The sequence below is a fragment of the Labrus bergylta genome, chromosome 14, assembly GCF_963930695.1.
Source record: "Labrus bergylta chromosome 14, fLabBer1.1, whole genome shotgun sequence".
NCBI classification, from domain to species: domain Eukaryota; kingdom Metazoa; phylum Chordata; class Actinopteri; order Labriformes; family Labridae; genus Labrus; species Labrus bergylta.
This window is the reverse complement of record NC_089208.1, coordinates 8,645,263-8,789,441: the sequence shown is the minus strand read 5'-3', so window position 1 is coordinate 8,789,441 and position 144,179 is coordinate 8,645,263. Positions and strand designations below refer to the sequence as shown.

At 39.2% G+C, this 144,179-nt stretch overlaps 8 protein-coding genes across 10 annotated transcripts; 1 reads left to right on the top strand and 7 right to left on the bottom strand.

Annotated features, from left to right (window-relative positions):
- Positions 1-3,970: 3,970 nt before the first annotated feature.
- Positions 3,971-28,251, bottom strand: slc8a4a (solute carrier family 8 member 4a). Of its 2 annotated transcripts, none has more exons than XM_020643318.2 (9): positions 28,064-28,251; positions 26,958-27,033; positions 23,098-24,504; positions 22,430-22,947; positions 12,113-12,219; positions 10,944-11,062; positions 9,532-9,631; positions 7,393-7,665; positions 3,971-5,855 (listed from the first exon to the last, which is right to left on the bottom strand). In XM_020643318.2, the coding sequence occupies exons 3-9, from the start codon at positions 24,439-24,441 to the stop codon at positions 5,476-5,478; spliced, it is 2,841 nt and encodes a 946-aa protein (XP_020498974.1). In that variant the 5' UTR covers positions 24,442-24,504; positions 26,958-27,033; positions 28,064-28,251; the 3' UTR covers positions 3,971-5,475. The 2 variants fall into 2 exon arrangements, with proteins under 2 accessions (XP_020498974.1, XP_020498973.1); XM_020643317.2 differs by lacking the exon at positions 28,064-28,251 and adding an exon at positions 27,377-28,025.
- Positions 28,252-40,919: 12,668 nt separating this feature from the next.
- cnih2 (cornichon family AMPA receptor auxiliary protein 2) lies at positions 40,920-59,642 on the top strand. Its single transcript, XM_020643328.3, has 6 exons — positions 40,920-42,490; positions 47,313-47,381; positions 50,860-50,907; positions 52,830-52,942; positions 53,019-53,162; positions 53,335-59,642. The coding sequence occupies exons 1-6, from the start codon at positions 42,410-42,412 to the stop codon at positions 53,360-53,362; spliced, it is 483 nt and encodes a 160-aa protein (XP_020498984.1). The 5' UTR covers positions 40,920-42,409; the 3' UTR covers positions 53,363-59,642.
- A 3,175-nt stretch (positions 59,643-62,817) lies between these two features.
- Positions 62,818-74,742, bottom strand: tm7sf2 (transmembrane 7 superfamily member 2). The gene is made up of 11 exons (XM_020643308.3): positions 74,606-74,742; positions 72,974-73,056; positions 71,810-72,006; positions 71,106-71,160; positions 70,468-70,662; positions 69,280-69,383; positions 66,972-67,091; positions 66,720-66,888; positions 66,552-66,632; positions 66,199-66,321; positions 62,818-63,704 (listed from the first exon to the last, which is right to left on the bottom strand). The coding sequence occupies exons 2-11, from the start codon at positions 73,044-73,046 to the stop codon at positions 63,544-63,546; spliced, it is 1,278 nt and encodes a 425-aa protein (XP_020498964.2). The 5' UTR covers positions 73,047-73,056; positions 74,606-74,742; the 3' UTR covers positions 62,818-63,543.
- Positions 74,743-74,973: 231 nt separating this feature from the next.
- On the bottom strand, positions 74,974-82,015 carry vps51 (VPS51 subunit of GARP complex). The gene is made up of 11 exons (XM_020643344.3): positions 81,557-82,015; positions 80,784-80,913; positions 80,554-80,700; positions 80,230-80,449; positions 77,978-78,896; positions 77,603-77,818; positions 77,417-77,500; positions 77,188-77,322; positions 76,970-77,091; positions 76,050-76,137; positions 74,974-75,976 (listed from the first exon to the last, which is right to left on the bottom strand). The coding sequence occupies exons 1-11, from the start codon at positions 81,734-81,736 to the stop codon at positions 75,716-75,718; spliced, it is 2,502 nt and encodes an 833-aa protein (XP_020499000.2). The 5' UTR covers positions 81,737-82,015; the 3' UTR covers positions 74,974-75,715.
- Positions 82,016-82,108: 93 nt separating this feature from the next.
- On the bottom strand, positions 82,109-94,139 carry frmd8 (FERM domain containing 8). The gene is made up of 11 exons (XM_020643345.3): positions 93,990-94,139; positions 92,755-92,847; positions 92,445-92,612; positions 91,837-91,938; positions 89,567-89,625; positions 89,257-89,423; positions 86,990-87,205; positions 86,766-86,889; positions 86,504-86,653; positions 85,645-85,870; positions 82,109-85,065 (listed from the first exon to the last, which is right to left on the bottom strand). The coding sequence occupies exons 2-11, from the start codon at positions 92,843-92,845 to the stop codon at positions 84,953-84,955; spliced, it is 1,416 nt and encodes a 471-aa protein (XP_020499001.1). The 5' UTR covers positions 92,846-92,847; positions 93,990-94,139; the 3' UTR covers positions 82,109-84,952.
- Positions 94,140-96,025: 1,886 nt separating this feature from the next.
- On the bottom strand, positions 96,026-101,014 carry rom1a (retinal outer segment membrane protein 1a). The gene is made up of 5 exons (XM_020643302.3): positions 100,887-101,014; positions 100,439-100,672; positions 97,514-97,944; positions 97,141-97,387; positions 96,026-96,775 (listed from the first exon to the last, which is right to left on the bottom strand). The coding sequence occupies exons 2-5, from the start codon at positions 100,586-100,588 to the stop codon at positions 96,569-96,571; spliced, it is 1,035 nt and encodes a 344-aa protein (XP_020498958.2). The 5' UTR covers positions 100,589-100,672; positions 100,887-101,014; the 3' UTR covers positions 96,026-96,568.
- Positions 101,015-108,878: 7,864 nt separating this feature from the next.
- On the bottom strand, positions 108,879-117,784 carry si:dkey-273o13.3 (repetin). The gene is made up of 8 exons (XM_065963334.1): positions 117,686-117,784; positions 116,969-117,231; positions 113,020-116,173; positions 112,556-112,584; positions 112,135-112,296; positions 111,066-111,132; positions 110,833-110,937; positions 108,879-110,518 (listed from the first exon to the last, which is right to left on the bottom strand). Exons 2-8 carry the CDS (start codon positions 117,184-117,186, stop codon positions 109,730-109,732), a joined length of 4,524 nt encoding a protein of 1,507 aa, XP_065819406.1. The 5' UTR covers positions 117,187-117,231; positions 117,686-117,784; the 3' UTR covers positions 108,879-109,729.
- A 3,232-nt stretch (positions 117,785-121,016) lies between these two features.
- Positions 121,017-125,662, bottom strand: zfpl1 (zinc finger protein-like 1). Of its 2 annotated transcripts, none has more exons than XM_020643305.3 (8): positions 125,502-125,662; positions 124,299-124,411; positions 124,095-124,206; positions 123,667-123,860; positions 122,600-122,678; positions 122,319-122,513; positions 122,071-122,194; positions 121,017-121,957 (listed from the first exon to the last, which is right to left on the bottom strand). In XM_020643305.3, the coding sequence occupies exons 2-8, from the start codon at positions 124,398-124,400 to the stop codon at positions 121,771-121,773; spliced, it is 993 nt and encodes a 330-aa protein (XP_020498961.1). In that variant the 5' UTR covers positions 124,401-124,411; positions 125,502-125,662; the 3' UTR covers positions 121,017-121,770. The 2 variants fall into 2 exon arrangements, with proteins under 2 accessions (XP_020498961.1, XP_020498962.1); XM_020643306.3 differs by having other exon boundaries at positions 124,299-124,406; positions 125,502-125,660.
- Between the last annotated feature and the right edge of the window lie 18,517 nt (positions 125,663-144,179).

Below are 144,179 nucleotides of genomic sequence, written 5' to 3'. Positions count from 1 at the left end.
TCCTGCCGGAACAAGATCCGGCACCTCCCACATCAGGACCGGCACCTATCTGATTGGATCCAGCATCTATCTCTAAATTTGAAGCAATATTTAATGTTATCTGTTCTGATGTTCCTTTTTTTTTAATTAACAACACTCTCTGGCGTGTTCAGGGACCTCAGGGGTTTACAAATTAAGCACTGCGTACTTCTAGACTTCACAAAAGAGACATAACATTACTTTGGATGTTTGTGTTGAACAGAGCTAGGCAGCTGTTCCCTTGTTTTGGTGTTGAACTAAACTGAGCTAAAGTAAGCTAAGCTAAGCTAACTGCCAGCTGTAGTTTTTTACTGTACAGACAGAGAACAACTAAGCATATTCCCCAAATTATCAAATGCAATCTAAGTTTGAGTTTCTTGATTCCAAATGTACTTAAATGGATTTTCTTATAGATTGGGGACAGCACAACAAGCTGAAACACCAACATGTTTTAATTTTTAGGTTGCTTTTGGCTAACCTCTAAGGAAACAGTTGTCTACCTACTCACCCAGCAGACACAGAAACCTTCATGTGGAGTCATATTTTTGATAACTCGATTTATAAAGCAGCAACCCATTATCAGCTCTACTTCGTGCGATGATTTTAGCCTCCACTGACTCCTGAGGGAAATATCGGGCTCGTTAGCTGCTAAATGCTTCACTATGTTCACCAGCGGCTTGCTAACTTTGTTATTTGGTGCTGAGCGGGTTGTCCACAGTGAGCTTATTTGCTGAAAACAGCTGCCTGCTGCTGCTGGAAGAAACAATCATTAGGACAGTGATATTAAACCAAAGGAGCTGAGCGAAACTGCAGAGTAAGGGGATGACTGTTAGTAAGTGAAACCACCCACATGTGCATTTTTGATGTCAAAATATTTAGTGGTTCTGCTTTAACAGATTTGGTGGATCAGAAAACTTTTATATACACTTGTTTTTTTTACACAGGTCATCATGAGAGTAGAGACAAAGTATCAGTCCCATTATCTGTTCTTTATCAGCCATCGTCTTTACCTGCTTGTTCCTCCTCAGGGGGCTGCAGCACAACATGCTTTTGACAAGGATCAAACCCATCCAGCCTCGGCATGTGTGCAAGTTCATGGCTCATTTCAAATGGTATCGAGCTCTGAAATAACAAAAAAAGATCCAATATGTGTAAGTCTCAATTCATTTAATAGCTTTAGACCAGCCAGCATTTACTTATAATTGTTATTATGAATAAGTAAAATATAAAATAATCTTAGAAAAGTAAAAATATAAAAGTTCATGCATAAAATAATGCAGTTCATGTAAAAAAATAAATAAAGTGGTTCTGCCTATATATATATCTATATATATATAGATATAGATATATGCACAGCAGTGCAGGTACTGCTATTAAAATCAAGTTTGCAGTACACTCACAGTAGCTTCTTAATATTGTTGAACCAGAAGTTCTGCACCCTCATCTGATCAGTGTTCATATACAAAGAGTGACCTTTAATGCAAACCCAGTCAGAGAGATTGAACTGTTTTCCTTTTTTAAAGAATCCTTAAATAAAATATTCTCTTTTCTTTCAACTATAGAGCAAAGGTAATTTCACAGAAATGAGGGTGTGCCTACAAAGATAATAAGAATCTCATATCCCAGTATGGGGTCCATTTACAAGTTTATATGTTTGGACTTAATACACCTTTATGCTTGCAATAAAAAAGATCCAATTATTAAAACGCTGTGTTAGCCACAGGGGGGAAGTTGACTATTTTCAAATAACAAACTACTTTTTCTCTCTCTGCAATTAGTTTTTCTGTTGTAATTTGTGCTGCTGAGAAACAGCTTCAGCATTATGAAACCTAACTGTAGTTCAATTCACTGCGTAAGAGGTCAACTAAGACACACCTTATCTTTTCTTAACGGTGGTCTTTAATGATATTTCAATCAGGAGAGACAAGTGAAACATTTATTTATTTATCATTTATTACAATAGGTTATATGGAAATGTGACTCAACAGAAAGTATTTGTGCTCTTGGACTCTGTGTGGTGGTTGATGTGTTTGGACAATGTCAATCCTTAGTGTCGACAGAATCAATAACCCCCATGGAGTCCAGACACTGGTGGTGTTGAGGCTGATGACTTGTTGAAACCAGATGGGTGAATAATTCTGCGAACACCAGCAGTGATGGAGAGGTGGAAGGGCACATGAAGGAACTAAGGATGAGAAAAAATCATATTTAAAATGGAAGAAGAACAATGATAGGCTGACAATGACAGCCCCAGACAGAAAAAGATAGTGAGCGTGTGAGAGAGAGGGATGAATGAGAGATAGACCCGACCATGAAGGTAAATATAGAATACAGTATCTGACTGAATTTACGATAGAGCTTCATTAATCCCATCATTTCTATTCAATATGTTTACTTGAACTTACTTAATGCTAAACTTACAAGATTGTTTTCTGGAGTCTTTCGTAAGTCACTGGTACATTTTTCATACTCAGACTTGACTCAGAGTCGTCCCTATCTCTCCACTTCAACATCTCAAGGAGCTGCTCTAGCTTGAAAGTGAACCTGTGATCTGATCTGTCACTGGGTACATACATTCTTATACCGTCCTCACACCTTGCTTGCAGTTTGAACCACCCACTGATGGCACTCAAAAATGTTACACACACACACACACACACACACACACACACACACAGAGAAGTCAACCTCTTGAGCTATGCAATAAGATAACGTAGGTGTTGTTGATGATTCTTAAGGTCCGTCGCTTAAAGCAGCACAAACTTGAAAAATAAAATCATACTGAGAGAAAAGAGTTTATTACATAAAAATGATCCACTTCTCCTCTCTTCATTATTGAGCTTTTTGCAAACACAAAAGTGTACAGGTCCAAACACATTATTGCAGAAATGGACCTCTTATGTGCTGTTGACAGTTTTACCAATCTTTCTAATCTCTCTATTCAACATTTTTCATTTTTTGATCAAATTCTCCAAAAATCTCACAAACAGGGTCAAAGCGTGTTGAAGGTTTTTTTTTTACACCATTCTAAGAGGGGCGGGGTACACCCTGACCAGTCGCCATTCATTCACAGGGCTGACATACAGAGACAAATTAACTTTCACACTTCCACCTGTAGGGGCAATAAAGGGTCACCAATTAATGTAACACATGGAGAACATGCAAACACCATACGGAGGGGCACTGTCTGACGTGGATTTGAACCATGGTGGAACCTTCTTGCTGTAGGAACAACGCTAACCACTGCATCATCGTGCAGCCTGGACCCAACTACCGACTGAGTCAATAAACTGAAATATATCCAACCTGCTACAAATTTTAAAAGTTGTCCTCATTTATGACCTTATGGACCAGTCTTAATAATTTGCCCATGCAAAAGTGTATACCTCTGTCAGAGGCCATTTTCCAGCCGAACTGAGCAGCAGTCTATGAGTGAACTATTATAGCCTACCATAAATACAACTGACATGGTTATTATAGTCTTTTCAACTTTCATATTTTAAGCACATTTCTCTGATCACACTACTTTATTTTTCTAATGCATTCTTTTTACTTGAAAATAAGTCTTTTTTTATTAAACTCATACTTCATTGCTGTTTTTGCTCCAATCACAGAGCCCATCGGCTTTTCTCTGAAGAAGTTGTGGCCTCTGGGGCAGATTTTGCCAATGTTTTAGGGCTTCCTTTGAAGCCAGCTGATATCAAACAAACATCATGTCTCTCTTGAGATTCTACAATCATTTTCAGATTAGTTTGAGTGGAGTGATTTCTAAAGATTTTATTATTGTATCTGTCTGTTCACATCTCTCGGCATCAGTTTGCAAATCGACAGATTACTGAAAGAGTAAATGCTCTTAAATATCATAAAACTGAAAAAGGTCAAAGTGACTCTGTTGACATCATCATCATCACAGTTAACACCCCCTCCTAAAGAACAGTTTCTGAGGTCTGAGGGGTTTTCACTTTTTTTTAATGGTTTAAATGTAGAATTAAGACACAAGCAAAGCATTTCACATCATCATAAATCAGCAACATTTATTTCCACTTTTTGTACATTAAACGTGCATATCAATAAAACTGAAATTGATCATATAAATACCTCTACTGTAATACTTTTACAATAAATATGGCTCTACAGAGTCTAGGTTAAATAAAAACCAAACTTCAATATCAACTGCTGTGCAACACAAGGAGACATCCTCAGGGAGTTCTGTACATGTCTTCTCTTTTGGCAAATTTTCTCATCTAAAAGGATGGAGCTTCTCAGTGATTGTGCTATGATTAGGATCTAAAACCTGCTTACGTTAACTGAACAAAAAAAAACTGTGCTTTTTCTTAAAGTGGTTATGTTAAAAATATTCACAGCGTCAGCGCGACAGACTATCAGGCTGCACTTTTATGTCATGAACACCAGCAATGATTGTGTTATCAATGATCAGATAGTGCAAAGCCTTTCTCCAACTTGTGCTGGAGAGCAGAGAAGCACACACACGCACACGCGCACACACACACACACACACACACACACACACACACACACACACACACACACACACACACAGCCACGCAAAAAAAAAAAAAATTTATACGTCATAGTACAATTCAAAGCGGAACTCTGCTCCAGGTTGATTTATGTTGTAAAAAAAATAAAAAGGCAATCTAAAACCCTGAATATGACACTGACTGAAAAGCTTAGCAGGAAAGGGGACCAGGCAGTGAAGAGATTGTGATACAGCTGTGTTTCACATGTACAGGAACACATCAACACGTCAACAGCCATGTCAAAATATTACATACAGTACTTTTTAAAATAGATTACCAAGAAACTCTTATTCTGATAACGTGCAAAAATTAAAAAAACACACCTACTCTTTCACAAAACTCCCAAGCACGATGTTCACCTTTTACATGATATACAATGAATAATTAATGTATAGATTGAGTAATAAATATCAACACACATTTCACGAGTCACTTCAGCCTCAGTAATGTCTTTCTTGGTACGTAAATGTCAAGTATAATGTCGCCCCATGCACCAACTGCAATTTTCATGTTATAACACCCTTAAAATAACAAGTGCTTACTTTTTCTTGTGCTTTCTTTAACACTTTATTACACAAAAAATGTCCACACAGAGAAAAGGACATGATGCCAGAAAAGTGTCAAAAGGTTTCATGTGATCGATGCTGATAGCAGTGATTAGATAAATGTCCTGTGGAATAAAATGTTTCAAAAAAGAGGAAGGGCTCACGTTCAGTGGCTAAAGCTGTGCTTCACAGCAAAGTGGGTGGTAGCAAAAGTCCAAAGATTCAAAGTCAGATATTGTGCGGTATCAATAATAACTTATGATACAAATCGATATATAAACCTTTGCGAAAATAGACAAAAAAACGAGAGAAAACACACCAGAAGATCATAAAAACAAGGAGAGGAGCTGGTCTGTGCGTTTCCCTCAGTCTCAGAAGCCAGGCACGTGGCAGTATGCCTCCAGTGAGGATAGCAGGATGTAGATGAACCACAAGGAAATGAACAACATTAAAGTGAAGAGCTTGGGTGTCCGTGGGCCCCCCAGCTCTCCGCCTGCCACATTGGGACGTCGGCGGTAGAGCAGCACCAGCACACACACCAGCGCCATGATGGTGAAGAGAGTGACGGAAAAGGCCAAGGAGCCGGGGTCCACCTTGAACACCTTGCCTTTGGTATGCCAGTAAACAGAAGCGATGGTCCATGCCACCCCGATGCCCAAGAAGACATTCACCGCGTTGCTGCCCGTCACGTTGCCGATGGAGGCGTCTGCATACTGGTCCTGGATGGCGGCAACTTTACTGGCAAAAGTATCTGTTTAAGAAAGAGAAATATGGATTCATACTGAAGAAAGAACGTCAGATCCAGAGGAATCTGTGAAAATCAGATCTACTTTCCCTGACCTGAAAAAAGCTTCTAGAGGTAAAATAGCAGTTAGACCTTATCTGATAAGCATTCTTCAATAAACATCGTTCATTGCTTTTTACTTTTTAAATCACATTGAATATTTTTAATTTTTAATATTGTTAATATAGGGCAATAAATCACAACAAGGGTCTCAGACCTGATCCAAACCGAGAAGTTGTAGTAATTTTGTGTGTTTACACCTCTCATCTCTAATGAGGACATGCCTATCCCTTTAGTGTTTAGTGTAATTATAATCTCGGCTGGGAAATGCTCATCTTTGGCTCCATTTCTAATAACCTGCCAAGCCTGCAGTTAAGTTTGTTACCTTTGGCTCGCTGTGTCCCCACTTTTTATTTGTCTACACTAAACCAAGCTCAGCTAAGCAAAGCTAAGATAAACTAAGATTACTGTGTCTTGGCTGCAGCATCATATTTGGTGTAACATACAGGCTTGAAAGTAGCATGATCTTCTAAATTAACTGTCTGCCAATGATAAAAAAAACAACAACCAAAAAAACATATTTCCCTGTCAAACTATTGCTTTAGGTTTCAAATGGATTTTTGCCAGATTTTCTGCAAACCCTTTGCCAGAAGGTTGTGGCCCACTGGAGAGGTCGTCCTGGGTTAATAAGAGAAAGCTACTGTGGAGGAGGATAAACACCAGTCAGCCAAAAGAGACTGAGATACATGCACTTTGTTTCTACAGATGGCTTCTGACTGATCTAAAAAGTACAAGTTATTTTATTTTTAATCTGATGGTAAAAGCACGTTTATACTTACAAACCTTTGTGGTGCCTCATTTGGGAGCAGTAGCCTATGTGTTAATGTTTGGCAGCTTTACATTCACAGCATTTTTATCTTTTACCTTCCATCATGTTTTCTCTTATTCTGGTCCTGGTAGCCTACTAGATAGTCCATTTCCAAAGCACAAATATGCATTACAAAAGTAAATCCTAACAAATGTATGCAGCAGATAATGTCTCTGAATCTGTCTGTACACCAAAATGAACCCATAATTCTGGCAAATACGGCTATTACCTGTTAGACTGCATTGTCCTGAAGATTGGCCTTTTACTAATTCATGGAGGATGATTCCCAGCATAATTAGTCAGCCAACCTGTGTGAGGGCTTATTGAGCTACAACCTGTCAAAGCCTAATTTCCATGTCCTCATTTGTGCCTCTCTGTGGCAGAGTTCAGGACATGATGCAATGGGAATACCATCAAACAGCACAAAGAGAATAACAAGTGAAAGAGTCTTTCCTCAGTTTGCAGCTTGTTAATGTTGGAGGCGAGCGCTCTGCAGAGAATTACTCCGACATAAATGGTGGAGGCAGAGGTTAAACAAGTCTCCCAAAGCAGCAGCTTCTACTGTACAGACAAACCCCAGAGAGCAAACCCTGCACATCTTGTGTCAGAGCTGATAGACAATACACACACACCCACCTGGGACAGAGGTGCCAAGTGCCACGAACACAACAGCAGTGACCGAGTCTTTGAGGCCGACGGTGCAGCCGAAATGGGAGGCCAGGTCCCCAGTCACAGCAGTCAGTACGCCGATGAGGGAAATGGACACAAAAAAACAGGCCCAGCCATTCCAGTACTCAGTGGGTGGGACAAAAGCAAAGAGGACTTTCCAGAAAACTGTCAGGAAATGCATGATGTAATCAAAGCAGGACGGCAAGCGTTCCTCACCACTCTCTTCTTCGTCATCATCACCTGGCAAAAACAGAACAGATGCATGAAAGACTACCAAACACATAAAAAGTTTTAAATTCAGCAGACTTTTCTGTTCATGGTTAATCTGAAGAATTTAGCCTATACAGTATTCAAAGATTGGATGATAATATATCACAAAGAACTGGTCAGAATAATTTCTGTATAATTTTTAAATCAAACTAAGTTCAATCTAGGCAGAAACAAACAAACCACCACCATCTTTAAAGCGGAGTTAAATTTGGCTTGAAACAGTTCAAATGCAAAAATGATCTCAAAGTTGAGGGTCTCATTAAGCACCCACAAAAACCTGAGTAAAAAAAAGTAAAAGTGCATTTCTTCAAATTGCTTGAACAACTGTTCATTCTCCGGTCAAAGAATTTCTCCAGACTGTGAGAGATAGATCACAGTCTGACTGACAGCTCCCTCTCCGTTTGATTGACATCTGCTTGCCTCTGCACACACCAGCAGTCCATGTGACAATCAGCTTGGCTGAGCTCTAAATGTTTGAATCTGATGATTCAGGATCAGAGGAGAAAGAAGAAGCCCTGCCAAACGCAAAGATTCATTTCAATTAGTCACTAAAAGGTGAGTTACATAATGCTTTGCTATCCATATCATAGTTAGCAGTTAGCATACAGATGTCCCAGTAGCTGGGATGCCTGTATTAGTCTTGTGATTCCAATGCAAATTGACAACTTAATAGTATTAACCGGTGCCATATATACATATTTTTAAATATATTTGCCTTAATGAGACAGGACAGCCGAAGAGAGAGGGAAAATGTTTGGAATAGAGAGTGGGGGATGACAAACGGCCGAGGTCAGATTGGAACACACGGCCGCTGTGCTGAGGACTATTGCCTCCGTACAAAAGGGGGGCGTCATGTCCTCTAGTCTATCGGCGCCCCAGCCGGTGCCGTATTTGAACAAAATTAGACACCTGCTTTGAATTCAACACAAACTGTTGTGTGACTAATGATTTGATAGGTTTACAAAATTCATTACTTAATATTGGTAATTAATATCAAAACTTAACTATGCCCAATGGAAATATCACGATAGTTGAAACATATTCCAAAACTTTTTGGATTCAAACAATTATTTATGTAAAACCTTAAAAAAAACCTGGGATGACGATTGAGGATTTGTTTTTTTCACACTGGCTTTAAACTGTTTAATGAACCTGTTTTTATCATTACATTAAATGTGTAGCTATAAACATCACTCACTACATGTTAATTATATATAGGCAAAAGAGTGCTTTCTATTTCTAAATACTTGATGCATAGAGAGAAGAGAGACAATGAGAAAACAGTGTATTAATATAACGATACATCGCTGGTGTCTTAGACAGCTTTTAGTAGAAACGCTTTGTACAGTATTGTAGCTCTTTAAGGTTCACAAAGCCAAATGAATGGCTTTTGAAAGTGCAAAAATAAAAAGGGTTCATCATAGCAGATGCATTTACATCAATTGTTCGGGGCCATTAATTGACCAGACAGAGAGCTGCAAAGTTTAGATTTTATGTGGAGCCACGGGAGGAGTTCACCACATCATGCATTTTTAATAAAGAGTCAGGATAAAAATGAAGCAGCATACAAGCACTGAATTGCCCAGTAGTTGGTCTTTGTTTTTGTAAGTTCTTGCACTGGTAATCCCTTAAATTAGGCGTTTTAAAAATTCAGCAAATGGGGCATTTGGGATTTTATTAAAAGTTAAAGAAAAAGTGAGGAAAAAGAAAACTGTAGGAAAAGTGAGGTAGTTGAGAAGCAGCAGGTGGGTCAGATCCGGCTCGCAGGCTCGATCTTCCACAGGTCCGGTCACAGAGGGCTGAACAGATGAGACATTTGAGAACGTTGTGACTCACCTGCGCTGACAGTGACGGCACTAACAAACTGCTCTCTCCAGCTGCTGCTTCCCACCACCAGAGCCAGGTTTGTTTTCTTAATCAGCTTGTCCACTGTGCTCTGCAGATGGTTCCACAGACAAAGAAAGAAAAAGGAGAAGAAAAAAAAGGAAGAAGGCGAGTCAGTGATAGTTATCTCTTGTGTTTACAGGTCCAAGTTCCAATGTAATCTTGTCATGTGAGGATTTGGACACCTATGTGGTACATTAGGTAAAATTCACAGCATCTCTCCTCCCACTGTTGTTTATGGAAGTATAGACCCCTGTTTTCCTCGACACCCCTATAACTTAGCTAGAACAAAGCACAGACATTTTTTTCAGAAGTTTTGAAAGATTTGGTAATGTAAATATTTTATTGCAAAATTAATTTATTAGGAAATGGATGCCTTATCACATGTATCTCTGGGGAAAAGGTCAGAATGTCACCAAATTTGGACTGGAAGAAAGTTTTTACCTATGATAAATAAAAGATTCCATCAATACCTTTGTTCATTATTAAAATGAATACACCGAAAGATACAATTATTAAAGGCAAAAATGTAATAAGAACTTAAAAAATTGAAAAGGTTTATATAAGTCTGTCATTTTTAAATGAAGGACATCAACCACCAGAAAAGCTAATATATGAATCATTTTATAAATGAAAAAGCTTAATTAGGTTTAGGTAAGGGATTTAGGTTTGGACTCTAAGTCATTTTCCAACATTGACATTTGGTTAAAAAATAGACATGAACCATGGTCTCCAAAGTAAGAGACATGTTGATGTTTTTGAGACATGCACATACGGGCAGCTTGTGTCTAATGAAAGAAACTCTTTTAATGCATCTTGGGAAATGTAGGCTCTTTGGGACTGTTTGGATTTCTGGTCAGACGATCTTGGGCTCTGCTTCATCCATTTCCAGCTTTTATTTTATTATTATTTTTTTTTTTAATTGATCTATTCCAACATCACCAAAGTCCCCACACTGAAGTCACTGCAATATTAAACTGAGGTAATACCTTTAACGGATGCATAAGTATTAAATGACACAGTTTTCTCTACTAATTTCAAGCTGGATGAAATGATGAGTTAATGACTCTTCTGACATTAGTTACATCCAATGATTACTAATTCATCACCCACTCAGTTAGATTAAAAATGTATCGCTATCAGTCACAGCCAAGATATTGTGACTTAAATTATATTGATCTAAAAAATCAATATTTATTTGACTCTGTTCCAAAGAACTGATGCGATGGGTATATTTAGTCGGAAGAGAGGGGGGTCATCTTTAAAAATAGACAAAATAAAAGCATTCATTATCACTGACAGGGATTCAGTTGCCTACAGAAACTGTTGTGACAGCTGAGTGTGGCTGTGTTTTTTTTAGTTACCTTGAATTCATAGGACTCTTCAATAACCACCTCCAGCTTGGTGTGCTCACCCAGACAGGGGCAGCCCATCTTTGACACGTCCTCCGGTCCCAGTGCTGTCTTGTTATCATTGGTGTCTCCTGCGGCAAGAGGCACAGGTGTGCAGACGATCAGTCACTATCCACTACACAGGCTTTAAGATAGTTTGTCTGCTGATAATGAAAGCAAGTCTCACCTGTGCACTGCTTGCATGAGAGGTAAGCTTATAAGTGATCCAGCTGACACTATGGATTTGTTTTACATTTCCTAAACAGATTTGTTAAGAACAGGACTTTTTACTTAGATGTCCAAGTACTGTTTGATTCATTCAAGGTAGTGTTACCTGAGGTTATTACATGCACATTATGTAAGTGCAGGGCAATCAGATCAGTATCAGTGAAAACATGTACTAGTAAAGCAGCACTTTATCATGCCACAACAAAAATATATAATAATTAAAATGTATTTATTTGATCTCTCTTGGATTATGAATTCATATTTTGTGACATGGGTTAAGTTAAGTGTGTGTTTAACATTTGATGTATCTATATATTCATTTAAATTTAAGATCATTTCTAAAGTATATTTATAGGTATGTATCCAAACTGCTGTATGCTTGAGTCACAAAGTAACTTTCATTGACTTTATTATTTAGGGATGTTGTGTTGGGTACATAATGTTGTAAAAAATGTCACATTTGTTTGCAAACAAAAACTGTACCTACTGTACTGAAATGAATACTGAATCAGAAATGCATTATGTTTCCATTTTCTGTTGACTTGATGTCAGGGTCATTACAGTAATTTGAGGAAAATGATTAATTTGCAGCTGTGTAGGGAAAATGGACCAAAACACAAATTAAAAACACTCTTTATTGCCTTTTAGCTCTAACCCTGAGCTCACTACTTTAACCCGAGCTATTTTCAAATGCAGCTTCCAGGAAAAAGCCTGGCGATGAAAATGTACCACAGGGAATAATGAGATCACAGCTCTGACCTGGGATTACCTCCACAGAAATATGTATCAATACATATTAACTGTGCTGGCCCATTAATCTAAAAAAAATATTTAGGAGAGTGGGTATGACGTTAATGTAGTTTAAACCATGAAATAATGAGGAGAATCTCTCTGCAGCTGCGTCCTCAGCTCACCGTGTCTCTGTCCGACCTCCAGCAGGATGGGCTCCTCCAACACCACCGTAAAAGTTTTGTTCTTCTCGTACTCTTCATCATCGATGATTTTCACATTCAACAGCTTCCTAAAAGGAGAGGTGTTAAGCACAAGGAAAGGGTGGAGACAAACAGTGATGGGGGATTAATTCATTAGCATGATATAGGAAATAATAGCAGCTGCCATGGTTTCACCTGCAGAATGCGTTTGTTGTTTAAACTAAATCAAAAATAGATCCAGGCAGCCAGTGAGAGCAGTTTCTGTTGCTAAGCCGGTGCTTTTGTACGCATTCGGATAAAGAGTGCAGCCAAGAGGTAACCTGCCTACACAATGAATCATAAAACAGTGATGTTAGATAAGAAAGTGGAAGCTCCAGATTTTTTTTATAACAATTTGTCAAATATCCTGTAAAAAAAAAGGCACTATGTAGAAAATTAAATAAATAATAGATGTTTTTTTTTTTTTTTTCCTGGTACCCCACAAGAGGGCGGACTCCATCTACACCATTAATTCCATTAGAGCACAAGAGAAATGAAGTGAAAAAGCACACACCCCTCCCACACATTTCAAGTTATAAGTCATGGGAAACTAAATTATTATCTTGTCCTCGGTGGAAATTAAGCACTGTCTTTCTGGTAATCCATGAAGGGTAAAGCAAACTCTTAAGACTTATTCAGAAATACAGTTTGTACATAAACATGTGAGGATGTAGTGTCAAACTAAGACCGACATATTTGCCTCAGCCCGCTTCATTCTCCTGCACTGTCACAGCGAGTCTTTCTCTCCCTCTCTCTCCATCTCCCTAATGATATGTGGGTGGCTGTCTATTTCTGTCTACACTTATACACTCCGGATTCGACAACACGTAGAAAGAGCCTCTGCTCGCAGGAGAGAAGACATTTATTTTAAAACATGAATGATTCGTCATCGGTTGTCTAATGTCAGGGAGAGTCATGCCAGTGGGAGCAAAGGGATCTAGCAGTGTAGCCTGGAGTCCTCACAATAGAAAGCAAAGAGAAGATTTTTTAAAACAAGTGTAGAGGAACACAATAGGCTTCATTTGAAGCATCATGGGAGGCCTTAAAAAGAATTGTTGGTGGTTCAGTTGTCATGAAATGTATTCACACAGCAGCCATTTTGATATTTCATCACACTTTGTGCAGAAACTGTTTGTCCTGCTTTTCTGTATGAACTAAATGTGAGTGGATATAAGTGGCTATGAGTGCCTGGAAACAGACAAATATTTACATTTCAGAGATCTCCAAATGAAATAAAGCCAGAAGCTGCCAAAACGAAGCAGGGAACATGCTGCATCGGGCCGATTAGATGGCATTTTCAATCTCAACCTCTGCCACAGTCTAATGCTCATTTGCACTTATTTCAGACACAAGGTGGGTGAGAATAACACTAAAGGTGACTACTCAATACTGACAATTATGCAATGTTTTTAGGTATAAGTCCATCAAGTGAAATTTTTCTCTTGTTTCATCCGGGAGAGTACCTGCATGGAAAACTGAAATGTTCTTGTCTAATGGGGTCTTTTTAATCAAGTCACCTGAAGGATCGATATGAAAGCCCCCATCCTTTGAATTAAAAAAAAAAAAAATGTGATTGGAAAATTTGAGTTCTCAATTATGACTTGTTTTCTGTTGTTTTCAAAAATAGAAACAACCAGGTCTGTTCCTTTTTCAGAGGACGGTAGGTTAATACATTTTATTGAACACTGAAATTGTGAGCGAACAACGCGTTTCGCCTGTAGCTTCCTCAGGGGCGCTTTGCGAGGGATTTTTAATCTATTTTTCAGTGTATATTCCTGCAACCGTGCGCACCTGTGAACGTAAAGTCTGTGCTTGGGGTACCCTGTTGGCCATTTACATTTTATGGAGCATTTCGTAATTCAGAGCTTTTCTTTCAAAGTGTTTTGTCTGAGCAAAATGTTGAAACAATGTTATATTTTTTCCATTGTGATAATACCTTTTCATCATAGTCCATATTAAGTTACACGCTTGCTGATAAAGTATTTGGCGTCCATGCTGCTGTTTTTAGAAGCCATGTTTACAAGTCCTAATCAACTGAACAACAAGCACAGTATGTGCACATTAAATGTGCTGCTTGTAAGTTGGAGTCAGAGATGTTATATTATAGACCCAATAATCCACTCAGTTTGAATATTTTATAAATCATGTACCGATATTGAAGGTGTTACAACTCTGATTGTGTAACAAAATGCAATAAAGCTCAATGAAGGTCAGTGAGGCTAAAAAACAATCAACAATAATTTGGCAAACTCATTTAAAATAATACTAAACCGTTTGTCGTATTATCTCCTGTGAGTTCTAGTGTTGAATTATGATCATCGCATGTTTCTCTGAGTGAGATAGGTACAAATAATATAAATGTGTCAAAAATAAGATCTGACTCTGATGTTATAGCTCTGGGTGCATTTGCAATTCCAGCCTGATGCTCTGACTAATGAGACAGTGTCTCTCAAGAGTTTTTATTTTTACATAATGTTTAGTGTTGACAGCGAGGAGGGTACAGCAGAGATAAATGACTGATGGAAGAAGAGAGCAGCAAGCTAACGTTAAAAAGAAAAGTATCAGTTATTTTAACCATTAATGAACGCTGCTCATGTTGTGTTTGTCTTTTCAGCTGCTGAAGAAACTGGCTGCTGCAGACGCTCTGCAACTCAAATAGTGTAGACTGAAAAAGAGGACAGTGTAATGGAAGAACATATAGTGTAGTATTGATGAAGGGTATTGATGTGACTATTTACCAAAGCTTGTGCTGTTTTTGTTAAGGATCATCATTTTGTCTTGTTAGCCTGCAAGAAGCTAACTAATAGACTATTGAACATGTTTAATTACTAGTTTAAGCAAATTGAGAAATGTGTTTATTTTATCAGAGTGTTGAATAAGAAGACTGAAACCTCTCTCATGTTGATGGTTCAAACTAGAGGTAGCGGTTTGTTAGCATAGAGGCTAAAAAATATGCAGAAACAGTTAGCCTGTCTCTGTTTTAAGATGAGGAATCTACTTAGCAACACACTTAAGGCTACTCAGGCTATGTGCTTATTTTTACACGAAATGTAAAAGAAAAGATTTATGATGAGCTAATTAAATGCTGAAACAGTTTTCTTTTTAAACCTTGTGTAAACCACAAATGGGTTTTACTACAAGTCAGAATATTTAATTTTTAAGTGTAATTCTGGGATTTTAAAATGAGTTTATAGCTACTTGTTTGTGTCCAGCTTTCCTCCTCCATTCAAATTTGACAATTTCCCTTTCTGCTCCTTGAGCCCTGGATCTCTGCAGGTCGATGTAAACTCTAATTAGAGCGACCACCGTTGGACTGTGTCAGGGCAGTAAAGCGCTCACTTACTGCACATCACTTTCCACTATGTATCATTATCTGAATGCCAGCTAGGATTGTTTCTGAGAAGTCGTAGTGGGTATCATTGTATCTATCACACATGAATGTGAAGGACTGCGTCGTCTGAGCTCAGAAGATTGATCTCTGTTCCACTCGAACAACCGTAATCTCTGCTGCATTTGTAAAATACACTGTGGACTGCATAAACTCTGGCTGGCTCTTTTTACAAGTCCTAACAAAAAAGTAGAAGGCATCAGCGTTTTATTATTCGATTTTATTGGCCTTTTCTCACATTTTCTAGTTTCATATTGACTAAAACGTATTTGGGGAAAATTAGTCAGAGACCGAGGATGGTTTGGCTCTAGACCGGGCAGCTTTTTTATTTGGAGTTTCCCTCACCTCCACACTGGTAAGGATGCTCCAGTTTCCTCCCACAGGCAGAAGACACACACTAAAAGTTATGAGGACTGGATTCTCCAGACTGCCTACAGGTATGAGTGTGAGTGATTTTATGCCTCTGTGTTCACCCTAGGAGAGTATCTGTGCTCTCCACTCTATGCATGCTGGGATAGACTCCAGCCCTCCTGAGAGAAAAATGAAGCCAGTGGGGAGAATGAGTGAATGCATAAATGCATGGCTGTGTGTCAAATGCCCATGACTGAACAGGGCCCTGCCCGTCAGTTAAAGAACCTCGGATAAAACCAGTGTGTCAGCATATATCTGCCTTGCTGAAGTGTCGTTGAGCAAGCTACTGAATCCCTGTCATCTCCATAGACACTGCAGTGAGGCTGAATATGAACAACAGCAGCAAAAAGGAATATGATTCTCATATCTACAGCAGAACAATGGGCCTTTAACATCACATTACAATCTGTTGTTGGGTTATTGCATAGAATATATATATGGAAACTAAAGGGCTTTGACATTAATGATGATGTATGACCCTACCTCTGATAACAGCATTAAGCAGAAGGGCTTCTTAATGATATCTGAACTAATGAGCACCAGGGGAGCCCAATGAGATGAGATATTCAACATATAACTCCACAAGATTAAAGCTGCTTCAGAACTGCTTGTGGGATAGCTGCATAGCTGTTTTTTAAGCTATCCTTGATCTAGCACCCCATTTACACCCTGGATCAAATCTGATCTGTTTCTGGATTTATTCTCTGCATAGTAAAAGACAAAAATACTTTGCACTTGCATATGAAATTTGAATGCACACTTGTTGTCCTCCCTGAGATCAGAATTATTTGCTACAGAGGAAACCTGCATTTAGAGGTAAGATATGAATAACTTGTCATGTATGGATCCTAGAACATATCAGTTCTGACCACAGAGTGAAGCAGACTTCCTCTAGATGTGATAGGGCAGATCAGATCGCATTCAGATCACGCACCAGCACCTTGCTTTAACATATATTTGACATATTTATTATTTTATTACCTGTCCAGACCATCATTGTCCAGACACAGAGCGTTTTCATGCCAGGTGTAAGCCATGCTAACAACTCTGTCAGGCTAAATGTAGGTGCGAGAGTGCATTCAGCTAAATGCTAACAAAAAGTAATGGAATGTAGTTGCTCTGTATATTATGAAAAGGAATTCATACATTCAAAAGAGTTTTATGTGGATAGCAGAATAGTTACACAGGTAAGAGCTTTGGCTTGCACAAGTATGTTGACATACTGTAATTAATTGAATGAATTTATGAAATGTTGAAAAGGAGGTCACTTGATACATTTAAAACCCTTAGAGATAAAACGGTGAAGGTTATCACAGGACATATTTGGAGCTTTATTTTCATTTTCTGCTTTAGCAGTAAAGCCACATATTTACCTTCAGGATTATCAGTCAGGTTGAAGTGAGCAGTACTATCACAGCTTGCTAACAAACTCAGCTGTCACATCATCTTGGAAAGGCAGTCCAACGTCATTCAAAAAAACTTCATCAGTCAGGACACTGCTACTTCATAATGCATATAGCCCTTCATATAATTATCTTTATTATTCATAACACCCCTTCAGTATTTACTACCTAAAGTACCCTGTGCTTTGCTGTGATGTAGCTCTATTGTTATTATTCTTTAATCTATTCTGTTTTTATTCTGGTATCATTATGCACATGTTGTTTTTAAGTTTGTTTGATTATTTTCTTATTTGCCACTTTGTTTGAAAGAAATGTTTTAAATGTTTAAATGGCATAGTAAATAGTTTTATTCTCTATTCTATTTGTATTGCTTACACCTTCATTGTTTTTTTTGCTGTACATTTGAATGTAAGCTACTTCTTACTTGTGCGTAGTTATTGTGTTATCGTTGTCTTAGTAAACGGCTGTGTCGAACACATGATTGTGATCAGGCAGGATAAGAAGCTGTACAGCCTGTTACAAAGAAGTGATTTTGGTCTGAATAGCTCTTTCAGAGCACACGGGGGATGATTTTTATAACTCATCTGTTTTCATATTTGATTTTTAGACCTATGTTGTTGTAGCTGTTTGTCAGGAGGTTTGTGGTCAGCTCAGCTCCTGCTCTTTTACAAGGTTGATGAAAAGTTAGTTTGCGACAGCTTTTCCAATATGGCGACCCCCACCGATGGGATTCAGAAAACAGTCACTCAGACTATGTCCATGTTTGTATACAGGCTATGATTGTGATTACAAGTAGCAAAGGTCTGCTATCCATCAAAGGTCACAATTGTTAGGAAGAAGAGCAAACCGTTACTAAAGGTCTTACTGATCGCTGGAAGGAAGTCTGGTTATTTTGACGGCATGTTTACCGTGGGAGAAACGTCAAAGGAGCTGCGAAAGGAGGTTAAAGACGCAAAAACTGTTAGCAATGACAGAAATATACAAAACAGGAGAAAGCATGTGTAGTAAATCACATAGGTTAGGATATGGTGGTGTTTGAAAACTGACGAATGGAAAGACAAATGTCAACAGACTCTGACGTAACGAGGCAGAAATACTCAGGTGCTACTCAGATTCATGTTCAGCTCAACTCAACTTACCATTGGGGGAAATATTCAGATTAATGTAAATAATGTAAGCTAGTTTAAGTCATTTTATGAAGGCTACAGAGTTAACTTGCCTTGACACAGCTCTAATTAGATTTCAATGGAGGATTTGTTTAGTGGGAGATATACGTCATTTAATGAATTCAAAGATTTCCAAATTGATTGATTTGCCTCAAATTATTGATTTCTTATGTTAGTAGACATTATGAAGTATCCCTTACATGTGTCAGGGTTGCAGTTTATATCTTTCTTGCATAAATCTTCTAATTATGGGGAAAGATTGGCGAGGCATGTGTGTGTTATGAGACTGACGTGTAGGTTTAGAGGTTTATGAATACAGCTGAGACTGTATTTGACACATTGAGACCCACTTTATTAAAACGCTTACATATGATGATTGTCATCTCAGTTTAACTTGTTAGCAAGCTAGCATTTTCTTATTAGCACTAAACACAGTTGTAGCTTATGGCGATGATAATTTTTACACACGTTAACCTGTTTGATCAGAAAGCAAAGTACCAGACAAATTGTGAGCTCATGATGAGATGCATTAGTTGCAGAGATTTCACAATACTATAATCGTCCTGATTTATTATAATTATCAGTGTCGATGACTCTACTCTAAAAAATTGGCCTCATACAGAGAGCTAAAAAACAAATGTGACGTCAAACGGTGCACTACTTAATAGGGCTAGATTAAAAGTCAGAAGAGCACCGTCACCAATTGTATTCAAGGGAAGAATGTGTGTACAAAATCCAAAACTAACTCACCAAACCCTAATTCATCCCAATGTAAAAATAAATGTAGTCCTTCAATAGTTGCAGAGATATTAGAGAGATATTATTATCGCAGAGATACTTCAGTCTGATATCAAGGTGGTGGACTATGTTGCCCTGGTGTCCACTAAAGCGGATCTTAATAATATCAGAATGAGAACGAGGTGCAGTGAATTGCTATAAGTTCGGATATGAGAATGATTGTTTAACAAAAGGAAGCCTATCAGTGCCGCTGAAATGGAGCGAACATTTTATTACCATGAAAAGTTTTAAGTGTTTGAAATGTGTTAACACTGCCCAACACTGACTCTGCTGCTGCGCTTTCATCCATTTCTGGCAGAGAGTTCAGGATGTTATGGATCCTGACTACATTAAGTATGAGAAATAAAGAATATCAGGGTATTGATTTTCCGTTTCAGATGTGATCTCCTCACATCTTTTTTATCTTAGCTTATGCAACTGAGCGCGTTATCCACCTCAGCCTCAAGTAGTGTATGGTGCCACACATTCTGAGGCTCCAACAAAAACAGATACATGAGGAAGCTACAAACAAGCATCAAAGGCTCTGTGCTGATCTTCTGCTAATCCATAAACAGAGAATGTGAAAGCGATTCTCTATGTCGGCCTGTTTATTTTAGCTCCGAGGTCTGTGTCTGTACATCAAAATCTATTTTCTGCAGTGCAGGAATAGATGCTAAATTATTATTTAACTGCACGCTTTGATTTTAAATTGTTCCTCCTGGCTCTATGTCAAAATTCTTTAAAACCTCCCTTCCTCCTCTTGCTGCTCTGCATGCTCTTACATTGACAGGGACAGGCAGCTATACACAAAGCCAGAGACACTGTAACAAACACACACACAGAGCTGCCTGGAGGCCTGCTGCCAAGTGTCAGCTCTTTGTCCTGAACGCCCAGGGAAACACTCGGGTAAGAAAATACAGCTCTGTTTGAAGGATGAACTTCGGCAGCCTGCTAAGCAGCCGAGAGCACAGAGATACATTAAACACAGAGCATATGCAAGCCGGTCTACTCAGAGACATTAAAACATGTATAGATTATAAAAAAAAAAAATCTGTTATACTCTCTTATAAAACACAACAAATTAAAAGACATGCAGTGCAAATGTACCCACAAAATCAAAAATGCATTAAGATTATGTGGAGAAGACGCAGGATGATGGAGATTCACCTACATTTTTTAACAGGACAGACCGCACGCTCAAAATTAAACAACCTCATAAAAAATTCATTCTGACTCAAGCATCTGAGTAGCATAAAGCAGAAACAATTTTTAAGCTTTCAGAAAGAAGTAGGCCCTTAAAAAACTGTTCATCCGGGGGACTTTAGCTGGATGGCTCTTGCAGCTTTGATAAATGCGTTTGTGTAGAAAATAGACACGAGTGCTGACCTTTTCCAATAACCTTTTGACAACAGGTATCTAAGATCCAAAATTCTGCCGGATAAAGATAAGTACACTGTAGCGACTTGACCCATCTGGACCTGGCAATTCTGGCTCAAGATCTGACTCAAACCTTCTTTTTTTTTTAAACCTCTGATCACAGTGCTCCCACATTCCCCTTTAAGTCCTTCTTTGCTATTCAAAGGAGCAGCTGAGCGCAGCTTTGGCATTTCCCGTTGCGTTTGGGGTTTCTTTTCATTGGCTTTTTCTGGTAGCAAACTGTTCTTCTCTGCTGGATCCTGCCCTCCAAAGTCCTCCCTCGCCTGCTGCAAAAGCAGGAAGCAGGAGTCCAGATAAGATGCTTGTGTCACTGTCAGCTTGCTACAGTCAGATAAACAGAGTCTTGGCTCAGAAGGTGAGGATTTTATCTACTGCTCAGTCTCCATTTGAGTGCAAATACAAGCTGCCACCCTCTCATTTCACACTGAAACACACTAGTCTCATTAACCACAGCTTCTAAAGCTGTCTCTGCACCAATGAGAACTTTTGGGACTCCGTTCACCCCTCTTCACTCTCTTTAATTGCTTTGGATGCTCAAGAAGCTCTTTTGAGTTCCCTCTTGAAACGACATTTTGTTTGATATGGGTTCAAAGTGGATTCAGCGCGGAGGTATACACAAGAACACCCGTAAAAATTCACACAGTAGAAAGCTAAATAAAAAAAAGGAAGAGTACCGTTAAATGTGAAGAATAAAACTGACAATCGCACAGACAAATATATTCAAATCTCACCTGCACTGCGAGGCAACAAAAGACAAATATGGAGATCTGTATTCTCTTTGACACCATGTATTCACCTGCCTTTCCTCCCACTCAGCCAACCTACACAATACACCTACACACACTGGCCCTGAAAATGCTCCTCACACAGACACATTTATTTGACACATTTTATTCCTTTGTTTCGTCCACCGGTGTGCTGTAAATCATTTTGGGATAAGCTTGATACAGTTCTTTTTTTTCCTACAGTAAGCTGTGGATAATTGCCAGATCCTTTGCTCAGCACATCATGAAACAAACACTACAAGTGTACTCATCAGTCAGCCAAACCTTCCACACTTTTTAAGAGAAAGCTGGAAAAACATCACACTCTCACAGCTCTATCTGTACCCCCACTCTCTGCTCTTTTTATCCGCCTCTCTGCTAGTGCATCCATGACTCCTTTTGTTGAGATTATCACACAGCCTTCATCAACATGCACCTCTTTCTGTCCTCAACCTTGATCCCTTCCTCCCTGCAGTTGGAGTCACCTGTCTGATTTTTTCCCCCTTTACTAGTACCCTTTTTTGTTTTTCTGCAGTAGAGTTTATTACATTTAACTCTCATATAACCTCCACAGAAACCCCTAAGGACAGCATGTTAATTCATTCACAGAAAGCGTCCTTTCTGTCTCTCCTTCTCCTTCTTCTTCTCCTTTCACGTCAGCCACAATGTTTCATTATCTTTCTCACAATTATATTCTCTTATCCTCCCACGCTAACCCTCTGGAAGATCTAAAGTTCTCAGAGTGAACGTATCTGTGACTCATGAAAATAGTCCCTTTCTGCTTTACCAGAATAGATCACTTAAAGTAATGTAGCAGGACTGTTTAACATACCAACATGTGGGCTGTGATGTTTAATCTAGTGATGAGAAGCAACAACAAGCCATCACTCAAGAGAACAAGAACTGCCACTCACATGGTCTCATCGTTCTGAAACTCCAGCTTGCCGGACACCTCCTCGTAATCCTCCCCTGCCTTGGCGGTGCCCTCGACTGTGTGGTAGGGCACTGCCACCTTCCCCCTCGCCCCGGATGTCCTGTGAACCTTCACCTGCATGTTGCCGACACTCTCGCTGACCCTCGTGGAGTTGTTCTCAAACGTGAAGATACCAGCGTGGTCGTCGTCGTAGATCGTCACTGTGGCGGTGTGAGTGCTGCCGAGGGCTGCCTTTGGAGGAACGTGAGGGGAGAGGCCCACCATGCTGTTGCTGGAGGTGATGGAGCTCGGCTCCAGGACGGACACCTCGGCTCGGTGCACGATGCGTGGATTGCTGAGGCGCACGTAGAAGTGCTCATCCTCTTCAAATATGTCGTCATCAATAACGCCTACTGTGAATTCTTTTGTCGTCTCACCAGGCTTAAAGACGAGAGTACCCTCAGCAAACTCATAATCTGAGCCGGCATTGGCAGTCGCATCCTCTGTCCGGTAGTCCACCTGTGCAGTGGTAGCAAGGGAAGAGACTCAATTAAACATTTAGCTAATATAAACACCTGAATTATTAATATTCTTTATGCCTCAAGCATTACAGTTGATTTTGAATTGACCTCATGCATTTCTTTTATTTTTGTTATTACTTCTTCTTACCTTCACAGTGCAGCCACTCTCTCCTCCATGCCGGGTCACTGACAGCTTAAGTGAGCCACAGTTCTCAAAGCACTGATAGTGAGAGGGTTCAAACTGCAGGTAGATGGTGTTGGGATCCTCCTCTTGCCCGCTGGCCTCGTGGCAACTGACCACCTTCCTGGCCTGATCTGCAGCGTGCTTCTTCAAGATGTTCCCGGCTCCAATCATCATGCGGGTGGCTTGAATGCGATAGAAGGCCCGACTCTTCTGCTGTTGGACCAGCACTTGGTAGTTTGCCATCTCAATCAGTTGCTCCATGTCCTTCTCCGGGTGCCTCTGTTTTAAATCTTTCAAAGTGCGCGCCATATCTCGCCTGGCCTCCTCCTCTTGATCTTGTTCCGCACTCATCCCTCCACCTTCCTCCACTCCCTCCAGCATGCCATCCAGAGCCTCTTTGGGGTGAGTGTGGGAGTTAACACCCTGGCCGTCCATCTCCAAGTCCATTTTGGTGAACATGGCATCTCCCTCTGACTCGATGATAATGCCACGGGTCTTGTCAGCACGATAGCGCTTGTTGACATACTTGTAGAAGAGCAGGCGGCGATCTGCAATCCAAGCTTGCAGCACACAGACAGGGAAGAAGAAGAAGGTAAGGATGGCCTCCCAAAGCTCCACCTCTCCGGGGGAGAACACGGACAGGATGAGGTAGAGCCAGATGTAGGCAAATATGCTCCAGGCAGCAGTGACAAAAAACACCCGCAGGTGCTTTATCCTGCGTACTTCGTTTTCTGGCACCACGTAGACACAGATAGCGATGATGATGAACATGTTAAACGCAGCGCTGCCCACAATGGTGCTTGGACCCAGAGATCCAGCTTCAAAGTTATGGCCCACCACTTCTATGACTGACAGCAGGATCTCTGGTGCAGATGAGCCCAGAGCCATCAATGTCAGGTTCGATACCGTCTCATTCCAGATGCGCACAGTAGTCGTGGTCGTCTCACCGTTGGGTTTCTTAATGGTTATCTCCTTCTCTTGAGAGGTGATGACCTCGATAGAAGACATGAAGCGGTCTGCGATAATGGACATGCCCAGGAACATGTAGATGAGGGCCGCAAAGTAGACAATGGCACGTGCCACCTTGTCGCCTACCGCAGGGTTCTGAGGGTTCCACATGGGCAGGACCACGCCATCGGAGCAGTTATCTTCACTTGAGCAGTTACCTGTTGTGCTGTGATTGTCTTCATTGCTGGGGCTGCCCTGGGAGAATTGTGTGACTCCTGGGAGCAGCATCAGCAGAATGGAGATGAACATACATGGTGTGATAGGTGGAATGAAATTCAGACCACGCTTGGGTAGTGACATGGCAGCGCAATGATGCTTGGAGTCTTCTGTTTCCGGAGTTCAATTCGCATCACATGTGAACGTCTAAACAAAAAGGAAGGAAGAAGAGATTTGATTTTGTTTTTTTGTTTCAGATTCATCTTTGACGTTGAGTTCTATTCTGGAAATAACCTCTGCAAGCAAAGGTATAACATCACAAAATTACTCACAGTCATATTCTTTGGTATGCAAATGACGTGGGATCCAATGGTTTGGTTGGTCAGAGTTTAGAAAGCCAGAAATATTGGCACCTACTAATCGTTGACTCATTGGTATTGAACTACCCTGTCAGAAACCCACACATGCAATGTGGTCACTCTGTGCTAAGCAGCAAGAGAAATGTAACCCTTTGCACCTGTAGTATTGAGGGAAAAAGTGACTCAGTCCACCATGTAGTCAAGTGCGATGGGATTCCAAAAATAATCCTCCCTGACAATGAGAGCAACAAGAGCAGCGCAGTTGTTCTTATAGCTCATACCTGCTGATAAAGATGTTATACGAATTACTTAAAGGATAACAACCCTCGATTCTTTTAGAAGTTTGCCAATACCTCTAAACGCCTCTCTGTAATGTTGGGTTTAATGCAAAAAAAGTTACTAAATGCGTTTGATTCCATTTTACATAAGCCATTAAAACTATGTCATGGGACAACTTAAAATAATTTCACAGGTTTCTTGGCAGCAATGTGGCATTCAACAGCTTGAGTGAACAATTCACATAGAGCGAGTGCAGCATCAATGCTGTTCAGAGGATTCAACATCTGCATTAGTGAGAACAGAGGGAAAGCGAGGAAAAAACACCAGGGAATGTAATCTCAAGCTTACTAATTAAAATTTAAAGACCATCTCTGTCTCAAAAATAGGTTGCCTACCTACGGCGGAAGTGATTTGACAATGCCTTATGTACAGCACATGCTCTCATTGACATGCAGCAGAGAAAAGCTGCAATCTTCCCTCTGACCTGCATAAGAGGAGTGCACGTTTTCCATCGAGGCTGCAGATCTAGAGTGCAGCATATAGGTAGAAATCAAATTGTCATTTTTGGTTAGCTTATAAATAAAAGACTAGCAGGTTGCACTTGTGCAGCAACAACAGCCTTATGCAACAGCTCAACACCTGTCTGCTGAGGGGATTTAGGGAACATCAGCAGGATCAGCACCATGGACAGCGGCTCTTGTAACAAGCAGGAGGAACACAGCGGTACAGAAAACATGTCACCGCCAGCCTGGTTTTCAAAGGATGTCTTATCCACATTCAACAAAGACTCCTCAGAAATTCCTTTTGCAGGGAAGCTTCGACAGCTTTGAGATTCAAAAGTATTTAGTACTAGAGGCAAATGGACAAGATTGTGCACGTCACATCACTCAGAGGCATTTAAATATTCCACAACACTGACGAATGATATCATCGATCCTTCCAGTAAATAATATACTATCGCTTTCATCTGGCACTCAACTCTGCACAAATTTTGAGTGGGTGACGTTTCTATGGTAAAAGCAAGCTCTCCAACTGGTTATTACAGGAATAAAACACATTTTCTTGTCAGTACTATAGAGACAAACGGTGTACACGTGTGTTGTCTGTTCTTATAGTGCCACACACTACTTCCAAATCCATTCCTCACTGAAATCTGCAGAGGGCAACAAGCTAACAAGGTACAGAAACTTTTTACTCAAGCTACGCAGTCTTGTTTCTTTGAAGACCTCAGGAATCTTTTAATCAGCACAAGGATGAAAGTTTGCACTTCACTTTTAATAATTTGAGTCCTCTGAAAGACATTTGATGGATTCTAATGATGCAAAGCCGCTACGGAGACTCACCTGTAAAAAAACAACAATCCACTGCCCTGCTTTTTATTCATGTCTTGATGAACAACAGCAGCTCATTTGTCTTTTATCGACTACTGAAAAGCTCAGCAAGATGCCGCTCTTTCATTTCGGATTTATCCTTTAACAGTTCCAAACATAACCAAATTAAGAAAGAAAAATCTCTGACCCAAATACAATTACGATGATTTAATCCTGTTTGGAAAGCAGAGGTCTCAGGTTGGCAAGTAAACACTTGTTCATAATGAGTCACACTTTGATGCAAGCGCTCATTATGTGAGAGTTTTTTCTCTTTTTTTTGTTCAAATGATGACATTCTCAATTTGTAATGAGGCTCTTCATAAATGTCATTTCTACTACCAAGGGGATGAAATGTCATAAATATAACAAACAGAAGGAAAATGAAACAGAAACAACAAGTAAAGAAAAAAGGGGAGCAGGCTCTCAGCATAAAACTACTTTAGAATTCATGTTTAACAAAAAACACAATTAATAAGCAGAAAGTAGAGCATAAATGACACTAAATATGTACTCTACTATAGTTTGCATGCAGCTGTGAGCTTTGCTGCCTCACATTAAGGAGACAGAGGAAGATGCTCATGCAGGAACATGGCGTATTTTTCAAGTAAATACATTTCATATGTTTAATATGGTAACAAGCTGCATTACTCACCTGGTGGCAGGTGTTAGTGAGTCAGCTCAGGGTGGAAGTTGTGGCCTCAGGAGATAAACTTATCTTTCATTCCGCTCTGTAAAAAGACAGGTTATCTTAGAGGTAACAGTATGTAGAGACAGTTGTATTATCAACATTTAAACTAGCTGGAAAAGATTTCACAAAAGAGAGAAAGAAGGTGATTAAAAGCCACAAATGTGTGGAAGCAGATTGAGCATCTGAAGCGAAAATGCATTTCAAAACATCGCTGTTGCAGTGTTGAGAAAATTCAAAATGTGAAGTTACAAATGGCTTCTCAGACAGCTGATTATTGGACATTACAGGTGCAGGAAAAGGGCGATTATCCCATCAGCAGGCTGCTCAGGAGGGACAAACAGACTGGTCCATTTGGTGCGCACAACAGTCCCGCGGATACTCACAGAAAGCCGAGAATTTCAACTGGACCCTGGTCACAGCGGGGCTACCATGCACCAGTTCAATAGAGGAAGACACCCCGTGTGCCATTCACACAGCAAGCTGGTGTAATGGTGTTGGCTTGTTGCGCTGGTGTCTTGGAAATGATGCGTAGCTTTCCACGATTCTTCTTTCTTTCGATTTTTTTTTTTCTGACAGGTAGTCTACCTAAGCAAACTTAACACACGGATGAGTTCCTCTTGTTAAATTCTCCTTGCAAGTACTATCGCGGAGACAGCTTCCACAGGGCTAAGTTATGTTTCAAGCCCACAATGCATTTTCAGATTTTTTCTCCAGGCTACGTGCGGTTGTTGATGCGTAAAATAATAAATAAAATAACTGGCTGTGTCTTCTGTCGTCCCGCATGGATCAGTCGGAATGTCTTCAAAACTCAAATCTTGTAGAGCTTTAAAGGTGTTTTTCTGTCCGGAAATCTCAGAGTGACAAAAATTCCCTTGCTTTTCTGTCTGTGCTGAAGAACGCAAAGAACCAAACAGGACTGCACATGAGAGTAGGCGTGAATGAATGGTGAGGGATTGAGCGGACGCAAACCACACAGTACGCGGATCTGGACAAGATGGATATCAAGCAGAGGGATGTTGGCAGACAAGAAAGAGGAGTGAGGTGTTATGCAAATGGTAGTCTTGTCTTACTCTTGCGGTGGGCAGCATTGGCACAAGAAACGATGAGCGAGTAGGAAAAAGCAGTAACACTGCAGAAACAGGGGAGGAGACGTTCAGAAACAGCGCTACACGCACGGCTGGTCCTCCTGACTGCGCATCAGGAGTCCAAGATGAATAATAATTTCACTCCTAAATCGTCATAATTTGCTCATTACCAGCCCTCAGAAAGGATAACCTGCTGGGGAGGCTAATAGCTAAAGATCTGATGTTTGATTGGAGACTCAGTAATCCCAGATGTTGCTGCCTGTAGGTCTGCTGTGGGTTGCTGGTTTGATTTTTGTTGTCTGGAAACCCACAGATAGAGATGAAATGCAGAAAAAAACAATGATTTGTACTCTGAAAACGGGTTTTCCTTTTAATTTCTTGTTTTCTTGAATATTAAATTCATGACACACATTTGTAACAAATGAGATTGGTGGAAGTTTGAAATAGGACCTTTAATTGAAAATAAAAAATCTAAAACAGTATACAAATGTTCAATATCTGACAGATCCTTAATTCACAGAATTCTATACAGCAAGAAAGAATCAAGGTTTACTTAAACTATGGGCATACAACTTTCAATTCATATCTATTACCTGGTGGGGTAAAAATGGATGTTTGGACTTCAGGTGGTGCCAGCCACCAAATTTACACATTAAGCTCACACTGACGGTTATAAAAGGATAACTGCCTGAGAAAACAATTCTTATTTTAATGTAGCTCCAGAAGGGCTCTCTGACAAAAAAAACCCCAACAACACCTAGGTTGAGAGACAACCTACTCTACCACTGACTACCAGTGATGTCATCACAGTTATCTTAAGTTGAACTTCAACTATTTTCAAGAGGACCTGGGTTACAGTCTGAAGGCATTTTATTTGAATATGATTGCAAGTAATAAGCAGTGGAGATGTGTGATTTTTTTAATCTAACATAGGTTAAAGTTATAATCGCTTTCTTTCCCCAAGAGCAGCATAAACATTTTACAGCAAAAACAAGCACACATGTTAAACTCTCACACACCACAACTCAGTTAACATTAGTTTTAGTTAGTGTGCAATACTAGGGCATTGTCAGGAAAAACTAAAATCAATAATTTCAAAAGAAAAATTCAGTTAAGATTTTAGAAGCAATCCCAATCACCTGTTTTCTCCACAAACGCAAGTTTATATACTCCTTAGACGGAAAATAAATCACTGTTTCATCAGCATAAAAATGAAATGCATATGTTGATCCAATACAAAGGTTATGTACATAAAAAAGTAGTGGCACTAGTATGGAACCCTGATGTACGCCGTTTGATACAAGAAGGAAGAGGAAGGAATAAGAGAACAAACTTACAGGTGTGTAATTCACATAATTAAAATTATATAACTTTGCTGCTTCTCAATTGATCGCCATCTGCAAAAACAAATGATAATATTAATCTAAGTGGCAATACTTTTCCAAGGTAGGTAAGCTTATAAGCTTACCCAATTGGTACTAATAGCTAATATATAGCTTACAATGACCCATCTCTGAGCTTAGCTGGGTATTCATATGTTTTCCAATGGAAGGTAAGCTACTTTCAGTTGGTAAAGATAACTTAAAAGCAGATGATTGTAACTTTAGCTTTTGTCTGTCTCGAGCTAATGTGCTTTGAAATATTTGGTTTTACCCTGAAATATTGCCTTGTATCCCTGTGTATTGTCTTATCAGCTGCTGATCAAATCAAGAAGTGATAAATGTTGTGACCGTCATTATTGTGCTTTGTTGTTTCATAAACTCTAATGAAAGATGTGATTGATTGTCATGCTGCCATCAGGCTATTTGAGGTTAGCTATGCTATTAACCAAGTCCTTACAATTAAAGGCTGTCATGCCTACAGGTTCTAAAAAAATACTCAATGTAAACATACATTTAGGATATTAGAATTGACATCCTCACATACATAATTTACACCTGTTTAACAGTACTTGTTAATGGGGATGGGGATTTATTCTCCTGTCTTTGACTATCATTTTGATGCAATCACCACCAACATTAGAGAAGAATCGTCAGGGTATTATTAATGTCTGTATCCACTGGCTGTTGAACCACTGACTGACACAACAACACTGCTACCCCTACAGCCACACTGCAAGCAAAGCTAAAAATGTAGCTTTCATTTGGATAAAATTCATTTTGTTTTTATTGGTTAATGGTTGCCTGCAATAACAAATGGAGGTTGTAGATTGCCCACCTGGAGGGATGATTATTGCAAACCTTGGAGAAAAATAAAAGGGATTATTACACTGAGAACTGGAGGACCGAAAGCACCAGGGGAGAAGAACAACAAAACACCAGCAGCATCATGAAGAGGAGACGTAGGAGGAGGAGCACACTGGAATCTATAAAGGACTTGGTTTAAATTCACATGATGGAACATGTGGAAGAGTTTGCACTGATCCCTGCAGAGATGCTTCACCAGAACAAGTGGCTTAAAAAACACTATGCTAGATTGTGTGGAAAGAATAACTGCTCTGTATGATTCCTCACATGAAGCCTTATCACTTAACTTTGCGTTATTTTTTCTGCAATATTGACACTAATTTCTACTAAAAAAGAGAGACCTTCAACACAACTTATACTGATTTATGTTAAGAGATTGACCTTCCTGTTTGTGCAGTGAATGTACGCGGTCAAAGCCAAAGGTTTTATATGCATTGCACACTTGAATATTAGATTTTGAGAGGCATATAACAGCCATAATCAGATATGTGTATGGATATTCATTCATGACTGTGATCTTTTAGATGAAAGCTTACATTTATCTATAATTAAAGCTAATTACCTGTTTCTTATGTTTGCTGATGGTTGACTATCTTGTAAATTACTAAACAGCAGTATTGTAGCAAGCTTTCTTATTCTCTGTAAACTGTAACAGATGGTGATGTACGTGACTATAGCGTGACTTTAGAGAGGAGGAGTGATGCTCAGTGTTACACATTACACTGATGGGTCCGTCTATTCACTATCACATTCTCCCATGTGTTCACATTAGCTGTTTTGTCTGTCACAGGCAAGTCACTTCAAACAATATCAATAATCATTTTTCAAAATGAGTCACTGTCTGTCAGCACCATGGACAGCTCCTCCTTTGACACTGAGTAACGGCTGGAGAATAAAGGAGTGTTTGTTGGAAAAAAAAGACAAATATAAACGGATAACATACTCTCTGTAAACACCTGTGTATTGCAATTCATGACAACACCTCTGCCCTGATATTAATCTGTATAAATGCTAGTACGTTCATTTTTTGGTAGCATTCTCCAATGTGTTCAAGTTTGATTATTTAGGGTTGTCAGGGCTGTACATCCACTGATTTATAGAAATGTATTTCCCAACATTAGCTTACCAAAAGATATATATATTTTTGGGCCCAATGGCATCATGTGACGCTGCAATACCAGGTTCAACCACCCTATAAGATTGGCTTCAATAGCGCACTTCCTGGGGGCTTGGGTTGAATGGCTCATTTCAATTTAAGAAAACTCACAGAGAGCTTGGTTGACAATTCCGAAGTAATATGTACATTGTGTCAAATGGAATTTAGATATCACCAAAGTACTTTGAGTTTTAGCTATCACCTCTGAACTAAGCATACAGGTGCAACTAATCAGGCAGATTTCAGTGTTCAACCGCATCACCAAAGCTGGCAGGGCACTATTTGTGAGTGTGCAAATCGCCACAGAATGTGGATCAAACTAAATCATAAAAGTTTTAACTGCAGTGTTTGCTAAATGAGTGGCAACTAACTACAGGCAGGCCCTCTATTCAAGAATAAAATAAACACTATATTTCACAGCATAACAATAATGTAGAAATGCAGCACTTATCAAGCTCTAAAAATCAAACTATGGGGGGGCGGGTGGTCGAGTGGTTCGAGTGCCCGTCCCATGTACACAGAGGCTGTAATCCTTGAAGTGGACAGCCTGGGTTCAATCAGACCTGTGGTTTCTTTCCTGCACGTCGTCTCTGTCCCTAATTTCCGACTGTATCCCCTGTCCTGTCTAACCCTACTATAAAGGTATAAAAGGACCCCCACTTAAAAAATAAATAAACTCATATAAGACATTTCTTTGCATTTATTTATTCTTAGATAAGACACTGGTAAGAATTACCTTACATTATTAATGTTTACTTAAAAAACGGTTTTGAAATACAAAGTAATGGACTTGCAAACATACAACTACAGATGTTATTAATAGCGAGATAGACCAAAATTTGTGTTTCATAGTCAGAGGTGCTTTCATTCTAGATTACATCAAATTGAGAATTGTTTCCAAATGTAGTTATATTGTTCTCATATATAAGAGGAGCAAAATATAAGAATCATGATTGAATGCATAAAATGCAAATGTTGGCTAACTGTGAATACTATTAAACACATTCACTTCTTGCATGTTTCAGCGCAGTCAATAGGATTTTTCAAAAGTTTAATATTATGGTGTGTGCAATAAATTTGTCCAGCTTCCTTGTTTTAAGCATGTCTGTTTGTGTGCCAGTACAATGAACTATTGTGAATCATTGTGAGTTTGATTCCTTGTATTTGCACCCATACCTGGCTAATAAAGCTGTTTCTAATTCTGAGTGTAATGAAATCTATTGCTGAAATAATAATTGAATTGAATTAACATCTCTACATGTTTCAATAAAAGGGATATAGCCAGATCTCAAAATGTATCTGCTTCATATAACTTCTTTATTGCAGAGAATATGAATTGGATTTGATGCTTTGACATACAATCATATTCAGTGCCTACTAAAGAGGACACTGTTAGAAACTTCTTTGTGAGTGCTTCTCTGGCTGCAACAAAACATTTAAGTCTGTTGTAATCAGTTTTTAGTAGGAAGCTGGTCGTAAGTTTGTATTTATTTTTTGTGTCTCTTTTACTGGACTCAAAACTTCTGTAAGTAAGAATGTAAACATATATTGTCGTTATCTTGACCTTTCCAGAAGCAGAAAAATAAATGACAATCAATAAGATGTAAAATCCTGAATCAAAGATTGTCTGATAAGGGGCGCTGGTGGCGCAATGGTTAGTGTGCTCGTCCCGCGTCCATGTTTGGAGGTTATAGTCCTCAACGCGGGCGGCCCAGGTTCAAATCCAGCCTGTGGCTCCTTTCCCGCATGTCAATCCCCACTCTCTATCCACTGTCCTATCTCTCCATTAAAAGTCCAAAAATAAATCTTCAAATTTTTTTTTTTTCTGATTTAAAATGGGAATGAATATCTCAGCAAGCAGATACAACAGGTGACATAATAAAACCTAAAGCAACATCAGATAAACTCTGAGAAAGATCCTGATGTCTCCCTATATCCCAGTGTGAGTTACACTACACTACCACACGCCCCCCCCCCCCCCCCCACACACACACACGCACACACACACTGTTTTTGTTCCAGCCAGAATTCATTGTGCTTTCAAATCAGAATTAATCCCTTTGTTTTTCAATAAGCAGTCATACCTCTTGCTGACGATAATGCTCTTTAAAAAAACCTACACTTGTGACCACCATGTAAACATAAGATGTCCGCCAGATTTACCTGAACTCTCGTTTAAAGGGCACACAATATTTGATTTCTGGTTACAGGCTGAAAAGAAGCCTTCTGGATTTGTTTTGGTTGCCATGGTAACTGTTGGGTTACTGTGTCTCCATGGCTGTTAAAGATGTCTTTACGGTTGTGGTCCTGCTGAGCTCTGTTTTGGCAGAAGCACATAGCCAGCATTTATTTTAAGATAGTAATAAATTAAAATTTTCAGCGAAACTCTGATTATATTTTTTGCCCTGGTTCATTCTGAGAGTTACTGTTGAGCTGTGTTTATCTCTGTTGGCGAGCAGAGGTGGTTTAGTTCAATTAACATCTGTGTCTCTACACACAAATACTTTCTTGTGTCTTAAATGTTCTTCTGGCACAAGAAACCAAGCTTTGTTTTCCTTTTGTTTTTTTTACCTTATTTTGTTTTAACAGATGTTTGTCCAGCATGAAGGCCAGTAGGAACATGCATCATAAGCCTGCTGAGCTACAGTGTGATAACGAGGACCTGCCATGACGTACTGTTTCAAGCATCTGTGACAATTAACCCTGGTATCCAACTACTCTATTAATCATGAAACTGTTTTGTATTGTGAACCTGTCAGTGAGGTAAAATGTATGCATAAGGTTTCAATACTATACCCACTGATTCCTTTGGGTCATGTTTACTTTTTCCCATTGTCCACTCGATCAATAAAGCTGTTGAAAAAACATTTAATTTGGGTCCAAAGTGCAACGGGTCAGGAGACTTTAAATTGACCTCTTTTGTTTGTTAATGTATCAGTGGTACATTTTTATTACTTTAGCACCCACCTGCACCCTTGGGATGAGTTTGCTGTCTGCTGATTGCTTTAATAACCAATTTAACTTTCACTCAGCTGTTCAGTACATTGAGCTGAGCTCCTACCTGCTTAATGGGTCTTTTTGTATTCTTTTCACATTTCACCTGTTTTCACAGTTGCCCATCGGAAAAATAATCAAAACCTCTATTTAGCAAAAGCAATTTTACTTCCTCCTACACAACAGATAATCTCAATGTGATTTACGTTGAGGTTAAAAACACATTATACAACAAAAAATATTTCCACAGTCATGAATAAGATAGAAAACATCAATAACCACACAAGTGATCATACACACACACAACACGCACACACACACACACACACACACACACATACAGTACAAATAAAGCACCTTCAAAAACACGAGTTTACAAAATGCTTTGACATACAACTAAAAGTAGCATCAGACCCAACAAAAGAACCCAAACACAAAAGAAGCAAAACAACATCAAAACAACCTAGATGACACAGGAACCCAACAGCAAAAGAACCCAAACAACAAAATACCAGTCAGATGCAATGAAACCAACATAATAAGAACATCATAAGAACCCAGGCAACACAAGAACCCAACCACATGACATGAGACCAGGAGGACCAGAGATGTAAGCAGCTAAAATTGATAGAAACATAAAAAGGGAGACAAGAAAATATAAAAACAAACAACAGTAATGAAAAGGTAAAAGCAATTACAGTAAAGAATAAAAAAGAGAAAAAGGCAGTAAAAAAAAGCCATGCTAAATAAAAACAATACAATAACGAAATAATGAATGAAAGCTATAAAGGAAATAAGAGCGATAAAGAGAAAACTAAAAATAATTCAAACATTACAGTAAGATGAGATCAAAGCAATAATAAAGAGATAATAAAACCAACAAAAAGAAATTGAGGATATTAGTTAAATACAGTAATTTAAAAAAGGATAAATGACGATGCTTTCTCTCCATCACTGAGTTAGTGTGGGTCTTTAAACCCTACATGTAAAGAAAGAAACCTGATTGGAGGAGTTCAGATTCTGCTCTGAGATTGAGTCATTTGTAAATCAATACCGCTGCTGTCAGGCTCCTAATGGGACCATCTGTTGCTACCTCCAGCTCTCGTATGTTGCCATCTTGTGGTCAATTTAAAATCTGTCACTCTTCATTTGTACACAATTCCTCGATTAAAATGTTCCACGGTTCCCAGAGAAATTTGGAGTACAAGTAAAACTAATTTCAGTGGCAGTTTTTAATGCCTTGTGAATCTGTAGCAGTCAACAAAACTGAAATAATAGTTATTGAAAACAATAGAAAAACATCAAACAGAAAATTATTTTACTTTACAGAAATGTCAATGATTGTTGAGCGTTTGCATCTTTACTGTGTTAAACCATATCCTTTTTAAGTGAATCCACAGACCACACACCATCCTTATAAAAGACTAGGATTGTCACATAAAGAATCAAATTTGTCATGAATAATCAATACTTCTTAGGTGTTGGTAATCGGCTTGTAGGCTAAAAAGGTGTGACCAATAATCTGTGCTAATTATTGATTTAACCTTAGCGAATAAAAGTACATAAACTATACTATTACTCAAAAGAATTCAAAAATAGCATTCCTCCATGCATGTGTTGCCTGCTACAAGCTTGTCAGCTGCTCTGAACAAAATACAAAAAGCAATGCTAAATAAATTTCTTAAAGTGTGTTCTGAAATATTGAAATGAAATCATCTTTAAGAATGTTTTTTTAACTTTGAAAATTATGATGAAAATCTTATTTAACGGGCTAGAAATACATTAACATAGGCACAATTGTAACTTACATGTTCATCAGTGCTGAAAATCAGAAGGGCAGGGTGTGAAATTGTATTTCGGGGTTCTAATTTTGCAAGGTTTGATTTTTCAGACTCTGTATTGTGAGGGGCACGAATGTGAATTGAGAAGCTGCAGTTCCTAATTGTCACCACTAGTGGGAGGCATAAAGCCAACAATGAAACAACAGCACATCTGTAGTGAGAAAAAACTCCTTCCAGGTATTCAACAAGAGGTTTGATTACGTTTTTTGAAAAGATTGTGTAAGTGGCTAATGATGCTCTGCATTAATCATCAAATGATTCATCTCTTGATTGAAGCATTTTTCAGCTCGTCTTTTTTTTTGAATTCTTATAAAATGCATCATGATAACAATTTGTAATTAGTGGACACAGAAGCTTGCATAAGTATAATTAAAAGAAATATCTTAAGAACAAACTTCCCGGAATATTCCCCAAAATAATTTTGTGTCCTTCTGTTAACCCCAAAAGGAGTTTGATCCTAATGTGTGGACACAAAGCAAATGTGTAAAGTGAGTTTGCAAATCAACTTACCAAGGGTACAACAACAAAACATAGAAAAGTAAAAGTAGGAATACTTGAGATTCAATAGCCTACTTTCTATTGGCAGCGTTTACTTAGTGGAAAGACCCATCTTTGTACACCAAAGCATGTGTCCTAGTTTCAGTCCAACAGTTGAAGATAGTCCCTTAAGGGTCAGTTTTGATGATAATCTAAGAAAACCAAACACTTGCAGAATTCACTTTCTTTCATTCAGTTTATTATATTTTTCAGCTGACCATCGTGTCAGAGTAAGTTTTGGTGAGAGCAGACTGAAGAGTTTAAAGTGTTGAGGGCCAGAAGACTTACTATCTTGGACTTCTTTTTGGTTTAGGTCCAGACACTGGCTCAAGATGGAGCCAAAACCTCTGAACTCAGCACAGTCTGCCAGTCTGCAAGACCTGTGGCATCTGACTCCAGTCGATACAAATTTTGTATTACGAAGAAAGTGATAAGCCCACTTCATTGGGTGTCTCATAATGACAGAAAGAGGACAACAAGAAATAAAAAAATGACTTTAACCAAAAAATTAAAATACTTCCAGATAAACACAAGTAAGGAATTTGACACAGTTTGGGCAGACTGCAGGGAATCCCCCGACCACTGAGTGACAACACAGTATATCAAAATAGACACGCAACCTCTGATAACACACTAACCCAGAAAGCTCAAACTTCCCAATCAACACTCGGTGCTGCAAACCACAATATATTTAACACACCAGATTTCCATTTAGTCATAATCAATATGTACCGTCCTGTCATGTGCAGTATGAGCCTGGTAAACACACAGAACTGCATCTCTTTTCACTCAAATATGTGGGTGGTATGGTCCACACTCAGGCTATGTACTGTGAAGTCATATACATGTATATGGCCTTGAGCTCATTGGCAACCACAACACATTATTTCCTCCATTCATTCTCACAGGTTCCAAGGACAACAAAGAAAAGTTGATGTTGCAAGCTGATTCCGAGTCTTGTCACACAATGGTCTCTTGCACAAGCCATTGAAAATCTGCAAAATGCTTTTGTTGTTGTTCAGGATTCACTGCATGAGCTGAAACTTGTTTTAATGGCGATAAAACGAGGCTTATGTTGTTTACAGACTCAAAAACAAGGTGATAAAATGTACCTGTGCTTTCTACTGTTGATGGAAAGGAAACTGAGGCTGTAAACTCTTACAAATACCGAGGTATTTTAATTGATGAGTCACTTAATTTGAAGCTGCATGTACTGTGCCTGGTGAAAAAGCTGAGGCTAAAACTGGGTTTTTATTTTGGAAAACAAGTTGTGTTTTTCTTTTAATGTAAAAAAGCGCCTTGTCAATACAACCTTTTTACCTGTCTTAGACTATATGGTGACCTTTTGTACATGAACGCCTCTGCTCATTGTCTCCATATGGTTGATACAACTTAGCATGCATCCTTAAGGTTCATTACAAACTGTAAAGCTCTGACTCACCGTTGTGAGTTATGGATGGCCTTCTCTGGCGACCCGTAGGCTCCTACACTGGTACATCTTTATATATAAGGCAATTCTTTGTCTGCTTCCTCTCTATCTGTGTGTTTTTATCACACAGAAAAGTAGAGGACAGTATTCTTTGCGTTCTCAGGACCTCTTTATGCTCTCTGTCCCAAACGCTTGAACAGAAATTGGGAAAAGGGCTTTTGGGTATTCTGCAACCTCAGCCTGGACTCTGTTGCAGAGTGACTTGAAATTTGCGGAGCTTGTGTCTTTGAATCTTTTTAAATCAAAAATGAAAGACATGGAAGCAGATTCTATTGGATGCTGATGTTTTTAGCCTGACTTCTCTAACTACTGACTTCCAGATTTGACTGGTTCTAGATGATATAATGGTTCTATTTTAATGCAAAATGTAGCGTCTTTGTAGATTTTACTGCGTCTTTCTTTGTGACTCTGTCTGGAACTCTGCATTTTTGATGCTGCCTGTCTTGGCCAGGTCTCCCTTGAAAAAGAGGTTCTTAATCTCAATGGGACCAACCTGGTCAAATGATATAGGTTAAATAAAAATAAAATAAGATAAACAATTGACAAGACTCTGGATGTTAATGTAATCTAATTGATTCATTATATTAGCCTTCTAAACAACTATCTATCATGTTTGTTGAACTGCTGCCACATAATGGCCATGTAATAAAAGCAAAACAACTTCTCAAAGAAAAGGGAGAATGTATTTCTTTACGCAGCTATCTTCAAAACAGCACTAGATCACATGATTAATTGCATATAGGTGTCAGTTTACATTTCTCCTCATTTGTAAGATGCATTAAAGTGCTTTTCAGACAGTTTTACAACAACATTTACTGAGTAGAAGCGATGAGACCCTTCTGTGCGTCACCAGATGACACACAGATGAGCTTGTGGGCTTAAAGTATTTAGCAGCGAGAGTCAGATATGCTCAGTACTTAGTGGAGAACCAAACAGAGTTCAATGCAGACAGATTGTATTCGTTCATTAATTTTGGGGACAGAAACTTCAATGGTGTTGCTACGTATCAGCTAAAAATGTGCAGATTACGTTTTTCTAACATACAGCATGTACAGTAACAAACTGTGACAATATGTCTGAATTGTTTTTACAACTCGTCTTTACTGCCCCCAACTGGAGACATTTTTTTTTTTACTGTAGTTTTAAAACTGGGGGCTACCATAAAACTACAACTCAGTGACAAAAATATTTTATTATAATTTGGCTTATCTGGATTTTAAGTTGAAAAAAGAAAACAACTCAAAGGCTCTCTGTGTGCCCACAAGGAAAGAAAGGTGAAGATCCAGAGGTGGTCTGTTTCCTATCAACTACAAAGATGAAATATTGAATCAAATACAAGATGTATCATAAAATAAAGAGACAAAAAGGATAACAAACCTCAGAGCTTCTGTTTAGTGAAAATAGATAGTGAGCCGTCTATCAGTCTGAACTACTGCAGAACTTTGACAAATAAGGTTTAGTGTTTTAGCTTTGATTAGCTTAGCATTCTCACAGAAAAGGTTATTTTAAAGGTTACTACAACAATTGTATAAATATTATTTATAAGTCAGTTGTTTTATAGGGATGGTGCAAAAAAACCCCACTTGTAACAGTTTATAATAACAGGAAACAGATATGTTACACATAGCTTACTAGCTAGGCAAGTTTGTCTCTGCCCTCAAAGTATATAACATACCATCAGTACCTAAAGTACAGTCATTGAACTGAGCAAACTGTAACTATTATGTTATCGCTCCGATTAGAAGCAACATTCGAAAGAAATCCACTTTTTCCCCAACTCATAGTGTCAAAAGACCACTGCATGATTCATACATAACAACATGAGTGGAGGAGAACAGGTGGTGTTGATGAAGAGGTGTGTGAGCTCATCTGACACCGCTTTGTCTGAGCGTCCCATTAAATACATGATGAGAACCTCTATCACATCATCATATCCCCCTGTCCTGACGTGTCCACTAAACAGCAGAGAAATGTCATTGCCCCGTGGTGAAACATGAACTTTTTGTGCATTTGTTCTTTTGTGATGCAAACTTGCAAACTTCTAGAGTTGTCAAAGAAACAATGTACAGATCAACATGACAAAATAGTATTAGATCTTTGTAACAAAAGATGAGACAGCAGCAATGTGCATTAGATGGCACTAAAATCTGTTCGGTAATAAGCAGAGGTGGTAGAGAAAAAAGAACGAACAAAGAGTGGAATTGAGCTATTTCATGGACGTTCAGTAAACAGCTAATGGAGGGGAGGATGGAAATACATGACAGGTGATTGAGAGCAACTCCCCCTTAGAATCAGACTCACATTTCAAAAAATGACAGATGACTGAAGGAGAGGGTGGAAAGGAATGACAGAGAGATGGATAGAGGTGGGAATAGAGAGAGAGAGAGAGAGAGAGAGATGGATGCAGACAAAAGGAAAAAATACTTTCAGCCTGCCCTGCCCCCTCATCATTCCCTGGGGAACAAGGGATTATGGAAATGTATAAAATGTGAGAGAGAGAGAGAGAAGACTGACAGACAGGGAGGAGGAGAGAGAGGAGGAGAGAGCAAATAAGAGAGGGAGGGAGACCGAGCAATTCTATTGGCTGACCGTTATACCTTCAAGCGTGATAGAAATATTTCTCTCTCAGTCTAAGAAATACAGAAAGACCGACAGAGACAGCAGACTCAGGAAATATATTCAGGTTTTTTAGAGCGATAAAAATAAAAGAGGACATCAAATAAGAAAAAGGAAAAAGGGTAGACAATGGAAAGCTGGGCTTATTAACTTAAAACTTCTAAGAGCTCTGGAGATTTCTGCTAAACACATCTGGTAAATGCGACTCAAGATGTAAATGCTCTTCAGGTTTCTGGTTTAATTTCCCTCTTCTCATCCTCTAGAATCACATTTTTTTTTACCATGAGAAACCCCTCAAAAGACATATTTTTTGGAGGAGTCTGAGGGATGCGTCTGAGAGAGAGATGCAGAGCAGAGAAATCTGACATGGTGCCGACCCAAATTGACAGAGACGAGGACAGAGTGGACTGTTCAGGGGCTGACACGCCTCCAACCAGACACAGGTATTCTCTACTCGATATAAAGACCAGTCAAGACATCGGTCCATGTTAAATACATTTATAATAGATATTGTTCTCTTACCTTTTATTCTGAAGTCCATGTAGATGCGTGATATTTTGAACCATAAATAATTGTTGAGATTGAAATAAAGTGTAATTGTTCTGTTAAACTGTAAAAAATCAATAGTGGCAAAGAGTGACTTGCTTTGTGAGAATGTAACTGTCTCTTGTGAAAAGCAATTCATGATCGGATTCATTTGGAGTCATTAATTTCTCAAAAGTTTGAAATGAAATAAGTAATGTACCAAGAGACTGCCACTGTAAATGATAACCAACATGTTATTTGCTTCTTACAAAAGTGTTAATTGTGATTTAGAAATATGTCCTTGATTTAAAGCGACAAATGAAGTGAAAGCCATACAACAAACTGAACTATCACAAGCCATAACCATCGTAGACAAAAATCCTCACTGTGTTTAAAACGCGGTGTTAGTGTCAACGAGAATCCTGTGCATTTGTTGTCAGCGTGTCAGTCTCACACTTTTTGGTTGGCATTTCTGTGAGGCAGGGAAAAAAAATGTGTAGGCTTTGTGTAAAGAGAAACTACACGGAGGAGGAGGAGGAGACAGACATTTTGCCTGTCAGAGACTGAAAAGAGGAGCATCAAGCCAACAAGTGTGGCTGCGAACACACACTAAAGTGCTTCCTAAATCAAATCCAGGGACAGAGAGAGAGAGAGAGAGAGAGAGAGAGAGAGGAAGTCTTGCTGTCAGACATTCAAAAAGAGACAAACATTGGAAACAAGATGAAGGCACAGCTCCTGCTGATGATTGATTGTTGCTAAAACTGAGTGCTTTACCCACCTGGAGGATACCGGCTCTCAGAGGGAGAGGCACACAATAACCTCCTCTGACAAAGGGAGGGACCCCAGGAAACTAAAGAGCAGAGAGCAGAAAGGGATTTCCCTTTCTCTCTCGCGACCCATCTCTTTGTCAGGCTGGCAGGCTCAGCCATGGCGTTCACCTTTGCGGCCTTCTGCTACATGCTCACCTTGGTGCTGTGCGCTGCCCTCATCTTCTTTGTCATCTGGCAGGTGAGAAGCACCACTGCACGCACACATAACCAGAAACTAAAATGGGCACATGTAGGGCCTGCAAATGTTCATCCCACACAGGCAGACAAACACATCCACCTACACACAGTTGTACAACATTGACAAGAACAGCACACATATACACAAACACACACACACACCTCACTTATATGCTGTGAAGGTAATGGCATGTGGAAATGTGTCAGCTGGATCTCAAAGGAAACCTCAGTAGGACTGCAATTAAATGTGACTTACATTTTGAATCACCCCTACAAAGCCAGGGAATAACATCTACATTCCAAACACCTGGCTACGAAGACAAAATGAGCTAGTACAAGATACATGTTTAGTGTTGATAAAATGTGAGATGCATTTGTTAGGTCCCTAAAAATGTGGGAAAATAATCATGAGAGTGATAGAGTGACACTCGTGTTATAACTTGTAGAAACATTTTACAATTCACAACAAACACTGTAGAGTAAGTTTGAGACCAGGTGGAGCGCAACCTATTTCAGTAACAGTTTGAAAAAAGAAAACATAATTAAAATAGCTCAGTAAAATGCTAACAAAACTTAAAAGTCAGTTATATTACAAATAATACACCAACATGTATGACAATATTTGTCTTTAAGGATTTACAGTCTATACAAAATGTGGCTGCACAAAGCAGCAACCTCCTGTGTGGAAAACTGAACCCAATGAGCAAGTGCAAAAATCTGCAGTTCACTGAGTGTCCACTTGAGGCTGGCTGCAGAAGCACCTGAAGTCACATACACACCCCATTCAAAAAAGTCTGTTTTTACAGCAGAAATTAACATGTTTTCAGCCTACTACAAAAATGACATTGATAAGTTCATGTTTTGATTAAGATTAAGATAAAGATTTACTTTTATTGATCCCTGCAAAGGGGAAATTTCAGTTTTTACACTCTGTAAGTCATGAACACACACATAGGCTGAAATATACACACACATGCAGAAACAGGATCCTATGGACATGCACTAATGGAGAGAAGCCAGAGTGACGGAGCGGCCCACAGCGGGCGCTCCTGAGCTGATAGTGGGGAGGGGGTTTTGGCACCTCGGCAGTGCTCAGGAGGTGATCTGGCACCTCTCCAGCTACCAGACCAACTTCCATATTTGGTCCGCACTGGGACTTGAACCGGCGACAACATGATACAATCGCTATGGGAGCTCATTTTCAGTGTAACCGGTTCCCAACCCAAGTCCCTACAGACTGAGCTACTGCCGCCCACGTGTGATTGGCACACACTATACAGGGGTGTATTTTCTGATACCTTATCATTTTCTATTTTATGAAGGATATGTGTTATTCACAATAAGGTGCGTAGCTGACATGATTGACAGGTAGGTACGGTATAGCTGTTTACCTGTAGGCTTAAAAACCTGCCTCAGCTCTGGCCGTGAGACTGTTGTTAGGTTGACTGAAAGTTAGGTTGAGAAAGCATTTCCAGCATTAGACAGTGGATGTATTATAGAATGGATACAACATTGGAAGCCTGGATCTTCCTGGGCCCATAGAGCGTGCACACTTCAAGTACAGTAGTAGTCCCGTAAATCCCTGAACTTGGCTTTAATTGCATTTTCTCCTTTCCTTGCTTGTGTTGTACTTACTCTCTAGTGTTCTGCACTTTGGATAAAAGCGTCTGCTACTGAATTGTAAAATTGTATAATTTTCCAACTTTTAGGAGCTAATGATTTTAAAACAGCTGAACAATGATTTATCGACGTTTCTTACCCAATGTAAGCTTATTGGAATAAGTCCTTTTGGTCCAAATGGCGTCACGTAATGCTGCAATACAAGGTTTGGCCACCATGTAAAATTGCCTTCAACGGTCAGCGCAATTTCTGGGGGCTTGATGGAGACTGTTCACAGCCTCCTGCAGTAACCAATGGGTAAAGTCACTCAGGCTTTGTCCATTATTATTTACTGCCTATGGGCTGCACTCAGCTGAGTTACAGGATTTCCTCTGTGACTATGGAGCTCTGTTAGCTAAACAAATATGCAGTACTCTGTTCAATACTTTAACTTACTTTACTTACCGAAACAAAAATAATCACAAGAGTGATGGTGATGGTGATGTTCCTTTGTTACATATGTATATGTAGACCAATTCATCCAACATAACAATAAAAACACATTTACAGGAAGGTAGACAGTAAGCGCTATTTCAGTTACAGTAAAACTATAGGCTATACCTAAAACATGAAGCTCACTTTCAAAGACTTTGCTATAAAGAACAATTTAACTTGGACTTAGTAAATGCTCACAAAACGTATCCACATGTTTTAAGTGAATGTAACATAGGCCTATTCAAAAAATATCAGTGACAATGTATTGTTAATTTGCAAATTCACATTCAAGACAATGCCTTCCCTCTTTTAAGCAAGGGGTTTCCTTTGTGATAGAGCAGGGGCTCAGCTCTCAGACATGCTGACAAACTTAAACACTTTATTTTAACGCTTGACATTTAAGAAAGTTACAACAGCTCGGTTTTACTCTTTTCAAAAATGGCAACATACCCGAAAAATGTTGAAATGTATCACGAGTGATCAAATTGATGTTTCCTCAGCAACATCTCTGCAGTCATTTTACAAGTACAAGACAAAAGCAAACGATATCCGGCTAGTAGATCAAGACCCATTGCAGATCCAAGATCCCCTTTACTGCTTTAATGAAACAAAAGTTTAAAGAATGAAGTAAGACTTTGACATTTTCCAATATTCAAGCATGTAACTGTTTAATTATTTTTAATGATTTTATGCTTTTAATGAGTCTTAATGAATAGATTATAATAGTCTTTTAAACTTTATCAGAGGATGGGTGTATTATCTTTTATTTTGACACACAAGAAGCTGAATAACACTGGACGTTATGTTCTAAATTTGTCAGAATCAGAGTCAGCTGTATTGCCAATGTTCACCTATTTGACTCTGTCTTCTTGATGTAAAGACACATTAATAGACAAAGTCAACACAAGCATAGAAATGAAAAGCAAAGCTGCTGTGTACAGGCCTTCAGAGGTAGATAAACATGTGATAATAAAATGGAGGGTTTAATTTTGATTCGCAAGAACTTCAGAAGTCCTGCTTGTGCTGGATTATCATTCGTTCAATTAACTGCAGCTATTCGGACACTAACATAGACACCAAAAAGACAGATTCTGACAGGCTCCATCCCTCAACATTGAAGCAGCCTAGGATCCCAGAGGTCCGACAATAAACAACTTGTCAAACGGTGTTCAGGCTTCAGCAAACAGCACGAAGCGAGTACATTGAGGCTGCAAAACACGACAATCATAAATACCACCAAGGACTTTATCGAACCTGTCTGCTTGCGGCATTTCGAGAGGAGTTTACAGAGACACTTATGCGCTGCTGGATACAGGTGCAGACTGAACAAACACTTTGATCTTTCACCTTTACCGTTCTCTCCATGGAGCCAGGAACAAAGTGAAATATTAAACATATCATTACAAATATAAGCCTTGAAATGACTAACGTACAAATTGACTCAGTGGGTGAGACTACATATGAGTCAGGCACTGTGTGTCTGTGTGTGAGAGAGACGGTGGCGAGAAGCGTGCATGTCTGGCTCGGTGCTCAACCATGTGATTGAAACGCTTATCAAACCGATTTGGCTCCCCCCTTCACCCTGTCTGCCTCCACCCACGGCTACAGCACCCCAATTCTATAAGGCTCTCGACCAATCAGAGTGTTTGTTCACTGCTCTAGTAACCATGGAGCCCGCTGAGGGTCTCACCATATCGCCATGGAAACTGCATCTGTATACAACAGAGCTAAGTGTGAAAGAAGAGGATGGAGAGTGGTGCAGACTGGTACCGGGGAATCACCACCGGGAGTGTTTCTGTTTCACACAGATAGACATGATCTCTCAGATGCTCATTTATCTACACATAATGCCTGATTTTTTTTTACTGCTTTTAAATGAACCATCTAAGTGATGCTTTACTGTTTAAAAGCCAAACTAATGAGAGGCACAGCGGGTGGCATTTACCCCAAGAATTATCTGTCGTTTTTTATTGGGTGATTAATCAGGAAGCTGGTGAGGAAAATGATTCTTCATAGTCAGCTCACAGGGAGCAGTCAGAGTGCTTTCAGAGGAGTGGATCTGAGTAATGACATTGTCTAATCAATTTGACATGTTCTGATGTTTGACTCAAAAGGAGAAACTGAAGTATGCTCAAATTAACACAGACCTCCAGAGTACCATGATCCTAGTTATTACAAACACAACAAAGCAAACATTTTAAGCTATTCAGACATATTTTTTCTTTTCCGTTAATTGTAATAATACTGTAAGATTATGATTAAATATTTGTTTACTGTCATGAAAGCTATGGGCTAAATGAGTAAACTGTTGTTTTAGATGTAAAATAATGTGTGGTTTGAGATAAGAAAATTAAAATGGTACCTCCTTGGACGTTCAGAAACTACAGTGACACATGATACAAACGCTATGGGAGCTCATTTTCAGTGTAAAGTAAAAGAGCAAAGCTGCAAGTAATTATACATGTAATCGCTCACCATTTAATCACCATGTGTGCTCGGGCAAAGTAAACAATGTAGCTGCAGCTGCATGAAATCCAGCCAGTGTGCGATCCTATCAGATGTCCCCAGTGGCTTTGCATTATCACAGTGTTGCACCAAAGCCTGAGACTTGTGTAGCTTTGGAAATATATCAACATGGCTTCATTTGAGATACAGTTACAGTTTGTCTTTTCTTTTGTTTTCCAAAGGATTCTCAATGAAAACAAACTGACATGTCTGCTCTTTTTCAGATCATTGCATTTGACGAGCTCCGCACAGACTTCAAAAACCCCATTGATCAGAGCAATCCCACCAGAGCGGTAAGAACCCTGCTGTTTCACTTCTTTCAAGAATGATCAAGCCCTCAGAAATCCTTTCGTTTGACTGCCAAGAGGAACCCTCAATGAGATTCACAACGGGACTTAGAACAAATCGAGGGTTTCATTTAAAAACAAATGTTGTGTATGTTCCTTAAATTGATCAATCAATACAATAATACAAATACCCAAAGAAAAAACTGCCTAAGCAGACTGATTGAAAGAAAATTTAATTTTATGAGAAAATCCTATTAACCTGTCCTTCAATGCCTGTTGTCATACTGGAGAAGCAAACATAATGTCATGTAAATTGATGTTTTGTGGTTTTGGAATTAAATCGTCCAAATGTTTAATTCAGCTACATTCAATCTCTGCATTCATTTATCCAAATTAAATATTTACACCACTGAAAAGAAACCCAATTTAATCCACGCTTCCAGGTGACTGTAACAGTAGCGTACAGGCAGTGTTTGTCTTGAACGCTCATTTGTATGAAGGAGATTGTCTGCCGTCTTCAGACCTGATGGCTTGTCGGCTTAATCAATTAAACGGACTGATGCAAATGAAGCCGCTGTTTATACAATGAGATTCTGTGATGCCGCCACAATAAAGGCGCAGACGCAGGGTTTTGCCTGTTTGTAATATGAAACACACTTATTCCCCAGTGTGAACATGGAAAAACAAAACCATGCTCTTAACTAAAAAACTCAAGTATTTGTAAGTATTATTATGATCTTCATAAGATTCTGTGGTCCACCCATGCGGCATCATATGTGCAGTGTGAATACTTCTTTCTTAATCTATCATAAATTAGTATTATCATGAGTCAGTACTGAGAGCCATTATTCGTTTATTGAAATAACAGCGGCTGAGAATGTCTTTTTCACAAGTTAGCTAATGTTCTAGCAGTCATATGAACCTGCATCTGAACTGATGAGGAGTGGGAGAGGAAACTGTGAAAGCCGACTGTGGGAGTGTGGAGGAACGCCAACTACAGGGGGGTGGACACAATAACTGCAACACCTGTAAACTAAAATGCAGCGGAATACAGACACTCTGCAATAAACATTGCCGTGCATGTTCAGTTAGATTTTTTCCCCCTTGCAGACAAAGATAGAGAGCCATTTTCTCTGGCACAGCGTATAAGCATTGTAAGCTTTGTGGCAGCAGGATTTCTGCTAAGGCGGCTGTTGGCTTGCACCATGGTGTTAGGTTAGTGTACAATCAATAATGATCAACCTAAACTTGTCACCTCAGCTGATGTCAACATGTCACATGTGTTCAGGAAGAACATGTTCAGCCAGGATGTGATGCTCCCAAAATCAATAAACTGCACAAACAAACATGACAAGATTTAAGATGTTAGCAGAGCGACACTAACATTCAGTCAACGGCTGTTGACTACAAAAGAGACAAAAGCATTAAATACTGGTGCGTTAGAGAGGGATTACAACAGGAAAAATGGAAAGGCTGAACAAGTGTTTCAAAAGAGAGCCATCTATCACACTTACAGTGAAACATGGCGACTTTGTAACAAGCACAGTGATTGGCTGTTTGACAAAAAGGGACTGAAGTTTAGAAATATGTCCTGTTGAAATAAAAAAAAGTGCCTTTTTGCTACTGCGTGTATTTATTTCTGATATTTTTTAATAAAAGCAAAACTTTTAACATTGCAAACACAACAATCTTTAATTATTACATAAATGATGCTGCATTTAAAGTAACACAACAAAGTGCCAACACATAAAGGTTATCAGAGTGCTACAGTATGTGATTTCACACATTTCTGTGTTTCTGATTGAAGCAGGAAGCAGGATATTTGTTACAAATATTGATTGGCGTTTGCCAATATCCCTGAATGTGAGAACACATAATGGCTAGCTAGCTTGTAAGTCCAAGGCATCATCAACCTTTTTCATTTTCATCAAAAACAATAGCGATACAAATAGCTACAACACAAAAAACATTTAAAATATATTTTGAACTTCAATGTAAGTGGCTATAGAAAAATTACAAGGATGCTATTTAATTCTTATGAAACATGAACTGAAATAGATCTCGTTGAACTTGACAACAGGCGTGTGTGGGTCGTTTATGTGTTCTATATTTTCAGGATTTTCTCTCCTGCCTTTTAAAAAACGTCTTTAGTTCTGATTCCCTGATTGGAACAACATTCAGAGTGATTGGTTGACTTAAACACTAAACAGGGAAAACCAGAGAAGCTCAATCCTGTATAATCCTAACAGCTTTAACAATGCTTCAAATAGTGTACAGTAGCCTAAGGTCTGTTGGAGTGCTCTCTACAATTTCAAGCTAAGTATCTTGGAAGCAAGTGGTGCACAGAGCAAGCAAAAAAGAACAATATTACAGGCCCAAAACCAACAACTGTAAATAAACCGTGGGGCTGTCTAGTCTGGAGGCTGCATGCTGAAGCTTTAGGGCAAAATCCAATTTCACGTCACGAGGGCAGGTTAGATTTTATGTCCACAGATTCATTAAAGCTGCAGCGTGTGGCTCCAGGTGGAGGAGAGGAGCTGCAGAGCCTCAACACTGAAAGTCATCATAACTGGAACTTAGACAGAAGGCTCCATATTTGTGTCTTTCCAGTTTTGTCTTTTAAAAAATGAATGAAAATAAATAATGTTTACGATGCATATATAACATCCAATCCACCTACTGTTTTTTTTGTTGTTGCTGCTTTTCAAAACAGATTAATCGAAGGTAGATAAACTGCCACAACCATCTAATGTGCTTTGCTATAAAGTCAAATATCACCCTAAGAGCACATTAGCCGCTTGTTGGTGGATGGCTTCTTTCCTTTCCTGGAAAAGGTTTAGTCTACAAGACAAAGAGACATCTCAGTCCTCTTTACATTCAATAAGGCTGACAAATACTTTAAATCAGTATTATAACCCACAATGTTTGTTTCATGCTTAGCTGCATTACATTTAAAGATGGAGTTAGAAGTATATGGCGTCTTTTACCAGCATCCGTATTCAAGCGGTGACCTCTATGTATTTTCCACTTTTTGTCAGCTAACTTTAAATAACAATTCATTTTCACCTGGTGTTATTTATTGATTTATATCCAGATGATGTCATTATCCTCCCTGAGATCTGATTTCCGTCCTCTGGGTTTAGACTTGAGGTCAGAAGTCAAAGCAGAATAATGACATACTGACAAATGTTGTATGGTTTGCTTGTAGAGCCTCATAAGATGTAATCACACTGTAGGCCACGCTACTGTCAGATGTGATCAGAAAGACCTGAACACATACTAATTCAACATGTTTGCATCGTGCATCAGCATGCTTTTTGTAATATTATGATGACACGTCCACATACAGATCTTTATATCACACTGTAAATGGGTCTTAAAAGCCTGAATCCACCCTGCCTTGACATTTATTTTCATGAAGAGACAAAATAAGTGAAATAATGAAATTTTTTAATAATACTTTTTTTTTTAATCCACTCCACAGAGAGAAAGGATTCTCAACATCGAAAGAATCTGCAACTTGCTTCGCAGAGTGAGTATAAGCTGTTTTTTCTTTTTCTGCTGGTGGGTGACTCAAACACAGGGGCTTCACACATGCATGACTATCTGTTGCTTTTAGCCTGTGAGGACCATGACGCACACTGATTCATTTCACCTGTAGTTCAACACACCAACCCTCCATTACTGCTCTGCAGACAGACACACACACACACACACACACACACACACACACACACACACACACACACACACACACACACACACACACACGCACAAAGACTGTGTATAGACTGGTATAGCTTTTATTGTATTTTGTTGGGATGCTTTTTTCCACATGTAAAGGCTTTCAGAGAGAGAGAGAGAGAGAGAGAGAGAGAGAGCTGCAGTGTGTTAGCTGTGGAGGCCATTTCAAACATGTATTTATTGGAAACTATCTCACAGCAGATTGTTGCACAGAGTACTGCAGACAAGCTCAGGTCAAGACAATAAATAATGACAATGCAGACAAAATTTTCATTATCTGTGAAAAGGACACCTGCATACTGTTGTGTTTGAGCGAAACATTAAAGACAAGTTCAGTATTATCTAAAAATCATAAATGGTAAATTATTTAAATCACACTGAACCATCCTGTGTTTCACATCTGTGTCGAGATAAAAATTCTTATAATTGAAAGACAGTTGATCAGGTGAAGACTGCTGTCCCATGAATGAACATATTCTGATTCAAAAGAAGGAAAATTATCACTGGAGGATTATACAGTTATTAGTTGGCTGATGAATATTTGTGTAAGATAAGAAAAATGTCATCTTCACAATATAAAAAAGTCGATATCAATCAAATATTTGTTCACAGTAAAGCAGTTAAAGTAAATGTAGGAGATTTTTAAGTTTTATGTTAAAGCAGCTGTAATCATTATTTTTGCATCAAAATGGATCACATGTCTGTGTTTGTACTATCTGTAGTGTTTGTTTTTATTTGTCTGTATCTGCCCTAGCCTATGCTAATGTCCTGTAAATGTGTTTGTCTTGATGTGACATGACTGTGGTTTATGTTTCATGTTCTGCAGAACAGGAACCTGCTGGAAACCAGTTTTTAAACTGAGTCAGGCCTGCTAAACTGTAACTTATTGTTACTTTTAAACGTTCCTGTATATTAAATGGAAAATGAAAATGTCCACTTGTGAATGAAAGGCGTAACTTAAAGAGAATTGCAACGCCATAGCTTTAGCGCTACGGAGCATTATCGCAACTTCCTGCTCAGTGTTTTGGATTTTCCATCCTGCTGTTTGCGTTTAGCACTCAGCACTTTTGTAATACAGAATGCAAAGGTTTTACTCAAAAGCAATCATATGATGTGTTTATGCTGTTTCAGCATCAAACAGTCAACATTAGTAACTAGCTTATCAACACTATGGAGCATTTAGAAGCTTAAAAGACATATTTTTCATGAGTTGTTGGAGACCAAAGCCAGAGTTTAAGGAAGCGTTAAGATTATGCTAACATCATCAGGTTGCTATATGGCAGAATGCTGATTTTCTTTATTAGCAAATAAACAACTATTTGTTAAAAGGCTTGTCATATCAAGCTAAAAGTAGATAAAAGATTGGGGTTATGTTTACAGATTATTGATTTAGAGGTCTGAAAGCAAACATCTTTATCTGTTTTTGTGAACACAGATAAAGATGTTTGTTTTACTTTATTACCGTCTACTGATATCTGAAACGTGTCTGCATGTGTTTAAAACTATATTTCCACTTGTAGCAGCAGCCATGAGTAACATTAACACCTTCTATGTGAAGGTGTTTGCTTCACAGACTAATATTGTGTATATATCCCAACATGCAACACACAGGTGTTTGATTATTTTCCCAGCAGTTGCTGAAGTATGGTTTTCTGATTTGAAGTACCATCTACATCTAACGAGACTCCCTGTGTGTTTTCTGATTATTAGTTGGTGGTGCCAGAGTACTCCATCCATGGACTCTTCTGCCTGATGTTCATGTGTGCTGGAGAGTGGGTCACACTTGGCCTCAATATCCCCCTGCTCTTCTACCATCTGTGGAGGTAACGTTTTAGAACAGATGTCTGACCAGCTTTTATTGCCACTATACGTGAGCTAAACCTCTTTGCTTTTTTTCAGGTTTTTTCATCGGCCGGCTGACGGATCAGAGGTCATGTATGATCCTGTCAGCGTGATGAACGCAGACATTCTCAATTACTGCCAGAAGGAGTCTTGGTGTAAGCTGGGCTTTTATCTGCTCTCTTTCTTCTACTATCTCTACAGGTAAGTCCACATTCAGAATCTTTTCAATACACTGCCTTCTTTCAGGTTCCATTGATGCCTTTCAGATTTTTGTTAATTTAGTATGAACTTCAAAAGCTGCAAAAGAGGCAGCATGAATGCTTTTTTCTCACTGTTTATCTTATCTTGTGCCACGGTCTATTTCCTACTGCAGTATGGTCTACGCTTTGGTGAGCTTCTAACAGACAGGGGATCTGGAGAAATCAAAGGAAGAAACTGTGTGAAAGACTCAGAGTAAAAATGGAGACATTGACCCTTGCTCTTGCATCGTATCCACTCCTTCACTGGCTTTTTTTAGAAGTCTAACCTTGGACAAGAGGCGATCAATCTGAGTGATAATGTGAATGTAAAAGTGTTGCCTCCTTCGATTACATCTCTTGATCCTACGTACTGCTGTTGGACGGCTGGACACATTTTGGACGGACTGAAATGACACAGAAAGAGGACTTCCCAGCAGGTGTTTGTGTTGCCTTTGACCAATTCTACTAAATACAATATATTCCTGAAGGGCTGGAGTTTTCCCATGCTGCTCTTAATGATCCAGTCCCTCAACTCACTGTGAATCTCCAAACACTAAGGGGCTGGAAAGAAAACAGTATGTCTGTATCCTCTGACTTTAAAAAAGGACTTAAAGCAGAGGTGCTTTGTGTTTAAGGTACAGGAACTGTAAGAAACAGAGAACTTAAAATCACTGTAAGAAATGCAGAAGGTCTGGCGGGGAAGTAAGGAGGAAGATAAACAAAGAGATGACATATACAGGTAGACCAATACAATATCTCCTTGACGCCAGCCTCTGCCAAAATTCATATTTCAAACTGTTACGGAAACGAAGAATAATTCACAAGTTTGACTTTGAGGTTCTTAGCTTGTAATGTGTATTCACAATAAGTGTGTCCATACAGTCAGAACGTATTTTATGCTACATACTAGGTTCATGCTTTCTAAAGAGCTTCATGCTCAGACACAACATGCCAAAAGTTTGTTTCTGAAAAACATTGTGCCAAATTAAAAAGTCTAACAGAACATTAACAAAATAATGGAGGCTAGAGAGTGCCAAGGCACTGTCATGCCTTTCTTTCTTCTTCTTTTGTTCTTTGACACTTATTTAACTTTTGGCAGAGTGGTTTTTTAAAGTAGAAAAATAACTTAGTTCTGTAGTATTTTTCAGTGTGAAGGGAGCGCCTTATTCCTGTTTCCAGTGAAGTTTACTCTTACTCATCTGCATCTATACTGTAGTCATTTTAGCACAGCAACTTTCTCTGACCTGACGTAGAATATAGAGAGCTCATGTACAAAAAGCAATTACAAACAAGCAAATTAGCAATGTTACATGATTCCTGACACATATCGTTCGAGTGACATTTAGTGTTTGTAATACCAATGACGAGGAAACGAGTGGCAGATGAGACAATAATGACTTAATGAATATGACAATGTTTTCACTACTTCAGAAGTGTAACAAACAGTGAAGTCATCTGAGTGCATCGAAAATCATACAGTTGAGATGGGAAAGATGTAAGCAGGCAAAGCCTTTTCTCAGCTGGTGCTGCCTTTGTTATCATGTGTTTATTAGTTTGATCTGTTCATAGATAAGTGATGGCTCAAATGTGATTTTATATTCAGTAGAAAAGCCTGAAAACAAACTGTGATGTTTGTGATGAAACGTGTGTTTTCTAAACTGTGGGACTCCTAAAACATTTCTTGAACACAACAGCCTAATGAAGAGGTTTCTAATCATGTTTCTTGATTCACAACTAAAGGTCATCATTTATCACGAGCATAACAATTACTGATCCATGACAACCATTGGTGTTCAGGATAGGTTCTGATTCTTAACTCATTTTAAACACAGAGATGTTACCATATTTAGAGGTTTGAATGCATTTGAATTGAAAGAAAAAAATCCTAATTAAATAGCAAAACCCTATAGGAAAAGGCTGGCACTGTGCTTTAAGTGTGAAAGGGTTGAAAGGTCCAATTATGTTGCGTTGGGTTGCTGGCCACTCATTCTGCAGGATCTTCAAGCTTCTTGGGATTAAGCCATCCAATGCCATCCAGACGGCTATTGATTAAGCAGGTGATCCGTGGACAACCTTTGTCTGGATACAAGTATCTGATGTTTAGAGACCCTGAACAGTGGTGTAGTGGTGCCTAAAGAAGCGGGTATACTCTTAAATTGTTCTTTTAGTGTTTTTTTAAGAGGCAATTCCAACTACTCTTGTATATTTAGTTAGTGTGTACTAGCCAATTAGAGACAGAGTAGGAAGGGTCATCCCTTCACCATCCTACGAAAAATACATACAATATACTGCTGAATATTACTCCATACACCTTTGTATACCCTGCACTACACCACTGACCCTAAAAAGATTATGATCCCAGGTACCATCACTGATGCTGTGTCCTTGCTAGAATCTACAGGTGTATGTTTAAACTGTAAGGTTTGAGTGCCTCAGATAGTGTTGGGAGACCACGTGATATGCTGACCATTTCTTTGACTAGCAACTCGTAATCATCTCTCCTCCTCTCAAAGGCTTGCTACATGAATCCAGGTATGCTTGAGTGTTGGGCACACCCCAAGAGAGCAGATTGGATTGGCTGAGGAGGACGACATACTGTAGACAAAGTAGATTAGGAATCTGATCTGGTGGGGCTTAACCTGCCAAATCTTTTTCCCTGAGATCTGCCTATTTGCCTAGATTGCCTGCTACCATCGGGTCTATATCCCATGCTACTACATCCCAACTATCCTGCTGAAACAAACTTCACCACCCCTGCTGAGATCTCCTCCTTCACTAGACTGGGTCTCTCTTTCTTAACGACTTGGGGTGCACGTCAGACCTGCCTGTCCTACCATCCTTAATTCAATATCTGCAGAGGAGACTTTGTCGAGTCTTATTTCATCAGCAGCTCCCTTTTTTGGGTTAGCAAGAACTCTGAATTTAGCTACTGATGGGGAGCCAACGCTTGTTTTTACTACTGTACTGGGGGAAGCTGGTGAGGCCTATGATGTTTGCCCAGTTACCTGAGCAGATGATTCATGGAATGAAAAATTGTGGAAGGACGAAATGTTTGCAAATACAGGCCTCAACATTTCCTGGCAATCACAACTTGTCCACTGCTTTGAGACATGATTCCACCTTACCGCTACTAAACTCAAAGATTTTCCAATAGAGAAATGCATCCCATCCCTCTACTTTTAAACAAGGGATCTGGACTTGGCTGGCTTAAAGTCCATCCTGGCCCAGTTAATAAGTTGATGATGGCCTTGGAGGATCTCTTTCTCAGCCTGATACACATTATGTTCCATGCCTATGTTGATGTCTCATAGATAACTCTTAAAACCAAAGCAGGTTATATTAGTTGAGATTGAGCACCCTAAACATAGTTTTAGTCAAGTGTGGTTTCGAACAGCTTGTGTCGTATTGACCTGCAAGCATTGGCAAGGCCAGGCCATAAGAGTGCCAGGTTCTTCTTCTGTCTCGATGCCTCCCAGAACACCACTCACTCATGTGCCCAATGCACATCTAAAGGAATTTGAAATACATACTGTACAGCTTATGACTCTCTCCCTGCCACTCTCCTGAGGACACTTGAAGAAAGGTGCTGAGATTTTTCCAAACAGTATTACAGAGCTATACTAGTCCAAGCTTCTCCTTCTCCCTTGCGAGCTTGAGTTGATCTTTATATCAGGTATGTTTTGTTTGTGTCCATGTTTATCCTCTGTGCCAGCCCTTTTAGCAGCAATGCTGAGATTATTAATTATATTGTTGCTTGCCTCTGGTCTGCATACCCCTTGTCAATGTCAAGGTCAATATTGTCTTTATTATCCCAGTGAGAGGGCAATTTGTTTTGCAGTCAGCAACTACTTCAGCTGTAGTCACAAGGATTTAGAGAGTAGGTAGTCCCTCTACATTTTGACAGCTCTTCACTTAACTCAACAATTTTTCCGATGGTCTAGTTTGGAGCTCTGGTGAGGAGCATGGATGTTCTGAGCACCAGTGTGTTACTTGGTCCTCTCAATTCTCACCAGATCCTTGATCTGCACCACTTGCTTTCCCAAACAAGCATCTCTTTTTTTGGCCTGTTGGATCTTTAGGCTAGTTTTTGCAGACATTCATCATACTCAGATTGCTCTCATAGTCATAAATTCTGCAGCTTGGGATATTGCTGTTATGTTTATCCTGTTGGGGTGTTCATCCTGGCCCCTTCCCTGGCAACTATTGGGTGTATAACTCAATATGACTTTACATGTTTTTTTCTAAGGTTCTGCCATGGAGGAGGTGTTATTTGGGTTGCTAACTAATGCCCCGACTAATTTTTCTCCAGCTCTTTGCCACTCTCTTCAGGGTAGTCACCCTGTCTATTATTGGATGTCACTGACCTAGCAGAAAGAACTGTTTTGAATTTACACCTTTAGGTGCTAGCTTGGACATGTCATCAGTGATGTGGAGTCATTGGGTGTTTTGGGTCTCTTAACATCAGACCGCCTTTCCAAGGCAACCCAGCTGAGATTGATCAGGCTACAGCTTGTGTAGTAACATTCAGTGCAAAAGTATGTTTCATCAATGTGCTATTAAAAATAAGAATCTATGTGGCACTGAGTGTATAAAAAGGTTGTGCTAAATGGCCTCAGCTGCTTTCCATACGACCCAATGGCAATTTAAAATATTGCCAGATAATTCTACAGGTTCTGAAAGTGATATCTGCATCACCTCATAAATATTCTGCAAAAGCATTACTTGTATATCAAGTTTTAGGATATATTCTCATATAATATCAAAGTGTCACTTTTTAAGGTTTTAAAAGCATTTTGTCTGCACTGCTTCAGCAGGAGTTGCTCTATATCAGCATTTCGAACCATATCTTTATATGAGAAAACCTCCATGATGGCTGCAGAAATAAAATGCTGCGAATTAAGAAAACCACACAGATACACAAACACACACAAATACACCTCTCATGTTGAATACAGCCTGTTTCATGCTACTTTGCTACTAATGAGGGTTTCAAAAGGGAGCAACTCTCACGTCCTGTGTGATGTGAGTTTGAACCAAACTGCAACATTAACTTGACTGTCAGTGTTCCTGAAGACTCAATAGACAGAACACATTGTACCAAATGATGTTCACATTTAATAATCACACAATGCTGAGACCTCATAAGTCTGCCTACAGTGTGAGTGTGTCAAGTCTGGACAATCACTATTATAAAGCACAGGAACACGAGGAAGGGAGGATAAGAAATACAGCTCATTTGAATGTCATGTAGTTGCTCTGAACAAAGCATTTTAGAAAACTGTATTTAAGTATAACTCTTTGTATCTGTCTTTTATACATTTATCATCAATGTACGCTACAGTCAATTTGGTGGATTACTTTATATTTATTAGGTTACACTCTGATGTACAGTTAATAAGCAGCGATTCTCATGCCGTATTCTAATAAAACAGTAATACCAAAAGGATCACGTCCAAGTTTCTTGTTGCCTGGATGTATGGGGTCAGTATTTTTCCAGACTGTGTGAGGAGTTCTGCAGATGGATGCTCTGCCAACTTTAGAGATGTTGTGGAGGAGAAAAATACATTTTATAAGCGAGAATAATAAGTGGTCCATTAGACAGAGTACAGAAGTAGAAGAGTCCCATCGAAGGCAGCTGTACTTAGAAGTGGTTTCAGAGACATTCACATGAGCCTCTTATAAAGGACAGAAATAACTAAATTCCCTGAAAATGCCTCAATGATGTGAAAAGAGCTTCTACTGGAGAGGTAGCACAGAGAGGATGATGGTCTTTCATTATTGTCTGCACTCACAGAATACTAATATATCAAATTATAGAGCATCCAATGCATAATAAAACTAACACAGCAAGATATCACTTAGAAAAAAAAGTCACTGCAGCTGTAACACACCTACATGTTTCAGCTTAGTAACGTCTCTGTTCTTCTTGATATTGAGTAAAAAATGCTGAGTATGTCTCTGAGGCAATTCAGGGACTCATTTGAAGGTTCTTTGAGGTTTGTGAGGTTATCCCTTGTCAAAATAATGATACAGACAGAAAACAGAGCAACAACCAGGCTTCAAGCTGTCGTTTCCCCTCTGTTTGAAAAGGACATTTCATTCCCCGCTGTCACCATGGAAACTAAATTGTATTAGAGATTCATCTTGACTCACTCTGTGGCAAAACAAAACAAAACAAAACACACAAAACAATATTCAAGGTAGCTTTCGATAATTGTTTTAAAAATTCAGTTTGAACAGTAAAAAAACAGTTTAATCTATCAGTGTCACTCATAGCTCCAATGCATCCATGTACGACACCTGAAATACACACACACACACAGACACACACACACACACCTACACACAAACACACACACACGCACACACCTACACACAAACACACACACACACACACACACACACACACACACACACACACACACACACACCTAAACACAAAGTCATAAATACAGGTAATTGCAGCACATGCATCTGTTTCTTGTTCTGTCTCATCCCACGGTTCACACCGTTCACACTCTTCATCGCGGCTCTTCCTCTTCCAGCACCCTCCACCACCATAATTGTCTCAGCTCCACTCCCCTCCCACGTCTGTGCTCTCTGAGAGCTGTTACCATGGAAACTGGCTACAACTGATGGGCCTTAAACGTCACGGTTGGCATACACAATTGGCAAGTGCTTGCACACGCAAAGGTGCATGCACATACTCACACATACACATACACACTAACACAGTTCTAATTGTTAAGCCCATGCACACACATTTAGCTCATTCATTATTATGCAAGGCACTCTGGGATGTTGCACATTATTACAGCTGTGAAGACAGGCATAGGAAGACAATATTGCATATTAGGCTAATGCACTGTCAGGCTTTCTTTGCACAATGCCACGTCAAAAAATTACAAAAGCACGGGGGGGGGGGGGGGGGGGGGGTGAAGGCATAAATACTCAAAAGTGAACTATTAAAATTTTACAAAAGGGAAGCATAGTTGTGCAGTTTGCTCACAGAGCAAATCTAGTGAACATTTTTCTTAGATAATTTTCCTTTGCAGACTGAATAAATTAAGATACAAAATTACACAATCATTTTTGCATATCTGTTTTGACTGGGCCATTTTCCATTTTGTTGTTATACAATGAAAATGTTCCAGTCAAAGTGTTGCTTTTTTTTATTCCTGAGAATAGAGAGGAGCAGATGTGGTGTCTTAACAGAGCTCGTTGTGTCCAAGAATTTGTCAAATCTGTTCCCACGTATGTTTTTTATTTGGACTGTGGGTCGCCGGTCCAGTCAGAGCGGTGAGCGTGACACTTCTTGACTGTCAGCTGCTGTCTCATTTATCAAATCATAAATGTTATTTTTACTACAAACCAAGCTCATTTTCATAATGTATAAAAATAAGAGCATCTCATTTGTCAGATGAACAAACTAGACAATGTGACCTCTAAAATTGTCTTTTCCAAAAAATAAAACCAAAACAGTTTGTCCATCTAATATCTGTATTTCTCATTTGTCATCAGGGTTGTATTTAGTTTTAAGGATAATTTAAGATGAGTGGTATTGGTGTTTTTGAAATATGACAGGTTCAATGAAAGGTTTTTAAGATCAAATCACAGTAAATGTTTAATGAATGAGGCCCTGAGGCTTCTCTTTGTGCTTAGTAATGATCATGACAGGGTCTAATTTTAACTCAGACTACTGAAATATTGATCAAAACCAAGGTCAAACTTGAGAGACTGTTATACTTTCCATGAGTGGAAAAGGTCACATCAACTTTTCTCAGTAAAACCATGAACTAAATATTGATGCAGTTCAGACAAGAATGTTATTTAGATAACACTAAATGAATAAAAAAAATACATCCTGTTGGTTATAACATTTGGGATTTGGAGTTATTGTCATTTTCTTTTAAGGATGAATGAGGATCAGAAGCCCAGGGCAGTTAAGTTGGATCAGTGGTAGAAAATGACTCAAAATGAATTGACTTTAAATTATCAGTACATAGATTCAATACTCAGTCAGTGACATGAAGTGTGTGTTATCAACATATATTTTTGATTTTTTTTAGATTGCTTTTAAGATACGTTTTTTGAAACTTGTCAAAGGTCAAAAGAGACTTTCAGTTTTTAAAATGTGTTTTTCTGTAACTGGATTTTATGTTTTTTGTTTAGTTGAATAAGTACGGAAGTGTATTGAATTCATTATTATTATTATTATTATTATTCTTTGCCTGGTTTCTCGTAATAACGAAATCTTTTCTCATTATAATGAGATCTTCATCTCGTAATAACGAGATCTTTATCTCGTAATAACAAGATCTTTTCTCGTAATAAAGAAATCTTTTCTCGTTATAACGAAGTCTTTTCTCGTTATAACAGGATATTTATCTCGCAATTAGAAGAAGCCAGGCAAAAAATAATTCCCCACATGAATGCAATGCGCTTCTGTAAATAAGGGACAGTGTACAAACATTAGTCTGAGTAGAGAAAAGTTGCTTTGTACCAGATTTAATTAACTAGCTAATAGCCATCTGTTGTCCCTGGGCTGATGATGGCGACAATAAAATACAAATCAACCACTCATGCACGCACACAGGCATGTAGTAGTTGTAGTAGTATAAGTAGTAGTAGTAGCCACAAATCAAATGACTTATCTCTTATGACACCATAACATAACACGTTATCACACTTTTTTCTACACATAAATATGAGCAATAGCTTGAGCTGTAAAACAAAGTATACACACAATACACAAAACCACATATATATATATATACTGTATATATACTGTATATAAGCTTGTGTTTTTATGCAGCCACCATGTAGACAACAATCTGGATATACAAGTAGATTCCTAATTAGCACTCAGCATATGAAAAACAACATGAAATGGCTTGAGTGCTGTGTAGGCGAGGTCAGAGGACGGCTGAACTGAAAAATGGGCTTTAAGGTGAAATGAAGGTTTATAATTGAAAAGTGCAAATTTAATGCATCTAATGTTCAGACAAACAGCAAAAAAAATGCTTACTACAACAACATGTTAGTATGACAAAAATGAATATTCTATATAAGTAACAGAACATCATGTAAGATATACTACTTAGAGAGCACCTTTCCAAAACCATTTTCTCACGTTGACGCATCAGTCTGTTAATAATACGCCCACCTGTCAACTCCACGGTGAATCAACCTGCTCTGATGCAAAGTCTCAAGAAGACACATAGCTTTCAGTCTGACACAGGAATATTTTACTGAACTAACACTCCCTTCATACCTTTTTGTTCCTTCAGAGTCATTTGGAGCACTGTGTTCAAAGCTGAGGCCTGACAGACGTTTGAAGAGCCCAGAGGCTTGGTGAGCTACTGCTTTTACGACCCGTGTGCTGGGAAAAAAACCCACTTAAACAGGACGACGATAACAAATTGGAAAAGGTTATTAAAAAACTGACACAGCTATTAGCTGCCATTTCCACAGGCTGTGAAGATGGCAGCTCAAAGCTACAGTGATAGCTGCTCTTTCAGCTGTCTCCAGCATACTTCCAAAGACTGAGGTTCAGATCTTATATAATGGACAAAAGTTTTTTCTTCACATTGAATGAATGACTGCAGAGCTCCCCCTATATTAACCAAACTTTATTTTGTTACACACAATGCTCAGAGGTACAAATAACTCTCCGAAACTGTTATTAAGAGGCATGATTCAGTGCAGTTTGTAGTTTTTATACATCCTTCTATCCATCGTCTATACTACTTATCCTGTTAGGGGAGTGGGGGTGCTGGAGCTGATCCCAGCAGTCAAAAAAAAACAACCACTCACACCTCAGCAATTAAACGTCCCAAAATGACTTAATGAGTTCCTTTTCATCCTCAGGAAGAACATGCAAATTCCAAACGTAAAGGCTCCTGTCGGCTGCTATTTTATATATTTATTTCAAATGTAAAACATAGAAAACACAAAACAACAAAAACATTTAAAAAATGCCAGTGACTTTTTTTTTTATTCAAAAAAGGCACTAATGTTTGTATGGAAATGTATTTCAAGAGATATTCAAGATACTTTTTCCAAGAAGTTTCATGAAACAGTCGAGACATGAAACATTATCTTCAGATGTACTACAGCTGGAGCCTTTAAGTCGTGAGAAAAATGAATGAGGGCAAAAGGCCATGCCGGCTCATTATTCTCACAGCCTAATAGTTTCCTTGTTTAATTTTCAGGTCACATTGAATTGAATATTAAATTTAAAATAATGATCCTCCAAGAAAGAATGTTCTGTTCAAGTTATTGCTAAGTTTTTTGGACTTGTGTGATAGTTTTGGTCCCATTCAACTCCTCTGCTGCGTTGCTCAGTAAATATAAGGGAAGATCCTGTAGGGCACCCGTCTGCAGTAGGTCTCCCATGCTAGTCCATATTTGGCCCTGCACTGTCGCTCATCGCGGTCCTCTCTGTGAATCAGCAGGACGGTGAAATATATAACGTAGAAGTACGGCAGGAGATGTGAGAAACCTGAAGAAAGGAACAAACAAGCAAAGACTGTTAGCAGGACTGAAGCATTATCAAATGATCAAAACAGAGTAAACATCGTCTTTTTACAATTGACATCAATGCTCATAAATGTGTATGACATCAAAAGCTCTGTAATAGTTGTATAAGCACCTTGGATCTACAATATGTATGGACAATCAGCTCGAAACAAAGCTTTTAATGTTCACACAGTTGAATCATCTCATGACTGCACTTTGACTGTTTCTGAAAAAAAAACAACCCTTTTTTCTCCAGTCATTGTTCCTTCAGTCAGAGTCTTGATGTAACCACTGTTCCAATTTGTCAGAGCAGCTTTCATCAGTCCTGAACATGTCAGCAGGATCGTTTCCCTTTTCAGTGCATAATTCAGCAGTTTGTGACATCTGCAGCAGTAATTATGGCGGAAACTACAGTACATCTCTATTACAAAGGCAGTGAGAAGCTTGAATACCAATGAGCAGGATGTGTCAGCGCTAACAAAAGTCTGACAGTCACAATTTAAAGGAGTGCGCTTTGAAAACATATAAGGCAGCTTACAAAAGAGCAAATAATGGAGTGTTGATGTCTTTTATTGCTTATTCTAACGTAAGTCCATTCTGTAAATCCCCTTAGCTTTTTGAGTCTCTTTAGCCTCTTTTAGCTATTTGTTTTGGTTCTGTCTCAATACTCGGATACTATCTCCCTGCTGTCCGAGGCTTCTCTTCAAGTATAAAGTCTCTGAATTACCCCCTGTGAACAACCTGCACGGCGCAGACACAGTTAATGGCAAATATTTAAATCAGAAGTCGGTGGAGACCCAAAACAGAGCTAAAACTGAGCAAATTCTTCACTTATAATAACCAGGGGACCACAAATACAACTCAAAGACGGTACTGCTGTCATTCCATATATACTGAATGTAAAAATTTAACAACTGTCTACTTTATACTTTGCCATATTAAGGTGATCCAGTAAGTCACCAATATCTCCTTAAGAATTATCTTACAAATTTTCTTAAGTTGTTCTTAAGAAGATTTCTAACAAGACTCTCCATCAGACTCTCCAACCTTTTTATACGTAATGACTGAATTGTTCGCAGCTGTGTTCTTATGTCTTTGTGTTTGGAGGTTAAGAGCGCATGCCCATAAAAGGGCATGAGTGCGGGGCCCTAAAGACAAGCAGAAACATGCTGGTAGCAAAAAATAGGGTTGTCGAGATGAGGGCTGAAGAAGGCGCCAGCAGAGCAGCAGACTCCTAACAGTGAAGAAACTTTATCAGTTGTGAAGTGGAGGTACTTCTGCTAAAGGTCAGCAGCAAACAAGCTGTTTTATTCAGCAGTGTGAGTAACGGTTACACAGGAACAAAGAAAAATGACGCACGGGATGCAACACACATCCTTAATATTATTGAAGTGTCTTGTTATTTATTTTAAAAGACCACTCTGATTTTTATGATCATCACAATATTGATGAAAGATTTTACAAATTATGAAACAAAATATTGTAACGTAAACCTTAACATATTATAAAACTGAAGAAGTAATTTTGCCCGAGCCGGGTCAGCACTCAACTGTATGTAAAGTCAGAGTGCTCTTGAGTGTTCGTAACTTCTGTTCTCACCTGAGAACAAATCCCCCATAAGAAAACATGGGTGAATCCCAGAATCTTCCTAAAAAACTTAAGAATTTAAGAACAAATTTGTTACCCAAACTAAAGCTTCTACTCTTGGTGAGAGGTTGTGTGGTAGCAAAAGTTCAATAACAGGTAGCCATGCTGATCATTTTCACTCCAAAAGGGACTATGAATTAAAAAATGAACATCGAGCTGTATTAAAGTAGACTTGAACCTTGGTACTGAGCCAAAATCATTAGAACAATGTTACCTGAGTTCATTTATCAACTCATAGATAGTGTCATTTTTCCGTAGCGGTCCATACATTTTTCAGTTAGAGAAATTGCCTCCTGCTGGTGGTTTAAAGAACTGCAGTTTAAGGTTCTTGCACTTTAATTAATTTCTCTGACCTAGATGCAATGGGACTCCTTATGTAAGTATTTTTTGATAATAAATCCTTATGTTATTAGTAAAGTCGGCATGCCTATGTTGGACCTAAAAACAAACTCACATCCTTTCAGCATCGAGCCTTTGTCAGGGAGTCTCCCTGAGGCTACCAAAGAGACTCCCTGGAAAGAAAAGCATAGACACTGGTTTGGGTTTTTTGTAACTAACTTTCTGCTTGTTCCCATATTTACTAAAGACCACACACTAATGGACTTTATGTCCATGAAGTACTACTATAATTCCTTTCTTTTTCAAACAGTAAAAATGATCTGCCTCACGAAGCCATTCTGGTGCGGACCTTTAGGGTTATATTTGGTTATTTCTGGCATCTCTTATCTATGACCTCATCCACTTTCTCTAATGAGAGTTCATTGGTGTTACAAACTGTTGCTGCGTCCTGCTTGCAAAACAAGCTGTGGGTGGCTGTAAAGCTGTCTTACCACATGGCAGAGACCAGGCCAGGGCCATCAGGAGGTCACCGAGGTAATTAGGATGACGAACCAGACCCCACCAGCCGGACACAAGCAGACGTTTCCCTGTTGCTGTGGCGATGGTCTCCAGTCCTGCAGGGAGTCATGGGAAAAGAAGATGTTTCAGAGTAAAAATTGCAAGTCACTTCATATCAGCTCATCTTCTACCACTTCACTCCTTCCCTTACCGAGAGGAGAGACATTTTGATCCTCTTAACACATGCAGCACCAGTTCACTTTCATTGTTAACAATAAGATAGGAAAGAGTATAAACAAGATCATACACAAGTTAAAAGACACAATAACATTTTTAGAGTACCCACTTGCAACACTTGGATGTGTAGGGTCTCGTCTAAACTGGTTCTTCTGAGAGTTGGATTTTCTGAAAATATAGTATCCAATACCTGAGGGAAAAGAGAAAACTGTAGCATCTCCATCTTCAACCATGAGTCACAGCATATTACAGCCTAAAGAAAAAGAGATCTTATTACCATTCAGTGCTATTATTACTGCTGCTCCGAGTGAACTCAGGGTCTGTGGGTGCACGACCAGGAAGGCAGCCTGCAGGCCGTAAGTGAAGGGGACCCAGGCCAGGTCACCGAAGACCAGCATGAAGCCGAAACCATCATGCACAATGTCCATGGTTGTCAGAACAGCCTCCTGTTTTAAGCACAACAGAGGTTAAGTAAGAACACAGTCAAAATGGATACAAGAACAAAGATGCCTCGTGGGGGAAATCTCACCTCGTTCCACAGAGCGTCCGCCACGTACAGAAGCTGGAAACTGTTGACCAGAATCATGGCGAGCGACGGGGATCCTCTGAGCTCCACCTCCTTCATCAGCATGCCCAGGTTTATGACCAGCTGAGAGATAAACAGGAGAGGTTAATGCTGTCAATCATCACTCATAAAGTGGAGAGATTTCACACTTATTTCCAGTATTGGTAACTTGAAAGGTCAGCAAAAATGTCACAACGGCACTGTGTGGCCTGATAAAAACTTTCTGTGAACATATTTTAAAAAAGCCTGACACTTAAGACTTACATAACTAAAACCAGCAAAGAAAATAAAGTTTGTTCACATCATTTCACATATTAATTGTCATGCACGCTCTAATAAAATCCTTATGTCAAATCAAACATAAATCCAATTCAACAGCTCTGCCACAATTTCAAGTTTTGTAATTCATGGTTGAGTAGAAGGATTGTTGGATGTCTATAAAGATTACTGTAAAGAGTTTGTACTACAGACGCTTTGTACTGTATGTCAAGTGACATGAGATTACTTATGTTGTGATTTGGTGCTATAAAAAATATAAACTGATTGTGTAGTTTTGTATTTAGTAACAGTTTATTTAAAGGTGTTTCCCTGTACAGTATGTAAGGTTAATAAGCCGCACAACATTAAAAACACTTCCAAATAATAAAATAGGGTTCATTGTCACCTTTAACCTTGACTTAAAAACATAGAATATAATTTATATAATATATACTTCTGCTAACACATTAATAAAAACTTAAGATTACAAACATTTGTAAAGGTAATTTATGACAGACCTTTTTCATTAAACTGTGTTCTATTACACAGCTGTATCTAAATGAGTGGCAACTTTTTGAGCATTTCGTAAAACATTTTCTATGAACGCTAAAATAACTTAACCAGGTTTCTTTACCTAAAAAAACACCTGACCACAAAGTTTCCCATCTGGTAAAGAAGACTTTTTGATGTATTAATGACTTGCATGTTGGAGAGGTTGTGATGGAGAGAGAGAGAGAGAGAGAGAGGGGGTTTTGATGCTTTAATAAAAGATCAAATTTGTTTGAAAAATCAAAAAACAAACATCACTGCAAGTCGTGAATAACTCAAAAATAAGCCTTGCAAAGTTTGTGTACTTTAATGTGTAAATATGTGTCTACATGACTGTATTGTTAAACTATTATTTTGCATTACATATAAACCAAGAGAAGTTGTTATGTCTCTATCGAGTTGTAGACCATCATACACTATTCACAGTAAAATGACCAATGTTATATATAATACTATATCAATCCTATGATGTTGATTTATATAAAAAACAAAAAGGCCATTAAAAAAATACAATTTGAAACTTTTTGGGGACCCAATTGTGAGATGTTGAAAGTAAAAAGTAAATAGTTTTAACATTCAACAGGAAGCCGAACTCTCCCACACACTGTCTGTAGTCAGTTGGTGGGAGCTTTTTCTGTCCTCTCCTACGCACCTGGCTTTTAAACAAACCGATGTGAAAAGGTTTGACTCTTTTTACTGTAAATTTAGATTGAAAAAAATGTAAATTAGGACACATTACAAGTCAAGTGTGACTACATAATTTCCCTGCCTTTCTTTTTGTTTGGGTTTTGTATGTGTAGATAACGAGAAGCTTGTTCTCTCCCTCTCTGAATCTTTTATGAACCTTCTTTGTTTCCATCACGGAAAGTTTTTAATTTGATCTCGTTTGGTCTAATGACTCAGACACATATTATCATCAACATCATTGTTTTCTAACAAATGTCTCAGTGGGTCAGCTCATCAGGAAGAGTTCCTGATTCTGTGTCAAAGAAGAGTCACGAGAGAGCAACACCGCCCCCTGTTGGTGTGTTTGTGTTCTCAAACCAAAACTACCGACCAGTACTAACAAATCATGATTAATACTTATTAAATAAAATAAAATATTGTGGCAAGAAACAGATCATAGCTTTAGAGGTATCAGCTTATTCTTTAAATAATGTTGTGAAATTTATTATATTTTTGTTTTGTCCAAGTTTTACATACAAATGAAGTCCTATTGTTTTACTGCATGTTTTTCTTTGTACAGTATGAGAATAGCACAAGTTGAAATAGTTCACATTTCACAATTTTAATTATAAATTAAAGGAAAAAGGTCATCAATTCATAAACTATTGCTCTTGGCCCTGGCTCAGCAACAGTTCCATACAGTGCACAAACATACTGTATATGAAAAGTTTAACCAACATTTTTCTCAAAGTCAAACAGAAATATCGAATGAACTGATTGTAACTTCAGGTAAACTCACCCAACCGATCAGACCTGGTCTGAGTTCACAGAAATATTTAAGGTCAAAGTTTCCAATCCGAGGGTTGAGCTCCCGTCCGATGAAGAAGTCATAAAGAGGATTTCCTGAACAAAACAGAATGAATGAGTAAAGCATCATGTTTGATGGTGACTGAAGCATGTTATGTCATAACTTTTAATCACACTCTAAATAAAATCATGTATTAGCATTCAGTTAGTTAGCAGCTAGCTGCCACATATTTGTTGTAAAAAGCTGTTGAAGAGTTTCATTAAATCTACAGATAAATCAGGTGTTTTCTAACTGCAGACATTGTGCCATGTCATTCCATGAAAGAACAGCTCTATCAGAACCTCTCAGGTTTGGAACAGAGCCAACCTGTCTGCATGATACAGTAGTGTTAGTTTCACCTGTTCTTTTTCCTGAAATCAAAAGTCACAATCTTTTCTTTTATCCTATTTTTGAGTATTTGTGATCTGAAGGTCTAAATTGATCCTTTGCATATATATTTCCCCTGCCCGTCTCTGCTCTTTACAATTAGCATACAGATACAATGAATGCTCGTTTTATCCAGAAATAATGCTGACAGCAAAATATCATCCTAACATTTACAATCTAGCACATAATCCAAGATCAACAAGTTAAAACTGAGGCAGATGAGGATTAACAATTTGTAGATTTTTTTTGCTTGTAAGCCTGCCTAAAAACGATTCATAGGTAAGTTGTTGCTTTTATTATTCATACGTGCATGTGCCAATTTTCTACTTCAGAAAGGTTATAGATCTTTGACTGAGGCACCAAGGAGAGCTGATTCTTTGTATGATTTCATTACATGGCTCTATAAACATGTTGTACACCTTGCCAGTTCTGTCTTTCCACAATATGGGTTGAATGTAATAATCAGTGAGCAGGAGCTGAATCATAATTCTGAATGCTCTCTGTTTTCCGCCTTTCAGGTACAGTCGGGCACAGCTTGCCGGTGTAGCAAGGTCAGATCACTTAAAAGTAAGTGTTCAGTTGTTGCCTGATATCTGCAGGCTCCTGAAGAGCTTAGCTGTTAGGTAATTACCCACAGGAGTACCAAAAATCCTATAACAAGCAGTAAAAAAAGCCTCAAAATGCACAGTACACCTCAGGTAAGAGTTTTAAACAGTCTTTTAGAGGGCATTCTTCCTTTAATGATGTGTTCACCTGTGTTGCCCCCCAAAGCGAGAGCATGTGAAGGAGCCCAAAAGGAGCGGATGTAGAGGTAGATGGAGAACAGGAATGACACTGTTATTGCACATACGGCCAGAGGCACCAGCAGCTCAAACAGATACCCCAGAGGAGCCCCGAGCCCCAGAAACAACATGAGCAGCACTCCGCTGACGCACAGGCCATGAAAACCTGAGGGAGACAAACAAATAGAAGTAAGTCCTGCAGCCTGGGGGGTAGATGAGCTGACTGAGGCTGGTCTAAATAAAGGTAAAAGATATAAGATGTTAAACTTCAGATTATATAACTCCAGTAAACTCTCACAAGAGGTGAGTAGGCCAGTAAGTTAAGGGCCTAAATATAAAGAGTATCAAAATAAAAAAGGCATAACGGTGAAGTACTAAGCGAAGAATAAAGATATAACACTCAAACTGTGGTAAAAGTCAAACACAGGATTATCACAGCTATCCTAATATTAGTTCTTAGAATTACACTGTATAGAAAATAATACTAAAGAGCACAATTATCATCTACTAGAAGTTCAAGTGAAAATCCCACTTCAGATATCTAACAATTCAAATTGTGCTTTCGACACATTTATATGAACTAACAGATGTAAATAAAACACAACAGACCATTTATGGGATACTTGAGACGTTTTCCATCTCTCAGCACTAATCCTTCAGACACCTGCAGGGGAACATGTTGAACATATGTTTTATGTTTTTACTTTTTATTATCAGAAAAAAAGTCATACTCTTCTCTCAGGTAATGAATTAGGTCTTATCTTATTATCCTACTAGCAGGTATAATTTAGGTAAAACGTCTACTAATCAAAATTCTAGTCATATCTGTATGAATATGCACATCATATACCTTATACCTTATACATATGTATTTTGTTGGTGGGGACGGCCTACTGCTATTGTATCATATATTTTTTTTATACAGTCTATGGTTTCAACCTGCGCTTCTAAGGAAAGTAAGGCAAGCTCAAAAGGGATTTTTTTTTGTTATTATCCCTTGTGGCCACTGTTCAGCAAATGTTTTGTCGTGCAGCTTTAATAACACATTTAGTCATTTGTATCTCCATTTATTTAAACAGCACTAACAGTATGATGACCATGTTATCACAATTCCATTGAAAGCTGATAGACGACCTTCATCTCTACATTTTGAAGGATTAACCATGACCCAGTCCTTCATCATGCAATCATGATTCCATGAATGGTTGTATCTCCAAACAGCCTTATGGCCCTAAAAAGTCTTCCAGAGGCATCTTAACTGTGTATTAGAGTAACTTTAACATGCATCAGGCCTACGAACATGCGTAATGTACCTTTCCTAGTGGCATCATATAGAGAAGTGCATGCAGACCGATCCAGCCCAGCAGAATCACAGGGGCCAGAGGGTCCCACAGCTGCTCAGTGGAGGGGAGGGAAGGTGGCCACTGGAGCACACTGGCCTCAGGGGATCGACTCACGGAGATCAGGAAGAGCACCGTCAATGGAAGAAAGATAGGAATGCACACAGCACCTGATAGACGATTACAGATAAAAGTAAGACAGACTGGTCGGGTTTGGACAACCTGGCTGACATTACTGGGTTTAATTTATAGAAAAACATTAAAGCAGCATCCCAGTGATTTACAAAACATGTTTAATAACAGCATAGTTGTAAACGGAGTAGATTAGCTGTCACTGCCGGTGAAATAAAACCTGGCTGTTCACTTTACTGTCTGATCAGTATTCTGCTGAGAGCTGAACCGTCAGCTTCAAAACATGATTTCACTTTTAAAATAAGTGGAGCGCAAATTGGCTGTGATGCTCAATTTAAAGAAGACAGCAGGGGATAAAGCACCACAACAACACACACACACACACACACACACACACACACACACACACACACACACACACAGAGTCTGTAATGCATTTGTTCTATTATTCCATGTCATGTCTACAATGTAAAAGCCTACTTGGTGGTTTTGTTTGATTGTCAATTAGAGCTGTAATGAGCGGTCCTGCTGTGAAACTAGTGATCTTGTCTGCAGTGAGTTTTGTTATCTTATTAATTTTATAGTGACAGCAGCTTTATGAACTACCAGAATAGTGCATTTAGCAATTTTATGGAACAATACCCGTGACTGTGTCTGAATATTATTCCTAATAAATTAGTTTGAAAGCTCTTTTGTATGCTGGCTGTTAATGTCACTATATCTTTTTTTCTTTTGTTAAACTTGCTTGTTTTCAGTAAGAAATACACACTGCTCTTTAACATACATAGCTTCAAATTTACCTTGGATCTACATTAGTTTAAAAAAGAAAAAACATTGCGGAGACAACAATATAGACTCTGCATTTTAAATTAATAACGGATGAATTAAGAGCAATCTACTACTTATCTACTGATTCAACGGGAGCCAATGTGAAAGCAAATGTTGCTGCAGAATACGTCAAAATATTTCACATAAGGAAATGGAGCCTGATCTGCTGTTACTCACCCAGGGTTCCTCCAAATTCCCTCTCTGTGTCATGAGAAGATTTGTGTTTGAGCGCTTGACTGTTGGGCTTCATTGTTGGTCTCCTGAGAAAATATGAACAAATCAGTCAAATAAACACATTTCATAAAAACACTGACAGCAACAAAGCCATTTAGTTCAAATGACACAAGACAGACTAACTAAGCATGCTGATTATCTTTTATCCACACCAAATACAAACATTTTCAATTATAAACCTTTAAATGTGCAATTATCCTCAGTGTAATCTGTAAACTTATTGCAATACAACTTTGACTCTTAACATTAGCACTTAGCCTTAGAGCTAATATTAGCACAGTCTTATGGTACAAATTGTTTCAGCATGATCTTTAACCTCAGCGCATGAGCCTAATCGCAAACAAAGTGAAATCTTTGTGAATAGCAGTGATGCAGAATAAACAGTAGTACATTTACACTCTCTCTCTCTCTCTCTCTCTCTCTATATATATATATAGTTCTATACCATGAGCACAACTTTGAGGTATCTCTGCTTTAAAAAATATATATTTATTAATCACAACATTTTATACTTCACTAAAAGATATAGTTACCAAACAGTGTCCTTTATTTAAAGCACAACATATTAGGTCAAGTCTTATCATTTATTGTGATGCATTATTATCCATTAAAGGAACTTCATCATTGGTGATGTTTGTCCTCCTCAGTTTGGGTCAGCGCAAAGCTGCTTGAATTGATATGAAGTAACCAAATTGTACAAACAATGATCTATACATTTGAAAGAAATATTGAGACACCTACAGTCCAACAGGTGATAAAGTATACAAGTAAACACTGAAATGTTACAACTAGTCCACATTGAAAGTGAGAATGTAACGTTACATGATGTTTTCAGTGAGGATGTGATGTCTGGAGGTCCCCTCTCTTACATTGAACTAATAAAATCATGCACTATTATTGATTATTATTTTTTCAAATAAACATTGAAATGAAATCTGTTCCTTTTCATACCTTTGTGTAAAGGAGTTTAAATTATTATTCACAATAATAACAGCAACATTGTGAAACGTCTTTCGTTTTACCTCCACTTACTTTAAAAGTAACAAATTAGAATTTAGTTTTTCCTTCAGTCTCTCTCTGTCTGGCTTTTCAAAACGTAATAAAGATATTTTGAGCAGGAGTACAGCTCCTAAAATACATAATAACACTACCTTAAGGAAATCCTACATATAGCTGAACACATTATGACAAACAAAAACCTGACAAATGACACTGATACGTTGATATATTTATAGGCTACAGAATTGCAGGAGAAATAGCTCAGTGATGTTTCAGGTTAAATTAAAGATTTGGTTTTTATTGTATATTTGACCAAATGAGCCCTTATACAGTATTCTAGTGAAAAGTTTGGTTATTGAGATTGTTATCGTGAATAAGAGACAAAGTTCAGGTCAAATTGCTTTGAGTGTCTGTGTCTGAGTACAGCGACATTTCTATAATGAAACATGAGAGGACGTTTACCTGCCGATGCTAACATAACCTGAGCGCGAGACACATTTAACAATACACTGAGTATTTTAAGAGCACAAAGCTGTTAGTCTTGATATGTATTTACAGAGAGATACAGTATCTTACCGGTGTTTGTCATGGAGGTGAAACCGTGATAGTAATTAAGAGTCTGGTAAAGTGGATTTTTTTTTCCAGCAGCATGCAGAATGGAACGCCCTCGAAGGACGTTCCACAGCACAGAGCCCTCTGAGCCAATCAGAATCCTCCATTGTCATCAGAAGAGGGTGGAGACAAAAGGGCCCAGCCAATAAGATGGGTTCATGAGGTGGCGACAGTCAGCTCCGTTCTGAAGTGAGTAGTTGTGAAATACACCTGAATTCCGTTAATACATTGTATAATGTACCAGTAATATCTTCATTATAGAGAATGCAATTGCAAAAAAATAAAATAAATAATGTCCGTTATGGTTCTGAAACAAAAGGCACACAAATGTCTTCACTTTCATACATTTTTATTGTAGACAAACATGTACATTATTGAAATAACAAACAGTTCATGTGTGGAAGACGTGCACAGAGAAAACAGAGAGTCAACTAACCTGGAGGTAGAAGACACCAGCACAAATCTGTCATGTTTATGTTAGTGTTAAACACAGATTACTTAATCAGATGATGTTCACATTGCTAATTATTCCGCAAAAGGCCTCAACAGCATTTAAGATTAATATATGAGATTTCCACAAGACACAACTTTTTTTATTCTTACTCTTTCATACTCTGTTTTCACACGTTTCCTTCAAGGCATAAAAGCTTTAAATAAGCTCCACTTGGATCATTGATAATTCTTTATTTCCTATCTTTGCAGGTGGAGGAGTGTAACGCAGATCTGACTAAATTCACTGACGGTCAAGCACGGAGAGCTTCTTGATAATAAAACAGTGAAGTGCTGTTTGGTTCTCCTTAGTGTTCAAAGATGTATTCTTATTTCTACAGAAGTAAAGTGCTTGCCATCAAATGAAGAAGAACAAGCTCTTGTTGGGTTTAATCATTTTCTCAGTGAAGACTGACAGGAGGACTGTGAGCTTCACAAAAGTTTGTGCATTTAAACACAACAACATTTTAATTCATCACATGACTCTAAATCAATAAATTTAACATTGAACAGTGATTCCAGTGTATGTGGTTATTCTGTCTGTGTTCGTGAAACAGTGTTTGGATTTGTGCTGCTCTTTGAGCTTTAACCTCGTTCGCAGATGACCTCGATCACACTCTGCTCCATCGGGGCTGGATCGAGGCAGCGGTGGGCGGAGCTCCCCACAATCTCATCCAGAAGGAAGTGCACAAGGTTCTCATCAGAGACGAACCTCCACAGGTACATCTGCAGGTAGTGGCAGTCCACCTGGATCTGCTGCAGCCCGTAACGACCAAATGTACGCAGGCGGACGCACTCAAGGAATGTCTTCAAACTGATTTTTATAATTCCCGTCATCACAGAGACCTAAAACAATGGACACGTTTTTGAGAGAGATCTTTAAAAAAAGCACAACAGCATTAGAGCGCTCTTCACTCACCTTGTTGAACTCCACCGAGCTGAAGATGTCGATCCTCTCTGAAAACAGCTTGTGTATGTTGCTCAGTAGATTTGTATCCATGGGAGCGCTGCAGGCAGACAAAAGACTCACATAAATCAACAATTAAAACCATGACCTTGTTTTTCAGTTCAGTTATGATTGTCCCACCCACAGAGAAAGACAAGGAGGTAATACAGATTAGCTGTTTGCCTGTCACACATGTGGCTCACCATGTCACCATTTTCTTCCATGTCACTCATAGTTAGAAAATAGGTCGTTGCTCAACTTGCATCTTCACACTTACTCAATAATAAGGCAAAAAGCAGACGGTGAATCTCAAATGAACTCTGTTAACACAATATCAGCAGCATAAAGAGCACCCAAAATGTTGTTTTTGAGCCTGTCTTTAGATTTCTAAAACTGAAAATCTGGCATTCCCGCCTACTCCACTTCATGACTGGTCAGCTGTGTGGAGGTGAGGGAGCAAAGGTTTAAACTCTTCTCTTAGCTCTCTTTTTAAACTTACAAAGCTATTTCTGGCAGTTTTCATGTTTCATGTTGCTGAGAGCAATCCCATAAATACCTTCCAGAGAGATTGACTGGAAATGAACATGTGCTTTGAGCTGCTCAAGTTAGAGAAGTCTGACCTAAAAAAACGTTGTTAGCTAGTTAGGTTAGTTATTTATTGACTGCTGTCAGAAGAAGTAAGATTAGAGTTATATTTACTCCATGAATGATAATGGACTTTTAGCATCAGGGCAATTGACTCAATTAAGCCCAAGACTTGTTCATTCTATCCATGACGCGGTAAAATGTTTTCAAAATGTGACAGCACTTCCATTGAACAACAATCAAACTAAACTGGCAAGTGACCTGCTCTGAGTTTCATCACCTCACTGGTGTGTTTGCAGCTGATTTACCTCGGCGTGTAGCTGGCAGCGTAGCGGGCTTGCTGCCTCGAGCTGCTGTAGACGGAGAAAGTCCTTTTGCTGGAGTCACTGCTGTGTGCTTTCCTCACACCTTCTTCATACAAAAGGCCGACCTGTGGTGGAGCACAGAGAGTTCATAAAACAGTCTTATCTACACATGGTAATGGAGGCTTAATGAGCGATACAGAGCAGGCTTAATGAAGTGTCACCTGCACATCAATGGAGGTGGTGTCCTCCACCACTCTCTTCATCACAGCACGGACATTTCTAGGCTCGATTGTGTTAACCCAGTCTCGTGTTTCCACACTCTTTCTTAACATTTGGGAGATAATCAGTCCCTGGACCTGCAGAATAAAACAACAAAAAAGTTTTTTTTTTTCCTGCACAGCTCTTTCAGTTTTCCCACAGTACAAAAAGTGCCAGTCAGTGAAAACCTACCTTTACATAATGGTTCAGTAGTTTCTGTGCTGCCTCCCTGGCTTCTGCACATAAACTTGTGACAGCTGTTACAGGACTGTGGTGCTGAAAAGTTTAAAAAAAAAAGAAGACCTGTATGTAGATGCCAGGGGAGTAACTGCTGTTTTTTTACATACTGAATCTATAAAAGGTGACAAGCTGTTTTACCTGCACGAGGAACTGTTCATCTGTGAGAGTGAGTATGTAGGAGATAGTCGAGGTTTCATAGTCCAAGCAGAGGCGGCTCAGCAGCAGCAGAAGGGCCGGAGGAGTCGAACCTCCTTTGTCTCCTGCAGTCTCACAAAACTGTCGAGAGGACTGGCACACAAACTTTATAAAACTCACCACCAGGCTCTCACGCACACCCTGGCTGCAGAATTCCCCCTGTGAGGAGAAGACGAGACAGAAATAATGTTTGCTCTCACAAGTCCACACCAATCTGAAAAAAAACATCTAGTAGAGGTGTTGCGTCGTGGGAGAAGGATATTTGGGGGGGGCACACTGATAAATTTACTGGTAAATGCAAGGGAATTAAGTATTCACCTTGAAGTAGGGCTTATTGGAGAATGTGATGTCTTTAGCTGTGAAGAGATGCACTGATGCCAGCACTGACTTTATCTGATTGAGAATCGAGGATGACAGGGAGGAGAGCAGCTCTGGCAGGCTGGTCGGAGAGTCTCTGCTGGAGGCCATGCCCCCTGGGAATGCCCCGCCTCCAGAAACAGAAGCACTAGCCCCAGAGAGCCGAGGCGTGGCCAGGGCCTGCCTCACGTCCGTCAGGCTGTCCATGTAGAAGCTCTGCAGGGCTGACAGGTACTGCTTGACCCGCTCTGTTGCCGCTCGTACCACTATCTCAGTCCCCTGGTTTGGTACGGAAGAGCCCGGCAGCAGTTTTGTCACGGCCTGAAGCCTGCGGTGGAAGCGATCAAGGGCACGGACCAGGAGCGAGTTATCCGCGACTCCTTTCTCCTCTTGTATCCTCCGCTCCACCAGCGAGAAATAGCGAGCAGCGAGATCATCCACAAAGAAGTTAAGCTTAGCATTCGCCATCTGAGGAATATTTTTAGTAGCTAGCTCGCCAGTCTGAGCGTGGTTGATAAATAGTTCTTGATAGGACGTGATAACTAAGCATAAGCTGCTGACAAATTCATTGCAGCCTCGGTCGATGAATTCCAGGATGTCGGTGTTTGAGGAGGGAGAAGGAATAGCGCTGGCTTTAGGGGAGTTATCAGTGGAAGATCCAGGCGCTGCAGATGGCGACCTGCGTGCGGAAGCATCTTTCATGGAGGAGGAGGAGGAGGATGAGTACGGTCTTATCTCTGCCTCCAGACCCTGCAGGTCCGACTCCAGTCGAGAGCGTGCATGGTTCAGGAATTTATCACAGAGCTCTTCAGCCGGCTCATCCAACTGTAGCAACAGCTCCACACACTCGGATAAATCTTTGGCACTTGAGCCACCGTCCCTGAGAAAACAACAGAACAGGAAGAACAAGTTGATCAACAAGAAATGGAAAAATCAACCTCAGATAAATCTCTTCCATCTTTTTTTTTTTTTTTTTCAAGGAAGCAAAAAATATAATAAAAACCAAATAACTACATGACGAGATTGATTGAGGTTTCGGTTGAACACTCTGAATATTTGCAATAAAAAATTAGACAAAAATGTACAATATATGCTACACTGAAATGAGAAAGTGTTCTCTTGTACAATTTTCCCTCCCCAATAGAGATTGCCATACATAGACTTAAGCATGGCTGATAATGAGTACCCCTCTGCAACAATTGCTATACTAATATAATACAATTAATATAACAGCTGTGGGACCTACTGCTATTTATGAATGGATGTGATATGATTACTAACATTGTTGCACTGCCTGACTCAAACCAATGAAGGAATCTAACCTAGCAGACAAGCTACGCATCATTAAGTGTCGGAGAAACCCTTCATTGGTTTTATTACTGATTTGAATAATTATTACTTTTAAAACTTAGAAGATAACGCCTTAAAGGAGATCAATAATGCTGATCAATATTTAAATACATTCATACAACATACACAGTTGCTGGCGTAATCCCCAGACGTTGTTTCCTCCTGAACGAGACCTTACGATAACTTTGCGAGACTTGGCCAGAACGTCATGTCAAGTCTCACGACGCCGGCAGCTCTAATAACGACTCGCATATCAGGAAGCTCACTCAAATTGCCCTGCAACTGCAAACAGAGCTGGCCAATAGGAGGAAAGTGGGCATGTGGGGAGGGGGGCCTTAAAGAGACTGGAGCTGAAATGAACCGTTTCAGGCAGAGTCTGAAATGAGGGATTTTACTGACGCCAGTATAAGATAAAATAAGGAGGTTGTTGAGCTACACATCTCACAACGCTACTCAATAGGTGTCTCAGACTGACATCATTAATGGTGAAAGTTAGTATAATAGATGTCCTTTAAAATCTGGAAAACACTGATTGCTGATATTTCGCTACATTTTACCAACTTAAAAGTTGACCAGCTATTGTTTTGGAGAAGAAGCAAACAAGTTTATTTATTTGAGGGCTAAACATGATGATATTGTGTTTGTGCAGTTGAGGCCTAAAATGCCTTTATTAAAAATAAAGCTGTGTCGAAACTCTCCCAATAGACGCTTAAATGCAGAATTGAAAACTCGTAGTAAAAGGACAAATGGAGGTTTTTTAAATTTCATTCACTTTACTTTAATTAATTTATTTTTCCTAAAATTAGTGGTGTTTCCTCACAGAAGCCTCTGAATGAAATTTGAATGAAAGCAGAGATTCCCACCTGAACTTCTGCCGCAGCTCCTGTGCCAGCTTGTCCATGATGGCGTGACAGTCATCCTGGATCCCCTTGAAGGAGGGCAGGTGGCTGTACTGCTCCAGCACACAGCGGGCACGCCGGTGGGATCTCACTGCCTGTGCGTAAGCCTGCAGCTCCAGACACTTATTTAATCTGGCAGGCAGCTCAAACAGAAACTGAAGCTTCCTCAACAGAGTGTGAACCCCTGAGGATGGACATGGCAAGACAGAAATGTGAAAATAATCACCATGAAAAACACCCTTTTCCAAAACACTCAAAAAAAAAACAACAAACAGCCACTTTCCTTACCTGAGAGCTTTGTGATTTGTGTGTGCTGGTCTTGAAGTGTACCACTGATGCTTGCACTGAAGTCAGTGATTGCTGCCATGTTGGCAGACAGGCAATCCATTTCATCCTCCATCTTTTTGAAATCATTCTTCATTTTTCTGATGGTGTCTACAAATAGAAGAGGAAAACATTAATTCAAATAGCAGAGAAGCAAGAGTCAACAAAATATGCAGCGTGACACTTCCCCACACCTGTTGCAGATATGAACTTGTTATAGTTTTCATACACCAGCGTCTGCATGTCGCTGTCCAAAGAGCGGATCTGCCTCACCATGCAGGTCTCCTGATCCATTAACTCTGCCAGAGAGCACTCCCGCCTGAGCTGAGTTTGGACACAAAACACATAAACACAGGTTTAAAACAGCACATAGTAAAATACAGTTTTTCTTCTTTCATGTAACAGCTGTCTTCATTACTGTGATAACCAAAACATTCAGTTGAATGAGCAAGAGCTTACCTAAAGCATGTTTAAAACTGAGAGCTGAAATTGATCCCCTTCTTGTTTGTTAGTTATTCAGACTTCTGTATTAAATCTGTGAAGGTTCTCAGTCATCCAGGTCTTTGTAATTCAAAGTTAAATTCAAAAGGGAATCAAAGTCCTGTTGCCTTTTGAATTACTGTTTGGATTTGATATATCATAAGTACATGCAACAGGTGCAAATAATCCCTGCTGGTCCTTCAGTGGAAGCTGGATATCTTGTGATTCTTCCATTCCTATACACCCAGATTTCTCTAATTCATTTACACTCACATTATAGGAAATAAATGAGTAATGTTGTTTGTGTGCAGTGACAAGAGACAGTCAGACTCAATCCCTCGATAAAACAAGTGATTATATCTTGAGCTGTCTGGATTAAAACACTCAGCAGCTCCAGTTATCAATAGTGACACAGCATTATGAGCACATATTGAAAAGACCATTGTGTGAGTAGTGGGATATCCTGGTGTCAGCAGTGGTCTCTCACCTTGTTGAGGAAGAGCTCAGGGTCGAAATGCGGCCCGTTGATGTCGCAGGGATCCAGAGAGTCCGGCTGCTCCTCGGCCTTTCCCTCCTCGTTCAGCCCGTAGTACATCTTCAGCATGCCGTGCACCCTGCGCCTCCTGCCGGGGTCGTCCACCATCGGACCGTCCACCTCACCTTCCATTACTACTACGTTACTGTGCGCAGACCAGCCGAGAAATGTTCAGATGAAAAGACGATAAACAAAAGGTGACGAGCAAAACAACACTGACAACCACCGCTTGAAATCGTTAATTTTCTGCGTCACAGCGACTGTTGTTCTTGAAGTTAAGCTGTCGTCTGCCCAATATGATGATTTTTTTTTTAGGAGTCAATTATAAGAAAATGTCATATTTCTCCGGCAACACAAGCAACTAGCTTGAAATCGTTAGTAGTTCCGGGTTTGTAACCTATCCGGTGTCACGTCGTCAGCCGGTCGTCAGACTGCGTGGTAGTCACAAGAGAAGTGCTCTAGTGCGCATGTCAGGCTCTACACGGCCCAATAACTACACCATGATAAGAGGTTACGTCACAACATTTAATATTTACAGTCTATGGTTTACATAGATTTATTGAACAATTATGCTTCTTTATTTAATGTTCTATATATAAACAAAAAGGCCAATAAAAAAAACAGCTGTAACTTTACAGATGTGAGGATGGGAGACAGTTGACTTCAAAAGAACCTCTGAATGCTGGAGACTATTTTTTAGAAATTACATCAAGTTGAATCAAAGCAAAAGGGCAACAGGCTTCATTTTTGAAGAAAATATTTTTTATTATTTTGATCAAAGACAAAAAAAAAAGGAATAGAATATATGTTTATATATTCAATTATGGACATTAGTGTAACAGAAGAAATACCACCTGTGATTTGCTTTAGGTATTCTTTAGAGTTATTAACAACTATAACAAATACAGTTTTTAAGGTCCATGTCAGGAGAAATTCCAAATGGATCAACATACATCTTTGCACATTTATTTTATATTTTACTAAAATTAAATGGAAGATACTGCTCTTTTAATATATTGATGTATGGTTGCAGTGCACTTAAACTGTAGGTGGTAAACACACTAGAAATTAACCCATTTTCTTATACTTGTTTAATAAAAGCACATTAGACATATGTGACTGAAGGCATAACTGACCACTTTACTGAGAGGAATCACAACACACTGTTCAACAGCAACATTGTGCCATTAACCAGAATATCAACAAACTCGTAGCTGCTAGGAAAGGTGAAACAAGTCTGGTTAAAAAACATGGGGGATAAAATACAAAAAAAAAAATTTACCATAGCAATAACACCAAGCATGTGTATTTCTTGTTTCCGGGCAACAACAGTCATTCAGATGCCAATTCAGTACAAACAAAAAGGCACTTAATGCTTCTGCAAAGTGACCGCTTGAGAAGAAGATGCTTGATATGACCTATTTCTTCACTTCATTCTTGTGTACAAAGAATATAAAAATGAAAATAAAAGCATTCTCATAAAGGCCAACACAATATACAAAAACATCTGCAGATGTTCAACAGTGTATTAGTATCAATAGTGCAGCATTACATGATGGGTACTCTGTTGGAATGCCTATTCTACAATGTGGCATGCATAGTGTTAGTTAGCAACAGTATACTGGACTGAGTCAGTTCAGTTACAGACAGTAGCTGATAATATTAAGTGTAGAAAGGTACAAAACATTCTGTTAGCATGCTCAGGGGAATCATGAGGAATACATGACAGAGCTCAATCTCATGGACAGATTATGTTCAAGTGGAAGGCAGTTTTATAAAGATATACTCCTTCTGTCATGGCTTTTATTGAGCTGATCCTGTTGAATGTCAAGATCAAAAACTGCCCGGTGTTCGCATTAAGGTGGAGTTCAGAGAAACTGAAATCTGTCTCTGAACCATTTAGGTAGCACACTGTGTTGCAGCATTGTTATATAGGCTTGCTTTAAAGCCTTATAGGCTTTATTGAAACAGTAGATTTGAATGATTTTCTTCAGATGATCTTTGCAGTATGCATAGAGCACATAGTCGCCTGTAAGTAAAAACATTGTCCAAGAAATGTTTTTTTTTTTTTCAGATCAACTGTGGCATTTAGTATTTCTTTAGGGAGAAACACAAAGCTGTACAAGGCAACCACATCATTTGAATGTAAAGACCCTTTTCATTCAACTTATATCAACCATGATTGCTAAGCTATGTAGGTTTGTAAGTTTGATGATGACAGATTTAGTAATGACTGTTCTATGTCATGTTAAAGGTCCAAAGCACAGTACTGCATCAGTAATATTTAGGTTGAACCTGTGCATTGCTTTCAAATGAGTTGATGTTGCAGATTTCAAAGATCAACTTTGAATATCACATTCTAACCGGCCCATACCTTACATTATTATTACTAACTTCCCTCTTGTGTTATTTTTATTTGGCATATCCCTTCATTCGGCCCACTGAGGATACTTTGAAGTTGTACCTCCACAACAGGAGGCTGTAAAATCTTCTTTTTAAAAAAAAAAACATGTTTAAACTGCATCAATTCCTTTCTGTTCTTGAAAATAGGAAAATGAAATATGCACCTGGATGGCCTTCCTACAGTAAGGAACTGAAAACATGAATCATATCATACTTAAAAGAGACTTCCGCAACACAAAAAATGTGCTCCCATAAGGACTTTATGATCAGTAACAGCCACCACTCAACGTTTCTACCAGTACTTTCTCTAAAATGTTTCATGAAAACAAGGCACTGGCAGTTTGAAAGAGAAGAATAGTCGAGCACGCCCTTAGATCGTCCCCTCAAAATGTCTGTCATGGTGACTGTGAACAGTCTGTGGTAACTCAGACACATCTAAGGAGGACTTCCTTAATGTTTTCAGTTAGAATGAAAGGGGATGTATTGTAAGGTGATGTTGATGTTCAGATGTCAAAAAGAGGTAATGCAGTGGTTCTACCCACATGAGGTCTTACATCTTTGAATAATAGCAGTAAAGTGCAGCCTCAGCGCACTGCAGAAAGGTCATAACGATTTCTCTCAGGCTTGTCTCAGACTCGTGTTAAAGGTTCATCACATACTGCTCACAGAGTGTGATATGTACTGCCATCTAATAAATAGCTCACTTCAACCTCAACCTTAGAAGCATTACTGTTAGTAGATGATGTCTTTCACATTACTGTACTCTCTAAATATACACAAATTCAGAAGGTAAATATTGTAACTCAACACTAAGATCCCTCACTTGGTCCTTTACATGTTCATGTTCAGTTAAACGTCTCAAGCTTGTATAAAGTCTTTACGTATCAATCTCAGAATCGATTGTTCAGTTTTTGGTCTTTGAGAGGCGTGTGCTGATCAGGCAGTCTAACCCTGCTCCAGACTATCTGTCACCTGCACAGCAGAGTACGCAGCTGTAGACGGCTGCCGGCTGAAAAAGGATGCAGCTCTTTTTGGCTTCAAGCGTTTGATTTCTTTTCCTGAAAAAAAAACAAAAAAAAAACACTGTTAAGTTATTACATTGAGACAGCATCAGCAAAGAAGTAGACAGTCACACAATAGAAGACTTTCACAAAGTGTGGTCCATGAAATGTGTGAAAGATTTCTTTCTCTCAAAGTGATGACTTTTAAATGTATTTTAGAACTTAAAATCAAATCTGTTAAGTGTATTTGTATTACAAAAAATAATCTAACGTTATATGCCAGAACGTTTTGAGTATGCTTGATTGCACAAATACTCTACTACTACTATTAATGTAAAAAGTATTTAATTTTTATTTCACTGACTGAACGTAAGTGTACTTAAAATATAGTTTATAGTGCAGTCAAGTACACTAAACTCACCTAAAGACAAGCCCTTGTTTTTATGTATGTATAGTGAGTAAATACAGTAGTTGTTGAATTTTAGTACCCTGTAGGTGTAATACCGGTACTTTCAGTCCTTTTATGAGTACACTTAAGTGTTCTGTAGCACACTATAATAAGTGTACTTTGTTATGGGGCACTGTAGATTACATAGCCACTTTAGTAGGAACAGCATCTCTAATCATTACACTCACCATTATCCACGTAGCTAATGGTGTTCAGAGAATGGACTCGACTGCACAGAACACTGCTCTGTCTGCGCAGCATCCCCCGCCGTCCTCCTCGTCCGTTCTTGCTGCTGTCATCCTGCCCGGCGGGCTGTTGGGAACTCGCCTCGCCGTCCATTTCAGCTGCAGCTCCGCCCTCTGACCCAGACTTCAGCTCAACGCAGAACTCAATTAAGCCACTCATTAGCTCAGCCTAAAATACAGAAAATACAAAAGAAATAGTAATGATTAAGACTGATGGTCAGTATCCTCTCCTTTTGATGATCCATCACTGAACCACATTCATATGAAAGTTCACATTGCCAGCTTTGGATAAAGGCCCTTTGTTATTATGCCTTTCTTCCTCGACTATTATGTAACGTCTCTTCACTATCTGGTGGCTGCGATGATTATTTTCCACCCAACAATCACTGACCCAGGATCAAATAGACTTTGTGAGCACAAAAACATAATTTACTCTAACATCAAGTGTTGTGCTGCTTTGAAGGCAAACAGCCCCAGCAGCAGCACCTGACCCTGAAGCTCTCAGTAACACCAGGTGCAGTGTACTCTCTAGAGATGGCAATGGATCCCCTCTCCATATCAGAGACAGGTGCAATAAGACATACAGAAGATGACATCATCTGTCACCCTCTCTCGTGACAACAAATCACAAAGACTATCTTCAAACCACAGCAGAGTTTGTTAAGGTGTGACAAAACAGCTGATCAACACAGCATATTCAGCAGTTCTGAGGTACAGTGTACATGCTGCCTGATGACACTCAATCAGATGTTAATGGAGCTACAAGTGTGACAATGATTTCATTCCACAAACATGTTCTTACCTGTTTGGAGTAGATCTTTAACAGCTTGTTGACAGGTGTGCCATCTTCCTCTCCATCAAACTCCAGCCACAGAATGTGCGAGTCGCCCTCCTCCTCCGGGTAGCTGTGGTCCCAGGAAAGCTGATTGAAATGCAGCCCGAGAAGCACATGCTGCAAGACAATGAGTGTGCATGAAAATTAGGAGAGTTTCAGTATTTCTACAGTGTCAGTTTTTGGGTCATTATTTCACAGAAATGTCAACATAACACAACCCAGGGCTCACCTTCTCTTTGACATCCATAACATAAACTCCCTCGAGGCAGATCCCAACGTTGACAGATTTGCGTTTTCCCCGTTGGAGAATCCCTTGCGCTGGTTTGTCAATCTCCCCAATGAAGAAAGCGCACCTATATTTGTAGTCAATGTTAAACTAAAATGTACTGTATGTGCAGTGAGTCAAGGTAAAAAAAAAAAAAAGCTTAAATGTTTCATTAAAATTGCTTTTACCCGTAATAAGGCAGATTGTGACATGTGTTGAGGTACTGGTGTAGGAGCTGTGTGGGCTCAGGAGCGTTTCCAGCAGACGTGCTGATCTTTCTGTATGCCTCCAAGAGGTTCTGCTCCATCCCCGTCTGACGGCTCGACTTCCCTCTCAAAGTGGAGAACAAACCTCCACTCCCCATGGCAACATGCGCCGGCACAAAAGAGGACAGCTTCTTCTCTCTTTGGGAAGCGGATGACATAAAGTGTGTGTCATTTACAGGTCATGATGTTCAGTTTCGTAGTCAAGTGCCCTGTTTACACCTGGTGTTAATGTGTTCTGACTGATCTGATCACAAGCACACAGACCTAAGAATGTCTGTTCACACCCAGCATGAGAATGTGTCTCAACATGTGACTCCAGTGACACTTCTGAATGGATCTCAAACAACAGCTGGAAAAACAAATAAACTTGTGCAACACTATCTCTAAAAAAAACATCATCTGAAACTAAATGTACGCAGAGAGAAAGAAAGAGAGAACCAAAAAGTGTATAGAGGTGAACACTTCAGATATCATTTTATAGCTCCGATGAGGAACCTTTGGGCTGGGTCACTTTGGTGCCCCCTGTAGACAAAGCAGGACAATTTCTCTCTTTGCTTCTCTTTACATGTGTTAATAGTGTTTTCTGCACTGCCGAAGTGCCCTTGAGCAAAGAACCGAACCCCCCACTGCTCAGGTGCGCTCTCTGTGTACAGCACCACTCTGACATCTCTCCATTATTGCATGTCCATGTTTCCAGTCTGTGTGTTTGAGTAGCATGTCTCTCAATAACAGAGTGCAAAACCAAATTTCACCTTCAGGATTAATAAAGTATAAAAAAAAAATATAGGATTTTTTTTACCAGATGTCTAGGCAGTGTGCTGTTTATTGCCTGGATTGACACCAACCTCAGGGGTGACAGTTAGTAGCTAAATAGAGACAATCAATCTTCTCTCTAATGATCATTTTGCTTTTGTAGCTCATATAGAAGGATCAATATCAATTTAGGTTTGTTTCATTACAGTCTAAAAACTCCTCAAGAGAGCTTTAATAATAACAATAATAATAATAATAAAGCCTAATGTTAATCTATAGTTGTAGAATGAAGTGAAGTTTGAGACCCCACCACATACTTGTTTCTGTTCACAGTGACAAACAGACCTGTGTTAGCAACACATTTCACATATGAAATAGAGGCTTTATCATGATTATAAAAGGCGATCAACCGGTTGTTGGTCACATGTCTTGCCTGGATCCAGGCGGTGTCTCTATTTCTTCCCTCGTCCATATTGTGAAGGAGAAAAAATTGCATAAAGATGTGATTTCCTCATGTTTCTGAACAGAGCCCACTATACTGCATTAACTACAATTACTGGAATGACATGAGAAAAAGGGCCTTTACAAGGAACAGCGGGAAAATATTTAATCAAGTAGCAATGAATCACATCCATAGTTAAGAGTTTCTACCTGTGATCAGATAGCGGGTCTTTATCGAATCATTCATTCAACAAGCTTAATCACAATCAAGTCTTAAGAGGCTTTACACAGACAAAAGACTCATATTTCCATGATCATCCCACTCCAATCAAAAATGTCATCTCATCCATTCTTGTACTTGACACCGACTAACTAACAATCACCTAAAAAACCCCGCTGTGACACAATGTGAATGTTGCTGACATTCAAAAAAAAAATCAAAGCTTCTAAACTCAAGAGACACTGTTGACCTTTTTCACAATACCTGTAGATTTTCATCAAATTGCAGCTTGTTGTTGCTGATTGTCCCAAAGTACTTTAAGCTGCTCATTCTGTGAGCAGCACTTCAGAGAATGTGGGTTGAGGGTCATGGATTTTTGTTGTGTTTTCAGCGAGTCTATTCTTTACAGTTTATCAAGCTGAAGAGAGGCACCCTCTCAAAGTTGGACAAAATGAGCAGCAGTGGTCATTGCTTATTTCTTCATTTTCTAAAAAAAGGAGAACTAAAACCAGGTCAAATGGGAACTTCAGTGGTAGAGCCAAAAAAAGGTATATCAGGAGAAAAAAATCACTCATTTCTGTCAGTACAATTAAAAACTACAGCCAGGTGGTAGCTGGTTTAGCTTAGAATAAAGACTGTACGCAGGGGGGGAAAGCTGGTATCTTCAACTATCGCTTTAAAAGAAGCCAAATTGTCAGCAATGCAACCATCCATAGTATTTTTAACAAAACATTTACAACCAACGACCAGAGTATGGTCAACATTCTTGATTTACCTCACAGTAGTAGTAAAATGTGCGTCGTCGAGGCCGGTTCCCTCTTCGAGAGCGAGTGACAAGGCTCCAAGACCCGTCCAGTGCTCGGGATCACAGGGGTATCGACCTGTGAGGATGTTGCTCCTGGCCTCCTCGTACAGAAGTCTCAGGACGCCATCATCATCTATCTGCTCAGGACGGAGACAGTGACCACATTTAGCTCACTCGGGATTGTGTAATTCAATACAGACTAGGAGTCCTAAATATGAAGCGACAGATATAAACGCTTTTATAATTCACTCATATCTACATAAACACATCTTTTCAGTACCTGAAGCTCTTTAGATTTAGGATAAAACACGTTTCTGCGGTACTGGAGAAACGGTTCATCTGAGGAAAAAGCAGAGGACAATGATGCATTAGGGACAGGCGACTATCTTTATTATCTTTTATCCATTTGTTACCGAGTGGGTTTTATCCCACAGTGGAGGAGTGAGAGTATAGAGACAAACACTGTGGTGGTGGTGGTGGGGGGGAGTTGGATCTGCCAGTCAAGCCCCATCCCACCCACTCTGCTACACCTTATTGTCCTCTCCTTTAGTGTGGGAGGAAACCCTCTCTTCTCCACACAGTTAAAGGATTATGTAATTATTTTGGTGATTTAAAAAAAAAAAAAAAGCTATGACAGTTTTTCTAATGCACTTTTCAGACCTGTCCTACTGAAAGTACCTGCAGCATCACAAATAGATTAAGTGTGGGCTAATCGTCTTTTTACGCTCAAAGGCGGGACAGACAACACCACACTGAGTATATTGGACAGGAAGTTGTAGCAATAAGCACATTCAAATACATTGTGTTTCTTCTTTAGAATGCCACACTATATTAAGTGTATATAACACATTGCTCAGCAAGGGTTCCTGTAAATCTTAACAAAATGTTCACAAAAACAACAAGGATAATGTTGACATTGTTTTATGTCTATTTCTGTCTTCTGTAAAACCGAGAAGATGACAATCAATCAATCAATCTTTATTTGGATAGCGCCAATTCATAACAAATGTGATCTTAAGACAATTTACAAGAGAGCAGATGAAAAACCTTACTCATTGTTTTATTATCTTCAAAGACCCAACGTTAATCCATCATGAGTACCAATCAACATTTAGCAAAGTTACAGTGGCAATGAAAACACTTTGAGCAGAACCAGACTCATGTTGAACAGCTGCCTGCTGAAACTGTGCTGGGCTTGAAAAGTGAGATAGAGGGAGATGCAGGAAGAAGAAGAAGAATCAAGACAAACAGATGTATACTAAGGAAAAACTTAAAGGGTGAGTCATACACCTTAAATGTTTCCAAATACTTGACTTACATTGACTTTGACATTTTAGAACGAGACCTGAAGTTTTGCAAAAGTTACATTGGAACCTCTGTATCATGGGCTAGTTCATTTTTAAACATATAGAGTAACTATTGAACATTCTGTTTTTTAATGCTCAGGTTTATCATTTGCACAGGATATCGTGGTCACTGCTGCATAGTATCAGGGCAGGATCGATAAAAATCACTCCTCCATGTAAGTGATTCCAATAATATTGTTAAAAAACAGATGGATTGGAGGGGGAAATGTCTAAAAAGCACTAACTACTCTCGAATTCATAAATATTTAAAGATGTCTAAACGTATGTGGTTACTGTTCATTTAGATTATTGAGCTTGACACGTCAAAAGAAATGCAGCAACTGTAAACGCTCCTTCCCTGCATACTGCTTGATGCATACATATTTCCTTGTGCTCCTACCTTCACTTTGTTTGTTAAGCAACAGGTGTTTACCGCTTAGGATACAAACTCCCTCAGTAATCTTTGATTTATTCCAAACAAATCCCACAGCTCTTTAAATGTCATTTACACTGAGAAAGCTACTGAGCAAAACAACAATATATAAATAAGCTACAAATCCACAGGGAACAGCTGCAGAGAGAAACAGGTCTTGCTTGGCATACAGAGACAAACTGAGTGTTTTACAAAGCAGGCTGCTGAGGGAATTAAAGGTGTATTTACTGCCCTTATCCTGAGCAGTATTTTAGTAACTCAAACACAACATTTCCATACTGCTAGTGACTAATCACATTTCTTAGACACTTTTCCATAGTTTTAACCAAAGCTGGCATATTTTATGTGACTATTAGACACAGTACTACTGTGTAGTTGCACTGGAGAGTTTGTTAATTGACGGTAAAGTAATGAGCCGGTTCTACTGATGACAATTTTTTAACAAGTAATCTGTCTTTCAGCTGTGGGAACATAAAGTATACTGTACATAACTTGTTTTATTTCAGTTAGATTTTCACTCCAACTGTAGATTTATGGCTACAAGTGGTGATTTTTTCTTTCATTACAACTGCTGTCATCCCTTTTCCTGTCTTTGTTAGGCAGAAATGCTCCTTTAAGAACTCTGTGACCAACTTGGCTGCATAGATAAGAAATTAGCAGAGTCCTCCAATCCTTACTTTGAAGAATCTATGTTTCCTCATCAGATGAGTTTGGACTAAACTGCAGAACACTTAGTGCCTATAAAGACACCGACGTAAACCTCATACTCACCTTGTGAAATATCTTCCTCCGAGGCCAGAGTGAACCGATACAGTAAGTCCTGCCACTGCCGACACAGTTTGTACGGCTGATGTCTCGCTTTTAGTTGCAAATCTGAGGAGTCAGTGGGAGGCAAATGTAACACGATGAGATGTGTCTGTTTTCCAACTCTAACTCTTGTGCTGGTATTGTTTTACTGGAGCTGCCTACACTGATGTAAGGTACAATCATCTGAAAAAAGTACATAGCCACTTCAAACCATAAAAAATAGCAATTCATGTTCTGTTGCTAACATAATGTTTCAACTAAATAATACCATTTTCAGTAAAATACATTAGGTATACATGTATAATTGATCCTTGTACCATTTTATAGATAATACAAGCAACACAGCACTTAGTCGATCTTAATTAAGCCGGTTCAGGCATCTAGAAGCACTTCCTGCCTTGCATCTTACACAACAAAAATCACATTTGGTGATCTGTTGTAGCCAGACTCTGAGGTTTCACAGAGAAAGAAAACTCATATATACACATCTACATTCTTATATGACAGCGCTCAAAGATAAACGTTTTGCAGCTTTTATCTGAGTAAATAGTGGGAGGAAAAAAAGTACATACCGAGCAGTGGAGAACAAAGCCAGAAGGCAAAAGCATCCTGTGCAGACTCAGGAACATGGAGAGCCTCACGAACGCTGCGACCCAACTCCTGTACGCTGACACTTCCAAGCCCTTCTACCGTTAAGTGTACTGCGCTGTCACCAAACAGGTATATAAGCACATCTTGAGCTGTGAGAACACAACCACACCAAAATTAACTCAAAGTATGACACATCAAAAAAGAAGAAGAAAAGAAGAAAACTTGCAAAAAAAAAAATATATATAATTCATGTTGTTGAGGATATCTTTATCAAGATTTCTTGCAACCTACCACGGGAAAGCGTTGCAGAAGAAGCAACACTTCCTCTTTGCGAGTGATCATTCGATGGATCAGGAGGAAAGTTGCTGTCATCTCCTTCCATCTCTAACATGAAACACAAGTCCAAATCACTCAAGAGTGTGAAACACAACATGCACACAACATGAATTAGAAACGGCTCTAAAAATAGGTCTGGGAGCCTGGATGGGAAAAGTTTTTTCTAAAAGCTCAATAGCTCATATATTTGAGAGAAGACTCTCCGCCTACAACGGTAAACATAAACAGCTGCCATGCAGAATTCATTTACACAGGCATCCGAAGCTGAAGTGTCTTACAGGACACATAGGGACTTCTTTGAAATATATATGCGATAGGAAATGATTTATTTATTTTTTTTAACTCTTAACTTTATGATATCTTACAGTCAGAGTTATCCATCATAGCTGCATAAATGTCTGGCTGTTACTGAGAGTGTATGATCTGGCTCTATGTGTTCATCGCTCTGACATCAGTCTTGTATACTTGTAAAAGCAAGCCTGAGCAAATGCTTCAGAGGTGACTAGACTGATATCAGCTTATCACAGTGGGCAGGTCTATCTCATACCCTTTCTTTAGCTATGCTTAATTTAACAGTAATCAAACTAATATAGCCCCTGCTTCACTGTGCAGCAGCGACACCATGTGGTCGTAGATGGGAAAAGACCCTGTGTGCAAGAAAATCTAAGTCGACTGCTGCTGACCTCACCCTGTAGTAGTTTAATTATCATGTAACACCTACATTTTTATTTTGGTCTACTCCAATTCATACGGTATGAATATAATGTAAAGCATTGTTATTACAGCGTCAAGACATACAGAGATAAAGTACAGAGATACGATATATTTCATGTAGTGTATCTTACACTGCTGGGACGAGGACTAGTCAGCCATCCAAGTAAAACTGACTTCCCCTGAAAATACCCAAACTAACCCAAAAGTCTCTGGAAACCACACAGCGTCACTTTAACTCAATTTCTTAAAAGTGTATTTCAAAGGAAACCAACCACACTAGCTACTGTCATGAAACGTTTCAGGGTCATGTTTTTACATTGTCCTTGTAACATTAACTTAACTTGAGGTGTAACAACGATGTCAAGTCATCAGTTCATAACAGTTTTCTCACTAGCTAGCTTATCTTCTGGGGTTTTTTCGCCCAACAGTCTCACATACTGTAGTGTTGATAGTAAACGTCTCTGTCGACCACCTACCTGTCACTTCTGCTTAATTCCCTCCACTTATAGCTAAAACTCTGGATGAGAGCCTACCAAATGTGTGAGGTAAATACAGAAGCTAGTCAGCAACCCGCTGTTATTGCCCTGACTACGGCTAGCCAGTTGTCTAAAACTAGCTTTCCGGGCAGCTGCAACAGTTAGTGAGAAACCGGCGGATGATCGGTTCTTTCTGAACGACTCTTTAATGGGCGTGACGGTCCGCCCGCAAATGTCAAAACACCTCCTCAGCTGGAAAAGTCAACGAGTAACGAGCCTTGAAATAGCTTAAAGTGGGATGTTTCAAAGGGTTCATAATGAGATAATTTGAAGTAACGATGACGGACAGCCGGTGTACATTTCAAACGAAACAGTTTAAAAAGGTTTGATCTTGAGAATGATTTGAACATTAAGAGCGCGTCGTCGTCACGTCATGTGACCGCTACGTCATTTCATTTGATCTGCTCAGGCAGCGGATGTTATCTGCTGGAGCAGTCCTTTCCACACGCAAAAATGCATATACAATACCAGTACTTTCTGGTTTAATATTCCTTCTTAAAGTATTTGATAACTGTGGAGGAATATAATTTATTTGTGTTTTTAAACTTGCCATTTAGTTGTCGAAAATTCATCAGCAGGTCCGTCTTTACTGGAAACATTCCTATTTACACTTTTTTTTTTTTTTTACCCCAATATGGAATAAGATGTGTTTTGTTTAAACGAAAGTCTTTTATGTTTTCATGATTGGGTGGAAAGGGATATTTGGTCCATTTTGCATAGATTCAGTTGGGAATCTTCTCGAATACAGTGATTTCATGGAGAAGTTTAATATTGAATCCACAAAATCACAATATTCCACAGTTATTACGGCAATTCCTCAAGCGATCCTAAATATGGTGAAAGGCACATTAACATTTGATAAGATAATACTGAGGTTGCCTTCACTACACGTAGGCCTAGATGAAATCGAGCTTTTGGAGAAGAAATGTACAAATTCGATTATCTAACTTCTGAACAATTTCCATTTTCATCAAAAAGAAAAAAATATATTAAAAGAATATTATAAGAATATGTTGTGTTGAAAATATTTCAAGAATTAGGACTGAATCACTCTCCCCATTTCATGAATGACTTACACAGTTCAATAAACATGATGTGAATATGGGATCATCTACAATAAAATAGGGAAAATCTTTCATTTTCAACTGTGATGTACAGCAGAATCCACCATATTAGGGTACTGACTTAGGTCAAGTCTTTAAGTCTGACTATAGCTTCAGAAGGTCACTCCAGTGTTTTAAAGGACCTTTGATAAAACTCTTCACATGTTTACAATTAATATATATGCCTACACTAACATATATCTTCTTTTAAGTAACATAATAGAATAGTTAAGTAAAACTCTCCTTAGCTAAATTCCTAAAGGAATATGTTTATCTAAATTCACAATTGAAAGTACTTAAAACATTTCAAACAAACTTCTGCATACTGTCTAACGTGCAAAATTACATTTGTTGCAAATGTTTCTCTTTCATTTCAACATTGCAAATGAGTTAATTGCAAGTAAGACAGTGTGCAGGACTTTGCTTGCATGTGTTTTGGACTCATTCCTATGCACCTGTCTTAGGAAATTGATGTGCAAATCATAGTGTAGGCTTTTGGGATAGCACCTGGGATGACCCATGAGATTTCTAGGGGTGGGGTGAGGGAAGGGGGCTTGCTACCCCTGGCCAACACTGTGGAAACACCCACTGACTGTATCCTGACGCAGGTGTATATTTGCAAGGGTAGCAGGTTCAGTATTAACAAATGGGATTAAAAGCTTAAACAAAGGTGTCAGAACAGAGGACACACTCAATGGCTTTCACTGCATTAGGGACATTGTTGATGAATCAATCTTTTTAATCCTGTTACTTACAGTAACAGCAAGAAGAGAAAGGGGGTTGCATAAACACCTAGGACCTCCTGTTCTAGAGGATGACATCTGACATGTGAAGCAATAAGATACTAGCATGTGCATTAGAAAAGGCAATGAGTGACTCCACTTCATAAGGCAAGAAGTAACTCCAAACTTTAATAAGTTATATAATGTCACAGTCCCGTTACACAGTGGAGCATTGTGCTTTATGTTTCTCCAGTCAGCATTACATCCTGTATGATCAACATCCTTTGTGTACACTACCTCATTCTGTTTCCCTGCTGACTGATTGGTGTTGTGTTATTGCTTTTATAACCAAGACTTGTGAGAGTGATTTTAATGATATCACAGTCAAATTTATTATTAGAAAGGATTTAGTGTATTTGTGAAACAAAAAAATAGGGGTTATAGGGTTATTTAAAATAAATTCTAAACAGTGAAAAATCATACAGTAACTTCTTTGGGTAAAGCTATATGTTTTGCAGTCAGTGTATGTAATCTGAATGTGAAACTACAAAATATACAATAATTTGACCAGTGGTGGTCATCTGAAAATAGAAAATGCTTCCCCTCAGTCTTTCAAAATCATGGACGCTTTCATTATTATAAAACTTTTAAAATCCTTATTCATTTCCCTCTCTGTGACTACATCATTTGTGGTTTAGGTTGTAGCTGCGCTGGTCGATTCGCCCTCTTCCACCTTGTTTGTGAACAGGAGGAACTTCATTAAAGGGTCGACAAACTCCATGACGGTTTCTTTTACTCCTTTCTCCAGCAAGTAGCCCTCTGTCTCAATCTCAGTGTTTTCCTGCCCTGCCACTGCCTCCATTGAGGTCTGCAGGAACCGCAAGCTGACCAGCACAGATCCCTGAAGGGAAGGGAGGAAGGTGGAGAAAATGGAGAGTTGGTTAGAAGTCGATCAGTTTACAATAGAGAGCATCATCAAGGAGCAACTTAGACTAGTGAGTGGTGAATGATGGATTTATATGAATTGTGGCCTTTGATGCAACGCATAAATAAGTAATAAACTGATGCTCACGCTCAGCCTTGCATGCATTGCTATCTGTGATCATACTGTACAATGGTAGGATATTGCAACACAGTTTTTGACATTGCACAGACATTGCACAATGTTACATTTAGTATTGCATCTGTACCAACCCCCAAAAAGTCCATGCCTTAACTAAGCTACCCTCTGCCTTACATACTGTTGTAATTCTCATCATAATTCACCTGTAAGAGGAAGACTGACAGCACTGCAGTACCAATGGTATTCATCAGTCCCATGTAGTAGTTGACCAGGGCCTCTCTGCAGCCTCGGAGGTAGATGTTGAGCTCTTCAGTTTGGTAGTCATAGTTATAGTGAGCAGTGTTGTTGGTGAGCTGATACTGGATGCAAGGCCGTGGAGAGGTAGGGTTGCAGCAACTAAATGGGACTCCATCGACCAAGTAACGGCCGTCCACATTGCTTTTGATGCGGCTAATGAAACAATAAAGAGATATGAGAGATATTCAGATTGTGAACATGTTATTGTTACTGTTTTTGTATAAAAGTCTGTAAAAAGATGTCCCTTTAATATTCATAAATAGTTTCTGGGAAACTTACTCTTTCACTTCCTTAGAGTTGAAATCAAGGTATCTGTTGCTGATCCATTGGACTTCAAACCAGTCCCTGAAGTCGTTGTTTCCACAGCACTCAAAAGCCATCTGCAGGTAGTCAATGTTCTGTTTCTGGAAACAGCGGCCTGGGGTGTCTGTATCCTTGTAGAAACGGATGCCATTCCTCAGGCCAACCTTCAGGGAAAACTCCAGACTGCCTGTCATTGCAAAGCTCATGATGACTGCGAGCAGCATGAGGACAGTGAAGAAAGAAGAGATGGCAAAATATGGCTTCAGGAAGTTCTTCCAGCGAGGAAATTGGCCAGCATCCAGAGCATCCTGACAGATCTTTGAAGCAAAGTAGTTGATACCCAAAGAAGCCAGACCAACAATCATGAGGGTGTTGGGCACCACATGAATGTTTGAGTTATCCATTACCTGTAAGTAAGTCACACACACACATGTTTTCAGTAATAATCCTATCTGTTTGCTGTAAGCAAGTCCAAAGACATGCTCGTTAGGTCAATTGGTGACTCCAAATTGCCTGTTGGTGTGAATGTGATTGTGGCTGGTTGTCTCTATATGTCAGCCCTGAGACTGACTGGCAAACCAGTCCAGGGTGTACCCTGCCTCTAGCCCAATGACAGCTGGGATCGAATGCGCTCCATGTACAGAGGCCACAGTCCTATAAGCAAGGGGCTCTGGTTCAAATCCGACCTGTGGCTCCTTTCCCGCATGCCATTCCCCACTATCTTTATCCCTGATTTCCGAGTCAATGCCCTGTCCCTCAAATAAATGGATAAATAAAAGCCCCCCCCAAAAAATATATATATGTATCATTTCTGATGGTATTTGCCTAAAATCCCCCGAAATATATGTTTAACATCAACTTCCAAACACTCACAAATAAGCAAAGTTATACCTATTATTGCAGCTCTTTTTCCTAACTGAAGCTGTACTGTATGTTTCTAGTAATGAGAAATATTTATAGCTGCTGCAGCTATGGATGTCTGGGTGTAAACGTATAGGTGGATTGTGCCTTACTTTAACCATATGTACAAATAAAATGATACAGTTGGATTTATAATTAAAGCTTTGACAAAAAGGAAAGTCTGGAGAGCTCGTATGCTCAAACAATGTGTGATGGCGGTCCTCTTTGATGTGTAACAGAACTTCAAAAAGAGAAACGTGACTCTCTTCTGGAAAAAAGTGAGACTACTTTACCCATTATTGGCTATTATTCTATTATTGGCTTTTTTGATCGTATAAATCAAGCTACAAAGCAACCCTCTCAAGTGGCAAAAACCGCCATCATAATTTGTGAAGAAGTCTGTGTTTTAACCTTCATTGAACATGCTTTGAGATCTACACAATCAGTGTGTTGTTGAACCCTGGAAGTTAGAACAAGTTGAAGGTTAAACCTTCATTTAAACAGGCAATCTCTGGTAATCAGTCAGATAATCATTCATAATTGAGAGCCTCTCAGATGAATCAGCTTTGAGCACTGAGCAGCTCACTTCCATGATAGCTTATTAGCTCAAGGGCTCCTAAAGTAACACTGAGTTACTGAGGAGACGTGGAGCAGATTTCTACAGTCAGTTATTTAAAATGGTCAAATTTAACACTGACTGTTCAAAAATTGTTTCTCCAATGACCTGCAAATTTTCCAAAGGTTTGAATGTCCTACAACCCATTGAGTTTTCATACAATACATTAGAGTCTTCAAGAAAAGTCTTTGGAAAACAACATGCCTCTGGTTTCTGCATTAGATATTTAAGTCAAGAAATTGGCACACAGGGTTGTATCTAAATGATGATTTTAGTAAAAGTTTAAATTTGTTGGATCATTTTATGAAGAATAATAGTTGAATAACCTTACAGGGTAAACAAAAATGTGTGTAAGGTTACAAAAGAAACCCAAATTATTGCACAAAATCCCGTAGGACTTGGTTAGATGTCTAAGAGGATTTTTATTGCCCTGAATTTTCTTCACTGCAAATTGATGGGATGAACATTAGTGGTGTAAAAAAACAAACAATGAAATAGGCGCAGTGACATGACATGAAATTATTTGTTTAAGTGTTGCTTATTTGATGATTAATTGAATTATTATTTATTATATTTACATGAAAATCTACACTTTTTAAAGGCATAATAACAGGGTGCTTTCATAACCATTGTTATTCAAACTTATAGGGCACAGGTATTGTAGTGGTTAGTGCATGCACACTAACATCTCCCCTTTTTCTGCCTCTGTCCACTGTGCTATCTCTAAAATAATGGCATAAAAAGCCTAAAAGTAAAACCTTTGAAAAAATCTAAAATAACAATTAAAACAGATTACAAAGAGCTTCTTCAACTCAAAAGTTTAAAAAATGAACAGTAGGTTTTTTAAATACTTTAAATTGAAATGACAGTGTTCTGAAATAGGGAATTAGTTTATTCCAACTGACAAAGCCTGGTTTATTAAATGATGAGTGGGGACATAAAACAGGTCACAGGTGTAACTCAGTCTTTTACATATTCGATTAACAAGGGACTTTTTAAAACATTATCAAATTTAATTTATCCTTTTTTACAGTTTTTCCACAAATTCTCCCAGATGGTTTTAATCAAGACGGACAACTTGTGTCTGTCAGTTGAGCCACTCTAGGGTACAATCATGTCACTTTTCAACATAAAAATATTACGTTCCTCTCTCTCTCAGTATCTACAGGCTACTACTGTATTAATTATACTTTATCTATCAGGTATGTTCTGATTATGACAAGCTATGCATTTGAATTTACTTCAAGGTAGAAACTTAGTTTGGACTACATACACTACTTCAGAGTTGCAGTGAAAACCCTCATTTCATGTCTCTCACTTTTGCAGGTAAACTATGAAGCATTGATAATAGTGATAGTTGTCGTAGCATTAGACTTAAAAAGTACCTCCGCTCTCCTGAGCAGCTCTGTCTTGAGGATGCAGCCCAGGCTGAAGGTTAAAGCTCCAGCCACTGTGGCACTCAAGGAAAGGAGCCATAGTCCCTTGGCGAGCTGCACTCTTTTCTGGAAGGGGAACTTCATCTTCATAACCACCATGGTGGCAGGGAGGGAATCTGAGTCTCACCAGGGAAGTAGGGGAAGGAAAACGATGGGGCAATGAGAGACGATGATGTTGTTTGCCTGCAAGGACGAAGAAGTGATAGGCAGGACTTCAAAAACCTTCAGGATTAAGATGAAAAAGTGGAACTCAACACTTCTAGTACACAATGAAAAGAGACTGCACAGACTTTTAGAGAATAATTGAAAAGATAAGAGAGTTAAGAGATTCTTGCTGAAAGATTGTTGAGCTTCACATTTCACAGACAGCATCTGCATTTGGTGTATCAAAGCTCACCTTATTGTTGTCCCAAAACTGAGCTGAAAAAAGTCCAGTTATCTCCACTGATCACTACGTACCCTCCAGTGTGCCACACAGTAGATTTGGCACACTGGATTTGGCAAACCTGGATTCTGGGAGCGTCTTACCTCTATCCTCTTAATCCATAAATCCAGGCCATTGTGTGCTTAGCACCCATCACTCATACAAAGGGACACGTAGGTGACAACACAAATTAAATCTGACAGAGAGATGGATATACACTCACCGGCCCCTTTATTAGGTACACCTTACTAATGCCGGGTTGGACCTCCTTTTGCCTTTAGAACTGCTTTAATTTTTCATGGCATAGATTCAACAAGGTGCTGGAAACATTTCTTTAGAGATTTTGGTCAATATTGACATGATAGCATCACACAGTTCCTGCAGATTTGTCGGCTGCACATCCATGAGACGAATCTCCAGTTCCCAAAAGTGCTCTTTTGGATCGAGATCTGGTGACTGTGGAGACCATTTGAGTACAGTTAACTCATCGTCATGTTCAAGACACCAGTTTGAGACGATATGAGCTTTGTGACATGGCGTGTTATCCTGCTGGAAGTAGTCCATCAGAAGATGGGAAGACTGTGGTCATAAAGGGTTGGACTTGGTCAGCAACAATGCTCAGATAGTCTGTGGCGTTTAAATGATACTCAATTAGTACACAGGGACCTCGGTCTTAACGAGTGGTTATTTGAGTTACTGTGGCCTTTCTATCAGCTCGAACAAGTCTGGCAATTCTCCTCTGACCTCTGGCATCAACGAGGCATTTTCGCACAGAGAACTGGCGCACACTGGATATTTTCTCTTTTTTGAACCATTCTCTGTAAGCCCTTGAGAAGGTTGTGCGTGAAAATCCTAGTAGATGAGCATTTGCTGAAATACTCAGACCAGCCCGTCTGGCACCAACAACCAGGCCATGTTCAAAGTCACTTAAATCAACCTTCTTTCCCATTTTGGTGCTCGTTTTGAACTCCAGAAGATCGTCTTGACCATGTCTACATGCCTAAATGCATTGAGTTGCTGCCATGTGATAGGCTGATTAGATACTTGCAATAACAAGCAGTTGAACAGCTGTACACAAAGTGGCTGGTGAGTGTAAGACATTAATTTTGTAACATCGATCCTCACAGCACAACTTTATGCATGAAAATACACACATCAGCTCTACTCTTGGCTACATACAAATGTTCGAGCTCCTTACCCCATCTCTAAAGCTAAGCCAAGCCACCCTACGGAGGAAACTCATTTTGTCCGTTTGTTTCCACAATCACTTGACAGCTAGAGGTCCCAACATGATGACGGCAACAGAACTACATCATGGTAGCACTTAACAATATGGCACACAAATTTGCATTTTTACTGGGGAATGAAAAAGGAACTACCTGTTAACTAATGTTTAACTAGTGGTTAACTAGGTTAACCATTAGTTAACAGATAGCAAATGTACTCAAAAATTAATAAGGGGCCTCTCCAACTAGCGTTCATCACGATTAAGTCTTCAGTGTCCCGGCGCATACTCTTCTGCCTCTTTGCTCCTCTTTCTTTTTTTACCAGCAAACAGATAATTGTTTTGCATTTTCTTTCGGTGACTTTCATTTACGAACTTTGGTTTTCAAAGCAAAAATAGATGCAACACTTAGCAAGGCATGGAGAGGGATTATTGTTAGATGGGGCCCCCCTACAAGTGGTTCCCTACTGTCAAATTGAGCCACTGCTGGGGTTTAAAGTTTGTCAGCCCTTGAGGGGCCCCCCTCTGGCTTGGGGCCCCAAGCAGTTGCATGCATTGCCTGTTTACAAGCAGCGCCTCTGACTCAGTATTACTGGGAAATCCCCGAACTTGCCTGGTATAAACAAGAAATTCTTCTAGAGGTGGAAGTTGAAGAACTCAGGTCATATGTCCTATAGTCTGTTCGGCAGTCTACCCTAACATGTGATCCAACCATAGACTGTAAAAATAAAAAAAACATTTAAGATAGAAGGATTGAAAAGTTGTTTGTGTTTTTCTGTAAAAATTCAGCGCTAAGGCTTTATGTTGGAGATTGGGATTGGGCCAAAGAAATAAGAGGTAGCCTTCCCCTTTGTCCATATGGGGTCACCAAAAGCAATACAAACTGAAAGGTCCTCACAGTAATCATCACTATAGGTCTATACACAACAACTTACATTTTAATTCAACCACACACTTCACCAACTGTTAGCTAACACAACTTTACACTAGTAATTAATGCTTATCTTATTGCATTGTAAAACGTGATCAAAAGACAAGTGTTAACATCACCTGACAACAGCATAAAAATCGGAATATTATCATAAATTGCAATTTTGGAGCAATTGAGAATACATAAAAGTTGGACACTAATTCAATCTCTTATAGCAAAGTCCTCCCCAGAACTTAACTTCGGTGATGTTTACATCTAGTAGAGAATTGTTCCCTTTGCACATCCTGCCAGGATGAAAGCCAACAAAAGTCACACATGCTTATGTTTTTTTTAAGATTTATTTTTGGGCTTTTAATGCCTGTAGTTTAGAGATAGGGAAGTAGCTAGAAATCTGGGAGCAGTGGTGATTCTACAGTCCTTTTGGGGGCCCTAAAACCAGTGTTCAGCACGGCAATAAGAGTCATTGCAAAATTTGCACATTATGGTTTGCTGCTTTAGTTTAACTTTGGTCAGCCCTCTGGGGCCCCTACTGGTCTTTGGCCCCAATCAGTTGCCTGTTGACTAGCAGTGCCTTTGTCTGGGAGAGAGCGAGAGTGGGGAATGACCATAGACTGTAAATATTACAGACATGACATGTGGGAAAGGAGCCACAGGTCGGATTGGAACCGGGGTAGCCCACTCTAGAGGTCTGTAGCCTACATGGGGTGCACACACTTACCATAGGTTACCGGCACCCGCAGCTTTATGTTTGTTGGATGTGGCTGGCTCAGTAGTGTTGCTGATTGGGAAGTGAAGGGCAAGAAATTCATAAAAGCATTGGTGAGTGAGGTAAGGCCAGGTAAGGAGTGTCAGGACTGCTGTCAGCTGTCATTTCAGTCAGTGTTTTCAGAGGCGCTGTTTGTCAACAGGCAACTGCTTGGGGCCCCTGGCCAGTAGGGGGCACCTAAAGGCTGATAAACTTCAAACCACAGCGGTGGCTCAAAATGTGCAAAGTTTGCAATGACAGTAGGAAACCTCCCTAAGGGGGCCCCATTTTACAGCACTCATGCATATAAAATAATTGACTGAATGATGCTTGTGTAAAGGGTTGAAAAATGTGTTTTGTCTAAAAAACAAAGGTTAAAAATGGATCACAAGATTTAAATAATTGCATAAATATAGGTTCAAAGCCATTGGGACATTGTATAAAAAAAATTACATACAGGTGGGTTTATTTACCAGGTTTTTAATATTTTCCTCAAATTAACACTATTTTATGGCAGGATGAAGAGAAGTCCTTCTTTTGTTTCCTGGATTGACAGTGATGCGTCTAATGACATTCCCAGTCCCCTCCTCTCTGGGTTTTCTTTCTCAGATAGGTTTCTGTATAAAAGAACATTGGCTTGTCCCCTCGACAGTAAGTACAGACAGTTGATCTAAACATTTGACAATGTTTAGAAAATACAAAATAAAACTGGTTAATGAATCGCAAATAAATGACCACCCGCCAGGTGGCCATTTCCATAATGTGTTATGAATTAGTTGTCATGACAACCACACAATTTATGAGCTGGTCATTTGGAACACTACAAGATAAAAGCCTGGAGTTCATTTACATTCTTACACTGTTGCTTGTTGATGTTCATAAACACTGTGTATTTTAGGCAATTAGGAGGATTGAAAACCACTTCAAAAATTAACTTCACATTAATTACGAGTGAAATAGAAGAAATGGAAGACTACTCTACATCTACAATGGAGGAATCTAAATCTAGATTAGAAAGACAATCGGCCAATTGTGAAAAACAGATGGCGAGATCAGCCAAGAATGATGAAGATGGAGAATATGGAGACACTCTCAGCCAGAAATCAATTGAGTGCATTGACTGCCTTCCAGGTACCAAAGTTTCAGAGGATGCTAGCATACCAGAAACAACATAGTTGCCAAAAGTCTGTCACTTTTGAAAAAACAGACACAATAGCTACCTCACCCTTCCCCACAGAGCCTACATGCACTCTGCCTTCTGTAAACAGAAGTAATTCCATAGCTACAGTAACTTCAAGCATTTCTTCTACTCAGTCAAACCCATCGGTAAATAGTGCCACACACAACAAAGGCCTGGTGTCCCTGGTGCTTGTTAAGTTGATTACGCGTATTACTGAAGCTTCCACTATACCACTTACTCTGAGGGACTTTAGTGATATCATTGAGGATTTGGCAGACAGGACAGTGAAAGAAACTTTTGGTATAGATACTTTTATTAATCCTGATTATGAATCCACTGAGAAGATATACAAGGCTCTGTTCGAAGACCTACGCAAGCAGTTTGGCCCTGAAAACATCCTCCAGACTGCAATGACGTCAAGAGACCCAGATTTTTACAATGCAATTGTCAAGTGCTTAAAGTATCACCTGATTGTCCACTCTTCCCCACCAAAGAGTGTTTTTTTCCAGTGTTGCACATCTGTGTCTACAGCTATTACCAAAACCTTCCGAGCCTGCAGGAAGACAAAAATACATCCTCTCATCTCTGACAAAGAGAAGGACGAGATCATTTTGACACCAGAGGAAGTCAGCTGCGATGTACATAAGGAGCAAAGCCCCGTTGAACCTCAGTCAAGACCTTCAGAGCCTGATGATTCATCTGCAACATCGCAGAGACATCGCTGCTTGAGCTAGACTTCCACCAGATCATAGAACACATGTCGCATAAGGCACTGGAAGACAGCAATTACATCAACTCTGTCATCGACTCTGACAGTCGAAGGTTTACGAAGATGCCCAAGGCTCTGTTCAGGGATCTGAGACAAATGTTTGGCACTGCGAGGCAGGTGATGGTAGCCATGATAACACAAGATCCAGCTGTTGCCAATGATTTTGTCAAGGCCTTGAAAACTAACCTGGCTTTGTTTTCCCTGACAAAAAAGAAGAACGCCATAGTCAAATTCTTCACAGCTGTGTCCAAAGCTATTGTAAAGCCGTTCACTGCCTGCTGTGGACTTTGTACTGACACTGTCTGACAGCAACCCCTCCCCTCTCCCCATATATCAAACCTGTCTTTTATTTAATTAGTTGTCTTAGTGTTACTGTGGGTTTCCCCCCGGGTGCTCCAGTTTTTTCTCACACATTCCCATAATTGTTCAGGGTGATTGCATGTAAACTTGCCATGAATGTAACTACTGAATTTGGGTTAAACTGTTTGTCATTAATAAAACTCTTAGAACAGTCAATTCTAATCCTATGTTTTATTAATACAGTACCATTTTAGTTTCCAGATAATGAACAGAATATACTAGGAAGTCAGTCACCAGTGGGTCTCTGCTGAATAAGAGTCGGCCACTAGATGTAGACAAATAACTATTCACTGTATCTACTCATACACATCAGAGAAGTGTTGCTGTTGTCAGTGCTAACGTCGTCTGGACGAGCGGTAGGCCTAATCATCAACAGCGGTTCTTTTAAAAGGAATCGTCTTCTAATTTGCAAATACTGCTTTTTTTAGTCAGATTTTTTACTGTTATATATTAATTTAGGTTATATTATATGTCACAAGTTATTTATATCTGAAATGTCCCTGCGGAGTTCTGTTACCTATTGCGCCATTCACGGTTGTACTAATAACCAGACTTGAACAGCGGTGTACTGAACATGCACTGAAGACAAAACGGGATTGTTTCTGTGACACATGTTACAGTTTCCATCGCTTACCTGCAGATGATGAATCCCAAAGGACGTGGTTTAAAACTTTTAACCCGAAGAGACCACCAAAAACTTTGTACCTGTGTTCATTACATTATGTGGGAAGGAAGCCAACGAAGGAAAACTCTTATCCCACTTTGTGTCTGGGCTACGACAGACCATTGGAGAAGAAACGTTGTGTCTTAAAAAAGAGTGACAGCAGCGCCAGGAGGACATCAGGTACCGTTAGGATTTCAGGCGCGGGGACGTTAGTTGTATTGTTGTCTTTACAGTTTAATGTAACATGAGGGTGATTCATGGCTGAGTGCAGGGCAGCATGAACTAAACGTTTTAAGCTCAACTACCTGTGTGTAGAAAAATGAAATTATTTGATTAATGATTGAAAAGGCCAAATATTTAACAAATGTTCTAAACTGTGTGCTAACTTGCTCAAATTCACACATGGATGATGATCACATTATCTCGTTTGAAGTGCAACAAATGATGTTCCATAATTTTTATCTCCAAGTTGCTCATTCAGAATACTTGTCCCATTGCTAATAATAAACACCAGTTCCGGGTTCAGTGACAGAAAGCACCAGAAGTGACGTCCATAATTCACACAAAGTACCATGGGGGCTAGGAATGAGATGGATAGATTTGTATTTTTACTTTTTTTGTAAAATGAGATTCCAGAGCCTCATTCTGTTTTTCATGGTCTAACATTTTCTGTCATGATAACAGGCTATTTAATTGTAATGTTCTGTTATGGAGTTAACACAGTTAATGTCCTCTCCATATAGGCTACTGTACCTTTCCTGCTTGCACTGGCTACTACACATCCAGCTACACCACACACAGCTTTTGACCCATTGTCAATGAAAGATCAGAAGCAGCCAGGGTTGTAGTTTCAATAGGTTGTAATTTTGAGTACAGATTTGGTTGCAATTTGAGCACCACCTAGCCTACCTACTGGAAAACAATGGCACAGCTGGCCATTTTTTATCTTAAGAAAACAACTTCTACGTATGGCTCATTATCTAGTTAAAATCAGTCCTATCAGTTAAAGATATGGTGGGATTGATAAAATACAAGAGCTATATTCGGTTGCTGACAGTAATCTGCTTTTCAGTGCTGTCTCTTACAGCATTGAGTAGTACTGACGATAGACTGTAAATATGGTACTGACCAAATTTACAACTGACTGTTTAGACAGTATCACCGTAAAACTTACATCAGTACCGTCGGGGAACCGAGCCCCTATCTCCCGCACCAGTAGCCTAATTTAGCATGCCTTTCCTAACAAAACCGTTTATTCTCTACGTAGTTCTTCTTATCACTACGGGTGTCATATATTTCTGACCACAAGTTAGATTTTGGTGACGCTGTTTCACCCTTTTGGTAAAGGTAAGGAGACCCAGTTTTCAACATTTGAGTGAGATCCAACCCCCACCAGGTGGTGATCAGCTGACTGCTCTGCTCCTGTCTTTTCTGTAGTGCTCAAGATATATGGCTGCATGTTTGATGATACAAGAACAAAGTCGATCATCTAGGGTATACTGGTATCAGGTAAACTTATGAAACACCTTTTAAGTCATTCTGACTTATGGGTCGAGTTATTTTTTCACATTTTGAAGGTATTTTGACTTGAAACAACAAATTAAAATATTGACCTATGGCGCCAGATAAGAACGCAGTGTATCACTGGAGTTATTACTGTTTCCCTGAGAGACACAGGAATGTCAGTTCAATTGTTGTTGACTATGGCATCCTCATTAACTGTGACACAGGCCTGAACCAATGTTATGCAGAAATATTGGCATCCTCTGTAGCTACTATCTCATTCTTATCTGAAGAATTTCCTTTGATGAGATGGCCTCAGACTTTGAAGACAATGTCAGCTCTGCCTGCTAAAAAATGATGTGCCTGGTGAAGCCAACTGTATTCATACAGCCTTTATTAAAAAGTAGACCTGGCATGTTCTAAGTAAAGAATCTCCTCTCCTACAGAGTGCATTATCAATTTCTTGTTTACTTTACATTTCTACAGTTTCTTCAGTGAATCTGAAAGTAAAGCAAATCCTCTCTACTCTCTTTGTCTGAATCTGTTCCTTTGCAAGAAAAGTCAATAAGTAATAAAAATGAAGACGGTTAAATGTATGTCTTTTTATTTCTTCAAGTGGTTTATTGGACAAAGAGTTACATAGGGGTTGTTTTCATGTTTCAGAGGTCTGTGCAAATACTCCAGTTTATTTAAGCAGGTTTACTAATATAGTTACCAACAGAAATAAATTGAGAGGACAATATTTCTGCACGTACACAAATTAAAAGCTATTACATAACTGTACTAATATACAAGAATACATTAAACTATAGGTAGACAGATTAAATAAATACTGTATATAGTTCCTATAATAATTTGTATAATGCATGCCTTTTAGGTTTTAATTTTTACAACATGATTTCAATTCTCCTAAACACGAGTAGTATATGACATTTAACATTGCACATTTTAACAAACTACGCAAACATTACATAAATATATACTTTTCAGGCAATAACGCCAACAGGTAACCTAAATAACTACATTTTGTTTGTCACAGAAAAAGGACAGGAAAAATGAATGCCTACATTATATCCTTATATAACAAAAACACACATTTACATTTCACCAATACATGTCTAAATATAAGCAGGGTGTTTCAAGGTTCAGTATATATATATATATTATGTGCTGCAATTTGGCAAGGAAATGTGTATTTATTTTATTATATACAGGTTATTGAAAGTTGTACTTTGAAGTAGTAGTTCAAACTTGTAGTTGAAAGTTTGTAATATGACTATATATTTCTGACTTTGGTTTTAATTGAGAAAACAACAAAATGTTATTAAGACACACTTCTCAGACCAGATGTTAATAAGTGGTGCTGAGCCACTTTCCCTTGTGAATTAAGATGAATGTTAATTAGTAATTTACACCATGAATATACTTTCAGGTTTCTGTCACAGCTGAGTGCGCTCCCCTGTCCACACCTCGTCTGGAATCCCTCCAGTCCAGCTGTGTAACTCAGCCCTGCCCTGAACGTTACCTTCACTGGTCTGATGCTCACAGATGAAGTGGTTGAGCATCATCTCAGCTGACTGGAGACTGGCCACTGGAGACTCTGACATCCTGTTTTCTATCGGCCTGGCAATAGCTATGTCGTTGCTTCCTCTCCAGTGATGAATGATGTGGTTGTCCAAATCCTCCGTAGCTGCATCCCCCTGGTGGTGAAGGTTCATCATGGCCTCCATGCCTCTTAGCTCCTTCTGCATTTCATGGTGTGCATGAGGGATGTCCTCCATGCTAGCTGACCGGATCAACATGGCTGAGCCATGGGTTGGACTTTTGGCGATCCTGTAAGTGCCATCGCCTGCCATGCCATCAGACCTCTCGCTGTGGATACTGAACTGGAGGTGAGGTATTGGACATGGACAGTGTCGACCAAAAATATCATCTCCCCCAGACTCGTTGTCTTTGTCCATGTCTCCTTCCTGGTGTCTCCAGACAGGACCTCTGTTAGATCCTGTCAGTATGAATCGTGGTGTGTCTTCTCCTAACTCTGACCAGTCAGACTCCTCTTCCTCTGGAACTGACCCCAGAGGAAGCTCCTGCCCTCCTCCGGCTTGGACCTTTACATAGTTGTGGTTGTCCATGAACTCAATCGGAGGGGGAGTGATGGGGTGAACCACCTGGCTCAGAATGTCATCTGGCTGAAAATCGTGTTCATTTCTTTGCAGCATTAATGTTCCCTGCAGTGAGGAGAAGATAAAAGTTGATCATCTATAGAATAAATTATTATATTGATATTAAAACAAACTACTGCTAGACTCTGTATGTGTGCTAAACAATTTGCCAGAGATTTTTTCGGAAATTCTTATCTTATTTATCTGTTTGTCATGATCACTGTATTCATGCACCTCCTGAAAATTAGATTTCATAAAGAATACCAGAATCTTTTTCTGACATGGTGGCACTTCCCTTACTGATTTTCCTCCACTGCTTTTGTATGTGCATAGTGGTGTCACTGTATGCTAAGAATTAGGAAAAAATATAAAGATCTTACACTGAATGTTTCCACACTGTTGGCAAGTTTTGCATCAGCAAGCTTCTCCGTCAGTGCTGAAATACGCCGGTTCAACCTCTCACGTTCTCCTTCCATACTCTGGGCCTGACAGAGAGAGACATATTTCAAGTATTCACTTATTCACAAAAAATGGTCTCCTACCTGTCACAAAACATTTTCCTATAACAACTTTTCATCTTTCTAACAAACTTTGGAAGTACTTCCATGCTCACCACTAAGTGAAGCCTTTGCTCGAGAAGAGAGTTGGTTTGTTGTGTGGAGGCGCAGTTGTCGTGTAGTCTAGAGAAAGGCAGACAGGGAGAGAAGTTAATCAACAATAACAACATTGGAGCTCATCATCTTCAGTTAAAATATTGAGACGGCTGGTGAAAACATGAATTTCCTTGCTATGCTATCTAGCTTTCTTTGTGAAATTATATCTATTTATTCATTTATTCAGGGAAAACAATAAATGACAGGGTTGAAGCTTTGGAAACATAAGTATGGCTGGAATTCATTGCTTGTCAAATGTTGTCATTTCTTTCATTCATCATTGGTAATTTTTCTTTTCTCTTTCCGTCTTTTACTTTGAATCATCTGAACAGCATTGTAATTTCAGAGCAGAACATATAAATCAGACTGTATTTCCTTTTTCTTTCTTTCTTTCACTTTTTGCCAATTAAAGGTGCACTATGGAGTTTTGGTAGATAAATTTGAATGTTGGAGAAATGTACAGATTCTGTGGTTTATGTTCATAACTCTATACACAAACTGTCCTTAGAGGTCCCTGGAACACTGTTTGAAGATAAAATGATATGCGAGAAGTTATGGTGGGGGGCCCGCAACAGTGAAAGCGTAACTCTCCTGGTAGCTTTTAAGCTCTAAACAGTGTTCCAGGGATCCTTTTTTTTTTTTTAAATAATGTTTGCGTACTTATATAGCATAGAATTGTTTCACTTCTCCAACTTACATAGTGCCCCTTTAAGACTGAAAAGTTTCCACAAGAAATCCCTGTAGTGATCTTCCTTCTTGAGCATCTCTTAACTAGCTATCTGTGAGAGCATGTCCTTCTCCATTGAAGCCTTATTCAAGCCAACCCCCAAAAAGTATTTGGCCCAGCAACTTTGAGTTCATTTACAGCAATAGCATGTAATAATATAGAAAAATAACACATGCAGTATGTTGTCGCTATTGAACTTCAATTGTTGACTAAACAAAAACTCCAAGACAAGAAAATGTGTAGATACATTTCCTATGCTTGTTTCCTATTTGATGATTAGTGTAAACTGAGGCATAGTTTACCTCTTAAACCTCTCTGTGAGGTTGTTGAGCTCCATACGTGTCCTCTGAAGTTCTGTCTCCAAAAGCTTTTGGCTGCATATGAACTCTTCTCCCAAACACTCCATCCTCACCGCAGTCTTTAGCAGACTCTGATGCAGACCTTCATTCTGCTCTTGAAGTATCCTACCAGGAAAGATAAACAAATGGAAATTAAAATGATTGAGGGAAAGGCCATTGGCTTTTCATGAATTTATTGATAAGATAACAGAATCTCGTTCATATTTTAACCATTGGGTGTAAAATTACAGTGGTCAATGATTTATGTGATACTGGCAAAAAAAAAAAAATCCAAGTGTACAGCCAAATATTTGACAATGTCATTGTTATTAGCATCCCTTTACTTTGAATTGAAGTAATCACACTAAAAATACTCTACACTTACATGATTCGACCCAGCTCATTCACCTTCCCCTGTTTAAAAAAAATGGAATTATTATGACATGAAGAATTCAATTCAGAAAATCATTTTACAATATGAAGATATTAGACAAGAGAAATGTCAATCTAATTTGGTGTAATAAAAGAATCTATTGTTGTGGAATATCCACAGTGACGAGCACTCTGCTGTCAATGAGTGGAACATTATTACATAACTGTTAATGAAACGTGTGTGAGAGTGTGAGTATTGACTGTCATTGATGACTTTATGGACACACTGTAATAGGATTGTGGGTGAGAGAGGTCATACTTTAGATATATGTGCATATACAGTACATGTGCAAACACATATATACACATATTTTATGTGTATACATATATATATACACATACATACTATCAACATCATAATGGGTATTATCATCATACATATAAACTTATATCATTATGCTATTATTATAAACATACTTTATGTAATGAGGGGCTGAAGCTCATCAGTTCTTCTTCATGACCTGAAGGACCACTGCTCCCAGAGTCTGTTTTAACTGACTGACAGTCACTTTGGTGATCACCACTGTGATGATGATGGTTTGGACTGTGGTGGTCTCCATGGTGATGTTGATGGTCTGGACTCTGGTGATCTCCATGGCGATGTGAATGGTCTGGAATCTGGTGGTCTCCATGGTGATGCTGATGGTCTGCACTGTGGTGGTTGCCATGGTGATGCTGATGATCTGCATCATGGTGGGTGCCGTGGTTATAATGGTGGGATGGACTGTGGTGGTCACTATGGTGGTGCTGATGGCCCAGACTGTGATGGTCTCCATGATGTTGCTGAATGTCCGAATCAAGTTGGTCTCTATGATGATGTGTATGGTCAGCACTTGGGAGTTCTCCATGGTGATGCTGGTGGTCTACTGTGTAATGCTGGGTATCTCCATGGTGAAGAAGATGGTCTCCATGGTGATGCTGATGATCTTCACAGTGAAGCACATGAGCTTCACTTTGGTGATCTCCATGATGAGAAATTGTTGGGCTTTGCTTGCCAAAGTGATGCTGATGTTCTGCACTTTGGTGGTCACTGTGGTTATGCTGGTGGTCTCCATGGTGATGTTTAATGGTTGGGCTGTGCTCATCATGGTGATGATGAGTGTCTGAACTTTGGTCATGATGGTGATGCTGGTGGTCACCATGGTGATGCTGGTGGTCTCCATGGTGATGTTTAATGGTTGGGCTGTGCTCATCATGGTGATGATGAGTGTCTGAACTTTGGTCATGATGGTGATGCTGGTGGTCACCATGGTGATGCTGGTGGTCTCCATGGTGATGTTTAATGGTTGGGCTGTGCTCATCATGGTGATGATGAGTGTCTGAACTTTGGTCACCATGGTGATGCTGGTGGTCTCCATGGTGATGTTTAATGGTTGGGCTGTGCTCATCATGGTGATGATGAGTGTCTGAACTTTGGTCATGATGGTGATGCTGGTGGTCACCATGGTGATGCTGGTGGTCACCATGGTGATGCTGGTGGTCATCATGGTGATGCTGATGGTCATTATGAGGATGCTGGTGGTCATTATGAGGATGCTGAATTGTTGGGCTGTGCTCGGCCTGGTGATGCTTGTGGTCTGAACTTTGGTGATCACCATGGTGATGCTGGTGGTCATCATGGTGATGCTGGTGGTCATTATGAGGATGCTGAATTGTTGGGCTGTGCTCGGCATGGTGATGCTTGTGGTCTGAACTTTGGTGATCACCATGGTGATGCTGGTGGTCTCCATGGTGATGCTGATGATCTCCATGGTGATGCTGATGATCTCCATGGTGATGTTGAATGGTTGGGCTTTGCTCTTCAAGGTGATGCTGGTGGTCATTATGAGGATGCTGGTGGTCATTATGAGGATGCTGAATTGTTGGGCTGTGCTCGTCATGGTGATGCTTGTGGTCTGAACTTTGGTGATCATCATGGTGATGCTGGTGGTCACCATGGTGATGTTGGTGGTCTCCATGGTGACGCTGAATTGTTGGGCTGTGCTCGGCATGGTGATGCTTGTGGTCTGAACTTTGGTGATCACCATGGTGATGCTGGTGATCACCATGATGACGCTGATGGTCTCTGTGGTGATGATGCTGATGTAGTGCACTGTGTTCATTACCATGGTGATGATGATAGCTGCGAGGCTGTGTTGTGGTATGTTGGTCACTATGGTGATGATGAATTGTGGGGCTGTGGTCTCCATGGTGAAGTTGTTTAGTATTTGGATGGCTGATACGGCGATGGTGACCTGAACTGTGTTGATCTCCATGGCGATGTGTTGGGCTATGGTAATCCCCATGGTGATGGTGATGAGTTTTTATATGATGGTCTCCATGGTGAGAAGCATGGCCATGTTGGTGCCCATGGTGATGGTCACTGTAGTGATGGTGGGGATCAGTAGGATGACAATCAGGACTGTGGTGGTGTCCATGGTGATGGTGGTGAATTTTGTTGTGGTCTCCATGGTGATGGGGATAATTTGGGCTGTTGTGGTCTCCATGGTGACGGCGATGAGAAGAACGGTGCTGATCTCCACGGTGATGGTGTAGATGTCGTTTGTGTGTCTGTTGTTTTGGTGAACAACCAATGTCAGCGCAGCTCCTGGCTCTGTGTGTCATGTGACAGGTCAATTGGCACGGTGAGTCTGCAGCTCTGTGACCATGGTGATGGTTATGTAAAGATTTCGAGTGAGAGAGCGTTGTGCTGTCGTTGCTGGTCCTGGTGGTCTTGGGGGTCTTGCTGGATCTTGCAGAGTCTGCACTGGTAGGTCTGCTCCTCTGCAGCCTCTCTAAGCTGCTCTCTGCTGTACAGGATGATCTCACAGAGGTCTGAGCTGGACTAGAGGGTCTCTTAGCATCTGTGACCCCCAGCGTTGTGAGTCTCATTGGGCTGAGCACCTGTCTAGTGATCTCATTCAGAAATGCAGAGAACTTCATCTTCTCCTTCATCAGGTTCTTCCTTGCTTCAGTCTTCTCTTTCTCTGTCTCTTTTTCATCTTTATTCTCTTCCCACTCTCTCTCTCCAGGCTGTGTCAGAGCCTCCATCGATTTGGCTTTACGAACACTTCCACCATTTACCCCTAATCCACTTTTGGTCCTCCGTTTGTTCTTCAGGGTTCCATGAGCAGGTCCAGAGGCAGAAGACTTGGCTTTTACTCGATCTAGTTTATTCATATTTTGATTACCTCCTTTATCAATCAGAGGAGCGGTGTCATCACCATCCTCCAGGTACCTGTACTTCCTGGAAATGTCCGAGCAGGACTGTGAGTGCTTCATACTAGGACCTCTCTCTGATCCTCCACTGCTGGATTCAGACGACAGACAGGAGGAAGAGGAAGATGATGTAGAAGAGGAAGAAAAGGAAGAGGAGGAAGAAGATGAGGAAGATGGAGAGGAGGATGAGGGTGAAGAAGAAGATGAAGAGGATGAAGAAGAACTAGTTGAGGAAATCTCGGATAGAGAAACATGGCGATGGCTCTGCTTGCGGTGGTAATGGTGAGAGTGGTGGGTCTGGTTGTTTTCAAAGTGACGTGGATGGTTTGGGTGATGATCACTAAAAATGCTGTCCTCTGCTGTTGAATGGATGCTATTTTAAAAAGAAAATATGGTTGTTAAAGACCGATTCAATTTTGACACAAAGCTGAGTAAATGAAAACACAATGATATTGAAATACAAACAATGTAAGACAAATATGACAAGCTCAAAAGCTTACTTAATGTCAGAAAAAAGTGAAATGATTACACTCTTTGGACCATTTGGTGATTGGGTAGTGGTCTTTGATTTAAAAAAACACAATACAGAAAGAGGGGTTGCTAAGGCATGAGCTTTCCCTATTTAAAATGTAATCTTTATATACATATATATATATATATACATTAATATAAACAACTTTAATTTGAAAAAGAATGTGGTTTTGCTGTCCTATAAAGTTGGGATCTGTCTTTCATGTTTTTTTTTTCAATATGCATTGTCTAACACCGCAGTCCTTTGCATTTTTTTACTTCGCAATTCTGCTTTGGAGACAGTTTGAATGTCTTAAGTAGATGTTTTGCAAACTGTGCTAACACACCTACCTTCACAGTGCTTATCAGCCTATTGGTGTGCAAGTCTCTCTCCATATTTCACTTTTTGTGGCATTGAGTGAGTGTATAGACTCTGTTTTATATTGTCGTGATCCTGCGTGATGTGCATACTGTAGGATTGCCCTCCTAAATCAAATGTTTCATGCAAATAAACTCAGAGGGGCAAACATCTTGTCTACTTTTTACATTCTTTTGTAAATAGAAAACAAAATTCAAAGAGAAAATCTACGTAAATATCTTAGAGTTATGTTTAAATAAAGCACAGCCTTTATTTTGAGATTTCCAAACTTAAACTTACTCTTGGCTATCATTGTCATCTGACTGATGGGACTTCTGCTGGTTCCGCTGATGACGCTGTGCTTGATTTTGGTGATGGTGCTTCATTTGTTGAGTTTTTGAGTTCCCAGTCTTTCCACGCTTGCGGTCTCTTTCTTGATGGTTGTACATTTCAGGTTTGTGCCCTTTGACTCCCTTGGTGTCCTGATGAGGATGTGAAGGCCTTATATATTCCTCCATCAATGGCGGCTGAAATGTAGAGTGGCCTTAAGAAACTATCAAGATCTGTCCCCGGAGAAAAAAATATTTTATTATTCACCTTGAAACGTAAATTAGTCTGCTAAACAGAGTTTTCATAGTATTACTGAAATTAAGGTTCATATTAATAAAGCAGAAAATTCAGAAAAACACGTTGATACTATTTGATAATCAACTACAACTTTAAAAATCGACATATGACTTAGTTTTATGCACAACATACAAAAGGTTTGAACCAAAAATATGAAAAAAAATAAAATAATTTAAGATACCTAAATAATGCAGGGCTACAAGCAGTAACAAATAAAAAGAAAAGTCAAATGCAGATGTTTTTGTCTAAAATACAGCTATGGAAAATTACAGGCACTGCTTTTAAACATAAAATGATTAAACAATTTCTAGGTTTTTAGTTGAGTCTTGACGGTATAGCTAATTCATGCATTAGTTTGTAATCAACCACACGGCAAACATCAGTACTTACTTTCTCAGAGATCCCCGGGAGAACACAGGCAGTAGTGTTCATTCCCACAAAATGAGTCCCTCTCAGTGATGCACCTTCTAATTGAACTGGGAAGCACATGCATCACACACATGCACTCACACATCAATAAGTACTCCTATGTCATCCAATGACAGAGGGGCCAGTTGTCGCTCGCAGCTACTTTGAACTTTGTTAAACTCTGCTGTGTGCCGCCCTGTTAATAATGGCTCATGCATACATTTTAAAGATACCAGGATCAATTATTAACACACTGTGCTCTGCTACAGTACTTCAAACAAATGCATACTGTATATTTGTGTACACTACATACACAGACCTTGATTTATTCTCATGTGTTTGTTGTTAAAAAAAGATACATTTGAGGTTTTTTTGGTTGGAGAACAGATTAGATAAACCTTAATCCCACATTGGAGAAATTGACAGTGTTACAGCAGCAAGAGCAAAGACAGCCAACAAAAGAGAGCACAGAGTGCACAATTAAATAAATAAAAAAGGTGAGGAGCCAAAAACAGAGCTGAAGTTAAACAACAATAGTGTTAAAGATATTAAAGTGAAGCTATTCCAAATATTTAATCAAATCCACAATTTTGTTTTGAAGGATTTGATTAATAAACCGCTTAAACTGACACAAATTAATGCTAAAGACACAACCACTTTTTCAGCAGCTTGATATCCTGAGAATTAAGTCTGTGCCAATGATTTTTTTTTATATGCCCCAAGTGTCTGACTCACTGTACCAGCCAAAAACACAGGCTCCCAGCATTCACTCCTCAACTCGAACATGGACCCCCTCACTGTGACACATCAAAAGTAGTATAGAAGCAGAGGCAAAAAAATGTCAGAAGCAAACTCTGCTCGAGCCTGTATAACTTGAGGCAAGGTAGTGGGTGGATGTTAAATGTCACAAACTATCTTCTTATATTATTGCAGCTTTTAAAATAAACACACAAGCCCCTTGCACTTGTCAGAACATATCAGGGCCTGCTTCGTGCAATGATAAAACTTTAAAGTAAAAGAAAGAGGAAAAATCACTCCAGATGTCACCAGTTCATCACAAAGATATATTCTTTCCGCCTGTGACTGTCATCATAAGAACAGAGCAGAGGTACAAAAACACTGTGCTGCTTACACAGTGCCTGATAACGAAAAAGTGTCACCTATTGATCAGAATGTCCCTATTATGTCAGTGCAATGGGCAATCTAATAACTCAGAGTTACTGACAAACACATTGAATTCCAATAGGCGACAAAGCCAATTATGCATGACAAGACTTCGTCATGTAATATCAAACCTCTAATGACTTAAACCCCTATCATATGACAACAAGCATATCAGAGAATATCTACCACAGCTTTGTGGTGTGTGCAAGTGCAATATCTGTCATCCTAATTGTAACTTTGCAGCATGTATCTTCATTGCCCCAGGCAGCTTTCCCTGCATCAATGTTATGTGGCTCGGATCCACTGACAATCATTGCATAACCTACACTGCCGTGACTGTCTGGCAAACATAATGGAAAGTTAGAAGAATTATCTAACACATGCCAACACGAGACGTACTAGTGAATATTTACAACTCTGATATCAACTCTTAAAGGGGATTATTAAGAGAATTACTAAGGACAAGATGTGACAAAGTTACATCATACAAAGATGTCACCATACACCTCATTGTGATGCATACTCTCCATGCTGAAACACTGACACACTGCTTTTGTACCGTGGAGATAGTTACAGACACTTAATTTCACATTCCATGTAATCGTTAAATCTTTCCTTCAAATAAATTACAGTTTTAAAGGAGTAAACCTGTGCATCTGTTGAGGGAATATTCATCCTTCACAGTTATACCTTTAGGTTTCTCAACTGGAAAGTTGAATTTAAGAGTAAGGTTGAGGTAGAAGCACAAATAACTGCTGTTCCTGGTCTGGCCACTTGAGGCTGGCTCCAAAAGTCGAGTCCATTTTCATTAGGCCCAATGTTAAAATGTGCAACTTTACAGCAGAAATTAAAACGCAGCCTGGTTTAAGAAAGAAACAGGTTAGATCTGTGTGGCTTATTTTCTTTCATTATAACTGTACAGAGTGATATGTATAACTCATTTGTTTTATTAATACTCAGGCTTAAAGTAACGCACATTATGAGGCATCCTCGCCCTTTGAGTGTTAGCTGTGTGCTGCTAGCTGTCTGCTAATGACTCAACCTTTCTGCAGTGTTTGTGTGTTTCTTTTCTAACTGCTGTCCACAGGCCAGTAAGTGAAAAACTAGTATAGTTAGCATTAAATAGCATGTTATACGAGTCTGAGCTCACTGCACCCGGCTTGTTAGCTCCTTCGGTGTTACACTGAATTATCTGGTTAGCTCGTACCTGGGAGTCAGGATTCTTTTAGCTCTTATTCAGCAGAGAATATGTTTTTTTCAGTTATGTTACCTGTTTTGTTTTTTTTCACACTCGCTGCTAATTGTCCAACAAGACATTTTGTCCTAAAGTAAGTGCTACATTCTAAATATTCTCTTAGCTTCTTTAGTCTGATTAATGTACAACTCGGTTCTCAGTTGCCACATTGTTAGAATTTGATGGTTTTCTGGCTCATTTGTCAGCTACATCTTAACCTTTGCCAATGTTTATCTCCGGCACTTGAGACCTCTTGTCCAAAGATGGTCACTCAAGGAAGAAAACCCAAAAAGATGAAACTACAGACCCAGTATGAACCAGTGAGTCCATTATTTATTGTCTATGGTCATATTTAGCATGATGAATATTTTGTCACAATTGCTGCTGTAGATAATATGATAACAGTACAGAAGCACTGACTGAAAAACCTCCAAATACAATTAAGAACTTTTATCATAGAAAACGGGCACTTTCAAGTCATTCAAATTGACTTAAGGAAACTAATGACTGAGTGACCTTTACCTAATCCAAGTTCACTCCCATCACTGAGCTCAAGCAGAGGTCCTGAACTTAGCTGGATGTACCACCAGGGGAAGCAGTGTGCAAAAATAATTGAATGATGGTGTCATGGCTGAGCCGGACAATAAGTCCTTTCATCAGGTTGTTATCTGGTGACTTATTTTCAGTGGAGTGTTATTTTGCTGCTTTTGCCAGACGCTGCTATACAAAAAACAGAGCACTAGAATAACATTTTGAATATATACTTGATTACTTTATGCACTAATCATATCTATAATCAAATAAACTGTATTACACACATGGCAGTTCAGAAACTAGTCATGTTTGATTTTGCTTAGGCAGGCCAGTAGATAACGTCCATGATTAATGAACTTTATAAAACTTTATCATACACAATTCTGAGTTATTCCCATTTAATAGACAGTCAAAGAAACATCAGAAAAAATACATACAGCATGTGTGCAAAATTAAAAAGCAATGCACTGAATTCAAAAGAAATGCTGACACCCTTAAATAGTTGTGTATTTAGTTTGTGTGTGGTTTATCTGGTCTCTGAATTGAGAGTCATTTCAGCAGGAATAAAATGCACATAGGCTCCTCAAACCAAAGAAGAGTAATCAGCTTATAAACTAGTAGTTGTTTATAAATGTTGTGTTGTTGATAATGTGCATTCTGATGTTTCGGCAAGCTAAAGATGTTCTTAAACATCAACAGTGTTTAGTTTCTACTGAAATTAAGATTCAACTTTAAAAGTTCACTGACAATTGTTAGCTGGAATTGTTAAACATAAGAACTAACTCTCCCCATCATCAGCTTTTCAAAGCAACAATTGGTTGATCCTTCACCTATCAGCACAGGGCTTTGGTCCCCTTTGGACATTTTTTTAAGGGGTTGATTTACCAGAATAGCAGGGAAGATCCTGAATGTAATAACATCTAGTTTGTGAAGGGCCCTGGCATGTTCCTACTGAATGGAGGCAGAGATTTCCTCTGTTCTAAAGAGATGCAATGTCTCTTTCTCTTCCCCATTCAAATTGGGTAAATGGCTCCCTCTGTTGGGCTGACAGTGAATCGGAAAGTCCCATTTCAGCTAAGCCTTTCCAGGCTTATATTGTGACAGAGAAGGAAAAAAAAGGAATCAATGCTTGTTATCAGTTTTTCCCAACACGGATGTTGGGGTTGAGAAGAGGATCTAAATTTGGGTCTGAGCCAGCAGAGGCACGTCCAAGTTTAGCCATGATGATTATCAGCGTAAAGAATCCAATAACTCCAACCAGGAGAAGCATGAAGACGCGCTGTTTCCAAGACAGAGATGTCCGTCTTCCACCAGTGAGATTTCTGAAAGAAAGAAAATTAAAAATCAGACATTAAAATAACATTTATAGCGTGATTAAATCATACTGAAACTGTATTAAAGGAGGTCTAGTTTCCAGGTAGACCACAATACTAACTTGAGAATTTGAGCAAACCAACTTAATGTTGGTCTTCTTCTGTACTTGTCATCATCAAAGTCAATCTGTGTGATGGAGCTATGACCAACGTCTCTTGTGTCGTAGACCTTTCTTGGTGATGATGCTGGAGATTGAAATCAAACTACATGTTAATCTTTCCACACAGAAGGTAGTTTAGCTCACGCAAGTTGTCGTTTTTATGTTTAGGCTATTTAAGAATAGACAAAGCTGTACTTTCAAAGCATTACCTGTGTGTACTGTGATTGTGTCGCAGGTAGAGGCAGTAGTAGTGAAGTTCATTACAGAGTGATCCTGCATAATTTCATCCCCGTTTTTACGGGGAACTGCATGTTCCTCCTGTGCTGGAGGTGAGACAGAATGTGATGGTGGGCTGATGCTGGTGTTGTAAGAGTGACTAGGGTAAACGTTACTTTGATCTTGTGCTGGGAAAGATACGAAAAAGCGTTAATTTAATAAACCACTTAAAAAGATATAAAACATTTATTGACAAGTAGGCATGAATGCTCACCACCAAATGTTGACCAGTCAGTATAATCAGTCACATCACTAGCTGTGGTCTCCTCAAGGACCCCAACAGGCTCCTCAATCTGTCAGTCAGAGAAGACATTTGTTATAATATTAAAACTGGGCCAGTAAAAATGAACAGTACATACATCATGTTTTCTTCAGAGTTTCCTCAAATGATTCAAATCTAAAAATATCTATCACCTAAAGGTAATGCAATTTTGTTATATACAATTACTTCACCAGAATTTTTCCCAACTGAGATCTAAAATCTCACCACCATATTTAAAAGTGTAGAAATAATGGATGTTCTAATTCTTATAGCTTTTAATGTAGATCACATGTATGCAGGATTCTGCTAACAATTCCCTGCTTCCTCTCCTGTTGTCTGTTTCATAGTTTTGCTTTCTTACTTTTATGATATATTTATTTTATTTCTTTATTCTTTATGTGGATTTTTTGTTCTGATCTGGTTTCATAGGTTTGTGTTTGATCCAAAAGAACAGTTTATGTTTTATTTTACACATTTCCCAACTTCAAAATAAAATAATCTCATGAACGTCTTTTATTTGACGAAAATGACAAAACTGATTAATATAACCAAAAGATGTTTTGTTTTTTCAGACCACAAATAATGCAACAAAAACAGGTTCATGTTAATTTTTTAAACAGAATACCATTATGTTCACTAAAGAGGATTTAGAAAATCAATGTAAGGTGAACTAACTGATGGTTTTTAATAACAACTTTCATGCGTCTTGGCATGAGCTCCTCCAGTCTTTCACACGGCTATATGGTGCCTCCTGGTGAAACAATTCAGTCTACTTAGCACTGTGCAATGGTTTGTCAGGTGATCATCAAGTACCGGTACCTCATTAAGTAGAATGAGTTGTGCCTGTGTCAACACAGATGCTGGAATAAAATGCATTTCTTTGCATGCATGTAGAGATGCTGATTTATTGAGCATTTGGAGTGGTTTCTTCATTTTTTTCAGAGCTGGGTGCTTTTCATTTAGACTGTCTAACAGTTGTGATGTCAGCAAATAAGTGTTTAACAATAACAAGATCTTACCAGTGGCAGCCCTAAACCAGCTCGAGCCCAGTTGACAGATGACAGCTGCTCTTTTAGCACATCAGCGATAGGGCTGGCAAGGTTAGAAGGGGGGAAAACTGGAGTCTGACAGGAGGGACACTGGTATCCAGCTGGAGCCGTGTGAAGGGGCAGCCGAGATGCCAAGTTGTTGAGACACGACCAATGAAACACATCTATGGAAGGAAAAAAAATAATAGATTAATGTTACCACAACAGAGGTGGGAGACAAACCTGTGTGTGTACAAAAATCAATCATAACAAATCTTGATTGTTATGCATTTAAACCTAAAACCAAATCCACAAGGGAAACACAGTTTTTTCAAAATTCAGTTGTACTGTATCTTCATATACAAGCAGCTTTGCTTGACAGAGAGGAGCATATATTCCTACTGAATTGATAAACTTACCATAGCAGACGAGTCTTACGGTGTCCTGAGCAGTCAGAGGAGTGTTACACAGAGTACAGTTGGGATTGTAATCGCTGTCCTGAAGCCATTGCAAATATGACTGCACGATACACTGAAAGGCAGAACGTGGACATGTGGAGTTATTACCTTGATATTACATCACTGTCACACCTTAAATCATGTCATTTTTTTCACACAGCTGACCTTGTTGTGGTTGGAGACGAGGCAATGCTCGCACACATTTACACGATGCTCAAAGCAGAATAAATTGGTGACCTTTCTCTTCGGGCACTTGCAGAGACCCATAGTCACCTGCGCTGTAAGGAGCACAAACAACAAATGCATGTTTGTTATAAATGCACACTCTTTCTACACTACGCGTTCTCTTTAATACAGACATGAGCAACGACAGCTAAAGATAGACATCAATCAAATCCCTTTTTCCTCACAGCCTGCGTATCCATAGGCACACTGGATGTGTCTGTTACCAGTCTTGAATGTGCTGAAATTCACAGACTTACAATCCGAATAAAAAGTAAGTGAAGCTTGTAGTTTTTCCACAGATATCAAATCTCTTGTGCGACACCAGTGATGGGAAAAAAAAAACTACCATAAACTGAAACTCGTTAAAGATATTCACAATGTGGACTGGAAATAACGTAATATAATGAGCTTGTTGAAATGTCAGCATTGTAGTCAGTGAAGTAAAAACAAATGTCTTCTCAGTTAACAATGTGATTCTTTAAGGATACAACATTGTAGCTGTGAGATGAAGTATGATGTCATCTCTTTTATGTCAATCAGCAGCTCTGCGGTGAATTTGAATTGATTATGATTTAATTTAACACACAGCTATATTATGATATTAAACTATTTGTACTATACTAAATAATAATTTGCCACCTCCACCCACCTTTTCTGCAGGGGGGGGGGGGCTACGTCATCATAAGTTAAAGCATTACTTTACCTGAGAGTCTGTGTTTGTCATTCTGGCTTGTTGTGTGTAAACAAACAGGAGCTAAACATGATGACATATTGACATGTCTCGGGATGAACAGTGCCAAACCAGGCTAACTCAAGAGGATACACTAAATCTAAGAGAAAGGCTATTTACAGACAAATCATCCTCCACTGTGCTGCCCAAATAAACAAATAAACAAATAAACAGAGGACGTGATTTGTACTTCCTGGGTGTAAGTGGCTACACCTCTTACATTGTGTTTCAGACACTTAATTCAGTTATTTCATGTGTTTATTTCAACTCGTGAACGATTACACCTTTAGGTATTCTTCACAGGAGCTACCATTAGCTGGAAGTTACCAGGTGACGTTACAGTAGCGAGCTAACCCAGCTAGCTTGGTTTAGTTGAGGTTGTTACGATGTAGACACAAATAAAACACGTTTACCTGTCACACAGACGTTACTAAAGTCGCGTTTGTTTCAGGTGATGAAGTACTGTCATTTAAGCTTCCGTGTCAGATCCAGGTGAAAGGCAGCCGCTGGAGCTGTCATTAGGAAAGTTGAGTGCTGCTCGCTGGGTGCTTCCTCTAGTCTGTTTATCTGCCACGTCTCTTCCGCTTCTGATTCTTCTTCGTGTGTTTTTGTGACAACCCAACAGTTACAGTCTGCCATCTACTGCGCCGGAGGACCCACGCGTCTTTACGGTCTTTAAAATAATGTTAACCATGAAGTGTGAGGTGAGGACGACGGGGATGATAATGATAAATGATGTTTGACGGATCAGTTACAAGCACAAAGGAGAGAAACATATTTCTTTGTTTTTCATTTTGTTTTTGTTTTTTTCAACTTGAGCAATCAAAAACATCCCACTGGGGGAGGCTCTTATTTACATTTATATATATTTTTAGGATGCACAGGTGCTTGAAAGTATCTAAACTGTCTTTTGTGGACACACATGTATACATATGAATTACAGAAATTACCAGAATAACTTATCTGAATAAAACATGACGACCCAGATGCTTATTACGCTATAGTAGCCTATCTTTACCATGTTATTATCCATGGGTGATACACTTCATATTTACCATCTATAGTGATACAAGGTATTAACATAAAAAAACTCCAGTCTCGGCCTTTACTTTTAGCACACTGACAACAGACACTGAGAAACTTAGAAGTTAATCATTATTGATCCAATGCACTTATTAGTTTAATAGTTTACTTTTTAGGAAATTGAACTTGGGCTTTCATCCCTGATCTAATCTTCCTGATGTTTTGCTTTAGAGTTTGTGGAAAACTTTCATTTGGCAAAGCTTCTCTTACTTTAACAGCACGAGGGCTAACATCTGATCAGATGAAATATAATAATGTGAGATAAACTTCACCGACCAACAGGAGAAAAGGTAAGCACAAGCGCAGATACATAATATAAATAAGTAACCTTTAAACCTAGAGAATAAAACCTTTTAACTAATGCAATTCCTCTATATGTATTTGTTTTGAATAAACAATATATATCAGAATATATGTATATTTTTATTCATGGAATGAAGAAAATAATCTGTGCAGAAGCATTAAATTGTGGAGGAGAGATATCGAGACAAGGATTGAAACAGTCATGATATTTTATTTAAAGTAACTCAGTCACTTTTTTACTTTGCTGGACAGCAGCAAAAAAAGGTTTCTTTTTCTTGTTTCTTTCCTTTTTTCCTTGGAAGGTTTGTGTCTAAATGCAGTTAGTGTGTTCAGTCAGCAGATGGTGTACAAACTGACAGCCAATAAAGTGTTGGCTATGACTAAGAGTACACATAATGCTGGGTCCAATGATTCACCAGTCAGCACTGTGAGTGCAGATAAAGATATTAACCTTTCATAAGCAGAACACACTCTTGAATGCTGTTATCGCAGGTATAGATTATTGCTCTTCTTTACGTACAGAACTTTGACATAGGATCAATGACTGTGGGGCCTATATGATCTTAAGCTTGTCGATTAATGCAGGGACTGTTAATGTGGGGAGCCTCACTCACCCTTATAGTCAGCAACACTGTTAAGATAATTCATGCCGCTACATTATTTAAGTTTTCTAGTTAATGAGCTTTCACATGTAGGCATGATAGCTCTCAATCCAGCCATGACAAGCATTTTTTCGAATGCATGGTAATGACATCGACGTGTGCCCCATGCTGCCCTTTCATGCATGATAATGGCTTTTTTTTCGTCGTTACAATATGCATATATGCTTGTGTGTGTAAATGGCCATGCATGTATTTGAGAATGAGGGTACACATTTTTTCCCTTCACAGTCGACTGCACATGTGTATAGCCTGTAGAGGAGAGCATGGAGCCAAAATGGGGATATGAAAAGGCAAAGGAAAGAACAGCCACTGTCCAATAGGCACAAAGGAGGGAGGCAGAGATGTTCAAGATCTAATGCACTGAAGCAAATTATGTTCTTTGAAAGAAAGCATTGTTTAATGCAGCATGGAGTGTAAAATCCAGCATAATGCGTAGCTGTGGAAAACAAGACATTTGTGATTGATTAACCTATTCTAATTAAACAGTTAGGGAAGAGTAGCTATTACTATAATGCAATACAGTTGTTACTGCTATGTTTTTCTTGCAACATACCATTATGACCTATTTACACCAGTTTGTGTCCAACATAGTTTTAAGAAGCCTACCATTTAGAAATAAAAAGATTAGATGAAGATGAATATTAGTTCTGGTCTTACACTGCTTTGATTTTCTACGCTGTGTTTTTATTGGCTGTTATTCTGTTCAATCAGATGACATAATTCTACATCAGATCAGGGTTGTATCTCTTTTACAATTAACATCAATGAAAACATCTCATTTAGGTGTAATTGATGAACTTGTGACCAAAAACTTAAATCGTCTTACCAAATGCTTATGAAATCAACATTAAAACTGTTGCTTGACTGAAATATTGTTGATTTGACAAGAAAGCAAATTGTAGGGGCGCCGGTGACCTAGTGGTTAGTTCACACTCTATCCAAAAACATAGAGTTGTTTTTGATAGTAGATACATGTAGGTTATTTGCTTAGAACATTCATTCTCAAACTGTAGTGGTACGCAGGATCCCTCTTGTGGTACGCCAGAAGTGTCTAATATGGGAGTATCTGATATATTTATTTTTTAAACAAAGATGTACCCATCAATCAGTTGACAAACAAAGCTGTGATGGCAAGCGGAGGAAGCAAAAACATGGGCTAAAAGACTGCATTTGTGGCTCCAAATGAGAAATATAAAAACAAGTGCGGTGGATTATGTCAAGCAGCACAGCAGAAACTGAAGTCGACGACAGTGAACCCAGCACAGGTGCAAAAAGATGAAGTTTGCAGTGCCAGTGAAGCTTCGGGCACCTGCTAGCAACAGACAATACAAAATAGAAAGAAAATACGACTCGAGTTGAATCCAGGTTGATTCTTCTTACTCTACTGTATTTCAATGTTGGTCATACTTGGAGAGATAATGTTATCTGAGGTGGTAATCACTGTGAAAAGTTACAGACTATTACATACAATATGATAAAAAAATACACATGTAAACGAGGGAAAACATTTAATTTCAGAAAATAATAGTGAATCTTGCTGTACTGTATCAATGCAGGATCACATCAGTATAACCCTTGTAAGAAGACAATAGTGTTTGAAGGCAAACTGTAATTTGTTCTTCTTAATTCTTTGAACGAAAAAAAATGAATATGAGCCAAACTGTGCAAATGAGCTTGAACTTGTCGTGTCCTCGGTGATGACAGGAACGCGTATAAATCACTGTCTGGGGGTAAGGACATGTGGAAAGGGCGTTTGCAAAAGCACTGCAGCAATCAGATGGAAGGGAAATCCAGAGACAAATGACAGAGACTGTGGAGGACAAATCATGCCTGGAGCCGAAGCAGCTGGGTCTGAAGTGACTGCAGAGGTTGTCGGGTTGGGGGCTGGGGGGCATTGATTGATTGAGTCTGGCAACTATTGATCAGCTATCAGCCCCGTCTGTGAGGGAAAGCGTTAAGATTCAGGCATGGCTTGTTCCATGAATCAGCTACCATGTGTTACTGTACAGAGACTGGTCCAACATCAGAGGGGTGCAGAGACAGTCGGTGGTGTCTAATTGCTTACTGGACATTGGACATGTAAGACTAAAAAAATGGTGCATTTTTAACACTGAAAAGAAGATAGCAAGAACTCTACACTCTGCCTGGTGGTTTAACAGAGTTAGTAATGTTATTTGTAGAGCCCATGGATGATTCATGTGTGTCAATTGAGAGAGATGCTTCAGTGTAGTCTCATTGTTCTCAAGATTTCCTCGACATAAGAGACTAATTTTCTACATTTCATGTCATGTCATGTTTACAAATCTAACCTTAATTACAATTTTTGCACATTCTCTGAAGGTTTTCACACTTTTTTGTGCCATTTTCTGCACTTCAGTCCTTCACACAGACAGTCGTAAAAGTGATTGGATTTTTGCTTTTTTTTAGTAAAGCATAGACCTCTTGAACAGGAGGTGTTCAACACAGAGATGTCAGTATCATTGTGTCTGTTTTCTTTACAAAGCAAGAGGCATGTCTTATAAATGAGCATATAGAAAAATGTGTATGTATGTAAATTAACACATTTAAGTTTTAATGTCCCTTTGTCATAGATTGCATTGCAGTACTCTGCCTTGCATGACTTGTGTAGATTGATTTCAAGTAGAAGACTTAATTAATATCACTGAATTTGAGCTCATTTACTGTTAATTAAAAAAAAATAATGTAAATATTCTTGAGTGACCACATTTGAAAAACTACGTCCTGCTTACTGTGTGATAAGTTGTGACAATATATTTTAGAGAAAAAATGTGCTTTATTCTTGCTCCAAATGTATCTCAAGTACCTAAAACAATCCAGCGCCTCTCTGGGGACCCAGTTCAAATCTACTTTGTTTACTCCATTTCACTGTGAGTCTGAGCTATTGAGTGCTTGTCTCTCTGATTGTTTTGTGTTTGTATGTGTTTTGTTTTTATACTTTTTTTCTTTGTGTTTTATTACTGAAAATGAAGCAAAATCAAATCCACGGTCATAACCACATCATCTCATTTGGAATGTAATTACACTGTGGACACTGTTGCTTTATCAGTACGGTGGCCCAGAAGCAAATCCATCAGGCTTTGCTCTGAATGAAATTGGATTGACTGATTGATTTATGTATGTCAAGTGAAGGGCAAAGAGGCGGACAAAAAGAAAGCACCGAGTGTGAGAGCAGGTCGGGGGGGCGGCGGGGTGGGGGGGAGTTACAGATATATGGATGAAGCAAGGCCCCCTGATGGGGGAAGGAGAGTATTGGATCAGACAGAGATAAATGGAGTGTGAGAGATGGAGAGAAAGAAATTCAGACATATGCCTGCTGACCTCAACCCTTTTTTCTCAGCTAATCAATACAAGGAAATGCATGTGTGTTTGTGTGTGTGGGCATGTTTGAGTGAGGGAGGTTCTGTCTGTGTCGCTCTCAATAAAGATCAGAAACACAGTGACATTACCTCGGCCCCGTCTGACTCCTCCCCAGTACTCGAACCTTTGCACATGCTTCTATTTAATTTTGGAGTCAGTAATCTGATAAGGACTGAAAGGTCTGGAGCACTTAGACCGTCCTCATCGCTGAGCTCGGTGAGGAAAGCGGCAGATAAAACATCCCTCTGCCTTCCCAGGTCATGAATATTGTGTGCATTAGAGGTATATTGTGCAGGTTTGTGGTTTTTCGTTTGGTGGCTGCTGTAGCTGCAGCTTCACACACAAAAAATGAATAACAAAGCATAGAAAGAATGGTTGTTAATAGGTTATTTTAATCTGACTGCCAGACACTCCCTCTTACTCACTGGATTCAAAACACACACAGACATAGATCCATGAGCAGAAAAAAAAACACTAGCCTTTTTGAGGAATAATTTATTTGACAGAAGCTTGCTGTATGCTGTATATCGCTCTAAGCAGCACGTCATCCCAGCAGAAAATCCTCCAAAGTTTCTATTAATCAGCTAAAATGTGTTATATTCCTCCCAGGATTCACCCCCTATCAGCCTTATTATTGATTCTTCCTGCTGTTTCAGTCTGCAAGAATTTCTATGCACATCTTCAGCCAATTATGGAGAAGCCTCAGCATGGCTTTATTAAAATCCAAAGTGCATATGGACCACATTGACCAAATGTTCAATTATCTAGACTTCTCAAAAGACAGGCAGAAAGGGAAGATGCCATCTCTGCAGGTAAAAAAAAATTGCACCTTTCCTACCCGTAAAATCATGACAGGAGACTCCACAGCTGCAGAGTGGATGAGTCGATACACCGACTGGTGTTCGATAGAGCTTCAGCTGTGAAGAGCACGAGGCAAGGATCAAATGCTCTGGCTGAAAGGGAGTAAAGCTGTTTTTGAAGATGAAGGTAACCTCCCTATCCCGGCACTCAGCCTTTATTGGTTCTCAGGATGACCTGCAATCAGCGTCTAAATCTCAAAGGGACGCACTTTATGAGACAGTAAATTAAATCGACACTCCCCAATGTGAGATCCCCCGTGAGTATGAGATGAAACTCCAACAAGGATCCTATAGTGGACAAAGAAATGTGAAATGCTTCGAGTAGGGTTCCCACCTCGACTGTGATTGAATCATGACAGAGTACCTGATGATACGGGTTATAATCTAAAGCAGTGGTGCAGGCTTGTAAGACTTAAGAGCCACATTGACCAAACAATATTTCTGCAAGAGCCACAATCAAAAAAACTCTTTATTTCCTAAAATATGTGGGAAACACAGTGACATGAGTTGCAAAGAATAATTTCTGCTGACAATGTTTCCCTTTTTTAAATAATTACTTTGGATTCTTTTTTTCCAAGTAGGACCTAAAAGAGCCACAACTAGTCCCAATATGAGCCACATGTGGTTCGAGAGCCTCGGGTTTAGTATCACTTATCTATACCATTTTCACACACTTAGCTCAATGTGTTGTATGTTAACATGCCAAGATTAGCTAATTAGCTTTTCAACTGAAGAAGAACTGCTGAAGCTAATGGGTATCATATTAGTTTAGCAGGTAATCCATTCTTTGCAAACCTGATTATGCCAGTTTTTAAAAGTCAGGGGGTGGCTGTCAAATGAATCAGTGCAACAAACTTAATGGTATGTTTGATTATTTAGTCTTAAACAATATGGGCCTCTGAGAAACTAACTGAAATTGAGCTCAGCGTAAGTTTAAGACTAGTTATATTCTTTTACACATTCATTCAATTTTCTGTATTCAACTCCCTCTCCACCACTTCCTTCGTCTCCCTGCTCTGGTGATCAGCTGATTTTGGGTGTTTACTCTTTAAGTAATAATCCAACCTGTCAAATTTTAAAACCAGTTCTCTCTCTTCCGCAGTCAGATTGTCATTTCAGCGCGATCACTGCGACCCTCCTCTGCACCAGTCACCTCCATTCTAGCTCAGCGGAGTTCAGATTCAGCCTCAGAAACCCACTCCTCATCACATCCTGCATTCTTCTATCACCACCACCACCACCAGTGTCTGGACTCCATAGGGGGACATCCTATCCTGCTGTCTGCCTTGTTACCCCTCTGAGTGCATGACGTCATCATGACGGAGTCTAATCGTCAATAAGAATTGCATATTTATCTTAAACTGTTAAATAAATAATTGTAAACTCTTACTTAAATCTCTCCTGATTTAAATTGTTCCAATTCTTTGCTTGATTTTTTTGACACTGGATTTGTACCTCACATGTTTACGCCTGAAAGCACACAGGATATGTTAAAGCTCGCCAAAAGCACACTAGGCTTGTATTTTCTGCCGTGTTTGTGTTAATTAGGCCAGATGAGTCACATTTTCTATCTCACTGCTCTGTACTGAGCATGAGAGTTTCTTAACTAGTAAGTACCCAGAAGAAGGCCCCAATTGAGAGACTATTTTTGTCCAAAAAATACACATTTTACTCATATATTTTGTTTACATAGCGCCAGTAAAACGGTCTTTAAAATGTTCTTTTAAGTCATTTTTACTAACATCGAGACAACATTTACCGGGACAAAATTAGACAGAGATGTCTTATCTTGCTGATGCTCCAGGTGCGTACTGATTCACTCTGCGTGCTTGATAAAATCTGACTCTGACCTGCTATTCTTAGCCCTGTGTGTAGTGTGTTATCCTTTTCGTTTAAGTTGCGTGTGAGAATGAAGACCAGTTGCAGATTGATTAATGTATATTACAATGATGGCTTTGTGCTGTCCATTCCTATGCGGGACAGGAGGAGAGAGCATCTCGTTGTTGGCCATGATCTGGGAACTGTCTGGTTTGATGTAATGTCCAGCAGCTGTCTGAGAGTTAGTGAGCCATCTGTGACTTGCATCGCCCAGCGGCTATAGTAGGACCTGTTTAACCGAGCTTGAATTGCACTTGACCATTCAATGTCACTGTCAACACGCAGCAGAGACATCTGTCCTGCTGAAACCCCATTAATTTTTATAGATACTGTGTCCACCACTACCTCTGATTTTACATGAATTGTTGAGAGTAAATGTTGAGTCAGGGTTTTGGTCTGCAGTAGTTTTAGGCAGATTTATACAAGGTAAAAGACCCTTTTTACTGGAGGAGGAATCTGGTGTTAGACATTGGTCAGTGCTATTGAACTTATCTCTTATTAGCTTATCTGGTAATGTAAGAGCTTTACTTGTTTGGCCTCAAACAGCATAGAAGTTTCTCAGACTCATGTGAATGACCCAGAAGAAATCTAATTGTTTGATGTATAAATTCTATAAAATCTTGGAGGTTTGTCAGTTATCAGTACTTTTTCAGAAGTATTACAGCACCAATAAGAGTCTAGGAGACAGACTGGTGAAGTGTCGTTGGCTTGAATGATACCAGCTAACAAAAAAAGAACAGGTACATTCTCACCTTTAGTTCTTGCTGAAGAGTAAGCTATTTATGTTCACCAATTTTCCCGAAAACATTTTTTCATCCAGACTCATTCAGCAGTCTGCTTTTGTTTTTTCCCACCCCACTGCATGGAAATACCAATCAGGTGGTACTGTACAAGATTTCATGATATGGTAAATTACTGCCTATAACATAATGATAGGTTGTAGTGAGGGATTTAGCATCATTTTCAGAAATTGTGGTGAGTGCAGTCCTACATTTTAGATCACAGAGAGCATACATGAAGTTTCTCCATGTATGTGTATAAAGAAAGGGTGTTTGTGTTTTAGTTTGGGCATAGTCAAAGGGAGCAGTTGTTTTTAGCACATTTGATGACAATGATTTGACAGTGTAATGGATGTGTTCAGTCAGAGCTGAGGGAGACCAGCCATTAAAATGATGTGTCAGTACTACCTACCTCTGAGGTGTTAGATCAGAATGCCGTTGTCGAAAAAAAAACAGAGCACCGCTCAAATCTCCAAAGATTAAAAGTGAACACTTCACTGGAACTGTCGTGGAGAGAAAATAACTCTTGATAATAAGATGAACAGTCACTGTGAATTTGTGATAACAGTTTCTCTGACTCATGGCCAGGTAACAGTAGTTCCACTGAGAGTTTTCAAAGATAAAACTCATGAAAGAAAAAGGCCCACCTGAGAGTCACTGAGACAGCCCAGATTTAGATTACACTGAACAGGAGGGTTTCTAAAGTTTGCTTCTGGTTAAAGGGTATGCTTTTGCAACAAAAATGCATTTTCAAAGGAATGGCTGAAAGTTGTACCGACATGGTTAAAATTGGTTAAAAGCAGAGCTATACACAGTAATAGAGAATAAACCAAATTACATATTTTTGTAGGCCAACCCTGAAGTATCATCGCCATGGGGTCTATTGAGAAATCGCCTATGGGATTTTTGCATTGGATTTTGGATCATTGCAGAAAATAAGCTCTGTGGCAAACACACATTTCGGATGCGTAGGCGTTTTGTTCAGCAGGATAATCTTCACACCGTTTTTATGATGTTTGAAGAGTTAATGCAGCCAACAGAAGTAAAAAGCTCACGTTATGCTATAGCCAACTACACCACGGTCGGATGATTTTGACGTCATTACCGTTATGCTTCAGACGAGCTCCGATAAGCTAATCAGCTGTTTTGACAAGCTAGCGAAATGTGATGACGTTTAATGTCCCCGACAACAACTATAGTCTCATTTAGCCACTTGTTAGCAACCGCCTTTATAAGGACGCGTAGAAACTTCAAAATTCACAAGTGGGGGTATAACCTAATGTAGTTTTTGTTGTCTGACAAAACATGAAAATCTCTTAAGCTTGTGTTAACCACAGACGGAGCCTAACGGCGCTTTTACACCTGCAGCTTGCTTATTTTGTGATGATATAGATGATAAAATGATACATTTTTCCTGTGATTCTTTTTGTGTTCACACTGCAATGTTGTAAAGTGGGCCAAAGCACACACCATCACAGGGCTGTCCTTAAACCATTCTGTCACAGCCAAAGTATACAGCCAAACGCTACGTCACAAATTGTTATAAATAATATCTGCAGGGATGGATGTTTCATGCCGCTTTTCCCAATTTTCAACTGTATTCATTGTACTTATTCATGAACTCTGAACTTTTGATTGACACCTCATTTGACTAATGAGGACCTTCCATTCACTGTTTCTAGTCTAGTCAGTCAGTGGCCCTGTGACTGGGGCTACAAAGTGGTGAGAAGTTTTAACATCTATGACAGACTGTCTTTCTTGTCTCTATGGGGAATAAGGAGCAAATGATGTCAGTTGACTTGAGTTGGCAAAAGTAAATTAAAGTTAGAAGCTAAACTGCATAACTGCAGATATAACTAATATCCTATTCATACTGTGATGAGTGAACCGGTTATTTGTTCTGGTTGCAAGGTAGTTTGCGTTCTCACTGCAAACAAATCACACTATGGTTCGATTGGAAGCGAGCAATCAACTCTTCTAGGCCATCTAGGCTGGCTTGTTCTGTTGCGTCAGAGTGCACAGTGCGCAATTACTGTGTTCACATGTCCTAAAGATCCGACCAAGATGGGAAACGCCTCCCGTTTCATAACAACTTCTCCAAACGATCCAGGTGTGAAAGGGCCCTTGTTCTATTTTTCATCTTAACAAGCTACTGAAAACACTAGCTAGATTTTGCATAAATGAGACAATCTGCACATTATGAAAGTGGCTGGTCTGAGACAGGGGTATTTATATTTGAGTGAATAATTGGTTGGTTGAGGGATCATGGGAGTAAGAGTGTTGTCTGCAGCTGAGATGGTGCGTGTCTACAGGGCGGGAAGGAAACTGGGAGACTGGAAATCATTGTCTCCTCTTCAGGCAACCAAGGGGTTTTAAAATCGTTTATTTTTATGTTCAGCAATGCAGAGGCACACTATGCGAGGATCCCCGTAAACCATGCAGTCAATTCACTGCATCATAAGTTAAAGAAAAGGATGCAACACTCATCTGACAATAGATTTCGAAATTAAGTGTATTTTTCTGTGGGCTTCATTAACAAACTCTGATCTTAGGCATCAAGCTTACAGGCTCAAAAAGACGACGTGTATATGCTGTTTACCATGTTTAGCATCTTGGATTAGCTTGTTAGCATGCTAACATATTTCAACACCAAATACATACTTCCTGTCTGCTTGTAATTATTTTTAAACCAAAGTAATGTAGTAGTGGAACTGAAATGTTAACCTAATAATAAAATAATATTCTGTGATTAAATTCAGAACCAGATTGATGGACCAACCACATACGAACACAACCATCAGTACACAAATAACTGCTAGCATGACTACGGTATCTATAGACAGTATGACATTAGGTCATCATTTATTTATCATCTGCAATTTTGCCTGGGTTCTTTACTGTAACCACTAATGGTCAGCAGTGGGTTATGGCTGTGCAGCATGTAATTGCTTTTTCTAGATGTTAAAGGACTACATAAAGCTAATAAAATATGCTAAATTATAATGTATTACACAATACGTTAGGAATTATGTTGAGGGAAATGCTGGGTCCCGATTCCAAGTCATTGTGGAGTGATCGCTTTTAGGTGCATTGATCTGTAAGCTAAACAGATAAGTCACAACTTGCAAACACAGTTTTAATGTTAGACACATGGTTACTGTTTAATGTTTAATGATGTTAAAAGCTGTAAAGACCATGAGAAAACCAACAGCTGCTAGAAGATGTTTATGATTCACACTGAGACATTTTAAAAACATACTTGTTCACCTCCACAACACGTTGATTGCTGGATCTCAATGTACTTTTACGTAATTGAAATTGCATGAACTAAACAAAAATAAAAAATCCTCTGACCCACAGGGTGCATTTAATCACAGAGCAATGACTCATCCTTTCTACAAAATGTTTATTTTTCTCCTCTGTGTGGAACCGTTAAAAAAACAGTGTGATCATTCAGAGGCAATCATTCACATAATCACTCAAATTAAATATAATGAGACTAATGATTATCTACTGATCATAGTGGAGTGGGTTGAATTTTCAAGAAAAACAGATTGCTTGATCAAAAATGAAAAATACTTGCCAGTGTTGCTGGGGGAAGATGTGATAGGCTATATAGGCCTACCATGGCTGCATTTGAAATTTTAATGGAATAATTCAAAGCTGATACAATGGGTTACCAAGTTGCACAAATTCTTCGTACACAGAAGCTTTTCTTATTAGTATTAGTTTTATTGAGTGATCATGGAAAATAGATTGTTTTACATCTAGCATAACTCTACCTGTAAGTTCCCACTGATCTAATTGAAAAAACAGCAAGGCTCAATTGCTTTACAAAAAGTAATTTTATTCCAGTCTGGAGCACCACCTTGGTAATTTGAGCCACATCACGGTGATTACAACTACTTCAGAATGAATAGAGCACTTCATACAGATGTCAGACCTCCGACAATAGATTTGTGCTGCAACAAATTTGTCTTTGGTAATACTCTGCTTTAATCCACTCTAAGAGGAAATCTCTCACACCTACACAAACAATCTGTCTTCATTATTTCTCTGTTATGTTGGCTTATTTCAAGAAAAACGTGGGTGGCATCAGTGGCAAATACGGAAACAGTACAGCAGGTTAAAATAATGCAGATTAAAGTAAAGTTGTCCCTTAAGTGTTGCCATGCACAGACACTGCACAGAGGCAGACGCAGAAAAGAATTACAGGAACAGCCTGGTATAGTATTACTTTGGGATCATAGTGCAGCAATAAAATGTCTGAAGGGAAGAAATTCTGGACGTCAGAGGAAAATCAATGGGCAAAAGAGAAAAGTACACACTGTAAGGGGCTTGAATACCAAAAGATAAGCTATTTTTACATCCATCCATCTGAGTGAGTACGTGTGGATACCCTTTTAACAACCAATCAGATTTAAGTAATTAGAGCTCAGATAAAGCCAGGACAGGTCCAAGATCACAAACTGTAATGACAATAAAAAATTCTGAGGTTGACATTCACACCAGTGGGGTTCAGTTTAGGACAAGGATTATGTTTGGCTTCCATTTTTTTTCAAGGCCTTCTGTGCTCAGCCAGTGTCATGAGAGAAACTGTGGCCCAAAAGAAAAAAATCGTAGGCATTTCTTCATGGTCACGAGTAATTCTGCACAGCAACACAACATGGTCGATCAAAATCAGGTGTGACGTAAGTTCTCTATCACTGTGTTGCTCTCTGTTTTCGGTCGGTTCCTTTGTTTCTGTCTGTTCTGTGTTTCTGTGTGATCTACTCTCCAGATACGGAGGGTATTTTGAGACCTTATTTAGTTTTCTCTATTTATACCACAAGGGCTCCAAGCCCTGAGATTAGATTTTATGATTAAAAATGAAACAAGAGAAAAGAAAGAAAGGGTCTTATCTTTTGTAATGAGCTGCAGCTTCTTCGTTTAAGTCCCTCATTGCTCTGTCGCGACACTTCAAATTAAAAAGTATTCTGAGTCGATGTTGCTAACCCAGACACACATGTAAGCTTGTATTAATTGTATTGCAAGTGTATTCATTGAAGTCAGCTCAAGATCTGATGCGCTCAGACAAAATCAATACAGTTTTATAACAGGCTCATCCAAGATGATCAGGCTGCCAGCTTATCAACCTTTTACTTAGAAAGCTTGGACAAACATTATAAAACCGTCTTCATTAGAAACCAACAAACCCATCTGCTACGAGCTCCTGCTGGGACTCCCATTGCCAACATCCCTGCAATCTCTTTGTCTGTAATATCCCCCCTTTTGTCCCATTTCCAATATTGTATTTCTCATATGTTACTGACCCCACTCTTTTTCTCACAGTAGAATAAGATTTATGGAGAATGGTCTTAAATCGCGCGGCACTGAGGCAAGAAATAGGTTACAGCCCAACCTCCAGGTCGTAGTTATTTGAGTAGCGATCCGGCTGGCCATGACAATAAGATACTCTTTTATCTCTGTGAGCACAAAAGGTGCTTGAGAGGGGAAGTGTGCTGTCCAAGACCAGCAGAGACATATGTACTGCTGGCACTGAAGCCTCTCTAAGCAACCACGAGGCCAGAACAAGCTTTTCTTCAGACAAAGGCGACTGGTAGAAAAAAGAGCCGTCCTTGATACAATCCCAGTCAGATATTCCTCCTATCCCCACTGATTGTGGGCAACAAACGCTGCCTGATTGCTGATGAGTGTTTTCATCTCCAGCATGACTTAACTCTACAGAAGCCTGACTTAAAACTTTTTGACTTTTCCAGAAGTTTCTGCAATAAATTGGTCTCTTTCAGTGAGACAGCCATCAGGTTCAGGTCAGCCATGCATGTTTTATGACTTTATGAATGTATTCTCTTTAAAAATTATATTCAGATTTATGCAACCAAACTAGAGATACTCTTTTTATTCAACGCACTCTTCTTTTATTCCGTAGTGTTTTGCCTACATTACCAACAATGCCACTCAACTGCTGACACTTTATCAGCCTCGTCAACTCTAAACCTAGCGCACAGAACAAGTTGGACAGTTGGGGAAAATTTAGGTACATCAGGTGATAGAAAAAGAAATAGAAAGCCTTAATTGTAATGATACAATTGTACAATTAAATTAGAAATGCTTCACCTTAAAGTGCACAAACAGCACAGCTACAAACAACTTGCATTTAGCACCTAAAGGGAGAGCCGTTGCATCAATGCATACCGTAATCTTTTGTGCTGCCATTGTGCGTGCAGCCATCTTGCTTGATAGATCTGATCTACAAAAAAGTGTGAAGGACAACAGTAAAAATAAAGTTATATTACTGTAACTTGGGTAGATATGGATTTGCCTCTTTGTAATTTGAAATAAGGCAGTATGTTGTAAATATTGATAACTTTTTACATAGAATGAGCTAGAATAGTTTTGAACATCAAATTACAGTTCTCATGGTGTTTTTTTTCTTTCCCCTTCCTATTTCTGTTTTTTCTGTTTTCTATCTGGCAGTGTGTGCACAGTGGAGGGCGTGGCTGGCTGAGCTGTGCCAGATTATTCTCTTTGCAGTTGGTACACAGTGTCACATAGCGTTACCTTGTAGAATTGTTAAAGTGATTTTTGTTCATGTGTCGGTATCGTGGACTGACCTGTTTTTTTTTCCTTTTTGTGCTGCATGCCGGTGAGCCTCACCACCCTCCTGTGGATTTCGTTTGGCCTTGCTACATGAGGGTGTTTTCCTGCGCCCGGCCAGCCCTCAACTGCAACCACCTGCCTTAAACCTTTTATGTACAACAAGCTACATTAAACTTCTTAAAGACGGACTTTGTTTCCGTTTTCTGCATCATGGGGTCCAAACTCAAAAACTCAAATGTAACAACAATACTTCTATCTATTAATATAGGTGTTGTTTTTTACAAATACATTTGAACTTACCACAGAGGAATAGGTGACATCCCAATTTTAGAACCAGGGCAGGAAAACACCACTCACTTTTCACTTGTCTTTAGCCTCGACTGACACTGACTCAAGTGACATAACTTAAATGTCACATATTATGCAAATTACACTTTATCTTACATCAATATGTGTCCTAGCCTGTCTACAAACCCCGAAAAGTTCATCCCTCTGTCTTTTGCCTGCTCGACTTTTCAGAAAATGTGTGCTCAAAGAGGCCACTTGGAGATTTTCCCCTTTTGACACGACAAAGGGAAGTAACCCCTCCCTATGAGTGACACTCCCCCAGGTGTTTGTTCTTCCCGCTCAGTCTGCCTTTCCACAGTAAACAATAAGGCATGGTCTGAGAAGGCCTGAGCCACATCCCCTTGATTGGGATAGGATTGGTAATTTTCTAAAACTAGTATGTTTTTTAAAGTAGCATTCCCCCATTCTCCCCTCTATTTTCCCTAAAAGGCCACGCCCCTCACTTACATGCACAAGCGCATGTGGGCTCTTGCATGCATGGGGTAGAGAATGAGCAGGGAGACAGGGAGGCATGATTGGTTCATCAGATTGGTACCTTGTTGCAGACATTGGTCAAAGTTTTTACAGGCTTACTGCTGCTACAGATGAGGGATTTTCTTTGTTCCTATTTCAGAGCACGTGTGTTATTAATGTCTGTCAGGACCTAAAGACAATTTCAAGAAAAATCTTCAAAAGTGCATCTGGAGAAAATTACCAAATCTGTCTTTACAGACACAGAAACAGTGATAGAGTGGGTTACAGGTATGCTAATCTACAGGATCAGTGTATATTTTTTGTAAGAAACTTCACTGTCATGTTTCATGTGTGTGTTCACGTCATTTGGCTGTCTACTCGCCGTTATATTGCATAGTTTCTGCTTATAAAATGTCTACACTCATGCACTTTAACTTATGTCAATACTGTCCATTTACAACTCTGTTTTTGCACATCTACATGTAATCTTCCATATTTAATTTACTACCATTTATGACTCGGTTCTTGCATATTTACGATTAATGTTCCATATTTAATCTTCCTATTTAAGACTAGTAATGCTAAGTTAAATCCTGGTTGTATATATTCACATTCTTAGTTCTGATATTTTTAGTACTTTTTTACTTTGTATTTAATATTATATTATGTTTAGATTTGCTAATATTGTGTTTTTTACTCATATTGTGTGTTGGATAACCTAATGAGGATACTATGTGAGCTTTCATTAAATGTATCAAATACATGCAGCTTTTCTAGAGGCTTTATACTCATTTCTTATATATGCAGTAGCCTCTTCTAAACTGTGAACACGATTTTATTGTAAAATTGCTATTCATCCATGTACCAAACCAAATTAATAATTTAGTGGAGTTAAATTTAAAATGTGGTCATGTGCATGTTTGTTAAAGAATTTTACCACACAACCATACCTTGCTGAAGCTAAAGCAAAAAAAAAAAAAAAAATACAGGAGATGTAAAATAAGGATCTGATGATGTTCCCTTTTGACTTATCATTAAGAGTCTGAGAGGTCCTTATAAACTTATTATACATGTGTAAACTCAGATTTCTGTCACCCTTGAAATTAATTAACTTTTTGTTGGGTTGACTCACCGCTCTGGCATGCTAAGAGGCAGATAATCCAATCAACTTCTGTTGTTCTGCGTGGGGAATTTATCTGCCATTACAAACTGTTCACAATGCTTTGCAACAGCAGTTACATTGTTGATCCGTGGTGATACTCATTAAGTCTCTTGCAGACCTACCACACTCCCATGGGCAGAGGCAGGAGAAAACAGCAGCACGTTGCAGATTTATGTTATTCAAATGTTTGATGGCATGAAATTCAAGATGCATAGAGGAAGAGAAATCACACAATACAATGGCAATCAAACAACAGGAAGAGGTCGACATCCTAATGAAGTTTAACTTGTTGTACCTCACGTTAACAGTTGGTGATTCTCCTCAGAGCCTCTTCAGTCCAATGACGTGTAATTTCACTGTTGCTGCCACAGACATTTGGAAATAGCTTTCCTCTGACACAGCCAAACAAAACATCTCTGTGGTTTTACAAAAGCTGCCAGCCGATTCTAAATTTGTACTCAATCAATTTTCCCACTGCTTACGAGAAAAGGAGTTAAATGTGATCTGTTGCTTCTGTGTCTACAGCTTGCAGTAATGAAACTTCCAAATCTCCCTTTTTTTGTCCTGCACAATAGAAAAGGATAAATAGAGACAGTACTCTGTCTCCAGAACACATTAGTGGATGGTAAATCCATTTTTCCGTAAAAATGTAAAGTAATACTTTAATTGGAAAGACTTGTATTCCAAAGAATTAAGAAAAAAATAACAACAGAACTTTACAATAAAAACCTGGACTCCATGAAATTAAGATTTATGAAGATGTTTCATGTATGGTTTCCTATTGTCTTACACTGAAGCAATGCACTATACCATTTTGGCCATTAGATTTTGATTATAAACAATTTGGTGTCTTTATTTTTATTAAGTGAGAATCCGAAAGATGATTACTTCTTTTTTTCACATACTGTATGTATCACATTCATTGTCACAAATACATGATGACATGATGTTGTTTTGTAGGTGTTCTTATACTGTACAAAGAAATTGGGCCTTTTAGTTTTATGCCTTTAATAGAGAGACAGGACAGTGCACTAGAGTCGGAAATTAGGGAGAGAGAGGGAATGAGGAATAACATCTGGCAAAGGTGCCACAGGTGGGATTCAAACCCAGGATGCACGATTTGAGGACTCTAGCCTCTGTACATTGGGCATGCAAACTGGGTGCATTATTTTGTTGGTGTTCTTAGCTTTTGTTAGATTTAGTTTTCTACTAAACCCATCCTGCACTATGGGGCATTCACTACTTTGTTATCATATTTATAGTTTGCTCAATATTTAATAACCATGCCGTGATCTGTATGTGTCTTTATCTGAATGTTCTCACATGTTGTAAATGCTGATACCTGAACATTAACAAGTATTTGCCTATAATTTCCTGTTTAAGACGACACATTTAAATATGTAGAATTAAACAGCACCTTGCAGGCTGTTTCAGCTTCAAGGGTGATTTCACATTCACCATAATTCACCATTCCTGCTTTTGCCGACAAGTGGTTCCCACCTTGTTTGAGTAATTAAAAAATGTCAATATGTTATCTCACGGTGTGTCAATATGCTGCATCATAGGTGGGAACAATCTCAGAGCT

Coding starts and splice junctions, on each gene's coding strand:
- slc8a4a (XM_020643318.2), bottom strand. CDS start 24,441: ATGTCACTACCCAAGCGTGGTCTGAATTTCATTCCACCTATCACACCA. Junction 11,063..12,112: donor GGAGGTCGGACAGAGACACG/GTGAGCTGAGGA, acceptor CTCTTGCCGCAG/GAGACACCAATGATAACAAG. Junction 9,632..10,943: donor AAGAGTCCTATGAATTCAAG/GTAACTAAAAAA, acceptor AACCATCTGCAG/AGCACAGTGGACAAGCTGAT.
- cnih2 (XM_020643328.3), top strand. CDS start 42,410: ATGGCGTTCACCTTTGCGGCCTTCTGCTACATGCTCACCTTGGTGCTG. Junction 42,491..47,312: donor TCTTCTTTGTCATCTGGCAG/GTGAGAAGCACC, acceptor GCTCTTTTTCAG/ATCATTGCATTTGACGAGCT. Junction 53,163..53,334: donor TTCTTCTACTATCTCTACAG/GTAAGTCCACAT, acceptor TTCCTACTGCAG/TATGGTCTACGCTTTGGTGA.
- tm7sf2 (XM_020643308.3), bottom strand. CDS start 73,046: ATGAAGCCCAACAGTCAAGCGCTCAAACACAAATCTTCTCATGACACA. Junction 72,007..72,973: donor GGAATTTGGAGGAACCCTGG/GTGAGTAACAGC, acceptor ATCGTCTATCAG/GTGCTGTGTGCATTCCTATC. Junction 69,384..70,467: donor CGCTTTGGGGGGCAACACAG/GTGAACACATCA, acceptor TGTTTTGTTCAG/GAAATCCTCTTTATGACTTC.
- vps51 (XM_020643344.3), bottom strand. CDS start 81,736: ATGGAAGGTGAGGTGGACGGTCCGATGGTGGACGACCCCGGCAGGAGG. Junction 78,897..80,229: donor GAGCTGCGGCAGAAGTTCAG/GTGGGAATCTCT, acceptor TTGTTTTCTCAG/GGACGGTGGCTCAAGTGCCA. Junction 77,819..77,977: donor CCAATAAGCCCTACTTCAAG/GTGAATACTTAA, acceptor TTCTCCTCACAG/GGGGAATTCTGCAGCCAGGG.
- frmd8 (XM_020643345.3), bottom strand. CDS start 92,845: ATGGAAGGAGATGACAGCAACTTTCCTCCTGATCCATCGAATGATCAC. Junction 89,626..91,836: donor GGAGGAAGATATTTCACAAG/GTGAGTATGAGG, acceptor CTTTTTCCTCAG/ATGAACCGTTTCTCCAGTAC. Junction 85,871..86,503: donor TAAAGATCTACTCCAAACAG/GTAAGAACATGT, acceptor TCTGTATTTTAG/GCTGAGCTAATGAGTGGCTT.
- rom1a (XM_020643302.3), bottom strand. CDS start 100,588: ATGGTGGTTATGAAGATGAAGTTCCCCTTCCAGAAAAGAGTGCAGCTC. Junction 97,388..97,513: donor AACTCTAAGGAAGTGAAAGA/GTAAGTTTCCCA, acceptor TTGTTTCATTAG/CCGCATCAAAAGCAATGTGG. Junction 96,776..97,140: donor TGTCAGTCTTCCTCTTACAG/GTGAATTATGAT, acceptor CCTTCCCTTCAG/GGATCTGTGCTGGTCAGCTT.
- si:dkey-273o13.3 (XM_065963334.1), bottom strand. CDS start 117,186: ATGGAGGAATATATAAGGCCTTCACATCCTCATCAGGACACCAAGGGA. Junction 111,133..112,134: donor CTCACAGAGAGGTTTAAGAG/GTAAACTATGCC, acceptor GCCTTTCTCTAG/ACTACACGACAACTGCGCCT. Junction 110,519..110,832: donor ACAGTGTGGAAACATTCAGT/GTAAGATCTTTA, acceptor TCCTCACTGCAG/GGAACATTAATGCTGCAAAG.
- zfpl1 (XM_020643305.3), bottom strand. CDS start 124,400: ATGGGTCTCTGCAAGTGCCCGAAGAGAAAGGTCACCAATTTATTCTGC. Junction 124,207..124,298: donor TCGTCTCCAACCACAACAAG/GTCAGCTGTGTG, acceptor TCTGCCTTTCAG/TGTATCGTGCAGTCATATTT. Junction 122,195..122,318: donor CACAATCACAGTACACACAG/GTAATGCTTTGA, acceptor TTCAATCTCCAG/CATCATCACCAAGAAAGGTC.